Source organism: Eschrichtius robustus, chromosome 14 (genome assembly GCF_028021215.1).
Source record: "Eschrichtius robustus isolate mEscRob2 chromosome 14, mEscRob2.pri, whole genome shotgun sequence".
NCBI classification, from domain to species: Eukaryota; Metazoa; Chordata; class Mammalia; order Artiodactyla; family Eschrichtiidae; genus Eschrichtius; species Eschrichtius robustus.
The window spans coordinates 64,001,194-64,145,372 of NC_090837.1; positions in this window are offsets into that span (position 1 = coordinate 64,001,194).

The following is a 144,179-nucleotide window of genomic DNA, read 5'->3' on the forward strand; positions in this document are numbered from 1 at the left end:
CAGGTGTCCAGAATCAAACCTCAGTCATGTTCCCAGGGAACAGGGTTCCAGAACCAAACCTCAATCATGTTCCCAGACCGCAGGGTTTCAGAATCAAACCACAGTCATGTTCCCAGGCCAGAGGGTTCCACAATCAAACCTCAGTCATGTTTGCATGCCACAGGTTTCCAGAATCTAACCGATGTCATGTTCCCAGGACACAGGGTTCCAGAATCAATCCTCAGGTATGTTCCCAGGCTACAGGGTTCCAGAATAAAACTTCAGTCATGTTCCCAGTCCACAGGGTTCCAGAACGAAGCCTCAGTCATGTTCCCAGGCCACAGGGATCCAGAATCAAACCTCAGTCATGTTGCAAGGCCATAGGGTACCACCATCAAAGCTCAGTCATATTCCCAGGCCTCCGGTTTCCAGAATCAAACCGATTTCATGTTCCCAGGCAACTCGGAAGCAGAATCCAAACCGATGTCATGTTCCTAGGTCACAGGGTTTCACCATCAAACCTCAGTCCTGTTGCCAGGCCACAGGGTTCCACCATCAAGCCTCAGTCTTGTTGCCAGGCCACAGGGTTCAACCATCAAACCTCAGTCATGTTCCCAGGAAGCAGGGTTCCAGAATCAAACCAACGTCAGGTTCCCAGGCCACGGGGTTCCAGTATCAGGCCTCAGTCATGTTCCCAGTACACAGGGTTCCACCATCAAAGCTCAGTCATGTTGCCAGTCCACAGGTTTCTGCGATCAAACCACATTCAAGTTCCCAGGCCACAGGGTTCCAGAATCAAGCCTCAGTCATGTTGCCAGACCACAGGGTACCACCATGAAACCTCAGTCATGTTCCCAGGCAACAGGGTTCCTCCATCAAACCTCAATCTGGTTCCCAGGACACAGGGATCCAGAATCAAACCAATGTCAAAATCCCAGGGCATGGTTTTCCAGTACCAAGACTCAGTCATATTTCCAGGGCACAGGCTTCCACAATCAAGCCTCAGTCATGTTGCCAGTCCACAGGTTTCTGCCATCAAACCTCAGTCAAGTTCCCAGGCCACAGATTTCCAGAATCAAACCTCAGTCATGTTCCCAGGGAACAGGATTCCAGAAACAAACCTCAGTCATGTTGCCAGGCCACAGGTTTCCACCATCAAACCTCAGCCATGGTCCCAGGCCACAGGATTCCAGAATCAAACCGTTCTCATATTCCCAGGCCACAGGTTTCCAGAATCCACTGATGTCATGTTCCCAGTCCACAGGGTTCCAGAACCAAGCCTCAGTCAGGTTCCCAGGGCACAGGGATCAGGAATCAAACCTTAGTCATGTTACCAGGCCATAGGGTACCACCATCAAACCTCAGTCATATTCCCAGACCACAGGTTTCCAGAATCAAATCGACTACATGTTTCCAGGCAACAGGGTACCAGAATCCAAACCGATGTCATGTTCCCAGGCCACTGTATTCCACTATCAAACATCAGTCATGTTCCCAGGCCAATGGTTTCCAGATTCAAACCTCAGTCATATTCCCAGGCCACATGGTTCCAGAATCAAACTTCAGTCATGTTCCCAGAACACAGGGTTCCAGAATAAAACCTCAGTCATGTTCCCTGGACACAGGTTTCAAAAATAAAACCCCAGTCATGTTACCAGGCCACAGGGTTCCAAAATCAAGCCTCACTCATATTCCCAGCCCACAGGGTTCCACAATTAAACCTCAGTCATATTCCCAGGCCACAGGGTTCCACATTCAAACCTCAGTCATGTTTCCAGGACACAGGTGTCCAGAATCAAACCTCAGTCATGTTCCCAAGGAACAGGGTTCCAGAACCAAACCTCAGTCATGTTCCCAGTCCACAGGATTTCAGAATCAAACCACAGTCATGTTCCCTGGCCAGAGGGTTCCACAATCAAACCTCAGTCATGTTTCCATGCCACAGGGTTCCAGAATCCAACCGATGTCATGTTCCCAGGTCACAGTTTTCCAGAATCAATCCTCAGCTATGTTCCCAGGCTACAGGGTTCCAGAATAAAACCTCCGTCATGTTCCCAGTCCACAGGGGACCAGAACGAAGCCTCAGTCATGTTGCCAGGCCACAGGGATCCAGAATCAAACCTCAGTCATGTTGCAAGGCCATAGGGCACCACCATCAAATCTCAGTCATATTCCCAGCCCTCCGGTTTCCAGAATCATACCGATTTCATGTTCCCAGGCAACAGGGAACCAGAATCCAAACCGATGTCATGTTCTTGGGCACAGGGTTCCACTATCAAACCTCAGTCCTGTTGCCAGGCCACAGGGTTCCACCATCAAGCCTCACTCATGTTCCCAAGCCTGAGGGTTCCGCAATTAAACCTCAGTCATGTTGCCAGGCCACAGGGTTCAACCATCAAACCTCAGTCATGTTCCCAGGAAGCAGGTTTCCAGAATCAAACCAATGTCATGTTCCCAGGCCATGGGGTTCCAGTGTCAGGCCTCAGTCATGTTCCCAGTACACAGGGTTCCACCATCAAAGCTCAGTCATGTTGCCAGTCCACAGGTTTCTGCGATCAATCCACATTCAAGTTCCCAGGCCACAGGGATCCAGAATCAAGCCTCAGTCATGTTGCCAGGCCACAGGGTACCACCATCAAACCTCAGTCATGTTCCTAGGCAACAGGGTTCCTCCATCAAACCTCAATCTGGTTCCCAGGACACAGGGTTCCAGAATCAAAACAATGTCAAAATCCCAGGGCATGGTTTTCCAGTACCAAGACTCAGTCATATTTCCAGGGCACAGGGTTCCACAATCAAGCCTCAGTCATGTTGCCAGTCCACAGGTTTCTGCCATCAAACCTCAGTCAAGTTCCCAGGCCACAGATTTCCAGAATCAAACCTCAGTCATGTTCCCAGGGAACAGGATTCCAGAAACAAACCTCAGTCATGTTGCCAGGCCACAGGTTTCCACCATCAAACCTCAGCCATGTTCCCAGGCCACAGGATTCCAGAATCAAACCGTTCTCATGTTCCCAGGCCACAGGTTTCCAGAATCCACTGATGTCATGTTCCCAGTCCACAGGGTTCCAGAACCAAGCCTCAGTCAGGTTCCCAGGGCACAGTATTCCACAATCTAAAGAGATGTCATGTTCCCAGGCCACAAGTTTCCAGAATCACGCCTCAGTCATGTTCCCAGACCACAGGGATCCAGAATCAAACCTCAGTCATGTTACCAGGCCATAGGGTACCACCATCAAACCTCAGTCATATTCCCAGACCACAGGTTTCCAGAATCAAACCGACTACATATTCCCAGGCAACAGGGTACCAGAATCCAAACCGATGTCATGTTCCCAGGCCACTGGATTCCACAATCTAACATCAGTCAGTTCCCAGGCCAATGGTTTCCAGATTCAAACCTCCGTCATATTCCCAGGCCACATGGTTCCAGAATCAAACCTCAGTCATGTTCCCAGAACACAGGGTTCCAGAATCAAACCACAGTCATGTTCCCAGGCCAGAGGGTTCCACAATCAAACCTCAGTCATGTTTCCATGCCACAGGGTTCCAGAATCCAACCGATGTCATGTTCCCAGGTCACAGTTTTCCAGAATCAATCCTCAGGTATGTTCCCAGGCTACAGGGTTCCAGAATAAAACCTCCGTCATGTTCCCAGTCCACAGGGGACCAGAACGAAGCCTCAGTCATGTTGCCAGGCCACAGGGATCCAGAATCAAACCTCAGTCATGTTGCAAGGCCATAGGGCACCACCATCAAAGCTCAGTCATATTCCCAGCCCTCCGGTTTCCAGAATCATACCGATTTCATGTTCCCAGGCAACAGGGAACCAGAATCCAAACCGATGTCATGTTCTTGGGCACAGGGTTCCACTATCAAACCTCAGTCCTGTTGACAGGCCACAGGGTTCCACCATCAAGCCTCACTCATGTTCCCAAGCCTGAGGGTTCCGCAATTAAACCTCAGTCATGTTGCCAGGCCACAGGGTTCAACCATCAAACCTCTGTCATGTTTGCATGCCACAGGGTTCCAGAATCCAACCGATGTCATGTTCCCAGGTCACAGGGTTCCAGAATCAATCCTCAGGTATGTTCCCAGGCTACAGGGTTCCAGAATAAAACTTCAGTCATGTTCCCAGTCCACAGGGTTCCAGTATCAAACCTCAGTCATGTTTCAAGGCCATAGGGAACCACCATCAAAGCTCAGTCATATTCCCAGGCCTCCGGTTTACAGAATCAAACCGATTTCATGTTCCCAGGCAACTCGGAAGCAGAATCCAAACCGATGTCATGTTCCTAGGTCACAGGGTTTCACCATCAAACCTCAGTCCTGTTGCCAGGACACAGGGTTCCACCATCAAGCCTCAGTCATGTTGCCAGGCCACAGGGTTCCACATTCAAACCTCAGTCATGGTCCCAGGACACAGTTGTCCAGACTCAAACCTCAGTCATGTTCCCAGGGAACAGGGTTCCAGAACCAAACCTCAATCATGTTCCCAGACCGCAGGGTTTCAGAATCAAACCACAGTCATGTTCCCAGGCCAGAGGGTTCCACAATCAAACCTCAGTCATGTTTGCATGCCACAGGGTTCCAGAATCCAACCGATGTCATGTTCCCAGGACACAGGGTTCCAGAATCAATCCTCAGGTATGTTCCCAGGCTACAGGGTTCCAGAATAAAACTTCAGTCATGTTCCCAGGCCACAGGGATCCAGAATCAAACCTCAGTCATGTTGCAAGTCCATAGGGTACCACCATCAAAGCTCAGTCATATTCCCAGGCCTCCGGTTTCCAGAATCAAACCGGTTTCATGTTCCCAGGCAACTCGGAAGCAGAATCCAAACCGATGTCATGTTCCTAGGTCACAGGGTTTCACCATCAAACCTCAGTCCTGTTGCCAGGCCACAGGGTTCCACCATCAAGCCTCAGTCTTGTTGCCAGGCCACAGGGTTCAACCATCAAACCTCAGTCATGTTCCCAGGAAGCAGGGTTCCAGAATCAAACCAACGTCATGTTCCCAGGCCACGGGGTTCCAGTATCAGGCCTCAGTCATGTTCCCAGTACACAGGGTTCCACCATCAAAGCTCAGTCATGTTGCCAGTCCACAGGTTTCTGCGATCAAACCACATTCAAGTTCCCAGGCCACAGGGTTCCAGAATCAAGCCTCAGTCATGTTGCCAGACCACAGGGTACCACCATGAAACCTCAGTCATGTTCCCAGGCAACAGGGTTCCTCCATCAAACCTCAATCTGGTTCCCAGGACACAGGGATCCAGAATCAAACCAATGTCAAAATCCCAGGGCATGGTTTTCCAGTACCAAGACTCAGTCATATTTCCAGGGCACAGGCTTCCACAATCAAGCCTCAGTCATGTTGCCAGTCCACAGGTTTCTGCCATCAAACCTCAGTCAAGTTCCCAGGCCACAGATTTCCAGAATCAAACCTCAGTCATGTTCCCAGGGAACAGGATTCCAGAAACAAACCTCAGTCATGTTGCCAGGCCACAGGTTTCCACCATCAAACCTCAGCCATGGTCCCAGGCCACAGGATTCCAGAATCAAACCGTTCTCATATTCCCAGGCCACAGGTTTCCAGAATCCACTGATGTCATGTTCCCAGTCCACAGGGTTCCAGAACCAAGCCTCAGTCAGGTTCCCAGGGCACAGGGATCAGGAATCAAACCTTAGTCATGTTACCAGGCCATAGGGTACCACCATCAAACCTCAGTCATATTCCCAGACCACAGGTTTCCAGAATTAAATCGACTACATGTTTCCAGGCAACAGGGTACCAGAATCCAAACCGATGTCATGTTCCCAGGCCACTGGATTCCACTATCAAACATCAGTCATGTTCCCAGGCCAATGGTTTCCAGATTCAAACCTCAGTCATATTCCCAGGCCACATGGTTCCAGAATCAAACTTCAGTCATGTTCCCAGAACACAGGATTCCAGAATAAAACCTCAGTCATGTTCCCTGGACACAGGTTTCAAAAATAAAACCCCAGTCATGTTACCAGGCCACAGGGTTCCAAAATCAAGCCTCACTCATATTCCCAGCCCACAGGGTTCCACAATTAAACCTCAGTCATATTTCCAGGCCACAGGGTTCCACATTCAAACCTCAGTCATGTTTCCAGGACACAGTTGTCCAGAATCAAACCTCAGTCATGTTCCCAAGGAACAGGGTTCCAGAACCAAACCTCAGTCATGTTCCCAGTCCACAGGATTTCAGAATCAAACCACAGTCATGTTCCCAGGCCAGAGGGTTCCACAACCAAACCTCAGTCAGGTTTCCATGCCACAGGGTTCCAGAATCCAACCGATGTCATGTTCCCAGGTCACAGTTTTCCAGAATCAATCCTCAGCTATGTTCCCAGGCTACAGGTTTCCAGACTAAAACCTCCGTCATGTTCCCAGTCCACAGGGGACCAGAACGAAGCCTCAGTCATGTTGCCAGGCCACAGGGATCCAGAATCAAACCTCAGTCATGTTGCAAGGCCATAGGGCACCACCATCAAAGCTCAGTCATATTCCCAGCCCTCCGGTTTCCAGAATCATACCGATTTCATGTTCCCAGGCAACAGGGAAACAGAATCCAAACCGATGTCATGTTCTTGGGCACAGGGTTCCACTATCAAACCTCAGTCCTGTTGCCAGGCCACAGGGTTCCACCATCAAGCCTCACTCATGTTCCCAAGCCTGAGGGTTCCGCAATTAAACCTCAGTCATGTTGCCAGGCCACAGGTTTCTGCGATCAATCCACATTCAAGTTCCCAGGCCACAGGGTTCCAGAATCAAGCCTCAGTCATGTTGCCAGGCCACAGGGTACCACCATCAAACCTCAGTCATGTTCCTAGGCAACAGGGTTCCTCCATCAAACCTCAATCTGGTTCCCAGGACACAGGGTTCCAGAATCAAAACAATGTCAAAATCCCAGGGCATGGTTTTCCAGTACCAAGACTCAGTCATATTTCCAGGGCACAGGGTTCCACAATCAAACCTCAGTCATGTTGCCAGTCCACAGGTTTCTGCCATCAAACCTCAGTAAGTTCCCAGGCCACAGATTTCCAGAATCAAACCTCAGTCATGTTCCCAGGGAACAGGATTCCAGAAACAAACCTCAGTCATGTTGCCAGGCCACAGGTTTCCACCATCAAACCTCAGCCATGTTCCCAGGCCACAGGATTCCAGAATCAAACCGTTCTCATGTTCCCAGGCCACAGGTTTCCAGAATCCACTGATGTCATGTTCCCAGTCCACAGGGTTCCAGAACCAAGCCTCAGTCAGGTTCCCAGGGCACAGTATTCCACAATCTAAAGAGATGTCATGTTCCCAGGCCACAGGTTTCCGGAATCACGCCTCAGTCATATTCCCAGACCACAGGGATCCAGAATCAAACCTCAGTCATGTTACCAGGCCATAGGGTACCACCATCAAACCTCAGTCATATTCCCAGACCACAGGTTTCCAGAATCAAACCGACTACATGTTCCCAGGCAACAGGGTAGCAGAATCCAAACCGATGTCATGTTCCCAGGCCACTGGATTCCACAATCTAACATCAGTCAGTTCCCAGGCCAATGGTTTCCAGATTCAAACCTCAGTCATATTCCCAGGCCACATGGTTCCAGAATCAAACCTCAGTCATGTTCCCAGAACACAGGGTTCCAGAATCAAACCACAGTCATGTTCCCAGGCCAGAGGGTTCCACAATCAAACCTCAGTCATGTTTCCATGCCACAGGGTTCCAGAATCCAACCGATGTCATGTTCCCAGGTCACAGTTTTCCAGAATCAATCCTCAGCTATGTTCCCAGGCTACAGGGTTCCAGACTAAAACCTCCGTCATGTTCCCAGTCCACAGGGGACCAGAACGAAGCCTCAGTCATGTTGCCAGGCCACAGGGATCCAGAATCAAACCTCAGTCATGTTGCAAGGCCATAGGGCACCACCATCAAAGCTCAGTCATATTCCCAGCCCTCCGGTTTCCAGAATCATACCGATTTCATGTTCCCAGGCAACAGGGAACCAGAATCCAAACCGATGTCATGTTCTTGGGCACAGGGTTCCACTATCAAACCTCAGTCCTGTTGCCAGGCCACAGGGTTCCACCATCAAGCCTCACTCATGTTCCCAAGCCTGAGGGTTCCGCAATTAAACCTCAGTCATGTTGCCAGGCCACAGGGTTCAACCATCAAACCTCAGTCATGTTCCCAGGAAGCAGGTTTCCAGAATCCAACCAATGTCATGTTCCCAGGCCACGGGCTTCCAGTATCAGGCCTCAGTCATGTTCCCAGTGCACAGGGTTCCACCATCAAACCTCAGTCATGTTGCCAGTCCACAGGTTTCGGCCATCAAACCTCTGTCAAGTTCCCAGGCCACAGGGTTCAAGAATCAAGCCTCAGTCATTTTGCCAGGCCAGAGTGTTCCACCGTCAAACCTCACTCATAATCCCAGGCCACATATTTCCACAATGTAACCTCAGTCATTTTCCCAGGCCATAGGTGTCCAGAATCAAACCTCAGTCATATTCCCAGGACACATGTTTCCAGAATCCAACCTCAGTCATGTTCCCAGTCCTCAGGGTTCCACATTCAAACCTCAGTCATGTTCCCAGGACACAGGTGTCCAGAATCAAACCTCAGTCATGTTCCCAGGGAACAGGGTTCCAGAACCAAACCTCAATCATGTTCCCAGACCGCAGGGTTTCAGAATCAAACCACAGTCATGTTCCCAGGCCAGAGGGTTCCACAATCAAACCTCAGTCATGTTTGCATGCCACAGGGTTCCAGAATCCAACCGATGTCATGTTCCCAGGTCACAGGGTTCCAGAATCAATCCTCAGGTATGTTCCCAGGCTACAGGGTTCCAGAATAAAACTTCAGTCATGTTCCCAGTCCACAGGGTTCCAGTATCAAACCTCAGTCATGTTTCAAGGCCATAGGGAACCACCATCAAAGCTCAGTCATATTCCCAGGCCTCCGGTTTCCAGAATCAAACCGATTTCATGTTCCCAGGCAACTCGGAAGCAGAATCCAAACCGATGTCATGTTCCTAGGTCACAGGGTTTCACCATCAAACCTCAGTCCTGTTGCCAGGACACAGGGTTCCACCATCAAGCCTCAGTCATGTTGCCAGGCCACAGGGTTCCACCATCAAGCCTCACTCATGTTCCCAAGCCTGAGGGTTCCGCAATTAAACCTCAGTCATGTTGCCAGGCCACAGGGTTCAACCATCAAACCTCAGTCATGTTCCCAGGAAGCAGGTTTCCAGAATCAAACCAATGTCATGTTCCCAGGCCATGGGGTTCCAGTGTCAGGCCTCAGTCATGTTCCCAGTACACAGGGTTCCACCATCAAAGCTCAGTCATGTTGCCAGTCCACAGGTTTCTGCGATCAATCCACATTCAAGTTCCCAGGCCACAGGGTTCCAGAATCAAGCCTCAGTCATGTTGCCAGGCCACAGGGTACCACCATCAAACCTCAGTCATGTTCCTAGGCAACAGGGTTCCTCCATCAAACCTCAATCTGGTTCCCAGGACACAGGGTTCCAGAATCAAAACAATGTCAAAATCCCAGGGCATGGTTTTCCAGTACCAAGACTCAGTCATATTTCCAGGGCACAGGGTTCCACAATCAAACCTCAGTCATGTTGCCAGTCCACAGGTTTTTGCCATCAAACCTCAGTAAGTTCCCAGGCCACAGATTTCCAGAATCAAACCTCAGTCATGTTCCCAGGGAACAGGATTCCAGAAACAAACCTCAGTCATGTTGCCAGGCCACAGGTTTCCACCATCAAACCTCAGCCATGTTCCCAGGCCACAGGATTCCAGAATCAAACCGTTCTCATGTTCCCAGGCCACAGGTTTCCAGAATCCACTGATGTCATGTTCCCAGTCCACAGGGTGCCAGAACCAAGCCTCAGTCAGGTTCCCAGGGCACAGTATTCCACAATCTAAAGAGATGTCATGTTCCCAGGCCACAGGTTTCCAGAATCACGCCTCAGTCATGTTCCCAGACCACAGGGATCCAGAATCAAACCTCAGTCATGTTACCAGGCCATAGGGTACCACCATCAAACCTCAGTCATATTCCCAGACCACAGGTTTCCAGAATCAAACCGACTACATGTTCCCAGGCAACAGGGTACCAGAATCAAATCCGATGTCATGTTCCCAGGCCACTGGATTCCACAATCTAACATCAGTCAGTTCCCAGGCCAATGGTTTCCAGATTCAAACCTCAGTCATATTCCCAGGCCACATGGTTCCAGAATCAAACCTCAGTCATGTTCCCAGAACACAGGGTTCCAGAATCAAACCACAGTCATGTTCCCAGGCCAGAGGGTTCCACAATCAAACCTCAGTCATGTTTCCATGCCACAGGGTTCCAGAATCCAACCGATGTCATGTTCCCAGGTCACAGTTTTCCAGAATCAATCCTCAGGTATGTTCCCAGGCTACAGGGTTCCAGACTAAAACCTCCGTCATGTTCCCAGTCCACAGGGGACCAGAACGAAGCCTCAGTCATGTTGTCAGGCCACAGGGATCCAGAATCAAACCTCAGTCATGTTGCAAGGCCACAGGGCACCACCATCAAAGCTCAGTCATATTCCCAGCCCTCCGGTTTCCAGAATCATACCGATTTCATGTTCCCAGGCAACAGGGAACCAGAATCCAAACCGATGTCATGTTCTTGGGCACAGGGTTCCACTATCAAACCTCAGTCCTGTTGCCAGGCCACAGGGTTCCACCATCAAGCCTCACTCATGTTCCCAAGCCTGAGGGTTCCGCAATTAAACCTCAGTCATGTTGCCAGGCCACAGGGTTCAACCATCAAACCTCAGTCATGTTCCCAGGAAGCAGGTTTCCAGAATCAAACCAATGTCATGTTCCCAGGCCACGGGCTTCCAGTATCAGGCCTCCGTCATGTTCCCAGTGCACAGGGTTCCACCATCAAACCTCAGTCATGTTGCCAGTCCACAGGTTTCTGCCATCAAACCTCTGTCAAGTTCCCAGGCCACAGGGTTCAAGAATCAAGCCTCAGTCATTTTGCCAGGCCAGAGTGTTCCACCGTCAAACCTCACTCATAATCCCAGGCCACATATTTCCACAATGTAACCTCAGTCATTTTCCCAGGCCATAGGTGTCCAGAATCAAACCTCAGTCATATTCCCAGGACACATGTTTCCAGAATCCAAACTCAGTCATGTTCCCAGTCCACAGGGTTCCACATTCAAACCTCAGTCATGTTCCCAGGACACAGGTGTCCAGAATCAAACCTCAGTCATGTTCCCAGGGAACAGGGTTCCAGAACCAAACCTCAATCATGTTCCCAGACCGCAGGGTTTCAGAATCAAACCACAGTCATGTTCCCAGGCCAGAGGGTTCCACAATCAAACCTCAGTCATGTTTGCATGCCACAGGGTTCCAGAATCCAACCGATGTCATGTTCCCAGGACACAGGGTTCCAGAATCAATCCTCAGGTATGTTCCCAGGCTACAGGGTTCCAGAATAAAACTTCAGTCATGTTCCCAGTCCACAGGGTTCCAGAACGAAGCCTCAGTCATGTTCCCAGGCCACAGGGATCCAGAATCAAACCTCAGTCATGTTGCAAGGCCATAGGGTACCACCATCAAAGCTCAGTCATATTCCCAGGCCTCCGGTTTCCAGAATCAAACCGATTTCATGTTCCCAGGCAACTCGGAAGCAGAATCCAAACCGATGTCATGTTTCTAGGTCACAGGGTTTCACCATCAAACCTCAGTCCTGTTGCCAGGCCACAGGGTTCAACCATCAAACCTCAGTCATGTTCCCAGGAAGCAGGGTTCCAGAATCAAACCAACGTCATGTTCCCAGGCCACGGGGTTCCAGTATCAGGCCTCAGTCATGTTCCCAGTACACAGGGTTCCACCATCAAAGCTCAGTCATGTTGCCAGTCCACAGGTTTCTGCGATCAAACCACATTCAAGTTCCCAGGCCACAGGGTTCCAGAATCAAGCCTCAGTCATGTTGCCAGACCACAGGGTACCACCATGAAACCTCAGTCATGTTCCCAGGCAACAGGGTTCCTCCATCAAACCTCAATCTGGTTCCCAGGACACAGGGATCCAGAATCAAACCAATGTCAAAATCCCAGGGCATGGTTTTCCAGTACCAAGACTCAGTCATATTTCCAGGGCACAGGGTTCCACAATCAAGCCTCAGTCATGTTGCCAGTCCACAGGTTTCTGCCATCAAACCTCAGTCAAGTTCCCAGGCCACAGATTTCCAGAATCAAACCTCAGTCATGTTCCCAGGGAACAGGATTCCAGAAACAAACCTCAGTCATGTTGCCAGGCCACAGGTTTCCACCATCAAACCTCAGCCATGGTCCCAGGCCACAGGATTCCAGAATCAAACCGTTCTCATATTCCCAGGCCACAGGTTTCCAGAATCCACTGATGTCATGTTCCCAGTCCACAGGGTTCCAGAACCAAGCCTCAGTCAGGTTCCCAGGGCACAGGGATCAGGAATCAAACCTTAGTCATGTTACCAGGCCATAGGGTACCACCATCAAACCTCAGTCATATTCCCAGACCACAGGTTTCCAGAATCAAATCGACTACATGTTTCCAGGCAACAGGGTACCAGAATCCAAACCGATGTCATGTTCCCAGGCCACTGGATTCCACTATCAAACATCAGTCATGTTCCCAGGCCAATGGTTTCCAGATTCAAACCTCAGTCATATTCCCAGGCCACATGGTTCCAGAATCAAACTTCAGTCATGTTCCCAGAACACAGGGTTCCAGAATAAAACCTCAGTCATGTACCCTGGACACAGGTTTCAAAAATAAAACCCCAGTCATGTTACCAGGCCACAGGGTTCCAAAATCAAGCCTCACTCATATTCCCAGCCCACAGGGTTCCACAATTAAACCTCAGTCATATTCCCAGGCCACAGGGTTCCACATTCAAACCTCAGTCATGTTTCCAGGACACAGGTGTCCAGAATCAAACCTCAGTCATGTTCCCAAGGAACAGGGTTCCAGAACCAAACCTCAGTCATGTTCCCAGTCCACAGGATTTCAGAATCAAACCACAGTCATGTTCCCAGGCCAGAGGGTTCCACAATCAAACCTCAGTCATGTTTCCATGCCACAGGGTTCCAGAATCCAACCGATGTCATGTTCCCAGGTCACAGTTTTCCAGAATCAATCCTCAGCTATGTTCCCAGGCTACAGGGTTCCAGAATAAAACCTCCGTCATGTTCCCAGTCCACAGGGGACCAGAACGAAGCCTCAGTCATGTTGCCAGGCCACAGGGATCCAGAATCAAACCTCAGTCATGTTGCAAGGCCATAGGGCACCACCATCAAAGCTCAGTCATATTCCCAGCCCTCCGGTTTCCAGAATCATACCGATTTCATGTTCCCAGGCAACAGGGAACCAGAATCCAAACCGATGTCATGTTCTTGGGCACAGGGTTCCACTATCAAACCTCAGTCCTGTTGCCAGGCCACAGGGTTCCACCATCAAGCCTCACTCATGTTCCCAAGCCTGAGGGTTCCGCAATTAAACCTCAGTCATGTTGCCAGGCCACAGGGTTCAACCATCAAACCTCAGTCATGTTCCCAGGAAGCAGGTTTCCAGAATCAAACCAATGTCATGTTCCCAGGCCATGGGGTTCCAGTGTCAGGCCTCAGTCATGTTCCCAGTACACAGGGTTCCACCATCAAAGCTCAGTCATGTTGCCAGTCCACAGGTTTCTGCGATCAATCCACATTCAAGTTCCCAGGCCACAGGGATCCAGAATCAAGCCTCAGTCATGTTGCCAGGCCACAGGGTACCACCATCAAACCTCAGTCATGTTCCTAGGCAACAGGGTTCCTCCATCAAACCTCAATCTGGTTCCCAGGACACAGGGTTCCAGAATCAAAACAATGTCAAAATCCCAGGGCATGGTTTTCCAGTACCAAGACTCAGTCATATTTCCAGGGCACAGGGTTCCACAATCAAGCCTCAGTCATGTTGCCAGTCCACAGGTTTCTGCCATCAAACCTCAGTCAAGTTCCCAGGCCACAGATTTCCAGAATCAAACCTCAGTCATGTTCCCAGGGAACAGGATTCCAGAAACAAACCTCAGTCATGTTGCCAGGCCACAGGTTTCCACCATCAAACCTCAGCCATGTTCCCAGGCCACAGGATTCCAGAATCAAACCGTTCTCATGTTCCCAGGCCACAGGTTTCCAGAATCCACTGATGTCATGTTCCCAGTCCACAGGGTTCCAGAACCAAGCCTCAGTCAGGTTCCCAGGGCACAGTATTCCACAATCTAAAGAGATGTCATGTTCCCAGGCCACAAGTTTCCAGAATCACGCCTCAGTCATGTTCCCAGACCACAGGGATCCAGAATCAAACCTCAGTCATGTTACCAGGCCATAGGGTACCACCATCAAACCTCAGTCATATTCCCAGACCACAGGTTTCCAGAATCAAACCGACTACATATTCCCAGGCAACAGGGTACCAGAATCCAAACCGATGTCATGTTCCCAGGCCACTGGATTCCACAATCTAACATCAGTCAGTTCCCAGGCCAATGGTTTCCAGATTCAAACCTCCGTCATATTCCCAGGCCACATGGTTCCAGAATCAAACCTCAGTCATGTTCCCAGAACACAGGGTTCCAGAATCAAACCACAGTCATGTTCCCAGGCCAGAGGGTTCCACAATCAAACCTCAGTCATGTTTCCATGCCACAGGGTTCCAGAATCCAACCGATGTCATGTTCCCAGGTCACAGTTTTCCAGAATCAATCCTCAGCTATGTTCCCAGGCTACAGGGTTCCAGAATAAAACCTCCGTCATGTTCCCAGTCCACAGGGGACCAGAACGAAGCCTCAGTCATGTTGCCAGGCCACAGGGATCCAGAATCAAACCTCAGTCATGTTGCAAGGCCATAGGGCACCACCATCAAAGCTCAGTCATATTCCCAGCCCTCCGGTTTCCAGAATCATACCGATTTCATGTTCCCAGGCAACAGGGAACCAGAATCCAAACCGATGTCATGTTCTTGGGCACAGGGTTCCACTATCAAACCTCAGTCCTGTTGACAGGCCACAGGGTTCCACCATCAAGCCTCACTCATGTTCCCAAGCCTGAGGGTTCCGCAATTAAACCTCAGTCATGTTGCCAGGCCACAGGGTTCAACCATCAAACCTCTGTCATGTTTGCATGCCACAGGGTTCCAGAATCCAACCGATGTCATGTTCCCAGGTCACAGGGTTCCAGAATCAATCCTCAGGTATGTTCCCAGGCTACAGGGTTCCAGAATAAAACTTCAGTCATGTTCCCAGTCCACAGGGTTCCAGTATCAAACCTCAGTCATGTTTCAAGGCCATAGGGAACCACCATCAAAGCTCAGTCATATTCCCAGGCCTCCGGTTTCCAGAATCAAACCGATTTCATGTTCCCAGGCAACTCGGAAGCAGAATCCAAACCGATGTCATGTTCCTAGGTCACAGGGTTTCACCATCAAACCTCAGTCCTGTTGCCAGGACACAGGGTTCCACCATCAAGCCTCAGTCATGTTGCCAGGCCACAGGGTTCCACATTCAAACCTCAGTCATGGTCCCAGGACACAGTTGTCCAGACTCAAACCTCAGTCATGTTCCCAGGGAACAGGGTTCCAGAACCAAACCTCAATCATGTTCCCAGACCGCAGGGTTTCAGAATCAAACCACAGTCATGTTCCCAGGCCAGAGGGTTCCACAATCAAACCTCAGTCATGTTTGCATGCCACAGGGTTCCAGAATCCAACCGATGTCATGTTCCCAGGACACAGGGTTCCAGAATCAATCCTCAGGTATGTTCCCAGGCTACAGGGTTCCAGAATAAAACTTCAGTCATGTTCCCAGGCCACAGGGATCCAGAATCAAACCTCAGTCATGTTGCAAGTCCATAGGGTACCACCATCAAAGCTCAGTCATATTCCCAGGCCTCCGGTTTCCAGAATCAAACCGGTTTCATGTTCCCAGGCAACTCGGAAGCAGAATCCAAACCGATGTCATGTTCCTAGGTCACAGGGTTTCACCATCAAACCTCAGTCCTGTTGCCAGGCCACAGGGTTCCACCATCAAGCCTCAGTCTTGTTGCCAGGCCACAGGGTTCAACCATCAAACCTCAGTCATGTTCCCAGGAAGCAGGGTTCCAGAATCAAACCAACGTCATGTTCCCAGGCCACGGGGTTCCAGTATCAGGCCTCAGTCATGTTCCCAGTACACAGGGTTCCACCATCAAAGCTCAGTCATGTTGCCAGTCCACAGGTTTCTGCGATCAAACCACATTCAAGTTCCCAGGCCACAGGGTTCCAGAATCAAGCCTCAGTCATGTTGCCAGACCACAGGGTACCACCATGAAACCTCAGTCATGTTCCCAGGCAACAGGGTTCCTCCATCAAACCTCAATCTGGTTCCCAGGACACAGGGATCCAGAATCAAACCAATGTCAAAATCCCAGGGCATGGTTTTCCAGTACCAAGACTCAGTCATATTTCCAGGGCACAGGCTTCCACAATCAAGCCTCAGTCATGTTGCCAGTCCACAGGTTTCTGCCATCAAACCTCAGTCAAGTTCCCAGGCCACAGATTTCCAGAATCAAACCTCAGTCATGTTCCCAGGGAACAGGATTCCAGAAACAAACCTCAGTCATGTTGCCAGGCCACAGGTTTCCACCATCAAACCTCAGCCATGGTCCCAGGCCACAGGATTCCAGAATCAAACCGTTCTCATATTCCCAGGCCACAGGTTTCCAGAATCCACTGATGTCATGTTCCCAGTCCACAGGGTTCCAGAACCAAGCCTCAGTCAGGTTCCCAGGGCACAGGTATCAGGAATCAAACCTTAGTCATGTTACCAGGCCATAGGGTACCACCATCAAACCTCAGTCTTATTCCCAGACCACAGGTTTCCAGAATTAAATCGACTACATGTTTCCAGGCAACAGGGTACCAGAATCCAAACCGATGTCATGTTCCCAGGCCACTGGATTCCACTATCAAACATCAGTCATGTTCCCAGGCCAATGGTTTCCAGATTCAAACCTCAGTCATATTCCCAGGCCACATGGTTCCAGAATCAAACTTCAGTCATGTTCCCAGAACACAGGATTCCAGAATAAAACCTCAGTCATGTTCCCTGGACACAGGTTTCAAAAATAAAACCCCAGTCATGTTACCAGGCCACAGGGTTCCAAAATCAAGCCTCACTCATATTCCCAGCCCACAGGGTTCCACAATTAAACCTCAGTCATATTTCCAGGCCACAGGGTTCCACATTCAAACCTCAGTCATGTTTCCAGGACACAGTTGTCCAGAATCAAACCTCAGTCATGTTCCCAAGGAACAGGGTTCCAGAACCAAACCTCAGTCATGTTCCCAGTCCACAGGATTTCAGAATCAAACCACAGTCATGTTCCCAGGCCAGAGGGTTCCACAACCAAACCTCAGTCATGTTTCCATGCCACAGGGTTCCAGAATCCAACCGATGTCATGTTCCCAGGTCACAGTTTTCCAGAATCAATCCTCAGCTATGTTCCCAGGCTACAGGTTTCCAGACTAAAACCTCCGTCATGTTCCCAGTCCACAGGGGACCAGAACGAAGCCTCAGTCATGTTGCCAGGCCACAGGGATCCAGAATCAAACCTCAGTCATGTTGCAAGGCCATAGGGCACCACCATCAAAGCTCAGTCATATTCCCAGCCCTCCGGTTTCCAGAATCATACCGATTTCATGTTCCCAGGCAACAGGGAAACAGAATCCAAACCGATGTCATGTTCTTGGGCACAGGGTTCCACTATCAAACCTCAGTCCTGTTGCCAGGCCACAGGGTTCCACCATCAAGCCTCACTCATGTTCCCAAGCCTGAGGGTTCCGCAATTAAACCTCAGTCATGTTGCCAGGCCACAGGGTTCAACCATAAAACCTCAGTCATGTTCCCAGGAAGCAGGTTTCCAGAATCAAACCAATGTCATGTTCCCAGGCCATGGGGTTCCAGTATCAGGCCTCAGTCATGTTCCCAGTACACAGGGTTCCACCATCAAAGCTCAGTCATGTTGCCAGTCCACAGGTTTCTGCGATCAATCCACATTCAAGTTCCCAGGCCACAGGGTTCCAGAATCAAGCCTCAGTCATGTTGCCAGGCCACAGGGTACCACCATCAAACCTCAGTCATGTTCCTAGGCAACAGGGTTCCTCCATCAAACCTCAATCTGGTTCCCAGGACACAGGGTTCCAGAATCAAAACAATGTCAAAATCTCAGGGCATGGTTTTCCAGTACCAAGACTCAGTCATATTTCCAGGGCACAGGGTTCCACAATCAAACCTCAGTCATGTTGCCAGTCCACAGGTTTCTGCCATCAAACCTCAGTCAAGTTGCCAGGCCACAGATTTCCAGAATCAAACCTCAGTCATGTTCCCAGGGAACAGGATTCCAGAAACAAACCTCAGTCATGTTGCCAGGCCACAGGTTTCCACCATCAAACCTCAGCCATGTTCCCAGGCCACAGGATTCCAGAATCAAACCGACTACATGTTCCCAGGCCACAGGTTTCCAGAATCACGCCTCAGTCATGTTCCCAAACCACAGGGATCCAGAATAAAACCTCAGTCATGTTACCAGGCCATAGGGTACCACCATCAAACCTCAGTCATATTCCCAGACCACAGGTTTCCAGAATGATACCGACTACATGTTCCCAGGCAACAGGGTACCAGAATCCAAACCGATGTCATGTTCCCAGGCCACTGGATTCCACAATCTAACATCAGTCAGTTCCCAGGCCAATGGTTTCCAGATTCAAACCTCCGTCATATTCCTAAGCCACATGGTTCCAGAATCAAACCTCAGTCATGTTCCCAGAACACAGGGTTCCAGAATCAAACCTCAGTCATGTTCACTGGACACAGGTTTCAAAACTAAAACCCCAGGCATGTTACCAGGCCACAGGGTTCCAGAATCAAGCCTCACTCATATTCCCAGCCCACAGGGTTCCACAAATAAACCTCAGTCATATTCCCAGGCCAAAGGGTTCCACAATCAAACCTCAGTCCAGTTTCCAGGCCACGGTTCCACCATCAAGCCTCAGTCATGTTCCCAGGCCAGAGTGTTCCACAATCAAACCTAAGTCATCTTGCCAGGACACAGGCTTCAACCATCAAACCTCAGTCCTGTTCCAGGAAACAGGGTTCCAGAATCCAACCAATGTCATGTTTCCAGGCCACGGGGTTCCAGTATCAGGCCTCAGTCATGTTCCCAGTGCACAGGGTTCCACCATCAAACCTCAGTCATGTTGCCAGTCCACAGGTTTCTGCCATCAAACCTCTGTCAAGTTCCCAGGCCACAGGGTTCAAGAATCAAGCCTCAGTCATTTTGCCAGGCCAGAGTGTTCCACCGTCAAACCTCACTCATAATCCCAAGCCACATATTTCCACAATGAAACCTCAGTCATTTTCCCAGGCCATAGGTGTCCAGAATCAAACCTCAGTCATATTCCCAGTACACATGTTTCCAGAATCCAACCTCAGTCATGTTCCCAGTCCACAGAGTTCCACATTCAAACCTCAGTCATGTTCCCAGGACACAGGTGTCCAGAATCAAACCTCAGTCATGTTCCCAGGGAACAGGGTTCCAAAACCAAACCTCAATCATGTTCCCAGACCGCAGGGTTTCAGAATCAAACCACAGTCATGTTCCCAGGCCAGAGGGTTCCACAATCAAACCTCAGTCATGTTTCCATGCCACAGGGTTCCAGAATCCAACCGATGTCATGTTCCCAGGTCACAGGGTTCCAGAATCAATCCTCAGGTATGTTCCCAGGCTACAGGGTTCCAGAATAAAACTTCAGTCATGTTCCCAGTCCACAGGGTTCCAGAATCAAACCTCAGTCATGTTTCAAGGCCATAGGGAACCACCATCAAAGCTCAGTCATAATTCCCAGGCCTCCGGTTTCCAGAATCAAACCGATTTCATGTTCCCAGGCAACTCGGAAGCAGAATCCAAACCGATGTCATGTTCCTAGGTCACAGGGTTTCACCATCAAACCTCAGTCCTGTTGCCAGGACACAGGGTTCCACCATCAAGCCTCAGTCATGTTGCCAGGCCACAGGATTCCACATTCAAACCTCAGTCATGGTCCCAGGACACAGGTGCCCAGACTCAAACCTCAGTCATGTTCCCAGGGAACAGGGTTCCAGAACCAAACCTCAATCATGTTCCCAGACCGCAGGGTTTCAGAATCAAACCACAGTCATGTTCCCAGGCCAGAGGGTTCCACAATCAAACCTCAGTCATGTTTGCATGCCACAGGGTTCCAGAATCCAACCGATGTCATGTTCCCAGGACACAGGGTTCCAGAATCAATCCTCAGGTATGTTCCCAGGCTACAGGGTTCCAGAATAAAACTTCAGTCATGTTCCCAGTCCACAGGGTTCCAGAACGAAGCCTCAGTCATGTTCCCAGGCCACAGGGATCCAGAATCAAACCTCAGTCATGTTGCAAGGCCATAGGGTACCACCATCAAAGCTCAGTCATATTCCCAGGCCTCCGGTTTCCAGAATCAAACCGATTTCATGTTCCCAGGCAACTCGGAAGCAGAATCCAAACCGATGTCATGTTCCTAGGTCACAGGGTTTCACCATCAAACCTCAGTCCTGTTGCCAGGCCACAGGGTTCCACCATCAAGCCTCAGTCATGTTGCCAGGCCACAGGGTTCAACCATCAAACCTCAGTCATGTTCCCAGGAAGCAGGGTTCCAGAATCAAACCAACGTCAGGTTCCCAGGCCACGGGGTTCCAGTATCAGGCCTCAGTCATGTTCCCAGTACACAGGGTTCCACCATCAAAGCTCAGTCATGTTGCCAGTCCACAGGTTTCTGCGATCAAACCACATTCAAGTTCCCAGGCCACAGGGTTCCAGAATCAAGCCTCAGTCATGTTGCCAGACCACAGGGTACCACCATGAAACCTCAGTCATGTTCCCAGGCAACAGGGTTCCTCCATCAAACCTCAATCTGGTTCCCAGGACACAGGGATCCAGAATCAAACCAATGTCAAAATCCCAGGGCATGGTTTTCCAGTACCAAGACTCAGTCATATTTCCAGGGCACAGGCTTCCACAATCAAGCCTCAGTCATGTTGCCAGTCCACAGGTTTCTGCCATCAAACCTCAGTCAAGTTCCCAGGCCACAGATTTCCAGAATCAAACCTCAGTCATGTTCCCAGGGAACAGGATTCCAGAAACAAACCTCAGTCATGTTGCCAGGCCACAGGTTTCCACCATCAAACCTCAGCCATGGTCCCAGGCCACAGTATCCCAGAATCAAACCGTTCTCATATTCCCAGGCCACAGGTTTCCAGAATCCACTGATGTCATGTTCCCAGTCCACAGGGTTCCAGAACCAAGCCTCAGTCAGGTTCCCAGGGCACAGGGATCAGGAATCAAAGCTTAGTCATGTTACCAGGCCATAGGGTACCACCATCAAACCTCAGTCATATTCCCAGACCACAGGTTTCCAGAATTAAATCGACTACATGTTTCCAGGCAACAGGGTACCAGAATCCAAACCGATGTCATGTTTCCAGGCCACTGGATTCCACATTCTAACATCAGTCAGTTCCCAGGCCAATGGTTTCCAGATTCAAACCTCAGTCATATTCCCAGGCCACATGGTTCCAGAATCAAACCTCAGTCATGTTCCGAGAACACAGGGTTCCAGAATCAAACCTCAGTCATGTTCCCTGGACACAAGTTTCAAAAATAAAACCCCAGTCATGTTACCAGGCCACAGGGTTCCAGAATCAAGCCTCACTCATATTCCCAGCCCACAGGGTGCCACAAATAAACCTCAGTCATATTCCCAGGCCAAAGGGTTCCACAATCAAACCTCAGTCCAGTTTCCAGGCCACGGTTCCACCATCAAGCCTCAGTCATGTTCCCAGGGAACAGGGTTCCAGAACCAAACCTCAGTCATGTTCCCAGTCCACAGGATTTCAGAATCAAACCACAGTCATGTTCCCAGGCCAGAGGGTTCCACAATGAAACCTCAGTCATGTTTCCATGCCACAGGGTTCCAGAATCCAACCGATGTCATGTTCCCAGGTCACAGTTTTCCAGAATCAATCCTCAGGTATGTTCTCACGCTACAGGGTTCCAGAATAAAACCTCCGTCATGTTCCCAGTCCACAGGGGACCAGAACGAAGCCTCAGTCATGTTGCCAGGCCACAGGGATCCAGAATCAAACCTCAGTCATGTTGCAAGGCCATAGGGCACCACCATCAAAGCTCAGTCATATTCCCAGCCCTCCGGTTTCCAGAATCTTACCGATTTCATGTTCCCAGGCAACAGGGAACCAGAATCCAAACCGATGTCATGTTCTTGGGCACAGGGTTCCACTATCAAACCTCAGTCCTGTTGCCAGGCCACAGGGTTCCACCATCAAGCCTCACTCATGTTCCCAAGCCTGAGGATTCCGCAATTAAACCTCAGTCATGTTGCCAGGCCACAGGGTTTAACCATCAAACCTCAGTCATGTTCCTAGGAAGCAGGTTTCCAGAATCAAACCAATGTCATGTTCCCAGGCCATGGGGTTCCAGTGTCAGGCCTCAGTCATGTTCCCAGTACACAGGGTTCCACCATCAAAGCTCAGTCATGTTGCCAGTCCACAGGTTTCTGCGATCAATCCACATTCAAGTTCCCAGGCCACAGGGTTCCAGAATCAAGCCTCAGTCATGTTGCCAGGCCACAGGGTACCACCATCAAAGCTCAGTCATATTCCCAGGCCTCCGGTTTCCAGAATCAAACCGATTTCATGTTCCCAGGCAACTCGGAAGCAGAATCCAAACCGATGTCATGTTCCTAGGTCACAGGGTTTCACCATCAAACCTCAGTCCTGTTGCCAGGACACAGGGTTCCACCATCAAGCCTCAGTCATGTTGCCAGGCCACAGGGTTCCACATTCAAACCTCAGTCATGGTCCCAGGACACAGGTGTCCAGACTCAAACCTCAGTCATGTTCCCAGGGAACAGGGTTCCAGAACCAAACCTCAATCATGTTCCCAGACCGCAGGGTTTCAGAATCAAACCACAGTCATGTTCCCAGGCCAGAGGGTTCCACAATCAAACCTCAGTCATGTTTGCATGCCACAGGGTTCCAGAATCCAACCGATGTCATGTTCCCAGGACACAGGGTTCCAGAATCAATCCTCAGGTATGTTACCAGGCTACAGGGTTCCAGAATAAAACTTCAGTCATGTTCCCAGTCCACAGGGTTCCAGAACGAAGCCTCAGTCATGTTCCCAGGCCACAGGGATCCAGAATCAAACCTCAGTCATGTTGCAAGGCCATAGGGTACCACCATCAAAGCTCAGTCATATTCCCAGGCCTCCGGTTTCCAGAATCAAACCGATTTCATGTTCCCAGGCAACTCGGAAGCAGAATCCAAACCGATGTCATGTTCCTAGGTCACAGGGTTTCACCATCAAACCTCAGTCCTGTTGCCAGGCCACAGGGTTCCACCATCAAGCCTCAGTCTTGTTGCCAGGCCACAGGGTTCAACCATCAAACCTCAGTCATGTTCCCAGGAAACAGGGTTCCAGAATCAAACCAACGTCATGTTCCCAGGCCACGGGGTTCCAGTATCAGGCCTCAGTCATGTTCCCAGTACACAGGGTTCCACCATCAAAGCTCAGTCATGTTGCCAGTCCACAGGTTTCTGCGATCAAACCACATTCAACTTCCCAGGCCACAGGGTTCCAGAATCAAGCCTCAGTCATGTTGCCAGACCACAGGGTACCACCATGAAACCTCAGTCATGTTCCCAGGCAACAGGGTTCCTCCATCAAACCTCAATCTGGTTCCCAGGACACAGGGATCCAGAATCAAACCAATGTCAAAATCCCAGGGCATGGTTTTCCAGTACCAAGACTCAGTCATATTTTCAGGGCACAGGGTTCCACAATCAAGCCTCAGTCATGTTGCCAGTCCACAGGTTTCTGCCATCAAACCTCAGTCAAGTTCCCAGGCCACAGATTTCCAGAATCAAACCTCAGTCATGTTCCCAGGGAACAGGATTCCAGAAACAAACCTCAGTCATGTTGCCAGGCCACAGGTTTCCACCATCAAACCTCAGCCATGGTCCCAGGCCACAGGATTCCAGAATCAAACCGTTCTCATATTCCCAGGCCACAGTTTTCCAGAATCCACTGATGTCATGTTCCCAGTCCACAGGGTTCCAGAACCAAGCCTCAGTCAGGTTCCCAGGGCACAGGGATCAGGAATCAAACCTTAGTCATGTTACCAGGCCATAGGGTACCACCATCAAACCTCAGTCATATTCCCAGACCACAGGTTTCCAGAATCAAATCGACTACATGTTCCCAGGCAACAGGGTACCAGAATCCAAACCGATGTCAGGTTCCCAGGCCACTGTATTCCACTATCAAACATCAGTCATGTTCCCAGGCCAATGGTTTCCAGATTCAAACCTCAGTCATATTCCCAGGCCACATGGTTCCAGAATCAAACTTCAGTCATGTTCCCAGAACACAGGGTTCCAGAATAAAACCTCAGTCATGTTCCCTGGACACAGGTTTCAAAAATAAAACCCCAGTCATATTACCAGGCCACAGGGTTCCAAAATCAAGCCTCACTCATATTCCCAGCCCACAGGGTTCCACAATTAAACCTCAGTCATATTCCCAGGCCACAGGGTTCCACATTCAAACCTCAGTCATGTTTCCAGGACACAGGTGTCCAGAATCAAACCTCAGTCATGTTCCCAGGGAACAGGGTTCCAGAACTAAACCTCAGTCATGTTCCCAGTCCACAGGATTTCAGAATCAAACCACAGTCATGTTCCCAGGCCAGAGGGTTCCACAATCAAACCTCAGTCATGTTTCCATGCCACAGGGTTCCAGAATCCAACCGATGTCATGTTCCCAGGTCACAGTTTTCCAGAATCAATCCTCAGGTATGTTCCCAGGCTACAGGGTTCCAGAATAAAACCTCCGTCATGTTCCCAGTCCACAGGGGACCAGAACGAAGCCTCAGTCATGTTGCCCGGCCACAGGGATCCAGAATCAAACCTCAGTCATGTTGCAAGGCCATAGGGCACCACCATCAAAGCTCAGTCATATTCCCAGCCCTCCGGTTTCCAGAATCATACCGATTTCATGTTCCCAGGCAACAGGGAACCAGAATCCAAACCGATGTCACGTTCTTGGGTACAGGGTTCCTCTATCAAACCTCAGTCCTGTTGCCAGGCCACAGGGTTCCACCATCAAGCCTCACTCATGTTCCCAAGCCTGAGGGTTCCGCAATTAAACCTCAGTCATGTTGCCAGGCCACAGGGTTCAACCATCAAACCTCAGTCATGTTCCCAGGAAGCAGGTCTCCAGAATCAAACCAATGTCATGTTCCCAGGCCATGGGGTTCCAGTGTCAGGCCTCAGTCATGTTCCCAGTACACAGGGTTCCACCATCAAAGCTCAGTCATGTTGCCAGTCCACAGGTTTCTGCGATCAATCCACATTCAAGTTCCCAGGCCACAGATTTCCAGAATCAAACCTCAGTCATGTTCCCAGGGAACAGGATTCCAGAAACAAACCTCAGTCATGTTGCCAGGCCACAGGTTTCCACCATCAAACCTCAGCCATGGTCCCAGGCCACAGGATTCCAGAATCAAACCGTTCTCATATTCCCAGGCCACAGGTTTCCAGAATCCACTGATGTCATGTTCCCAGTCCACAGGGTTCCAGAACCAAGCCTCAGTCAGGTTCCCAGGGCACAGGGATCAGGAATCAAACCTTAGTCATGTTACCAGGCCATAGGGTACCACCATCAAACCTCAGTCATATTCCCAGACCACAGGTTTCCAGAATCAAATCGACTACATGTTCCCAGGCAACAGGGTACCAGAATCCAAACCGATGTCATGTTCCCAGGCCACTGTATTCCACTATCAAACATCAGTCATGTTCCCAGGCCAATGGTTTCCAGATTCAAACCTCAGTCATATTCCCAGGCCACATGGTTCCAGAATCAAACTTCAGTCATGTTCCCAGAACACAGGGTTCCAGAATAAAACCTCAGTCATGTTCCCTGGACATAGGTTTAAAAAATAAAACCCCAGTCATATTACCAGGCCACAGGGTTCCAAAATCAAGCCTCACTCATATTCCCAGCCCACAGGTTTCCACAATTAAACCTCAGTCATATTCCCAGGCCACAGGGTTCCACATTCAAACCTCAGTCATGTTTCCAGGACACAGGTGTCCAGAATCAAACCTCAGTCATGTTCCCAGGGAACAGGGTTCCAGAACCAAACCTCAGTCATGTTCCCAGTCCACAGGATTTCAGAATCAAACCACAGTCATGTTCCCAGGCCAGAGGGTTCCACAATGAAACCTCAGTCATGTTTCAATGCCACAGGGTTCCAGAATCCAACCGATGTCATGTTCCCAGGTCACAGTTTTCCAGAATCAATCCTCAGGTATGTTCTCACGCTACAGGGTTCCAGAATAAAACCTCCGTCATGTTCCCAGTCACAGGGGACCAGAACGAAGCCTCAGTCATGTTGCCAGGCCACAGGGATCCAGAATCAAACCTCAGTCATGTTGCAAGGCCATAGGGCACCACCATCAAAGCTCAGTCATATTCCCAGCCCTCCGGTTTCCAGAATCATACCGATTTCATGTTCCCAGGCAACAGGGAACCAGAATCCAAACCGATGTCATGTTCTTGGGCACAGGGTTCCACTATCAAACCTCAGTCCTGTTGCCAGGCCACAGGGTTCCACCATCAAGCCTCACTCATGTTCCCAAGCCTGAGGATTCCGCAATTAAACCTCAGTCATGTTGCCAGGCCACAGGGTTCAACCATCAAACCTCAGTCATGTTCCTAGGAAGCAGGTTTCCAGAATCAAACCAATGTCATGTTCCCAGGCCACGGGGTTCCAGTATCAGGCCTCAGTCATGTTCCCAGTACACAGGGTTCCACCATCAAAGCTCAGTCATGTTGCCAGTCCACAGGTTTCTGCGATCAAACCACATTCAACTTCCCAGGCCACAGGGTTCCAGAATCAAGCCTCAGTCATGTTGCCAGACCACAGGGTACCACCATGAAACCTCAGTCATGTTCCCAGGCAACAGGGTTCCTCCATCAAACCTCAATCTGGTTCCCAGGACACAGGGATCCAGAATCAAACCAATGTCAAAATCCCAGGGCATGGTTTTCCAGTACCAAGACTCAGTCATATTTCCAGGGCACAGGCTTCCACAATCAAGCCTCAGTCATGTTGCCAGTCCACAGGTTTCTGCCATCAAACCTCAGTCAAGTTCCCAGGCCACAGATTTCCAGAATCAAACCTCAGTCATGTTCCCAGGGAACAGGATTCCAGAAACAAACCTCAGTCATGTTGCCAGGCCACAGGTTTCCACCATCAAACCTCAGCCATGGTCCCAGGCCACAGGATTCCAGAATCAAACCGTTCTCATATTCCCAGGCCACAGTTTTCCAGAATCCACTGATGTCATGTTCCCAGTCCACAGGGTTCCAGAACCAAGCCTCAGTCAGGTTCCCAGGGCACAGGGATCAGGAATCAAACCTTAGTCATGTTACCAGGCCATAGGGTACCACCATCAAACCTCAGTCATATTCCCAGACCACAGGTTTCCAGAATCAAATCGACTACATGTTCCCAGGCAACAGGGTACCAGAATCCAAACCGATGTCATGTTCCCAGGCCACTGTATTCCACTATCAAACATCAGTCATGTTCCCAGGCCAATGGTTTCCAGATTCAAACCTCAGTCATATTCCCAGGCCACATGGTTCCAGAATCAAACTTCAGTCATGTTCCCAGAACACAGGGTTCCAGAATAAAACCTCAGTCATGTTCCCTGGACACAGGTTTCAAAAATAAATCCCCAGTCATATTACCAGGCCACAGGGTTCCAAAATCAAGCCTCACTCATATTCCCAGCCCACAGGGTTCCACAATTAAACCTCAGTCATATTCCCAGGCCACAGGGTTCCACATTCAAACCTCAGTCATGTTTCCAGGACACAGGTGTCCAGAAACAAACCTCAGTCATGTTCCCAGGGAACAGGGTTCCAGAACTAAACCTCAGTCATGTTCCCAGTCCACAGGATTTCAGAATCAAACCACAGTCATGTTCCCAGGCCAGAGGGTTCCACAATCAAACCTCAGTCATGTTTCCATGCCACAGGTTTCCAGAATCCAACCGATGTCATGTTCCCAGGTCACAGTTTTCCAGAATCAATCCTCAGGTATGTTCCCAGGCTACAGGGTTCCAGAATAAAACCTCCGTCATGTTCCCAGTCCACAGGGGACCAGAACGAAGCCTCAGTCATGTTGCCCGGCCACAGGGATCCAGAATCAAACCTCAGTCATGTTGCAAGGCCATAGGGCACCACCATCAAAGCTCAGTCATATTCCCAGCCCTCCGGTTTCCAGAATCATACCGATTTCATGTTCCCAGGCAACAGGGAACCAGAATCCAAACCGATGTCACGTTCTTGGGTACAGGGTTCCTCTATCAAACCTCAGTCCTGTTGCCAGGCCACAGGGTTCCACCATCAAGCCTCACTCATGTTCCCAAGCCTGAGGGTTCCGCAATTAAACCTCAGTCATGTTGCCAGGCCACAGGGTTCAACCATCAAACCTCAGTCATGTTCCCAGGAAGCAGGTCTCCAGAATCAAACCAATGTCATGTTCCCAGGCCATGGGGTTCCAGTGTCAGGCCTCAGTCATGTTCCCAGTACACAGGGTTCCACCATCAAAGCTCAGTCATGTTGCCAGTCCACAGGTTTCTGCGATCAATCCACATTCAAGTTCCCAGGCCACAGATTTCCAGAATCAAACCTCAGTCATGTTCCCAGGGAACAGGATTCCAGAAACAAACCTCAGTCATGTTGCCAGGCCACAGGTTTCCACCATCAAACCTCAGCCATGGTCCCAGGCCACAGGATTCCAGAATCAAACCGTTCTCATATTCCCAGGCCACAGGTTTCCAGAATCCACTGATGTCATGTTCCCAGTCCACAGGGTTCCAGAACCAAGCCTCAGTCAGGTTCCCAGGGCACAGGGATCAGGAATCAAACCTTAGTCATGTTACCAGGCCATAGGGTACCACCATCAAACCTCAGTCATATTCCCAGACCACAGGTTTCCAGAATCAAATCGACTACATGTTCCCAGGCAACAGGGTACCAGAATCCAAACCGATGTCATGTTCCCAGGCCACTGTATTCCACTATCAAACATCAGTCATGTTCCCAGGCCAATGGTTTCCAGATTCAAACCTCAGTCATATTCCCAGGCCACATGGTTCCAGAATCAAACTTCAGTCATGTTCCCAGAACACAGGGTTCCAGAATAAAACCTCAGTCATGTTCCCTGGACATAGGTTTCAAAAATAAAACCCCAGTCATATTACCAGGCCACAGGGTTCCAAAATCAAGCCTCACTCATATTCCCAGCCCACAGGTTTCCACAATTAAACCTCAGTCATATACCCAGGCCACAGGGTTCCACATTCAAACCTCAGTCATGTTTCCAGGACACAGGTGTCCAGAATCAAACCTCAGTCATGTTCCCAGGGAACAGGGTTCCAGAACCAAACCTCAGTCATGTTCCCAGTCCACAGGATTTCAGAATCAAACCACAGTCATGTTCCCAGGCCAGAGGGTTCCACAATGAAACCTCAGTCATGTTTCAATGCCACAGGGTTCCAGAATCCAACCGATGTCATGTTCCCAGGTCACAGTTTTCCAGAATCAATCCTCAGGTATGTTCTCACGCTACAGGGTTCCAGAATAAAACCTCCGTCATGTTCCCAGTCACAGGGGACCAGAACGAAGCCTCAGTCATGTTGCCAGGCCACAGGGATCCAGAATCAAACCTCAGTCATGTTGCAAGGCCATAGGGCACCACCATCAAAGCTCAGTCATATTCCCAGCCCTCCGGTTTCCAGAATCATACCGATTTCATGTTCCCAGGCAACAGGGAACCAGAATCCAAACCGATGTCATGTTCTTGGGCACAGGGTTCCACTATCAAACCTCAGTCCTGTTGCCAGGCCACAGGGTTCCACCATCAAGCCTCACTCATGTTCCCAAGCCTGAGGATTCCGCAATTAAACCTCAGTCATGTTGCCAGGCCACAGGGTTCAACCATCAAACCTCAGTCATGTTCCTAGGAAGCAGGTTTCCAGAATCAAACCAATGTCATGTTCCCAGGCCATGGGGTTCCAGTGTCAGGCCTCAGTCATGTTCCCAGTACACAGGGTTCCACCATCAAAGCTCAGTCATGTTGCCAGTCCACAGGTTTCTGCGATCAATCCACATTCAAGTTCCCAGGCCACAGGGTTCCAGAATCAAGCCTCAGTCATGTTGCCAGGCCACAGGGTACCACCATCAAAGCTCAGTCATATTCCCAGGCCTCCGGTTTCCAGAATCAAACCGATTTCATGTTCCCAGGCAACTCGGAAGCAGAATCCAAACCGATGTCATGTTCCTAGGTCACAGGGTTTCACCATCAAACCTCAGTCCTGTTGCCAGGACACAGGGTTCCACCATCAAGCCTCAGTCATGTTGCCAGGCCACAGGGTTCCACATTCAAACCTCAGTCATGGTCCCAGGACACAGGTGTCCAGACTCAAACCTCAGTCATGTTCCCAGGGAACAGGGTTCCAGAACCAAACCTCAATCATGTTCCCAGACCGCAGGGTTTCAGAATCAAACCACAGTCATGTTCCCAGGCCAGAGGGTTCCACAATCAAACCTCAGTCATGTTTGCATGCCACAGGGTTCCAGAATCCAACCGATGTCATGTTCCCAGGACACAGGGTTCCAGAATCAATCCTCAGGTATGTTCCCAGGTTACAGGGTTCCAGAATAAAACTTCAGTCATGTTCCCTGTCCACAGGGTTCCAGAACGAAGCCTCAGTCATGTTCCCAGGCCACAGGGATCCAGAATCAAACCTCAGTCATGTTGCAAGGCCATAGGGTACCACCATCAAAGCTCAGTCATATTCCCAGGCCTCCGGTTTCCAGAATCAAACCGATTTCATGTTCCCAGGCAACTCGGAAGCAGAATCCAAACCGATGTCATGTTCCTAGGTCACAGGGTTTCACCATCAAACCTCAGTCCTGTTGCCAGGCCACAGGTTTCCACCATCAAGCCTCAGTCTTGTTGCCAGGCCACAGGGTTCAACCATCAAGCCTCACACATGTTCCCAAGCCTGAGGGTTCCGCAATTAAACCTCAGTCATGTTGCCAGGGCACAGGGTTCAACCATCAAGCCTCAGTCTTGTTGCCAGGCCACAGGGTTCAACCATCAAACCTCAGTCATGTTCCCAGGAAGCAGGGTTCCAGAATCAAACCAACGTCATGTTCCCAGGCCACGGGGTTCCAGTATCAGGCCTCAGTCATGTTCCCAGTACACAGGGTTCCACCATCAAAGCTCAGTCATGTTGCCAGTCCACAGGTTTCTGCGATCAAACCACATTCAAGTTCCCAGGCCACAGGGTTCCAGAATCAAGCCTCAGTCATGTTGCCAGACCACAGGGTACCACCATGAAACCTCAGTCATGTTCCCAGGCAACAGGGTAACTCCATCAAACCTCAATCTGGTACCCAGGACACAGGGATCCAGAATCAAACCAATGTCAAAATCCCAGGGCATGGTTTTCCAGTACCAAGACTCAGTCATATTTCCAGGGCACAGGGTTCCACAATCAAGCCTCAGTCATGTTGCCAGTCCACAGGTTTCTGCCATCAAACCTCAGTCAAGTTCCCAGGCCACAGATTTCCAGAATCAAACCTCAGTCATGTTCCCAGGGAACAGGATTCCAGAAACAAACCTCAGTCATGTTGCCAGGCCACAGGTTTCCACCATCAAACCTCAGCCATGGTCCCAGGCCACAGGATTCCAGAATCAAACCGTTCTCATATTCCCAGGCCACAGGTTTCCAGAATCCACTGATGTCATGTTCCCAGTCCACAGGGTTCCAGAACCAAGCCTCAGTCAGGTTCCCAGGGCACAGGGATCAGGAATCAAACCTTAGTCATGTTACCAGGCCATAGGGTACCACCATCAAACCTCAGTCATATTCCCAGACCACAGGTTTCCAGAATCAAATCGACTACATGTTCCCAGGCAACAGGGTACCAGAATCCAAACCGATGTCATGTTCCCAGGCCACTGTATTCCACTATCAAACCTCAGTCATGTTCCCAGGCCAATGGTTTCCAGATTCAAACCTCAGTCATATTCCCAGGCCACATGGTTCCAGAATCAAACTTCAGTCATGTTCCCAGAACACAGGGTTCCAGAATAAAACCTCAGTCATGTTCCCTGGACACAGGTTTCAAAAATAAAACCCCAGTCATATTACCAGGCCACAGGGTTCCAAAATCAAGCCTCACTCATATTCCCAGCCCACAGGGTTCCACAATTAAACCTCAGTCATATTCCCAGGCCACAGGGTTCCACATTCAAACCTCAGTCATGTTTCCAGGACACAGGTGTCCAGAATCAAACCTCAGTCATGTTCCCAGGGAACAGGGTTCCAGAACTAAACCTCAGTCATGTTCCCAGTCCACAGGATTTCAGAATCAAACCACAGTCATGTTCCCAGGCCAGAGGGTTCCACAATCAAACCTCAGTCATGTTTCCATGCCACAGGGTTCCAGAATCCAACCGATGTCATGTTCCCAGGTCACAGTTTTCCAGAATCAATCCTCAGGTATGTTCCCAGGCTACAGGGTTCCAGAATAAAACCTCCGTCATGTTCCCAGTCCACAGGGGACCAGAACGAAGCCTCAGTCATGTTGCCAGGCCACAGGGATCCAGAATCAAACCTCAGTCATGTTGCAAGGCCATAGGGCACCACCATCAAAGCTCAGTCATATTCCCAGCCCTCCGGTTTCCAGAATCATACCGATTTCATGTTCCCAGGCAACAGGGAACCAGAATCCAAACCGATGTCATGTTCTTGGGCACAGGGTTCCACTATCAAACCTCAGTCCTGTTGCCAGGCCACAGGGTTCCACCATCAAGCCTCACTCATGTTCCCAAGCCTGAGGGTTCCGCAATTAAACCTCAGTCATGTTGCCAGGCCACAGGGTTCAACCATCAAACCTCACTCACGTTCCCAGGAAGCAGGTTTCCAGAATCAATCCAATGTCATGTTCCCAGGCCATGGGGTTCCAGTGTCAGGCCTCAGTCATGTTCCCAGTACACAGGGTTCCACCATAAAAGCTCAGTCATTTTGCCAGTCCACAGGTTTCTGCGATCAATCCACATTCAAGTTCCCAGGCCACAGGTTTCTAGAATCAAGCCTCAGTCATGTTGCCAGGCCACAGGGTACCACCTTCAAACCTCAGTCATGTTCCTAGGCAACAGGGTTCCTCCATCAAACCTCAATCTGGTTCCCAGGACACAGGGTTCCAGAATCAAAACAATGTCAAAATCCCAGGGCATGGTTTTCCAGTACCAGACCTCAGTCATATTTCCAGGGCACAGGGTTCCACAATCAAACCTCAGTCATGTTGCCAGTCCACAGGTTTTTGCCATCAAACCTCAGTCAAGTTCCCAGGCCACAGATTTCCAGAATCAAACCTCAGTCATGTTCCCAGGGAACAGGATTCCAGAAACAAACCTCAGTCATGTTGCCAGGCCACAGGTTTCCACCATCAAACCTCAGCCATATTCCCAGGCCACAGGATTCCAGAATCAAACCGTTCTCATGTTCCCAGGCCACAGGTTTCCAGAATCCACTGATGTCATGTTCCCAGTCCACAGGGTTCCAGAACCAAGCCTCAGTCAGGTTCCCAGGGCACAGTATTCCACAATCTAAAGAGATGTCATGTTCCCAGGCCACAAGTTTCCAGAATCACGCCTCAGTCATGTTCCCAGACCACAGGGATCCAGAATCAAACCTCAGTCATGTTACCAGGCCATAGGGTACCACCATCAAACCTCAGTCATATTCCCAGACCACAGGTTTCCAGAATCAAACCGACTACATGTTCCCAGGCAACAGGGTACCAGAATCCAAACCGATGTCATGTTCCCAGGCCACTGGATTCCACAATCTAACATCAGTCAGTTCCCAGGCCAATGGTTTCCAGATTCAAACCTCCGTCATATTCCCAGGCCACATGGTTCCAGAATCAAACCTCAGTTATGTTCCCAGAACACAGGGTTCCAGAATCAAACCTCAGTCATGTTCCCTGGACACAAGTTTCAAAAATAAAACCCCAGTCATGTTACCAGGCCACAGGGTTCCAGAATCAAGCCTCACTCATATTCCCAGCCCACAGGGTTCCACAAATAAACCTCAGTCATATTCCCAGGCCAAAGGGTTCCACAATCAAACCTCAGTCCAGTTTCCAGGCCACGGTTCCACCATCAAGCCTCAGTCATGTTCCCAGGCCAGAGTGTTCCACAATCAAACCTAAGTCATCTTGCCAGGACACAGGGTTCAACCATCAAACCTCAGTCATGTTCCAGGAAACAGGGTTCCAGAATCCAACCAATGTCATGTTTCCAGGCCACGGGGTTCCACTATCAGGCCTCAGTCATGTTCCCAGTGCACAGGGTTCCACCATCAAACCTCAGTCATGTTGCCAGTCCACAGGTTTCTGCCATCAAACCTCTGTCAAGTTCCCAGGCCACAGGGTTCAAGAATCAAGCCTCAGTCATTTTGCCAGGCCAGAGTGTTCCACCGTCAAACCTCACTCATAATCCCAGGCCACATATTTCCACAATGAAACCTCAGTCATTTTCCCAGGCCATAGGTGTCCAGAATCAAACCTCAGTCATATTCCCAGTACACATGTTTCCAGAATCCAACCTCAGTCATGTTCCCAGGCCACAGAGTTCCACATTCAAACCTCAGTCATGTTCCCAGGACACAGGTGTCCAGAATCAAACCTCAGTCATGGTCCCAGGACACAGGGTTCCAGAACCAAACCTCAGTCATGTTCCCAGTCCACAGGATTTCAGAATCAAACCACAGTCATGTTCCCAGGCCAGAGGGTTCCACAATCAAACCTCAGTCATGTTTCCATGCCACAGGGTTCCAGAATCCAACCGATGTCATGTTCCCAGGTCACAGTTTTCCAGAATCAATCCTCAGGTATGTTCCCAGGCTACAGGGTTCCAGAATAAAACCTCCGTCATGTTCCCAGTCCACAGGGGACCAGAACGAAGCCTCAGTCATGTTGCCAGGCCACAGGGATCCAGAATCAAACCTCAGTCATGTTGCAAGGCTATAGGGCACCACCATCAAAGCTCAGTCATATTCCCAGCCCTCCGGTTTCCAGAATCATACCGATTTCATGTTCCCAGGCAACAGGGAACCAGAATCCAAACCGATGTCATGTTCTTGGGCACAGGGTTCCACTATCAAACCTCAGTCCTGTTGCCAGGCCACAGGGTTCCACCATCAAGCCTCACTCATGTTCCCAAGCCTGAGGGTTCCGCAATTAAACCTCAGTCATGTTGCCAGGCCACAGGGTTCAACCATCAAACCTCAGTCATGTTCCCAGGAAGCAGGTTTCCAGAATCAAACCAATGTCATGTTCCCAGGCCATGGGGTTCCAGTGTCAGGCCTCAGTCATGTTCCCAGTACACAGGGTTCCACCATCAAAGCTCAGTCATGTTGCCAGTCCACAGGTTTCTGCGATCAATCCACATTCAAGTTCCCAGGCCACAGGGTTCCAGAATCAAGCCTCAGTCATGTTGCCAGGCCACAGGGTACCACCTTCAAACCTCAGTCATGTTCCTAGGCAACAGGGTTCCTCCATCAAACCTCAATCTGGTTCCCAGGACACAGGGTTCCAGAATCAAAACAATGTCAAAATCCCAGGGCATGGTTTTCCAGTACCAGGCCTCAGTCATATTTCCAGGGCACAGGGTTCCACAATCAAACCTCAGTCATGTTTCAAGGCCATAGGGAACCACCATAAAAGCTCAGTCATATTCCCAGGCCTCCGGTTTCCAGAATCAAACTGATTTCATGTTCCGAGGTAACACTGAAGCAGAATCCAAACCGATGTCATGTTCCTAGGTCACAGGGTTTCACCATCAAACCTCAGTCCTGTTGCCAGGACACAGGGTTCCACCATCAAGCCTCAGTCATGTTGCCAGGCCACAGGGATCCACATTCAAACCTCAGTTATGGTCCCAGGACACAGGTGTCCAGACTCAAACCTCAGTCATGTTCCCAGGGAACAGGGTTCCAGAACCAAACCTCCATCATGTTCTCAGACAGCAGGGTTTCAGAATCAAACCACAGTCATGTTCCCAGGCCAGAGGGTTCCACAATCAAACCTCAGTCATGTTTGCATGCCACAGGGTTCCAGAATCCAACCGATGTCATGTTCCCAGGACACAGGGTTCCAGAATCAATCCTCAGGTATGTTCCCAGGCTACAGGGTTCCAGAATAAAACTTCAGTCATGTTCCCAGTCCACAGGGTTCCAGAACGAAGCCTCAGTCATGTTCCCAGGCCACAGGGATCCAGAATCAAACCTCAGTCATGTTGCAAGGCCATAGGGTACCACCATCAAAGCTCAGTCATATTCCCAGGCCTCCGGTTTCCAGAATCAAACCGATTTCATGTTCCCAGGCAACTCGGAAGCAGAATCCAAACCGATGTCATGTTCCTAGGTCACAGGGTTTCACCATCAAACCTCAGTCCTGTTGCCAGGCCACAGGGTTCCACCATCAAGCCTCAGTCTTGTTGCCAGGCCACAGGGTTCAACCATCAAACCTCAGTCATGTTCCCAGGAAGCAGGGTTCCAGAATCAAACCAACGTCATGTTCCCAGGCCACGGGGTTCCAGTATCAGGCCTCAGTCATGTTCCCAGTACACAGGGTTCCACCATCAAAGCTCAGTCATGTTGCCAGTCCACAGGTTTCTGCGATCAATCCACATTCAAGTTCCCAGGCCACAGATTTCCAGAATCAAACCTCAGTCATGTTCCCAGGGAACAGGATTCCAGAAACAAACCTCAGTCATGTTGCCAGGCCACAGGTTTCCACCATCAAACCTCAGCCATTGTCCCAGGCCACAGGATTCCAGAATCAAACCGTTCTCATGTTCCCAGGCCACAGGTTTCCAGAATCCACTGATGTCATGTTCCCAGTCCACAGGGTTCCAGAACCAAGCCTCAGTCAGGTTCCCAGGGCACAGTATTCCACAATCTAAAGAGATGTCATGTTCCCAGGCCACAAGTTTCTAGAATCACGCCTCAGTCATGTTCCCAGACCACAGGGATCCAGAATCAAACCTCAGTCATGTTACCAGGCCATAGGGTACCACCATCAAACCTCAGTCATATTCCCAGACCACAGGTTTCCAGAATCAAACCGACTAAATGTTCCCAGGCAACAGGGTACCAGAATCCAAACCGATGTCATGTTCCCAGGCCACTGGATTCCACAATCTAACATCAGTCAGTTCCCAGGCCAATGGTTTCCAGATTCAAACCTCAGTCATATTCCCAGGCCACATGGTTCCAGAATCAAACCTCAGTCATGTTCCCAGAACACAGGGTTCCAGAATCAAACCTCAGTCATGTTCCGTGGACACAAGTTTCAAAAATAAAACCCCAGTCATGTTACCAGGCCACAGGGTTCCAGAATCAAGCCTCACTCATATTCCCAGCCCACAGGGTTCCACAAATAAACCTCAGTCATATTCCCAGGCCAAAGGGTTCCACAATCAAACCTCAGTCCAGTTTCCAGGCCACGGTTCCACCATCAAGCCTCAGTCATGTTCCCAGGCCAGAGTGTTCCACAATCAAACCTAAGTCATCTTGCCAGGACACAGGCTTCAACCATCAAACCTCAGTCATGTTCCAGGAAACAGGGTTCCAGAATCCAACCAATGTCATGTTTCCAGGCCACGGGGTTCCAGTATCAGGCCTCAGTCATGTTCCCAGTGCACAGGGTTCCACCATCAAACCTCAGTCATGTTGCCAGTCCACAGGTTTCTGCCATCAAACCTCTGTCAAGTTCCCAGGCCACAGGGTTCAAGAATCAAGCCTCAGTCATTTTGCCAGGCCAGAGTGTTCCACCGTCAAACCTCACTCATAATCCCAGGCCACATATTTCCACAATGAAACCTCAGTCATTTTCCCAGGCCATAGGTGTCCAGAATCAAACCTCAGTCATATTCCCAGTACACATGTTTCCAGAATCCAACCTCAGTCATGTTCCCAGGCCACAGAGTTCCACATTCAAACCTCAGTCATGTTCCCAGGACACAGGTGTCCAGAATCAAACCTCAGTCATGTTCCCAGGGAACAGGGTTCCAGAACCAAACCTCAATCATGTTCCCAGACCGCAGGGTTTCAGAATCAAACCACAGTCATGTTCCCAGTCCAGAGGGTTCCACAATCAAACCTCAGTCATGTTTCCATGCCACAGGGTTCCAGAATCCAACCGATGTCATGTTCCCAGGTCACAGGGTTCCAGAATCAATCCTCAGGTATGTTCCCAGGCTACAGGGTTCCAGAATAAAACTTCAGTCATGTTCCCAGTCCACAGGGTTCCAGAATCAAACCTCAGTCATGTTTCAAGGCCATAGGGAACCACCATCAAAGCTCAGTCATATTCCCAGGCCTCCGGTTTCCAGAATCAAACTGATTTCATGTTCCGAGGTAACACTGAAGCAGAATCCAAACCGATGTCATGTTCCTAGGTCACAGGGTTTCACCATCAAACCTCAGTCCTGTTGCCAGGACACAGGGTTCCACCATCAAGCCTCAGTCATGTTGCCAGGCCACAGGGATCCACATTCAAACCTCAGTTATGGTCCCAGGACACAGGTGTCCAGACTCAAACCTCAGTCATGTTCCCAGGGAACAGGGTTCCAGAACCAAACCTCCATCATGTTCTCAGACAGCAGGGTTTCAGAATCAAACCACAGTCATGTTCCCAGGCCAGAGGGTTCCACAATCAAACCTCAGTCATGTTTGCATGCCACAGGGTTCCAGAATCCAACCGATGTCATGTTCCCAGGACACAGGGTTCCAGAATCAATCCTCAGGTATGTTCCCAGGCTACAGGGTTCCAGAATAAAACTTCAGTCATGTTCCCAGTCCACAGGGTTCCAGAACGAAGCCTCAGTCATGTTCCCAGGCCACAGGGATCCAGAATCAAACCTCAGTCATGTTGCAAGGCCATAGGGTACCACCATCAAAGCTCAGTCATATTCCCAGGCCTCCGGTTTCCAGAATCAAACCGATTTCATGTTCCCAGGCAACTCGGAAGCAGAATCCAAACCGATGTCATGTTCCTAGGTCACAGGGTTTCACCATCAAACCTCAGTCCTGTTGCCAGGCCACAGGGTTCCACCATCAAGCCTCAGTCTTGTTGCCAGGCCACAGGGTTCAACCATCAAACCTCAGTCATGTTCCCAGGAAGCAGGGTTCCAGAATCAAACCAACGTCATGTTCCCAGGCCACGGGGTTCCAGTATCAGGCCTCAGTCATGTTCCCAGTACACAGGGTTCCACCATCAAAGCTCAGTCATGTTGCCAGTCCACAGGTTTCTGCGATCAATCCACATTCAAGTTCCCAGGCCACAGATTTCCAGAATCAAACCTCAGTCATGTTCCCAGGGAACAGGATTCCAGAAACAAACCTCAGTCATGTTGCCAGGCCACAGGTTTCCACCATCAAACCTCAGCCATGGTCCCAGGCCACAGGATTCCAGAATCAAACCGTTCTCATGTTCCCAGGCCACAGGTTTCCAGAATCCACTGATGTCATGTTCCCAGTCCACAGGGTTCCAGAACCAAGCCTCAGTCAGGTTCCCAGGGCACAGTATTCCACAATCTAAAGAGATGTCATGTTCCCAGGCCACAAGTTTCCAGAATCACGCCTCAGTCATGTTCCCAGACCACAGGGATCCAGAATCAAACCTCAGTCATGTTACCAGGCCATAGGGTACCACCATCAAACCTCAGTCATATTCCCAGACCACAGGTTTCCAGAATCAAACCGACTAAATGTTCCCAGGCAACAGGGTACCAGAATCCAAACCGATGTCATGTTCCCAGGCCACTGGATTCCACAATCTAACATCAGTCAGTTCCCAGGCCAATGGTTTCCAGATTCAAACCTCAGTCATATTCCCAGGACACATGGTTCCAGAATCAAACCTCAGTCATGTTCCCAGAACACAGGGTTCCAGAATCAAACCTCAGTCATGTTCCGTGGACACAAGTTTCAAAAATAAAACCCCAGTCATGTTACCAGGCCACAGGGTTCCAGAATCAAGCCTCACTCATATTCCCAGCCCACAGGGTTCCACAAATAAACCTCAGTCATATTCCCAGGCCAAAGGGTTCCACAATCAAACCTCAGTCCAGTTTCCAGGCCACGGTTCCACCATCAAGCCTCAGTCATGTTCCCAGGCCAGAGTGTTCCACAATCAAACCTAAGTCATCTTGCCAGGACACAGGCTTCAACCATCAAACCTCAGTCATGTTCCAGGAAACAGGGTTCCAGAATCCAACCAATGTCATGTTTCCAGGCCACGGGGTTCCAGTATCAGGCCTCAGTCATGTTCCCAGTGCACAGGGTTCCACCATCAAACCTCAGTCATGTTGCCAGTCCACAGGTTTCTGCCATGAAACCTCTGTCAAGTTCCCAGGCCACAGGGTTCAAGAATCAAGCCTCAGTCATTTTGCCAGGCCAGAGTGTTCCACCGTCAAACCTCACTCATAATCCCAGGCCACATATTTCCACAATGAAACCTCAGTCATTTTCCCAGGCCATAGGTGTCCAGAATCAAACCTCAGTCATATTCCCAGTACACATGTTTCCAGAATCCAACCTCAGTCATGTTCCCAGGCCACAGAGTTCCACATTCAAACCTCAGTCATGTTCCCAGGACACAGGTGTCCAGAATCAAACCTCAGTCATGTTCCCAGGGAACAGGGTTCCAGAACCAAACCTCAATCATGTTCCCAGACCGCAGGGTTTCAGAATCAAACCACAGTCATGTTCCCAGGCCAGAGGGTTCCACAATCAAACCTCAGTCATGTTTCCATGCCACAGGGTTCCAGAATCCAACCGATGTCATGTTCCCAGGTCACAGGGTTCCAGAATCAATCCTCAGGTATGTTCCCAGGCTACAGGGTTCCAGAATAAAACTTCAGTCATGTTCCCAGTCCACAGGGTTCCAGAATCAAACCTCAGTCATGTTTCAAGGCCATAGGGAACCACCATCAAAGCTCAGTCATATTCCCAGGCCTCCGGTTTCCAGAATCAAACCGATTTCATGTTCCCAGGCAACTCGGAAGCAGAATCCAAACCGATGTCATGTTCCTAGGTCACAGGGTTTCACCATCAAACCTCAGTCCTGTTGCCAGGACACAGGGTTCCACCATCAAGCCTCAGTCATGTTGCCAGGCCACAGGGTTCCACATTCAAACATCAGTCATGGTCCCAGGACACAGGTGTCCAGACTCAAACCTCAGTCATGTTCCCAGGGAACAGGGTTCCAGAACCAAACCTCAATCATGTTCCCAGACCGCAGGGTTTCAGAATCAAACCACAGTCATGTTCCCAGGCCAGAGGGTTCCACAATCAAACCTCAGTCATGTTTGCATGCCACAGGGTTCCAGAATCCAACCGATGTCATGTTCCCAGGACACAGGGTTCCAGAATCAATCCTCAGGTATGTTCCCAGGCTACAGGGTTCCAGAATAAAACTTCAGTCATGTTCCCAGTCCACAGGGTTCCAGAACGAAGCCTCAGTCATGTTCCCAGGCCACAGGGATCCAGAATCAAACCTCAGTCATGTTGCAAGGCCATAGGGTACCACCATCAAAGCTCAGTCATATTCCCAGGCCTCCGGTTTCCAGAATCAAACCGATTTCATGTTCCCAGGCAACTCGGAAGCAGAATCCAAACCGATGTCATGTTCCTAGGTCACAGGGTTTCACCATCAAACCTCAGTCCTGTTGCCAGGCCACAGGGTTCCACCATCAAGCCTCAGTCTTGTTGCCAGGCCACAGGGTTCAACCATCAAACCTCAGTCATGTTCCCAGGAAGCAGGGTTCCAGAATCAAACCAACGTCATGTTCCCAGGCCACGGGGTTCCAGTATCAGGCCTCAGTCATGTTCCCAGTACACAGGGTTCCACCATCAAAGCTCAGTCATGTTGCCAGTCCACAGGTTTCTGCGATCAAACCACATTCAAGTTCCCAGGCCACAGGGTTCCAGAATCAAGCCTCAGTCATGCTGCCAGACCACAGGGTACCACCATGAAACCTCAGTCATGTTCCCAGGCAACAGGGTTCCTCCATCAAACCTCAATCTGGTTCCCAGGACACTGGGATCCAGAATCAAACCAATGTCAAAATCCCAGGGCATGGTTTTCCAGTACCAAGACTCAGTCATATTTCCAGGGCACAGGGTTCCACAATCAAGCCTCAGTCATGTTGCCAGTCCACAGGTTTCTGCCATCAAACCTCAGTCAAGTTCCCAGGCCACAGATTTCCAGAATCAAACCTCAGTCATGTTCCCAGGGAACAGGATTCCAGAAACAAACCTCAGTCATGTTGCCAGGCCACAGGTTTCCACCATCAAACCTCAGCCATGGTCCCAGGCCACAGGATTCCAGAATCAAACCGTTCTCATGTTCCCAGGCCACAGGTTTCCAGAATCCACTGATGTCATGTTCCCAGTCCACAGGGTTCCAGAACCAAGCCTCAGTCAGGTTCCCAGGGCAGAGTATTCCACAATCTAAAGAGATGTCATGTTCCCAGGCCACAAGTTTCTAGAATCACGCCTCAGTCATGTTCCCAGACCACAGGGATCCAGAATCAAACCTCAGTCATGTTACCAGGCCATAGGGTACCACCATCAAACCTCAGTCATATTCCCAGACCACAGGTTTCCAGAATCAAACCGACTAAATGTTCCCAGGCAACAGGGTACCAGAATCCAAACCGATGTCATGTTCCCAGGCCACTGGATTCCACAATCTAACATCAGTCAGTTCCCAGGCCAATGGTTTCCAGATTCAAACCTCAGTCATATTCCCAGGCCACATGGTTCCAGAATCAAACCTCAGTCATGTTCCCAGAACACAGGGTTCCAGAATCAAACCTCAGTCATGTTCCGTGGACACAAGTTTCAAAAATAAAACCCCAGTCATGTTACCAGGCCACAGGGTTCCAGAATCAAGCCTCACTCATATTCCCAGCCCACAGGGTTCCACAAATAAACCTCAGTCATATTCCCAGGCCAAAGGGTTCCACAATCAAACCTCAGTCCAGTTTCCAGGCCACGGTTCCACCATCAAGCCTCAGTCATGTTCCCAGGCCAGAGTGTTCCACAATCAAACCTAAGTCATCTTGCCAGGACACAGGCTTCAACCATCAAACCTCAGTCATGTTCCAGGAAACAGGGTTCCAGAATCCAACCAATGTCATGTTTCCAGGCCACGGGGTTCCAGTATCAGGCCTCAGTCATGTTCCCAGTGCACAGGGTTCCACCATCAAACCTCAGTCATGTTGCCAGTCCACAGGTTTCTGCCATCAAACCTCTGTCAAGTTCCCAGGCCACAGGGTTCAAGAATCAAGCCTCAGTCATTTTGCCAGGCCAGAGTGTTCCACCGTCAAACCTCACTCATAATCCCAGGCCACATATTTCCACAATGAAACCTCAGTCATTTTCCCAGGCCATAGGTGTCCAGAATCAAACCTCAGTCATATTCCCAGTACACATGTTTCCAGAATCCAACCTCAGTCATGTTCCCAGGCCACAGAGTTCCACATTCAAACCTCAGTCATGTTCCCAGGACACAGGTGTCCAGAATCAAACCTCAGTCATGTTCCCAGGGAACAGGGTTCCAGAACCAAACCTCAATCATGTTCCCAGACCGCAGGGTTTCAGAATCAAACCACAGTCATGTTCCCAGTCCAGAGGGTTCCACAATCAAACCTCAGTCATGTTTCCATGCCACAGGGTTCCAGAATCCAACCGATGTCATGTTCCCAGGTCACAGGGTTCCAGAATCAATCCTCAGGTATGTTCCCAGGCTACAGGGTTCCAGAATAAAACTTCAGTCATGTTCCCAGTCCACAGGGTTCCAGAATCAAACCTCAGTCATGTTTCAAGGCCATAGGGAACCACCATCAAAGCTCAGTCATATTCCCAGGCCTCCGGTTTCCAGAATCAAACTGATTTCATGTTCCGAGGTAACACTGAAGCAGAATCCAAACCGATGTCATGTTCCTAGGTCACAGGGTTTCACCATCAAACCTCAGTCCTGTTGCCAGGACACAGGGTTCCACCATCAAGCCTCAGTCATGTTGCCAGGCCACAGGGATCCACATTCAAACCTCAGTTATGGTCCCAGGACACAGGTGTCCAGACTCAAACCTCAGTCATGTTCCCAGGGAACAGGGTTCCAGAACCAAACCTCCATCATGTTCTCAGACAGCAGGGTTTCAGAATCAAACCACAGTCATGTTCCCAGGCCAGAGGGTTCCACAATCAAACCTCAGTCATGTTTGCATGCCACAGGGTTCCAGAATCCAACCGATGTCATGTTCCCAGGACACAGGGTTCCAGAATCAATCCTCAGGTATGTTCCCAGGCTACAGGGTTCCAGAATAAAACTTCAGTCATGTTCCCAGTCCACAGGGTTCCAGAACGAAGCCTCAGTCATGTTCCCAGGCCACAGGGATCCAGAATCAAACCTCAGTCATGTTGCAAGGCCATAGGGTACCACCATCAAAGCTCAGTCATATTCCCAGGCCTCCGGTTTCCAGAATCAAACCGATTTCATGTTCCCAGGCAACTCGGAAGCAGAATCCAAACCGATGTCATGTTCCTAGGTCACAGGGTTTCACCATCAAACCTCAGTCCTGTTGCCAGGCCACAGGGTTCCACCATCAAGCCTCAGTCTTGTTGCCAGGCCACAGGGTTCAACCATCAAACCTCAGTCATGTTCCCAGGAAGCAGGGTTCCAGAATCAAACCAACGTCATGTTCCCAGGCCACGGGGTTCCAGTATCAGGCCTCAGTCATGTTCCCAGTACACAGGGTTCCACCATCAAAGCTCAGTCATGTTGCCAGTCCACAGGTTTCTGCGATCAAACCACATTCAAGTTCCCAGGCCACAGGGTTCCAGAATCAAGCCTCAGTCATGCTGCCAGACCACAGGGTACCACCATGAAACCTCAGTCATGTTCCCAGGCAACAGGGTTCCTCCATCAAACCTCAATCTGGTTCCCAGGACACAGGGATCCAGAATCAAACCAATGTCAAAATCCCAGGGCCTGGTTTTCCAGTACCAAGACTCAGTCATATTTCCAGGGCACAGGGTTCCAAAATCAAGCCTCAGTCATGTTGCCAGTCCACAGGTTTCTGCCATCAAACCTCAGTCAAGTTCCCAGGCCACAGATTTCCAGAATCAAACCTCAGTCATGTTCCCAGGGAACAGGATTCCAGAAACAAACCTCAGTCATGTTGCCAGGCCACAGGTTTCCACCATCAAACCTCAGCCATGGTCCCAGGCCACAGGATTCCAGAATCAAACCGTTCTCATGTTCCCAGGCCACAGGTTTCCAGAATCCACTGATGTCATGTTCCCAGTCCACAGGGTTCCAGAACCAAGCCTCAGTCAGGTTCCCAGGGCACAGTATTCCACAATCTAAAGAGATGTCATGTTCCCAGGCCACAAGTTTCCAGAATCACGCCTCAGTCATGTTCCCAGACCACAGGGATCCAGAATCAAACCTCAGTCATGTTACCAGGCCATAGGGTACCACCATCAAACCTCAGTCATATTCCCAGACCACAGGTTTCCAGAATCAAACCGACTAAATGTTCCCAGGCAACAGGGTACCAGAATCCAAACCGATGTCATGTTCCCAGGCCACTGGATTCCACAATCTAACATCAGTCAGTTCCCAGGCCAATGGTTTCCAGATTCAAACCTCCGTCATATTCCCAGGCCACATGGTTCCAGAATCAAACCTCAGTCATGTTCCCAGAACACAGGGTTCCAGAATCAAACCTCAGTCATGTTCACTGGACACAAGTTTCAAAAATAAAACCCCAGTCATGTTACCAGGCCACAGGGTTCCAGAATCAAGCCTCACTCATATTCCCAGCCCACAGGGTTCCACAAATAAACCTCAGTCATATTCCCAGGCCAAAGGGTTCCACAATCAAACCTCAGTCCAGTTTCCAGGCCACGGTTCCACCATCAAGCCTCAGTCATGTTCCCAGGCCAGAGTGTTCCACAATCAAACCTAAGTCATCTTGCCAGGACACAGGCTTCAACCATCAAACCTCAGTCATGTTCCAGGAAACAGGGTTCCAGAATCCAACCAATGTCATGTTTCCAGGCCACGGGGTTCCAGTATCAGGCCTCAGTCATGTTCCCAGTGCACAGGGTTCCACCATCAAACCTCAGTCATGTTGCCAGTCCACAGGTTTCTGCCATGAAACCTCTGTCAAGTTCCCAGGCCACAGGGTTCAAGAATCAAGCCTCAGTCATTTTGCCAGGCCAGAGTGTTCCACCGTCAAACCTCACTCATAATCCCAGGCCACATATTTCCACAATGAAACCTCAGTCATTTTCCCAGGCCATAGGTGTCCAGAATCAAACCTCAGTCATATTCCCAGTACACATGTTTCCAGAATCCAACCTCAGTCATGTTCCCAGGCCACAGAGTTCCACATTCAAACCTCAGTCATGTTCCCAGGACACAGGTGTCCAGAATCAAACCTCAGTCATGTTCCCAGGGAACAGGGTTCCAGAACCAAACCTCAATCATGTTCCCAGACCGCAGGGTTTCAGAATCAAACCACAGTCATGTTCCCAGGCCAGAGGGTTCCACAATCAAACCTCAGTCATGTTTCCATGCCACAGGGTTCCAGAATCCAACCGATGTCATGTTCCCAGGTCACAGGGTTCCAGAATCAATCCTCAGGTATGTTCCCAGGCTACAGGGTTCCAGAATAAAACTTCAGTCATGTTCCCAGTCCACAGGGTTCCAGAACGAAGCCTCAGTCATGTTCCCAGGCCACAGGGATCCAGAATCAAACCTCAGTCATGTTGCAAGGCCATAGGGTACCACCATCAAAGCTCAGTCATATTCCCAGCCCTCCGGTTTCCAGAATCATACCGATTTCATGTTCCCAGGCAACAGGGAACCAGAATCCAAACCGATGTCACGTTCTTGGGTACAGGGTTCCACTATCAAACCTCAGTCCTGTTGCCAGGACACAGGGTTCCACCATCAAGCCTCACTCATGTTCCCAAGCCTGAGGGTTCCGCAAATAAACCTCAGTCATGTTGCCAGGCCACAGGGTTCAACCATCAAACCTCAGTCATGTTCCCAGGAAGCAGGTTTCCAGAATCAAACCAATGTCATATTCCCAGGCCATGGGGTTCCAGTGTCAGGCCTCAGTCATGTTCCCAGTACACAGGGTTCCACCATCAAAGCTCAGTCATGTTGCCAGTCCACAGGTTTCTGCGATCAATCCACATTCAAGTTCCCAGGCCACAGATTTCCAGAATCAAACCTCAGTCATGTTCCCAGGGAACAGGATTCCAGAAACAAACCTCAGTCATGTTGCCAGGCCACAGGTTTCCACCATCAAACCTCAGCCATGGTCCCAGGCCACAGGATTCCAGAATCAAACCGTTCTCATGTTCCCAGGCCACAGGTTTCCAGAATCCACTGATGTCATGTTCCCAGTCCACAGGGTTCCAGAACCAAGCCTCAGTCAGGTTCCAAGGGCACAGTATTCCACAATCTAAAGAGATGTCATGTTCCCAGGCCACAAGTTTCCAGAATCACGCCTCAGTCATGTTCCCAGACCACAGGGATCCAGAATCAAACCTCAGTCATGTTACCAGGCCATAGGGTACCACCATCAAACCTCAGTCATATTCCCAGACCACAGGTTTCCAGAATCAAACCGACTACATGTTCCCAGGCAACAGGGTACCAGAATCCAAACCGATGTCATGTTCCCAGGCCACTGGATTCCACAATCTAACATCAGTCAGTTCCCAGGCCAATGGTTTCCAGATTCAAACCTCAGTCATATTCCCAGGCCACATGGTTCCAGAATCAAACCTCAGTCATGTTCCCAGAACACAGGGTTCCAGAATCAAACCTCAGTCATGTTCCCTGGACACAAGTTTCAAAAATAAAACCCCAGTCATGTTACCAGGCCACAGGGTTCCAGAATCAAGCCTCACTCATATTCCCAGCCCACAGGGTTCCACAAATAAACCTCAGTCATATTCCCAGGCCAAAGGGTTCCACAATCAAACCTCAGTCCAGTTTCCAGGCCACGGTTCCACCATCAAGCCTCAGTCATGTTCCCAGGCCAGAGTGTTCCACAATCAAACCTAAGTCATCTTGCCAGGACACAGGCTTCAACCATCAAACCTCAGTCATGTTCCAGGAAACAGGGTTCCAGAATCCAACCAATGTCATGTTTCCAGGCCACGGGGTTCCAGTATCAGGCCTCAGTCATGTTCCCAGTGCACAGGGTTCCACCATCAAACCTCAGTCATGTTGCCAGTCCACAGGTTTCTGCCATCAAACCTCTGTCAAGTTCCCAGGCCACAGGGTTCAAGAATCAAGCCTCAGTCATTTTGCCAGGCCAGAGTGTTCCACCGTCAAACCTCACTCATAATCCCAGGCCACATATTTCCACAATGAAACCTCAGTCATTTTCCCAGGCCATAGGTGTCCAGAATCAAACCTCAGTCATATTCCCAGTACACATGTTTCCAGAATCCAACCTCAGTCATGTTCCCAGGGAACAGGGTTCCAGAACCAAACCTCAATCATGTTCCCAGACCGCAGGGTTTCAGAATCAAACCACAGTCATGTTCCCAGGCCAGAGGGTTCCACAATCAAACCTCAGTCATGTTTCCATGCCACAGGGTTCCAGAATCCAACCGATGTCATGTTCCCAGGTCACAGGGTTCCAGAATCAATCCTCAGGTATGTTCCCAGGCTACAGGGTTCCAGAATAAAACTTCAGTCATGTTCCCAGTCCACAGGGTTCCAGAATCAAACCTCAGTCATGTTTCAAGGCCATAGGGAACCACCATCAAAGCTCAGTCATATTCCCAGGCCTCCGGTTTCCAGAATCAAACCGATTTCATGTTCCCAGGCAACTCGGAAGCAGAATCCAAACCGATGTCATGTTCCTAGGTCACAGGGTTTCACCATCAAACCTCAGTCCTGTTGCCAGGACACAGGGTTCCACCATCAAGCCTCAGCCATGTTGCCAGGCCACAGGGTTCCACATTCAAACCTCAGTCATGGTCCCAGGACACAGGTGTCCAGACTCAAACCTCAGTCATGTTCCCAGGGAACAGGGTTCCAGAACCAAACCTCAATCATGTTCCCAGACCGCAGGGTTTCAGAATCAAACCACAGTCATGTTCCCAGGCCAGAGGGTTCCACAATCAAACCTCAGTCATGTTTGCATGCCACAGGGTTCCAGAATCCAACCGATGTCATGTTCCCAGGACACAGGGTTCCAGAATCAATCCTCAGGTATGTTCCCAGGCTACAGGGTTCCAGAATAAAACTTCAGTCATGTTCCCAGTCCACAGGGTTCCAGAACGAAGCCTCAGTCATGTTCCCAGGCCACAGGGATCCAGAATCAAACCTCAGTCATGTTGCAAGGCCATAGGGTACCACCATCAAAGCTCAGTCATATTCCCAGGCCTCCGGTTTCCAGAATCAAACCGATTTCATGTTCCCAGGCAACTCGGAAGCAGAATCCAAACCGATGTCATGTTCCTAGGTCACAGGGTTTCACCATCAAACCTCAGTCCTGTTGCCAGGCCACAGGGTTCCACCATCAAGCCTCAGTCTTGTTGCCAGGCCACAGGGTTCAACCATCAAACCTCAGTCATGTTCCCAGGAAGCAGGGTTCCAGAATCAAACCAACGTCATGTTCCCAGGCCACGGGGTTCCAGTATCAGGCCTCAGTCATGTTCCCAGTACACAGAGTTCCACCATCAAAGCTCAGTCATGTTGCCAGTCCACAGGTTTCTGCGATCAAACCACATTCAACTTCCCAGGCCACAGGGTTCCAGAATCAAGCCTCAGTCATGTTGCCAGACCACAGGGTACCACCATGAAACCTCAGTCATGTTCCCAGGCAACAGGGTTCCTCCATCAAACCTCAATCTGGTTCCCAGGACACAGGGATCCAGAATCAAACCAATGTCAAAATCCCAGGGCATGGTTTTCCAGTACCAAGACTCAGTCATATTTCCAGGGCACAGGCTTCCACAATCAAGCCTCAGTCATGTTGCCAGTCCACAGGTTTCTGCCATCAAACCTCAGTCAAGTTCCCAGGCCACAGATTTCCAGAATCAAACCTCAGTCATGTTCCCAGGGAACAGGATTCCAGAAACAAACCTCAGTCATGTTGCCAGGCCACAGGTTTCCACCATCAAACCTCAGCCATGGTCCCAGGCCACAGGATTCCAGAATCAAACCGTTCTCATATTCCCAGGCCACAGGTTTCCAGAATCCACTGATGTCATGTTCCCAGTCCACAGGGTTCCAGAACCAAGCCTCAGTCAGGTTCCCAGGGCACAGGGATCAGGAATCAAACCTTAGTCATGTTACCAGGCCATAGGGTACCACCATCAAACCTCAGTCATATTCCCAGACCACAGGTTTCCAGAATCAAATCGACTACATGTTCCCAGGCAACAGGGTACCAGAATCCAAACCGATGTCATGTTCCCAGGCCACTGTATTCCACTATCAAACATCAGTCATGTTCCCAGGCCAATGGTTTCCAGATTCAAACCTCAGTCATATTCCCAGGCCACATGGTTCCAGAATCAAACTTCAGTCATGTTCCCAGAACACAGGGTTCCAGAATAAAACCTCAGTCATGTTCCCTGGACACAGGTTTCAAAAATAAAACCCCAGACATATTACCAGGCCACAGGGTTCCAAAATCAAGCCTCACTCACATTCCCAGCCCACAGGGTTCCACAATTAAACCTCAGTCATATTCCCAGGCCACAGGGTTCCACATTCAAACCTCAGTCATGTTTCCAGGACACAGGTGTCCAGAATAAAACCTCAGTCATGTTCCCTGGACACAGGTTTCAAAAATAAAACCCCAGACATATTACCAGGCCACAGGGTTCCAAAATCAAGCCTCACTCATATTCCCAGCCCACAGGGTTCCACAATTAAACCTCAGTCATATTCCCAGGCCACAGGGTTCCACATTCAAACCTCAGTCATGTTTCCAGGACACAGGTGTCCAGAATCAAACCTCAGTCATGTTCCCAGGGAACAGGGTTCCAGAACCAAACCTCAGTCATGTTCCCAGTCCACAGGATTTCAGAATCAAACCACAGTCATGTTCCCAGGCCAGAGGGTTCCACAATCAAACCTCAGTCATGTTTCCATGCCACAGGGTTCCAGAATCCAACCGATGTCATGTTCCCAGGTCACAGTTTTCCAGAATCAATCCTCAGGTATGTTCCCAGGCTACAGGGTTCCAGAATAAAACCTCCGTCATGTTCCCAGTCCACAGGGGACCAGAACGAAGCCTCAGTCATGTTGCCAGGCCACAGGGATCCAGAATCAAACCTCAGTCATGTTGCAAGGCCATAGGGCACCACCATCAAAGCTCAGTCATATTCCCAGCCCTCCGGTTTCCAGAATCATACCGATTTCATGTTCCCAGGCAACAGGGAACCAGAATCCAAACCGATGTCACGTTCTTGGGTACAGGGTTCCACTATCAAACCTCAGTCCTGTTGCCAGGACACAGGGTTCCACCATCAAGCCTCACTCATGTTCCCAAGCCTGAGGGTTCCGCAAATAAACCTCAGTCATGTTGCCAGGCCACAGGGTTCAACCATCAAACCTCAGTCATGTTCCCAGGAAGCAGGTTTCCAGAATCAAACCAATGTCATGTTCCCAGGCCATGGGGTTCCAGTGTCAGGCCTCAGTCATGTTCCCAGTACACAGGGTTCCACCATCAAAGCTCAGTCATGTTGCCAGTCCACAGGTTTCTGCGATCAATCCACATTCAAGTTCCCAGGCCACAGATTTCCAGAATCAAACCTCAGTCATGTTCCCAGGGAACAGGATTCCAGAAACAAACCTCAGTCATGTTGCCAGGCCACAGGTTTCCACCATCAAACCTCAGCCATGGTCCCAGGCCACAGGATTCCAGAATCAAACCGTTCTCATGTTCCCAGGCCACTTGTTTCCAGAATCCACTGATGTCATGTTCCCAGTCCACAGGGTTCCAGAACCAAGCCTCAGTCAGGTTCCCAGGGCACAGTATTCCACAATCTAAAGAGATGTCATGTTCCCAGGCCACAAGTTTCCAGAATCACGCCTCAGTCATGTTCCCAGACCACAGGGATCCAGAATCAAACCTCAGTCATGTTACCAGGCCATAGGGTACCACCATCAAACCTCAGTCATATTCCCAGACCACAGGTTTCCAGAATCAAACCGACTACATGTTCCCAGGCAACAGGGTACCAGAATCCAAACCGATGTCATGTTCCCAGGCCACTGGATTCCACAATCTAACATCAGTCAGTTCCCAGGCCAATGGTTTCCAGATTCAAACCTCAGTCATATTCCCAGGCCACATGGTTCCAGAATCAAACCTCAGTCATGTTCCCAGAACACAGGGTTCCAGAATCAAACCTCAGTCATGTTCCCTGGACACAAGTTTCAAAAATAAAACCCCAGTCATGTTACCAGGCCACAGGGTTCCAGAATCAAGCCTCACTCATATTCCCAGCCCACAGGGTTCCACAAATAAACCTCAGTCATATTCCCAGGCCAAAGGGTTCCACAATCAAACCTCAGTCCAGTTTCCAGGCCACGGTTCCACCATCAAGCCTCAGTCATGTTCCCAGGCCAGAGTGTTCCACAATCAAACCTAAGTCATCTTGCCAGGACACAGGCTTCAACCATCAAACCTCAGTCATGTTCCAGGAAACAGGGTTCCAGAATCCAACCAATGTCATGTTTCCAGGCCACGGGGTTCCAGTATCAGGCCTCAGTCATGTTCCCAGTGCACAGGGTTCCACCATCAAACCTCAGTCATGTTGCCAGTCCACAGGTTTCTGCCATCAAACCTCTGTCAAGTTCCCAGGCCACAGGGTTCAAGAATCAAGCCTCAGTCATTTTGCCAGGCCAGAGTGTTCCACCGTCAAACCTCACTCATAATCCCAGGCCACATATTTCCACAATGAAACCTCAGTCATTTTCCCAGGCCATAGGTGTCCAGAATCAAACCTCAGTCATATTCCCAGTACACATGTTTCCAGAATCCAACCTCAGTCATGTTCCCAGGCCACAGAGTTCCACATTCAAACCTCAGTCATGTTCCCAGGACACAGGTGTCCAGAATCAAACCTCAGTCATGTTCCCAGGGAACAGGGTTCCAGAACCAAACCTCAATCATGTTCCCAGACCGCAGGGTTTCAGAATCAAACCACAGTCATGTTCCCAGGCCAGAGGGTTCCACAATCAAACCTCAGTCATGTTTCCATGCCACAGGGTTCCAGAATCCAACCGATGTCATGTTCCCAGGTCACAGGGTTCCAGAATCAATCCTCAGGTATGTTCCCAGGCTACAGGGTTCCAGAATAAAACTTCAGTCATGTTCCCAGTCCACAGGGTTCCAGAATCAAACCTCAGTCATGTTTCAAGGCCATAGGGAACCACCATCAAAGCTCAGTCATATTCCCAGGCCTCCGGTTTCCAGAATCAAACCGATTTCATGTTCCCAGGCAACTCGGAAGCAGAATCCAAACCGATGTCATGTTCCTAGGTCACAGGGTTTCACCATCAAACCTCAGTCCTGTTGCCAGGACACAGGGTTCCACCATCAAGCCTCAGTCATGTTGCCAGGCCACAGGGTTCCACATTCAAACCTCAGTCATGGTCCCAGGACACAGGTGTCCAGACTCAAACCTCAGTCATGTTCCCAGGGAACAGGGTTCCAGAACCAAACCTCAATCATGTTCCCAGACCGCAGGGTTTCAGAATCAAACCACAGTCATGTTCCCAGGCCAGAGGGTTCCACAATCAAACCTCAGTCATGTTTGCATGCCACAGGGTTCCAGAATCCAACCGATGTCATGTTCCCAGGACACAGGGTTCCAGAATCAATCCTCAGGTATGTTCCCAGGCTACAGGGTTCCAGAATAAAACTTCAGTCATGTTCCCAGTCCACAGGGTTCCAGAACGAAGCCTCAGTCATGTTCCCAGGCCACAGGGATCCAGAATCAAACCTCAGTCATGTTGCAAGGCCATAGGGTACCACCATCAAAGCTCAGTCATATTCCCAGGCCTCCGGTTTCCAGAATCAAACCGATTTCATGTTCCCAGGCAACTCGGAAGCAGAATCCAAACCGATGTCATGTTCCTAGGTCACAGGGTTTCACCATCAAACCTCAGTCCTGTTGCCAGGCCACAGGGTTCCACCATCAAGCCTCAGTCTTGTTGCCAGGCCACAGGGTTCAACCATCAAACCTCAGTCATGTTCCCAGGAAGCAGGGTTCCAGAATCAAACCAACGTCATGTTCCCAGGCCACGGGGTTCCAGTATCAGGCCTCAGTCATGTTCCCAGTACACAGAGTTCCACCATCAAAGCTCAGTCATGTTGCCAGTCCACAGGTTTCTGCGATCAAACCACATTCAACTTCCCAGGCCACAGGGTTCCAGAATCAAGCCTCAGTCATGTTGCCAGACCACAGGGTACCACCATGAAACCTCAGTCATGTTCCCAGGCAACAGGGTTCCTCCATCAAACCTCAATCTGGTTCCCAGGACACAGGGATCCAGAATCAAACCAATGTCAAAATCCCAGGGCATGGTTTTCCAGTACCAAGACTCAGTCATATTTCCAGGGCACAGGCTTCCACAATCAAGCCACAGTCATGTTGCCAGTCCACAGGTTTCTGCCATCAAACCTCAGTCAAGTTCCCAGGCCACAGATTTCCAGAATCAAACCTCAGTCATGTTCCCAGGGAACAGGATTCCAGAAACAAACCTCAGTCATGTTGCCAGGCCACAGGTTTCCACCATCAAACCTCAGCCATGGTCCCAGGCCACAGGATTCCAGAATCAAACCGTTCTCATGTTCCCAGGCCACAGGTTTCCTGAATCCACTGATGTCATGTTCCCAGTCCACAGGGTTCCAGAACCAAGCCTCAGTCAGGTTCCCAGGGCACAGGGATCAGGAATCAAACCTTAGTCATGTTACCAGGCCATAGGGTACCACCATCAAACCTCAGTCATATTCCCAGACCACAGGTTTCCAGAATCAAATCGACTACATGTTCCCAGGCAACAGGGTACCAGAATCCAAACCGATGTCATGTTCCCAGGCCACTGGATTCCACTATCAAACATCAGTCATGTTCCCAGGCCAATGGTTTCCAGATTCAAACCTCAGTCATATTCCCAGGCCACATGGTTCCAGAATCAAACTTCAGTCATGTTCCCAGAACACAGGGTTCCAGAATAAAACCTCAGTCATGTTCCCTGGACACAGGTTTCAAAAATAAAACCCCAGTCATATTACCAGGCCACAGGGTTCCAAAATCAAGCCTCACTCATATTCCCAGCCCACAGGGTTCCACAATTAAACCTCAGTCATATTCCCAGGCCACAGGGTTCCACATTCAAACCTCAGTCATATTTCCAGGACACAGGTGTCCAGAATCAAACCTCAGTCATGTTCCCAGGGAACAGGGTTCCAGAACCAAACCTCAGTCATGTTCCCAGTCCACAGGATTTCAGAATCAAACCACAGTCATGTTCCCAGGCCAGAGGGTTCCACAATCTAACCTCAGTCATGTTTCCATGCCACAGGGTTCCAGAATCCAACCGATGTCATGTTCCCAGGTCACAGTTTTCCAGAATCAATCCTCAGGTATGTTCCCAGGCAACAGGGTTCCAGAATAAAACCTCCGTCATGTTCCCAGTCCACAGGGGACCAGAACGAAGCCTCAGTCATGTTGCCAGGCCACAGGGATCCAGAATCAAACCTCAGTCATGTTGCAAGGTCATAGGGCACCACCATCAAAGCTCAGTCATATTCCCAGCCCTCCGGTTTCCAGAATCATACCGATTTCATGTTCCCAGGCAACAGGGAACCAGAATCCAAATCGATGTCACGTTCTTGGGTACAGGGTTCCACTATCAAACCTCAGTCCTGTTGCCAGGCCACAGGGTTCCACCATCAAGCCTCACTCATGTTCCCAAGCCTGTGGGTTCCGCAATTAAACCTCAGTCATGTTGCCAGGCCACAGGATTCAACCATCAAACCTCAGTCATGTTCCCAGGAAGCAGGTCTCCAGAATCAAACCAATGTCATGTTCCCAGGCCATGGGGTTCCAGTGTCAGGCCTCAGTCATGTTCCCAGTACACAGGGTTCCACCATCAAAGCTCAGTCATGTTGCCAGTCCACAGGTTTCTGCGATCAATCCACATTCAATTTCCCAGGCCACAGATTGCCAGAATCAAACCTCAGTCATGTTCCCAGGGAACAGGATTCCAGAAACAAACCTCAGTCATGTTGCCAGGCCACAGGTTTCCACCATCAAACCTCAGCCATGGTCCCAGGCCACAGGATTCCAGAATCAAACCGTTCTCATGTTCCCAGACCACAGGTTTCCAGAATCCACTGATGTCATGTTCCCAGTCCACAGGGTTCCAGAACCAAGCCTCAGTCAGGTTCCCAGGGCACAGTATTCCACAATCTAAAGAGATGTCATGTTCCCAGGCCACAAGTTTCCAGAATCACGCCTCAGTCATGTTCCCAGACCACAGGGATCCAGAATCAAACCTCAGTAATGTTACCAGGCCATAGGGTACCACCATCAAACCTCAGTCATATTCCCAGACCACAGGTTTCCAGAATCAAACCGACTAAATGTTCCCAGGCAACAGGGTACCAGAATACAAACCGATGTCATGTTCCCAGGCAACTGGATTCCACAATCTAACATCAGTCAGTTCCCAGGCCAATGGTTTCCAGATTCAAACCTCAGTCATATTCAAAAGGCCACATGGTTCCAGAATCAAACCTCAGTCATGTTCCCAGAACACAGGGTTCCAGAATCAAACCTCAGTCATATTCCGTGGACACAAGTTTCAAAAATAAAACCCCAGTCATGTTACCAGGCCACAGGGTTCCAGAATCAAGCCTCACTCATATTCCCAGCCCACAGGGTTCCACAAATAAACCTCAGTCATATTCCCAGGCCAAAGGGTTCCACAATCAAACCTCAGTCCAGTTTCCAGGCCACGGTTCCACCATCAAGCCTCAGTCATGTTCCCAGGCCAGAGTGTTCCACAATCAAACCTAAGTCATTTTGCCAGGACACAGGCTTCAACCATCAAACCTCAGTCATGTTCCAGGAAACAGGGTTCCAGAATCCAACCAATGTCATGTTTCCAGGCCACGGGGTTCCAGTATCAGGCCTCAGTCATGTTCCCAGTGCACAGGGTTCCACCATCAAACCTCAGTCATGTTGCCAGTCCACAGGTTTCTGCCATCAAACCTCTGTCAAGTTCCCAGGCCACAGGGTTCAAGAATCAAGCCTCAGTCATTTTGCCAGGCCAGAGTGTTCCACCGTCAAACCTCACTCATAATCCCAGGCCACATATTTCCACAATGAAACCTCAGTCATTTTCCCAGGCCATAGGTGTCCAGAATCAAACCTCAGTCATATTCCCAGTACACATGTTTCCAGAATCCAACCTCAGTCATGTTCCCAGGCCACAGAGTTCCACATTCAAACCTCAGTCATGTTCCCAGGACACAGGTGTCCAGAATCAAACCTCAGTCATGTTCCCAGGGAACAGGGTTCCAGAACCAAACCTCAATCATGTTCCCAGACCGCAGGGTTTCAGAATCAAACCACAGTCATGTTCCCAGGCCAGAGGGTTCCACAATCAAACCTCAGTCATGTTTCCATGCCACAGGGTTCCAGAATCCAACCGATGTCATGTTCCCAGGTCACAGGGTTCCAGAATCAATCCTCAGGTATGTTCCCAGGCTACAGGGTTCCAGAATAAAACTTCAGTCATGTTCCCAGTCCACAGGGTTCCAGAATCAAACCTCAGTCATGTTTCAAGGCCATAGGGAACCACCATCAAAGCTCAGTCATATTCCCAGGCCTCCGGTTTCCAGAATCAAACCGATTTCATGTTCCCAGGCAACTCGGAAGCAGAATCCAAACCGATGTCATGTTCCTAGGTCACAGGGTTTCACCATCAAACCTCAGTCCTGTTGCCAGGACACAGGGTTCCACCATCAAGCCTCTGTCATGTTGCCAGGCCACAGGGTTCCACATTCAAACCTCAGTCATGGTCCCAGGACACAGTTGTCCAGACTCAAACCTCAGTCATATTCCCAGGGAACAGGGTTCCAGAACCAAACCTCAATCATGTTCCCAGACCGCAGGGTTTCAGAATCAAACCACAGTCATGTTCCCAGGCCAGAGGGTTCCACAATCAAACCTCAGTCATGTTTGCATGCCACAGGGTTCCAGAATCCAACCGATGTCATGTTCCCAGGACACAGGGTTCCAGAATCAATCCTCAGGTATGTTCCCAGGCTACAGGGATCCAGAATAAAACTTCAGTCATGTTCCCAGTCCACAGGGTTCCAGAACGAAGCCTCAGTCATGTTCCCAGGCCACAGGGATCCAGAATCAAACCTCAGTCATGTTGCAAGGCCATAGGGTACCACCATCAAAGCTCAGTCATATTCCCAGGCCTCCGGTTTCCAGAATCAAACCGATTTCATGTTCCCAGGCAACTCGGAAGCAGAATCCAAACCGATGTCATGTTCCTAGGTCACAGGGTTTCACCATCAAACCTCAGTCCTGTTGCCAGGCCACAGGGTTCCACCATCAAGCCTCAGTCTTGTTGCCAGGCCACAGGGTTCAACCATCAAACCTCAGTCATGTTCCCAGGAAGGAGGGTTCCAGAATCAAACCAACGTCATGTTCCCAGGCCACGGGGTTCCAGTATCAGGCCTCAGTCATGTTCCCAGTACACAGGGTTCCACCATCAAAGCTCAGTCATGTTGCCAGTCCACAGGTTTCTGCGATCAAACCACATTCAAGTTCCCAGGCCACAGGGTTCCAGAATCAAGCCTCAGTCATGTTGCCAGACCACAGGGTACCACCATGAAACCTCAGTCATGTTCCCAGGCAACAGGGTTCCTCCATCAAACCTCAATCTGGTTCCCAGGACACAGGGATCCAGAATCAAACCAATGTCAAAATCCCAGGGCATGGTTTTCCAGTACCAAGACTCAGTCATATTTCCAGGGCACAGGCTTCCACAATCAAGCCTCAGTCATGTTGCCAGTCCACAGGTTTCTGCCATCAAACCTCAGTCAAGTTCCCAGGCCACAGATTTCCAGAATGAAACCTCAGTCATGTTCCCAGGGAACAGGATTCCAGAAACAAACCTCAGTCATGTTGCCAGGCCACAGGTTTCCACCATCAAACCTCAGCCATGGTCCCAGGCCACAGGATTCCAGAATCAAACCGTTCTCATATTCCCAGGCCACAGGTTTCCAGAATCCACTGATGTCATGTTCCCAGTCCACAGGGTTCAAGAACCAAGCCTCAGTCAGGTTCCCAGGGCACAGGGATCAGGAATCAAACCTTAGTCATGTTACCAGGCCATAGGGTACCACCATCAAACCTCAGTCATATTCCCAGACCACAGGTTTCCAGAATCAAATCGACTACATGTTCCCAGGCAACAGGGTACCAGAATCCAAACCGATGTCATGTTCCCAGGCCACTGGATTCCACTATCAAACATCAGTCATGTTCCCAGGACAATGGTTTCCAGATTCAAACCTCAGTCATATTCCCAGGCCACATGGTTCCAGAATCAAACTTCAGTCATGTTCCCAGAACACAGGGTTCCAGAATAAAACCTCAGTCATGTTCCCTGGACACAGGTTTCAAAAATAAAACCCCAGTCATATTACCAGGCCACAGGGTTCCAAAATCAAGCCTCACTCATATTCCCAGCCCACAGGGTTCCACAATTAAACCTCAGTCATATTCCCAGGCCACAGGGTTCCACATTCAAACCTCAGTCATGTTTCCAGGACACAGGTGTCCAGAATCAAACCTCAGTCATGTTCCCAGGGAACAGGGTTCCAGAACCAAACCTCAGTCATGTTCCCAGTCCACAGGATTTCAGAATCAAACCACAGTCATGTTCCCAGGCCAGAGGGTTGCACAATCAAACCTCAGTCATGTTTCCATGCCACAGGGTTCCAGAATCCAATCGATGTCATGTTCCCAGGTCACAGTTTTCCAGAATCAATCCTCAGGTATGTTCCCAGGCTACAGGGTTCCAGAATAAAACCTCCGTCATGTTCCCAGTCCACAGGGGACCAGAACGAAGCCTCAGTCATGTTGCCAGGCCACAGGGATCCAGAATCAAACCTCAGTCATGTTGCAAGGCCATAGGGCACCACCATCAAAGCTCAGTCATATTCCCAGCCCTCCGGTTTCCAGAATCATACCGATTTCATGTTCCCAGGCAACAGGGAACCAGAATCCAAACCGATGTCACGTTCTTGGGCACAGGGTTCCACTATCAAACCTCAGTCCTGTTGCCAGGCCACAGGGTTCCACCATCAAGCCTCACTCATGTTCCGAAGCCTGAGGGTTCCGCAATTAAACCTCAGTCATGTTGCCAGGCCACAGGGTTCAACCATCAAACCTCAGTCATGTTCCTAGGAAGCAGGTTTCCAGAATCAAACCAATGTCATGTTCCCAGGCCATGGGGTTCCAGTGTCAGGCCTCAGTCATGTTCCCAGTACACAGGGTTCCACCATCAAAGCTCAGTCATGTTGCCAGTCCACAGGTTTCTGCGATCAATCCACATTCAAGTTCCCAGGCCACAGGGTTCCAGAATCAAGCCTCAGTCATGTTGCCAGGCCACAGTGTACCACCATTAAACCTCAGTCATGTTCCCAGGCAACAGGGTTCCTCCATCAAACCTCAATCTGGTTCCCAGGACACAGGGTTCCAGAATCAAAACAATGTCAAAATCCCAGGGCATGGTTTTCCAGTACCAGGCCTCAGTCATATTTCCAGGGCACAGGGTTTCACAATCAAACCTCAGTCATGTTGCCAGTCCTCAGGTTTCTGCCATCAAACCTCAGTCAAGTTCCCAGGCCACAGATTTCCAGAATCAAACCTCAGTCATGTTCCCAGGGAACAGGATTCCAGAAACAAACCTCAGTCATGTTGCCAGGCCACAGGTTTCCACCATCAAACCTCAGCCATGGTCCCAGGCCACAGGATTCCAGAATCAAACCGTTCTCATGTTCCCAGGCCACAGGTTTCCAGAATCCACTGATGTCATGTTCCCAGTCCACAGGGTTCCAGAACCAAGCCTCAGTCAGGTTCCCAGGGCACAGTATTCCACAATCTAAAGAGATGTCATGTTCCCAGGCCACAAGTTTCCAGAATCACGCCTCAGTCATGTTCCCAGACCACAGGGATCCAGAATCAAACCTCAGTCATGTTATCAGGCCATAGGGTACCACCATCAAACCTCAGTCATATTCCCAGACCACAGGTTTCCAGAATCAAACCGACTAAATGTTCCCAGGCAACAGGGTACCAGAATCCAAACCGATGTCATGTTCCCAGGCCACTGGATTCCACAATCTAACATCAGTCAATTCCCAGGCCAATGGTTTCCAGATTCAAACCTCAGTCATATTCCCAGGCCACATGGTTCCAGAATCAAACCTCAGTCATGTTCCCAGAAAACAGGGTTCCAGAATTAAACCTCAGTCATGTTCCCTGGACACAAGTTTCAAAAATAAAACCCCAGTCATGTTACCAGGCCACAGGGTTCCAGAATCAAGCCTCACTCATATTCCCAGCCCACAGGGTTCCACAAATAAACCTCAGTCATATTCCCAGGCCAAAGGGTTCCACAATCAAACCTCAGTCCAGTTTCCAGGCCACGGTTCCACCATCAAGCCTCAGTCATGTTCCCAGGCCAGAGTGTTCCACAATCAAACCTAAGTCATTTTGCCAGGACACAGGCTTCAACCATCAAACCTCAGTCATGTTCCAGGAAACAGGGTTCCAGAATCCAACCAATGTCATGTTTCCAGGCCACGGGGTTCCACTATCAGGCCTCAGTCATGTTCCCAGTGCACAGGGTTCCACCATCAAACCTCAGTCATGTTGCCAGTCCACAGGTTTCTGCCATCAAACCTTTGTCAAGTTACCAGGCCACAGGGTTCAAGAATCAAGCCTCAGTCATTTTGCCAGGCCAGAGTGTTCCACCGTCAAACCTCACTCATAATCCCAGGCCACATATTTCCACAATGAAACCTCAGTCATTTTCCCAGGCCATAGGTGTCCAGAATCAAACCTCAGTCATATTCCCAGTACACATGATTCCAGAATCCAACCTCAGTCATGTTCCCAGGCCACAGAGTTCCACATTCAAACCTCAGTCATGTTCCCAGGACACAGGTGTCCAGAATCAAACCTCAGTCATGTTCCCAGGGAACAGGGTTCCAGAACCAAACCTCAATCATGTTCCCAGACCGCAGGGTTTCAGAATCAAACCACAGTCATGTTCCCAGTCCAGAGGGTTCCACAATCAAACCTCAGTCATGTTTCCATGCCACAGGGTTCCAGAATCCAACCGATGTCATGTTCCCAGGTCACAGGGTTCCAGAATCAATCCTCAGGTATGTTCCCAGGCTACAGGGTTCCAGAATAAAACTTCAGTCATGTTCCCAGTCCACAGGGTTCCAGAATCGAACCTCAGTCATGTTTCAAGGCCATAGGGAACCACCATCAAAGCTCAGTCATATTCCCAGGCCTCCGGTTTCCAGAATCAAACTGATTTCATGTTCCGAGGTAACACTGAAGCAGAATCCAAACCGATGTCATGTTCCTAGGTCACAGGGTTTCACCATCAAACCTCAGTCCTGTTGCCAGGACACAGGGTTCCACCATCAAGCCTCAGTCATGTTGCCAGGCCACAGGGTTCCACATTCAAACCTCAGTCATGGTCCCAGGACACAGGTGTCCAGAATCAAACCTCAGTCATGTTCCCAGGGAACAGGGTTCCAGAACCAAACCTCAATCATGTTCCCAGACCGCAGGGTTTCAGAATCAAACCACAGTCATGTTCCCAGGCCAGAGGGTTCCACAATCAAACCTCAGTCATGTTTGCATGCCACAGGGTTCCAGAATCCAACCGATGTCATGTTCCCAGGACACAGGGTTCCAGAATCAATCCTCAGGTATGTTCCCAGGCTACAGGGTTCCAGAATAAAACTTCAGTCATGTTCCCAGTCCACAGGGTTCCAGAACGAAGCCTCAGTCATGTTCCCAGGCCACAGGGATCCAGAATCAAACCTCAGTCATGTTGCAAGGCCATAGGGTACCACCATCAAAGCTCAGTCATATTCCCAGGCCTCCGGTTTCCAGAATCAAACCGATTTCATGTTCCCAGGCAACTCGGAAGCAGAATCCAAACCGATGTCATGTTCCTAGGTCACAGGGTTTCACCATCAAACCTCAGTCCTGTTGCCAGGCCACAGGGTTCCACCATCAAGCCTCAGTCTTGTTGCCAGGCCACAGGGTTCAACCATCAAACCTCAGTCATGCTCCCAGGAAGCAGGGTTCCAGAATCAAACCAACGTCATGTTCCCAGGCCAAGGGGTTCCAGTATCAGGCCTCAGTCATGTTCCCAGTACACAGAGTTCCACCATCAAAGCTCAGTCATGTTGCCAGTCCACAGGTTTCTGCGATCAAACCACATTCAACTTCCCAGGCCACAGGGTTCCAGAATCAAGCCTCAGTCATGTTGCCAGACCACAGGGTACCACCATGAAACCTCAGTCATGTTCCCAGGCAACAGGGTTCCTCCATCAAACCTCAATCTGGTTCCCAGGACACAGGGATCCAGAATCAAACCAATGTCAAAATCCCAGGGCATGGTTTTCCAGTACCAAGACTCAGTCATATTTCCAGGGCACAGGCTTCCACAATCAAGCCTCAGTCATGTTGCCAGTCCACAGGTTTCTGCCATCAAACCTCAGTCAAGTTCCCAGGCCACAGATTTCCAGAATCAAACCTCAGTCATGTTCCCAGGGAACAGGATTCCAGAAACAAACCTCAGTCATGTTGCCAGGCCACAGGTTTCCACCATCAAACCTCAGCCATGGTCCCAGGCCACAGGATTCCAGAATCAAACCGTTCTCATGTTCCCAGGCCACAGGTTTCCTGAATCCACTGATGTCATGTTCCCAGTCCACAGGGTTCAAGAACCAAGCCTCAGTCAGGTTCCCAGGGCACAGGGATCAGGAATCAAACCTTAGTCATGTTACCAGGCCATAGGGTACCACCATCAAACCTCAGTCATATTCCCAGACCACAGGTTTCCAGAATCAAATCGACTACATGTTCCCAGGCAACAGGGTACCAGAATCCAAACCGATGTCATGTTCCCAGGCCACTGGATTCCACTATCAAACATCAGTCATGTTCCCAGGCCAATGGTTTCCAGATTCAAACCTCAGTCATATTCCCAGGCCACATGGTTCCAGAATCAAACTTCAGTCATGTTCCCAGAACACAGGGTTCCAGAATAAAACCTCAGTCATGTTCCCTGGACACAGGTTTCAAAAATAAAACCCCAGACATATTACCAGGCCACAGGGTTCCAAAATCAAGCCTCATTCATATTCCCAGCCCACAGGGTTCCACAATTAAACCTCAGTCATATTCCCAGGCCACAGGGTTCCACATTCAAACCTCAGTCATGTTTCCAGGACACAGGTGTCCAGAATCAAACCTCAGTCATGTTCCCAGGGAACAGGGTTCCAGAACCAAACCTCAGTCATGTACCCAGTCCACAGGATTTCAGAATCAAACCACAGTCATGTTCCCAGGCCAGAGGGTTCCACAATCTAACCTCAGTCATGTTTCCATGCCACAGGGTTCCAGAATCCAACCGATGTCATGTTCCCAGGTCACAGTTTTCCAGAATCAATCCTCAGGTATGTTCCCAGGCAGCAGGGTTCCAGAATAAAACCTCCGTCATGTTCCCAGTCCACAGGGTACCAGAACGAAGCCTCAGTCATGTTGCCAGGCCACAGGGATCCAGAATCAAACCTCAGTCATGTTGCAAGGCCATAGGGCACCACCATCAAAGCTCAGTCATATTCCCAGCCCTCCGGTTTCCAGAATCATACCGATTTCATGTTCCCAGGCAACAGGGAACCAGAATCCAAACCGATGTCACGTTCTTGGGTACAGGGTTCCTCTATCAAACCTCAGTCCTGTTGCCAGGCCACAGGGTTCCACCATCAAGCCTCACTCATGTTCCCAAGCCTGAGGGTTCCGCAATTAAACCGCAGTCATGTTGCCAGGCCACAGGGTTCAACCATCAAACCTCAGTCATGTTCCCAGGAAGCAGGTCTCCAGAATCAAACCAATGTCATGTTCCCAGGCCATGGGGTTCCAGTGTCAGGCCTCAGTCATGTTCCCAGTACACAGGGTTCCACCATCAAAGCTCAGTCATGTTGCCAGTCCACAGGTTTCTGCGATCAATCCACATTCAAGTTCCCAGGCCACAGATTTCCAGAATCAAACCTCAGTCATGTTCCCAGGGAACAGGATTCCAGAAACAAACCTCAGTCATGTTGCCAGGCCACAGGTTTCCACCATCAAACCTCAGCCATGGTCCCAGGCCACAGGATTCCAGAATCAAACCGTTCTCATGTTCCCAGGCCACAGGTTTCCAGAATCCACTGATGTCATGTTCCCAGTCCACAGGGTTCCAGAACCAAGCCTCAGTCAGGTTCCCAGGGCACAGTATTCCACAATCTAAAGAGATGTCATGTTCCCAGGCCACAAGTTTCCAGAATCACGCCTCAGTCATGTTCCCAGACCACAGGGATCCAGAATCAAACCTCAGTCATGTTACCAGGCCATAGGGTACCACCATCAAACCTCAGTCATATTCCCAGACCACAGGTTTCCAGAATCAAACCGACTAAATGTTCCCAGGCAACAGGGTACCAGAATCCAAACCGATGTCATGTTCCCAGGCCACTGGATTCCACAATCTAACATCAGTCAGTTCCCAGGCCAATGGTTTCCAGATTCAAACCTCAGTCATATTCCCAGGACACATGGTTCCAGAATCAAACCTCAGTCATGTTCCCAGAACACAGGGTTCCAGAATCAAACCTCAGTCATGTTCCGTGGACACAAGTTTCAAAAATAAAACCCCAGTCATGTTACCAGGCCACAGGGTTCCAGAATCAAGCCTCACTCATATTCCCAGCCCACAGGGTTCCACAAATAAACCTCAGTCATATTCCCAGGCCAAAGGGTTCCACAATCAAACCTCAGTCCAGTTTCCAGGCCACGGTTCCACCATCAAGCCTCAGTCATGTTCCCAGGCCAGAGTGTTCCACAATCAAACCTAAGTCATCTTGCCAGGACACAGGCTTCAACCATCAAACCTCAGTCATGTTCCAGGAAACAGGGTTCCAGAATCCAACCAATGTCATGTTTCCAGGCCACGGGGTTCCACTATCAGGCCTCAGTCATGTTCCCAGTGCACAGGGTTCCACCATCAAACCTCAGTCATGTTGCCAGTCCACAGGTTTCTGCCATCAAACCTCTGTCAAGTTCCCAGGCCACAGGGTTCAAGAATCAAGCCTCAGTCATTTTGCCAGGCCAGAGTGTTCCACCGTCAAACCTCACTCATAATCCCAGGCCACATATTTCCACAATGAAACCTCAGTCATTTTCCCAGGACATAGGTGTCCAGAATCAAACCTCAGTCATATTCCCAGTACACATGTTTCCAGAATCCAACCTCAGTCATGATCCCAGGCCACAGAGTTCCACATTCAAACCTCAGTCATGTTCCCAGGACACAGGTGTCCAGAATCAAACCTCAGTCATGTTCCCAGGGAACAGGGTTCCAGAACCAAACCTCAATCATGTTCCCAGACCGCAGGGTTTCAGAATCAAACCACAGTCATGTTCCCAGGCCAGAGGCTTCCACAATCAAACCTCAGTCATGTTTCCATGCCACAGGGTTCCAGAATCCAACCGATGTCATGTTCCCAGGTCACAGGGTTGCAGAATCAATCCTCAGGTATGTTCCCAGGCTACAGGGTTCCAGAATAAAACTTCAGTCATGTTCCCAGTCCACAGGGTTCCAGAATCAAACCTCAGTCATGTTTCAAGGCCATAGGGAACCACCATCAAAGCTCAGTCATATTCCCAGGCCTCCGGTTTCCAGAATCAAACCGATTTCATGTTCCCAGGCAACTCGGAAGCAGAATCCAAACCGATGTCATGTTCCTAGGTCACAGGGTTTCACCATCAAACCTCAGTCCTGTTGCCAGGACACAGGGTTCCACCATCAAGCCTCAGTCATGTTGCCAGGCCACAGGGTTCCACATTCAAACCTCAGTCATGGTCCCAGGACACAGGTGTCCAGAATCAAACCTCAGTCATGTTCCCAGGGAACAGGGTTCCAGAACCAAACCTCAATCATGTTCCCAGACCGCAGGGTTTCAGAATCAAACCACAGTCATGTTCCCAGGCCAGAGGGTTCCACAATCAAACCTCAGTCATGTTTGCATGCCACAGGGTTCCAGAATCCAACCGATGTCATGTTCCCAGGACACAGGGTTCCAGAATCAATCCTCAGGTATGTTCCCAGGCTACAGGGTTCCAGAATAAAACTTCAGTCATGTTCCCAGTCCACAGGGTTCCAGAACGAAGCCTCAGTCATGTTCCCAGGCCACAGGGATCCAGAATCAAACCTCAGTCATGTTGCAAGGCCATAGGGTACCACCATCAAAGCTCAGTCATATTCCCAGGCCTCCGGTTTCCAGAATCAAACCGATTTCATGTTCCCAGGCAACTCGGAAGCAGAATCCAAACCGATGTCATGTTCCTAGGTCACAGGGTTTCACCATCAAACCTCAGTCCTGTTGCCAGGCCACAGGGTTCCACCATCAAGCCTCAGTCTTGTTGCCAGGCCACAGGGTTCAACCATCAAACCTCAGTCATGCTCCCAGGAAGCAGGGTTCCAGAATCAAACCAACGTCATGTTCCCAGGCCAAGGGGTTCCAGTATCAGGCCTCAGTCATGTTCCCAGTACACAGAGTTCCACCATCAAAGCTCAGTCATGTTGCCAGTCCACAGGTTTCTGCGATCAAACCACATTCAACTTCCCAGGCCACAGGGTTCCAGAATCAAGCCTCAGTCATGTTGCCAGACCACAGGGTACCACCATGAAACCTCAGTCATGTTCCCAGGCAACAGGGTTCCTCCATCAAACCTCAATCTGGTTCCCAGGACACAGGGATCCAGAATCAAACCAATGTCAAAATCCCAGGGCATGGTTTTCCAGTACCAAGACTCAGTCATATTTCCAGGGCACAGGCTTCCACAATCAAGCCTCAGTCATGTTGCCAGTCCACAGGTTTCTGCCATCAAACCTCAGTCAAGTTCCCAGGCCACAGATTTCCAGAATCAAACCTCAGTCATGTTCCCAGGGAACAGGATTCCAGAAACAAACCTCAGTCATGTTGCCAGGCCACAGGTTTCCACCATCAAACCTCAGCCATGGTCCCAGGCCACAGGATTCCAGAATCAAACCGTTCTCATATTCCCAGGCCACAGGTTTCCTGAATCCACTGATGTCATGTTCCCAGTCCACAGGGTTCAAGAACCAAGCCTCAGTCAGGTTCCCAGGGCACAGGGATCAGGAATCAAACCTTAGTCATGTTACCAGGCCATAGGGTACCACCATCAAACCTCAGTCATATTCCCAGACCACAGGTTTCCAGAATCAAATCGACTACATGTTCCCAGGCAACAGGGTACCAGAATCCAAACCGATGTCATGTTCCCAGGCCACTGGATTCCACTATCAAACATCAGTCATGTTCCCAGGACAATGGTTTCCAGATTCAAACCTCAGTCATATTCCCAGGCCACATGGTTCCAGAATCAAACTTCAGTCATGTTCCCAGAACACAGGGTTCCAGAATAAAACCTCAGTCATGTTCCCTGGACACAGGTTTCAAAAATAAAACCCCAGTCATATTACCAGGCCACAGGGTTCCAAAATCAAGCCTCACTCATATTCCCAGCCCACAGGGTTCCACAATTAAACCTCAGTCATATTCCCAGGCCACAGGGTTCCACATTCAAACCTCAGTCATATTTCCAGGACACAGGTGTCCAGAATCAAACCTCAGTCATGTTCCCAGGGAACAGGGTTCCAGAACCAAACCTCAGTCATGTTCCCAGTCCACAGGATTTCAGAATCAAACCACAGTCATGTTCCCAGGCCAGAGGGTTCCACAATCTAACCTCAGTCATGTTTCCATGCCACAGGGTTCCAGAATCCAACCGATGTCATGTTCCCAGGTCACAGTTTTCCAGAATCAATCCTCAGGTATGTTCCCAGGCTACAGGGTTCCAGAATAAAACCTCCGTCATGTTCCCAGTCCACAGGGGACCAGAACGAAGCCTCAGTCATGTTGCCAGGCCACAGGGATCCAGAATCAAACCTCAGTCATGTTGCAAGGCCATAGGGCACCACCATCAAAGCTCAGTCATATTCCCAGCCCTCCGGTTTCCAGAATCATACCGATTTCATGTTCCCAGGCAACAGGGAACCAGAATCCAAACCGATGTCACGTTCTTGGGTACAGGGTTCCACTATCAAACCTCAGTCCTGTTGCCAGGCCACAGGGTTCCACCATCAAGCCTCACTTATGTTCCCAAGACTGTGGGTTCCGCAATTAAACCTCAGTCATGTTGCCAGGCCACAGGATTCAACCATCAAACCTCAGTCATGTTCCCAGGAAGCAGGTCTCCAGAATCAAACCAATGTCATGTTCCCAGGCCATGGGGTTCCAGTGTCAGGCCTCAGTCGTGTTCCCAGTACACAGGGTTCCACCATCAAAGCTCAGTCATGTTGCCAGTCCACAGGTTTCTGCGATCAATCCACATTCAAGTTCCCAGGCCACAGATTTCCAGAATCAAACCTCAGTCATGTTCCCAGGGAACAGGATTCCAGAAACAAACCTCAGTCATATTGCCAGGCCACAGGTTTCCACCATCAAACCTCAGCCATGGTCCCAGGCCACAGGATTCCAGAATCAAGCCGTTCTCATGTTCCCAGGCCACAGGTTTCCAGAATCCACTGATGTCATGTTCCCAGTCCACAGGGTTCCAGAACCAAGCCTCAGTCAGGTTCCCAGGGCACAGTATTCCACAATCTAAAGAGATGTCATGTTCCCAGGCCACAAGTTTCCAGAATCACGCCTCAGTCATGTTCCCAGACCACAGGGATCCAGAATCAAACCTCAGTAATGTTACCAGGCCATAGGGTACCACCATCAAACCTCAGTCATATTCCCAGACCACAGGTTTCCAGAATCAAACCGACTAAATGTTCCCAGGCAACAGGGTACCAGAATACAAACCGATGTCATGTTCCCAGGCCACTGGATTCCACAATCTAACATCAGTCAGTTCCCAGGCCAATGGTTTCCAGATTCAAACCTCAGTCATATTCCCAGGCCACATGGTTCCAGAATCAAACCTCAGTCATGTTCCCAGAACACAGGGTTCCAGAATCAAACCTCAGTCATGTTCCGTGGACACAAGTTTCAAAAATAAAACCCCAGTCATGTTACCAGGCCACAGGGTTCCAGAATCAAGCCTCACTCATATTCCCAGCCCACAGGGTTCCACAAATAAACCTCAGTCATATTCCCAGGCCAAAGGGTTCCACAATCAAACCTCAGTCCAGTTTCCAGGCCACGGTTCCACCATCAAGCCTCAGTCATGTTCCCAGGCCAGAGTGTTCCACAATCAAACCTAAGTCATTTTGCCAGGACACAGGCTTCAACCATCAAACCTCAGTCATGTTCCAGGAAACAGGGTTCCAGAATCCAACCAATGTCATGTTTCCAGGCCACGGGGTTCCAGTATCAGGCCTCAGTCATGTTCCCAGTGCACAGGGTTCCACCATCAAACCTCAGTCATGTTGCCAGTCCACAGGTTTCTGCCATCAAACCTCTGTCAAGTTCCCAGGCCACAGGGTTCAAGAATCAAGCCTCAGTCATTTTGCCAGGCCAGAGTGTTCCACCGTCAAACCTCACTCATAATCCCAGGCCACATATTTCCACAATGAAACCTCAGTCATTTTCCCAGGCCATAGGTGTCCAGAATCAAACCTCAGTCATATTCCCAGTACACATGTTTCCAGAATCCAACCTCAGTCATGTTCCCAGGCCACAGAGTTCCACATTCAAACCTCAGTCATGTTCCCAGGACACAGGTGTCCAGAATCAAACCTCAGTCATGTTCCCAGGGAACAGGGTTCCAGAACCAAACCTCAATCATGTTCCCAGACCGCAGGGTTTCAGAATCAAACCACAGTCATGTTCCCAGGCCAGAGGGTTCCACAATCAAACCTCAGTCATGTTTCCATGCCACAGGGTTCCAGAATCCAACCGATGTCATGTTCCCAGGTCACAGGGTTCCAGAATCAATCCTCAGGTATGTTCCCAGGCTACAGGGTCCCAGAATAAAACTTCAGTCATGTTCCCAGTCCACAGGGTTCCAGAACGAAGCCTCAGTCATGTTCCCAGGCCACAGGGATCCAGAATCAAACCTCAGTCATGTTGCAAGGCCATAGGGTACCACCATCAAAGCTCAGTCATATTCCCAGGCCTCCGGTTTCCAGAATCAAACCGATTTCATGTTCCCAGGCAACTCGGAAGCAGAATCCAAACCGATGTCATGTTCCTAGGTCACAGGGTTTCACCATCAAACCTCAGTCCTGTTGCCAGGACACAGGGTTCCACCATCAAGCCTCAGTCATGTTGCCAGGCCACAGGGTTCCACATTCAAACCTCAGTCATGGTCCCAGGACACAGTTGTCCAGACTCAAACCTCAGTCATATTCCCAGGGAACAGGGTTCCAGAACCAAACCTCAATCATGTTCCCAGACCGCAGGGTTTCAGAATCAAACCACAGTCATGTTCCCAGGCCAGAGGGTTCCACAATCAAACCTCAGTCATGTTTGCATGCCACAGGGTTCCAGAATCCAACCGATGTCATGTTCCCAGGACACAGGGTTCCAGAATCAATCCTCAGGTATGTTCCCAGGCTACAGGGTTCCAGAATAAAACTTCAGTCATGTTCCCAGTCCACAGGGTTCCAGAACGAAGCCTCAGTCATGTTCCCAGGCCACAGGGATCCAGAATCAAACCTCAGTCATGTTGCAAGGCCATAGGGTACCACCATCAAAGCTCAGTCATATTCCCAGGCCTCCGGTTTCCAGAATCAAACCGATTTCATGTTCCCAGGTAACTCGGAAGCAGAATCCAAACCGATGTCATGTTCCTAGGTCACAGGGTTTCACCATCAAACCTCAGTCCTGTTGCCAGGCCACAGGGTTCCACCATCAAGCCTCAGTCTTGTTGCCAGGCCAGAGGGTTCAACCATCAAACCTCAGTCATGTTCCCAGGAAGGAGGGTTCCAGAATCAAACCAACGTCATGTTCCCAGGCCACGGGGTTCCAGTATCAGGCCTCAGTCATGTTCCCAGTACACAGGGTTCCACCATCAAAGCTCAGTCATGTTGCCAGTCCACAGGTTTCTGCGATCAAACCACATTCAAGTTCCCAGGCCACAGGGTTCCAGAATCAAGCCTCAGTCATGTTGCCAGACCACAGGGTACCACCATGAAACCTCAGTCATGTTCCCAGGCAACAGGGTTCCTCCATCAAACCTCAATCTGGTTCCCAGGACACAGGGATCCAGAATCAAACCAATGTCAAAATCCCAGGGCATGGTTTTCCAGTACCAAGACTCAGTCATATTTCCAGGGCACAGGCTTCCACAATCAAGCCTCAGTCATGTTGCCAGTCCACAGGTTTCTGCCATCAAACCTCAGTCAAGTTCCCAGGCCACAGATTTCCAGAATCAAACCTCAGTCATGTTCCCAGGGAACAGGATTCCAGAAACAAACCTCAGTCATGTTGCCAGGCCACAGGTTTCCACCATCAAACCTCAGCCATGGTCCCAGGCCACAGGATTCCAGAATCAAACCGTTCTCATGTTCCCAGGCCACAGGTTTCCAGAATCCACTGATGTCATGTTCCCAGTCCACAGGGTTCAAGAACCAAGCCTCAGTCAGGTTCCCAGGGCACAGGGATCAGGAATCAAACCTTAGTCATGTTACCAGGCCATAGGGTACCACCATCAAACCTCAGTCATATTCCCAGACCACAGGTTTCCAGAATCAAATCGACTACATGTTCCCAGGCAACAGGGTACCAGAATCCAAACCGATGTCATGTTCCCAGGCCACTGGATTCCACTATCAAACATCAGTCATGTTCCCAGGCCAATGGTTTCCAGATTCAAACCTCAGTCATATTCCCAGGCCACATGGTTCCAGAATCAAACTTCAGTCATGTTCCCAGAACACAGGGTTCCAGAATAAAACCTCAGTCATGTTCCCTGGACACAGGTTTCAAAAATAAAACCCCAGTCATATTACCAGGCCACAGGGTTCCAAAATCAAGCCTCACTCATATTCCCAGCCCACAGGGTTCCACAATTAAACCTCAGTCATATTCCCAGGCCACAGGGTTCCACATTCAAACCTCAGTCATGTTTCCAGGACACAGGTGTCCAGAATCAAACCTCAGTCATGTTCCCAGGGAACAGGGTTCCAGAACCAAACCTCAGTCATGTTCCCAGTCCACAGGATTTCAGAATCAAACCACAGTCATGTTCCCAGGCCAGAGGGTTGCACAATCAAACCTCAGTCATGTTTCCATGCCACAGGGTTCCAGAATCCAATCGATGTCATGTTCCCAGGTCACAGTTTTCCAGAATCAATCCTCAGGTATGTTCCCAGGCTACAGGGTTCCAGAATAAAACCTCCGTCATGTTCCCAGTCCACAGGGGACCAGAACGAAGCCTCAGTCATGTTGCCAGGCCACAGGGATCCAGAATCAAACCTCAGTCATGTTGCAAGGCCATAGGGCACCACCATCAAAGCTCAGTCATATTCCCAGCCCTCCGGTTTCCAGAATCATACCGATTTCATGTTCCCAGGCAACAGGGAACCAGAATCCAAACCGATGTCACGTTCTTGGGCACAGGGTTCCACTATCAAACCTCAGTCCTGTTGCCAGGCCACAGGGTTCCACCATCAAGCCTCACTCATGTTCCGAAGCCTGAGGGTTCCGCAATTAAACCTCAGTCATGTTGCCAGGCCACAGGGTTCAACCATCAAACCTCAGTCATGTTCCTAGGAAGCAGGTTTCCAGAATCAAACCAATGTCATGTTCCCAGGCCATGGGGTTCCAGTGTCAGGCCTCAGTCATGTTCCCAGTACACAGGGTTCCACCATCAAAGCTCAGTCATGTTGCCAGTCCACAGGTTTCTGCGATCAATCCACATTCAAGTTCCCAGGCCACAGGGTTCCAGAATCAAGCCTCAGTCATGTTGCCAGGCCACAGGGTACCACCATTAAACCTCAGTCATGTTCCCAGGCAACAGGGTTCCTCCATCAAACCTCAATCTGGTTCCCAGGACACAGGGTTCCAGAATCAAAACAATGTCAAAATCCCAGGGCATGGTTTTCCAGTACCAGGCCTCAGTCATATTTCCAGGGCACAGGGTTTCACAATCAAACCTCAGTCATGTTGCCAGTCCTCAGGTTTCTGCCATCAAACCTCAGTCAAGTTCCCAGGCCACAGATTTCCAGAATCAAACCTCAGTCATGTTCCCAGGGAACAGGATTCCAGAAACAAACCTCAGTCATGTTGCCAGGCCACAGGTTTCCACCATCAAACCTCAGCCATGGTCCCAGGCCACAGGATTCCAGAATCAAACCGTTCTCATGTTCCCAGGCCACAGGGTTCCAGAATCCACTGATGTCATGTTCCCAGTCCACAGGGTTCCAGAACCAAGCCTCAGTCAGGTTCCCAGGGCACAGTATTCCACAATCTAAAGAGATGTCATGTTCCCAGGCCACAAGTTTCCAGAATCACGCCTCAGTCATGTTCCCAGACCACAGGGATCCATAATCAAACCTCTGTCATGTTATCAGGCCATAGGGTACCACCATCAAACTTCAGTCATATTCCCAGACCACAGGTTTCCAGAATCAAACCGACTAAATGTTCCCAGGCAACAGGGTACCAGAATCCAAACCGATGTCATGTTCCCAGGCCACTGGATTCCACAATCTAACATCAGTCAATTCCCAGGCCAATGGTTTCCAGATTCAAACCTCAGTCATATTCCCAGGCCACATGGTTCCATAATCAAACCTCAGTCATGTTCCCAGAAAACAGGGTTCCAGAATTAAACCTCAGTCATGTTCCCTGGACACAAGTTTCAAAAATAAAACCCCAGTCATGTTACCAGGCCACAGGGTTCCAGAATCAAGCCTCACTCATATTCCCAGCCCACAGGGTTCCACAAATAAACCTCAGTCATATTCCCAGGCCAAAGGGTTCCACAATCAAACCTCAGTCCAGTTTCCAGGCCACGGTTCCACCATCAAGCCTCAGTCATGTTCCCAGGCCAGAGTGTTCCACAATCAAACCTAAGTCATCTTGCCAGGACACAGGGTTCAACCATCAAACCTCAGTCATGTTCCAGGAAACAGGGTTCCAGAATCCAACCAATGTCATGTTTCCAGGCCACGGGGTTCCAGTATCAGGCCTCAGTCATGTTCCCAGTGCACAGGGTTCCACCATCAAACCTCAGTCATGTTGCCAGTCCACAGGTTTCTGCCATCAAACCTCTGTCAAGTTCCCAGGCCACAGGGTTCAAGAATCAAGCCTCAGTCATTTTGCCAGGCCAGAGTGTTCCACCGTCAAACCTCACTCATAATCCCAGGCCACATATTTCCACAATGAAACCTCAGTCATTTTCCCAGGCCATAGGTGTCCAGAATCAAACCTCAGTCATATTCCCAGTACACATGTTTCCAGAATCCAACCTCAGTCATGTTCCCAGGCCACAGAGTTCCACATTCAAACCTCAGTCATGTTCCCAGGACACAGGTGTCCAGAATCAAACCTCAGTCATGTTCCCAGGGAACAGGGTTCCAGAACCAAACCTCAATCATGTTCCCAGACCGCAGGGTTTCAGAATCAAACCACAGTCATGTTCCCAGGCCAGAGGCTTCCACAATCAAACCTCAGTCATGTTTCCATGCCACAGGGTTCCAGAATCCAACCGATGTCATGTTCCCAGGTCACAGGGTTCCAGAATCAATCCTCAGGTATGTTCCCAGGCTACAGGGTTCCAGAATAAAACTTCAGTCATGTTCCCAGTCCACAGGGTTCCAGAATCAAACCTCAGTCATGTTTCAAGGCCATAGGGAACCACCATCAAAGCTCAGTCATATTCCCAGGCCTCCGGTTTCCAGAATCAAACCGATTTCATGTTCCCAGGCAACTCGGAAGCAGAATCCAAACCGATGTCATGTTCCTAGGTCACAGGGTTTCACCATCAAACCTCAGTCCTGTTGCCAGGACACAGGGTTCCACCATCAAGCCTCAGTCATGTTGCCAGGCCACAGGGATCCACATTCAAACCTCAGTCATGGTCCCAGGACACAGGTGTCCAGACTCAAACCTCAGTCATGTTCCCAGGGAACAGGGTTCCAGAACCAAACCTCAATCATGTTCCCAGACCGCAGGGTTTCAGAATCAAACCACAGTCATGTTCCCAGGCCAGAGGGTTCCACAATCAAACCTCAGTCATGTTTGCATGCCACAGGGTTCCAGAATCCAACCGATGTCATGTTCCCAGGACACAGGGTTCCAGAATCAATCCTCAGGTATGTTCCCAGGCTACAGGGTTCCAGAATAAAACTTCAGTCATGTTCCCAGTCCACAGGGTTCCAGAACGAAGCCTCAGTCATATTCCCAGGCCACAGGGATCCAGAATCAAACCTCAGTCATGTTGCAAGGCCATAGGGTACCACCATCAAAGCTCAGTCATATTCCCAGGCCTCCGGTTTCCAGAATCAAACCGATTTCATGTTCCCAGGCAACTCGGAAGCAGAATCCAAACCGATGTCATGTTCCTAGGTCACAGGGTTTCACCATCAAACCTCAGTCCTGTTGCCAGGCCACAGGGTTCCACCATCAAGCCTCAGTCTTGTTGCCAGGCCACAGGGTTCAACCATCAAACCTCAGTCATGTTCCCAGGAAGCAGGGTTCCAGAATCAAACCAACGTCATGTTCCCAGGCCACGGGGTTCTAGTATCAGGCCTCAGTCATGTTCCCAGTACACAGGGTTCCACCATCAAAGCTCAGTCATGTTGCCAGTCCACAGGTTTCTGCGATCAAACCACATTCAAGTTCCCAGGCCACAGGGTTCCAGAATCAAGCCTCAGTCATGTTGCCAGACCACAGGGTACCACCATGAAACCTCAGTCATGTTCCCAGGCAACAGGGTTCCTCCATCAAACCTCAATCTGGTTCCCAGGACACAGGGATCCAGAATCAAACCAATGTCAAAATCCCAGGGCATGGTTTTCCAGTACCAAGACTCAGTCATATTTCCAGGGCACAGGCTTCCACAATCAAGCCTCAGTCATGTTGCCAGTCCACAGGTTTCTGCCATCAAACCTCAGTCAAGTTCCCAGGCCACAGATTTCCAGAATCAAACCTCAGTCATGTTCCCAGGGAACAGGATTCCAGAAACAAACCTCAGTCATGTTGCCAGGCCACAGGTTTCCACCATCAAACCTCAGCCATGGTCCCAGGCCACAGGATTCCAGAATCAAACCGTTCTCATGTTCCCAGGCCACAGGTTTCCAGAATCCACTGATGTCATGTTCCCAGTCCACAGGGTTCCAGGACCAAGCCTCAGTCAGGTTCCCAGGGCACAGGGATCATGAATCAAACCTTAGTCATGTTACCAGGCCATAGGGTACCACCATCAAACCTCAGTCATATTCCCAGACCACAGGTTTCCAGAATCAAATCGACTACATGTTCCCAGGCAACAGGGTACCAGAATCCAAACCGATGTCATGTTCCCAGGCCACTGGATTCCACTATCAAACATCAGTCATGTTCCCAGGCCTATGGTTTCCAGATTCAAACCTCAGTCATATTCCCAGGCCACATGGTTCCAGAATCAAACTTCAGTCATGTTCCCAGAACACAGGGTTCCAGAATAAAACCTCAGTCATGTTCCCTGGACAAAGGTTTCAAAAATAAAACCCCAGTCATATTACCAGGCCACAGGGTTCCAAAATCAAGCCTCACTCATATTCCCAGCCCACAGGGTTCCACAATTAAACCTCAGTAATATTCCTAGGCCACAGGGTTCCACATTCAAACCTCAGTCATGTTTCCAGGACACAGGTGTCCAGAATCAAACCTCAGTCATGTTCCCAGGGAACAGGGTTCCAGAACTAAACCTCAGTCATGTTCCCAGTCCACAGGATTTCAGAATCAAACCACAGTCATGTTCCCAGGCCAGAGGGTTCCACAATCAAACCTCAGTCATGTTTCCATGCCACAGGGTTCCAGAATCCAACCGATGTCATGTTCCCAGGTCACAGTTTTCCAGAATCAATCCTCAGGTATGTTCCCAGGCTACAGGGTTCCAGAATAAAACCTCCGTCATGTTCCCAGTCCACAGGGGACCAGAACGAAGCCTCAGTCATGTTGCCAGGCCACAGGGATTCAGAATCAAACCTCAGTCATGTTGCAAGGCTATAGGGCACCACCATCAAAGCTCAGTCATATTCCCAGCCCTCCGGTTTCCAGCATCTTACCGATTTCATGTTCCCAGGCAACAGGGAACCAGAATCCAAACCGATGTCATGTTCTTGGGCACAGGGTTCCACTATCAAACCTCAGTCCTGTTGCCAGGCCACAGGGTTCCACCATCAAGCCTCACTCATGTTCCCAAGCCTGAGGGTTCCGCAATTAAACCTCAGTCATGTTGCCAGGCCACAGGGTTCAACCATCAAACCTCAGTCATGTTCCCAGGAAGCAGGTTTCCAGAATCAAACCTATGTCATGTTCCCAGGCCATGGGGTTCCAGTGTCAGGCCTCAGTCATGTTCCCAGTACACAGGGTTTCACCATCAAAGCTCAGTCATGTTGCCAGTCCACAGGTTTCTGCGATCAATCCACATTCAAGTTCCCAGGCCACAGGGTTCCAGAATCAAGCCTCAGTCATGTTGCCAGGCCACAGGGTACCACATTCAAACCTCAGTCATGTTCCTAGGCAACAGGGTTCCTCCATCAAACCTCAATCTGGTTCCCAGGACACAGGGTTCCAGAATCAAAACAATGTCAAAATCCCAGGGCATGGTTTTCCAGTACCAGGCCTCCGTCATATTTCCAGGGCACAGGGTTCCACAATCAAACCTCAGTCATGTTGCCAGTCCACAGGTTTCTGCCATCAAACCTCAGTCAAGTTCCCAGGCCACAGATTTCCAGAATCAAACCTCAGTCATGTTCCCAGGGAACAGGATTCCAGAAACAAACCTCAGTCATGTTGCCAGGCCACAGGTTTCCACCATCAAACCTCAGCCATGTTCCCAGGCCACAGGATTCCAGAATCAAACCGTTCTCATGTTCCCAGGCCACAGGTTTCCAGAATCCACTGATGTCATGTTCCCAGTCCACAGGGTTCCAGAACCAAGCCTCAGTCAGGTTCCCAGGGCACAGTATTCCACAATCTAAAGAGATGTCATGTTCCCAGGCCACAAGTTTCCAGAATCACGCCTCAGTCATGTTCCCAGACCACAGGGATCCAGAATCAAACCTCAGTCATGTTACCAGGCCATAGGGTACCACCATCAAACCTCAGTCATATTCCCAGACCACAGGTTTCCAGAATCAAACCGACTACATGTTCCCAGGCAACAGGGTACCAGAATCCAAACCGATGTCATGTTCCCAGGCCACTGGATTCCACAATCTAACATCAGTCAGTTCCCAGGCCAATGGTTTCCAGATTCAAACCTCCGTCATATTCCCAGGCCACATGGTTCCAGAATCAAACCTCAGTTATGTTCCCAGAACACAGGGTTCCAGAATCAAACCTCAGTCATGTTCCCTGGACACAAGTTTCAAAAATAAAACCCCAGTCATGTTACCAGGCCACAGGGTTCCAGAATCAAGCCTCACTCATATTCCCAGCCCACAGTGTTCCACAAATAAACCTCAGTCATATTCCCAGGCCAAAGGGTTCCACAATCAAACCTCAGTCCAGTTTCCAGGCCACGGTTCCACCATCAAGCCTCAGTCATGTTCCCAGGCCAGAGTGTTCCACAATCAAACCTAAGTCATCTTGCCAGGACACAGGGTTCAACCATCAACCCTCAGTCATGTTCCAGGAAACAGGGTTCCAGAATCCAACCAATGTCATGTTTCCAGGCCACGGGGTTCCACTATCAGGCCTCAGTCATGTTCCCAGTGCACAGGGTTCCACCATCAAACCTCAGTCATGTTGCCAGTCCACAGGTTTCTGCCATCAAACCTCTGTCAAGTTCCCAGGCCACAGGGTTCAAGAATCAAGCCTCAGTCATTTTGCCAGGCCAGAGTGTTCCACCGTCAAACCTCACTCATAATCCCAGGCCACATATTTCCACAATGAAACCTCAGTCATTTTCCCAGGCCATAGGTGTCCAGAATCAAACCTCAGTCATATTCCCAGTACACATGTTTCCAGAATCCAACCTCAGTCATGTTCCCAGGCCACAGAGTTCCACATTCAAACCTCAGTCATGTTCCCAGGACACAGGTGTCCAGAATCAAACCTCAGTCATGTTCCCAGGGAACAGGGTTCCAGAACCAAACCTCAGTCATGTTCCCAGTCCACAGGATTTCAGAATCAAACCACAGTCATGTTCCCAGGCCAGAGGGTTCCACAATCAAACCTCAGTCATGTTTCCATGCCACAGGGTTCCAGAATCCAACCGATGTCATGTTCCCAGGTCACAGTTTTCCAGAATCAATCCTCAGGTATGTTCCCAGGCTACAGGGTTCCAGAATAAAACCTCCGTCATGTTCCCAGTCCACAGGGGACCAGAACGAAGCCTCAGTCATGTTGCCAGGCCACAGGGATCCAGAATCAAACCTCAGTCATGTTGCAAGTCTATAGGGCACCACCATCAAAGCTCAGTCATATTCCCAGCCCTCCGGTTTCCAGAATCTTACCGATTTCATGTTCCCAGGCAACAGGGAACCAGAATCCAAACAGATGTCATGTTCTTGGGCACAGGGTTCCACTATCAAACCTCAGTCCTGTTGCCAGGCCACAGGGTTCCACCATCAAGCCTCACTCATGTTCCCAAGCCTGAGGGTTCCGCAATTAAACCTCAGTCATGTTGCCAGGCCACAGGGTTCAACCATCAAACCTCAGTCATGTTCCCAGGAAGCAGGTTTCCAGAATCAAACCAATGTCATGTTCCCAGGCCATGGGGTTCCAGTGGCAGGCCTCAGTCATGTTCCCAGTACACAGGGTTCCACCATCAAAGCTCAGTCATGTTGCCAGTCCACAGGTTTCTGCGATCAATCCACATTCAAGTTCCCAGGCCACAGGGTTCCAGAATCAAGCCTCAGTCATGTTGCCAGGCCACAGGGTACCACCTTCAAACCTCAGTCATGTTCCTAGGCAACAGGGTTCCTCCATCAAACCTCAATCTGGTTCCCAGGACACAGGGTTCCAGAATCAAAACAATGTCAAAATCCCAGGGCATGGTTTTCCAGTACCAGGCCTCAGTCATATTTCCAGGGCACAGGGTTCCACAATCAAACCTCAGTCATGTTGCCAGTCCACAGGTTTCTGCCATCAAACCTCAGTCAAGTTCCCAGGCCACAGATTTCCAGAATCAAACCTCAGTCATGTTCCCAGGGAACAGGATTCCAGAAACAAACCTCAGTCATGTTGCCAGGCCACAGGTTTCCACCATCAAACCTCAGCCATGTTCCCAGGCCACAGGATTCCAGAATCAAACCGTTCTCATGTTCCCAGGCCACAGGTTTCCAGAATCCACTGATGTCATGTTCCCAGTCCACAGGGTTCCAGAACCAAGCCTCAGTCAGGTTCCCAGGGCACAGTATTCCACAATCTAAAGAGATGTCATGTTCCCAGGCCACAAGTTTCCAGAATCACGCCTCAGTCATGTTCCCAGACCACAGGGATCCAGAATCAAACCTCAGTCATGTTACCAGGCCATAGGGTACCACCATCAAACCTCAGTCATATTCCCAGACCACAGGTTTCCAGAATCAAACCGACTACATGTTCCCAGGCAACAGGGTACCAGAATCCAAACCGATGTCATGTTCCCAGGCCACTGGATTCCACAATCTAACATCAGTCAGTTCCCAGGCCAATGGTTTCCAGATTCAAACCTCCGTCATATTCCCAGGCCACATGGTTCCAGAATCAAACCTCAGTTATGTTCCCAGAACACAGGGTTCCAGAATCAAACCTCAGTCATGTTCCCTGGACACAAGTTTCAAAAATAAAACCCCAGTCATGTTACCAGGCCACAGGGTTCCAGAATCAAGCCTCACTCATATTCCCAGCCCACAGTGTTCCACAAATAAACCTCAGTCATATTCCCAGGCCAAAGGGTTCCACAATCAAACCTCAGTCCAGTTTCCAGGCCACGGTTCCACCATCAAGCCTCAGTCATGTTCCCAGGCCAGAGTGTTCCACAATCAAACCTAAGTCATCTTGCCAGGACACAGGGTTCAACCATCAACCCTCAGTCATGTTCCAGGAAACAGGGTTCCAGAATCCAACCAATGTCATGTTTCCAGGCCACGGGGTTCCACTATCAGGCCTCAGTCATGTTCCCAGTGCACAGGGTTCCACCATCAAACCTCAGTCATGTTGCCAGTCCACAGGTTTCTGCCATCAAACCTCTGTCAAGTTCCCAGGCCACAGGGTTCAAGAATCAAGCCTCAGTCATTTTGCCAGGCCAGAGTGTTCCACCGTCAAACCTCACTCATAATCCCAGGCCACATATTTCCACAATGAAACCTCAGTCATTTTCCCAGGCCATAGGTGTCCAGAATCAAACCTCAGTCATATTCCCAGTACACATGTTTCCAGAATCCAACCTCAGTCATGTTCCCAGGCCACAGAGTTCCACATTCAAACCTCAGTCATGTTCCCAGGACACAGGTGTCCAGAATCAAACCTCAGTCATGTTCCCAGGGAACAGGGTTCCAGAACCAAACCTCAGTCATGTTCCCAGTCCACAGGATTTCAGAATCAAACCACAGTCATGTTCCCAGGCCAGAGGGTTCCACAATCAAACCTCAGTCATGTTTCCATGCCACAGGGTTCCAGAATCCAACCGATGTCATGTTCCCAGGTCACAGTTTTCCAGAATCAATCCTCAGGTATGTTCCCAGGCTACAGGGTTCCAGAATAAAACCTCCGTCATGTTCCCAGTCCACAGGGGACCAGAACGAAGCCTCAGTCATGTTGCCAGGCCACAGGGATCCAGAATCAAACCTCAGTCATGTTGCAAGTCTATAGGGCACCACCATCAAAGCTCAGTCATATTCCCAGCCCTCCGGTTTCCAGAATCTTACCGATTTCATGTTCCCAGGCAACAGGGAACCAGAATCCAAACAGATGTCATGTTCTTGGGCACAGGGTTCCACTATCAAACCTCAGTCCTGTTGCCAGGCCACAGGGTTCCACCATCAAGCCTCACTCATGTTCCCAAGCCTGAGGGTTCCGCAATTAAACCTCAGTCATGTTGCCAGGCCACAGGGTTCAACCATCAAACCTCAGTCATGTTCCCAGGAAGCAGGTTTCCAGAATCAAACCAATGTCATGTTCCCAGGCCATGGGGTTCCAGTGGCAGGCCTCAGTCATGTTCCCAGTACACAGGGTTCCACCATCAAAGCTCAGTCATGTTGCCAGTCCACAGGTTTCTGCGATCAATCCACATTCAAGTTCCCAGGCCACAGGGTTCCAGAATCAAGCCTCAGTCATGTTGCCAGGCCACAGGGTACCACCTTCAAACCTCAGTCATGTTCCTAGGCAACAGGGTTCCTCCATCAAACCTCAATCTGGTTCCCAGGACACAGGGTTCCAGAATCAAAACAATGTCAAAATCCCAGGGCATGGTTTTCCAGTACCAGGCCTCAGTCATATTTCCAGGGCACAGGGTTCCACAATCAAACCTCAGTCATGTTGCCAGTCCACAGGTTTCTGCCATCAAACCTCAGTCAAGTTCCCAGGCCACAGATTTCCAGAATCAAACCTCAGTCATGTTTCCAGGACACAGGTGTCCAGAATCAAACCTCAGTCATATTCCCAGGGAACAGGGTTCCAGAACCAAACCTCAATCATGTTCCCAGACCGCAGGGTTTCAGAATCAAACCTCAGTCATGAAAAGACACAGGCTGGCTGAATGGATACAAAAACAAGACCCATATATATGCTGTCTACAAGAGACCCACTTCAGACCTAGAGACACATACAGACTGAAAGTGAGGGGATGGAAAAAGATATTCCATGCAAATGGAAATCAAAAGAAAGCTGGAGTAGCAATTCTCATATCAGACAAAATAGACTTTAAAATAAAGACTATTACAAGAGACAAAGAAGGACACTATATAATGATCAAGGGATTGATCCAAGAGGAAGCTATAACAATTGTAAATATTTATGCACCCAACATAGGAGCACCTCAATACATAAGGCAAATACTAACAGCCATAAAAGGGGAAATCGACAGCAACACAATCATAGTAGGGGACTTTAACACCCCACTTTCACCAATGGACAGATCATCCAAAATGAAAATAAATAAGGAAACACAAGCTTTAAATGATACATTAAACAAGATGGACTTAATTGATATTTATAGGACATTCTACCCAAAAACAACAGAATACACATTTTTCTCAAGTGCTCATGGAACATTCTCCAGGATAGATCATATCTTGGGTCACAAATCAAGCCTTGGTAAATTTAAGAAAATTGAAATTGTATCAAGTATCTTTTCCGACCACAACGCTATGAGACTAGATATCAATTACAGGAAAAGATCTGTAAAAAATACAAACACATGGAGGCTACACAATACACTACTTAATAACGAAATGATTACTGAAGTAATCAAAGGGGAAATCAAAAAATACCTAGAAACAAATGACAATGGAGATACGACGACCCAAAACCTATGGGACGCAGCAAAAGCAGTGCTAAGAGGGAAGTTTATAGCAATACAAGCCTACCTCAAGAAACAGGAAACATCGCGAATAAACAACCTAACCTTGCACCTGAAGCAATTAGAGAAAGAAGAACAAAAAAACCCCAAAGCCAGCAGAAGGAAAGAAATTATAAAGATCAGGTCAGAAATAAATGAAAAAGAAATGAAGGAAACAATAGCAAAAATCAATGAAACTAAAAGCTGGTTCTTTGAGAAGATAAACAAAATTGATAAACCATTAGCCAGACTCATCAAGAGAAAAAGGGAGAAGACTCAAATCAATAGAATTAGAAATGAAAAAGGAGAAGTAACCACTGACAATGCAGAAATACAAAAGATCATGAGAGATTACTACAAGCAACTCTATGCCAATAAAATGGACAACCTGGAAGAAATGGACAGATTCTTAGAAATGCACAAACTGCCGAGACTGAACCAGGAAGAAATAGAAAATATGAACAGACCAATCACAAGCACTGAAATTGAAACTGTGATTAAAAACCTTCCAACAAACAAAAGCCCAGGACCAGATGGCTTCACAGGTGAATTCTATCAAACATTTAGAGACGAGCTAACACCTATCCTTCTCAAACTCTTCCAAAATATTGCAGAGGGAGGAACACTCCCAAACTCATTCTACGAGGCCACCATCACCCTGATACCAAAACCAGACAAAGATGTCACAAAGAAAGAAAACTACAGGCCAATATCACTGATGAACATAGATGCAAAAATCCTCAACAAAATACTAGCAAACAGAATCCAACAGCACATTAAAAGGATCATACACCATGATCAAGTGGGGTTTATCCCAGGAATGCAAGGATTCTTCAATATACGCAAATCAATCAATGTGATACACCATATTAACAAATTGAAGGAGAAAAACCATATGATCATCTCAATAGATGCAGAGAAAGCTTTCGACAAAATTCAACATCCATTTATGATAAAAGCCCTGCAGAAAGCAGGCATAGAGGGAACTTTCCTCAACATAATAAAGGCCATATATGACAAACCCACAGCCAACATTGTCCTCAGTGGTGAAAAACTGAAACCATTTCCACTAAGATCAGGAACAAGACAAGGTTGCCCACTCTCACCACTATTATTCAACATAGTTTTGGAAGTGCTAGCCACAGCAATCAGAGAAGACAAAGAAATAAAAGGAATCCAAATCGGAAAAGAAGAAGTAAAGCTGTCACTATTTGCAGATGACATGATACTATACATAGAGAATCCTAAAGATGCTACCAGAAAACTCCTAGAGCTAATCAATGAATTTGGTAAAGTAGCAGGATACAAAATAAATGCACAGAAATCTCTTGCATTTCTATACACTAATGACGAAAAATCTGAAAGTGAAATTAAGAAAACACTCCCATTTACCATTGCAACAAAAAGAATAAAATATCTAGGAATAAACCTACCTAAGGAGACAAAAGACCTGTATGCAGAAAATTATAAGACACTGATGAAAGAAATTAAAGATGATACAAATAGATGGAGAGATATACCATGTTCCTGGATTGGAAGAATCAACATTGTGAAAATGACTCTACTACCCAAAGCAATCTACAGATTCAATGCAGTCCCTATCAAACTACCACTGGCATTTTTCACAGAACTAGAACAAAAAATTTCACAATTTGTATGGAAACACAAAAGACCCCGAATAGCCAAAGCAATCTTGAGAACGAAAAATGGAGCTGGGGGAATCAGGCTCCCTGACTTCAGACTATATTACAAAGCTTCAGTAATCAAGACAGTTTGGTACTGGCACAAAAACAGAAATATAGATCAATGGAACAGGATAGAAAGCCCAGAGATAAACCCACACACATATGGTCACCTTATCTTTGATAAAGGTGGCAAGAATATACAGTGGAGAAAAGACAGCCTCTTCAATAAGTGGTGCTGGGAAAATTGGACAGGTACATGTAAAAGTATGAAATTAGAACACTCCCTGACACCATGCACAAAAATAAACTCAAAATGGATTAAAGACCTAAGTGTAAGGGCAGACACTATCAAACTCTTAGAGGAAAACATAGGCAGAACACTCTATGACATACATCACAGCAAGATTCTTTTTGACCCAGCTCCCAGAGAAATGGAAATAAGAACACAAATAAACAAATGGGACCTAATGAAACTTAAAAGCTTTTGCACAGCAAAGGAAACCATAAACAAGACCAAAAGACAACCATCAGAATGGGAGAAAATATTTGCAAATGAAGCAACTGACAAAGGATTAATCTCCAAGATTTACAAGCAGCTCATGCAGCTCAATAACAAAAAAACCAACAACCCAATCCAAAAATGGGCAGAAGACCTAAATAGACATTTCTCCAAAGAAGATATACAGATGGCCTACAGACACATGAAAGAATGCTCAACATCATTAATCATTAGAGAAATGCAAATCAAAACTACAATGAGATATCATCTCACGCCGGTCAGAATGGCCATCATCAAAAAATCTAGAAACAATAAATGCTGGAGAGGGTGTGGAGGAAAGGGAACACTCTTGCACTGTTGGTGGGAATGTAAATTGATACAGCCACTATGGAGAACAGTATGGAGGTTCCTGAAAAAACTACAAATAGAACTACCATACGACCCAGCAATCCCAATACTGGGCATATACCCTGAGAAAACCATAGGTCAAAAAGAGTCATGTACCAAAATGTTCATTGCAGCTCTATTTACAATAGCCAGGACATGGAAGCAACCTAAATGTCCATCGACAGATGAATGGATAAAGAAGATGTGGCACATATATACAATGGAATATTACTCAGCCATAAAAAGAAATGAAATGGAGGTATTTGTAATGAGGTGGATGGAGTTAGAGTCTGTCATACAGAGTGAAGTAAGTCAGAAAGAGAAAAACAAATACAGTATGCTAACACATATATACGGAATCTAAGGAAAAAAAAAAAAAAAAAGGCCATGAAGAACCTAGTGGCAAGACGGGAATAAAGACACAGACCTACTAGAGAATGGACTTGAGGATATGGGGAGGGGGTGGGGTGAGATGTGACAGGGTAAGAGAGTGTCATGGACATATATACACTACCAAATGTAAAATAGATAACTAGTGGGAAGCAGCCGCATAGCACAGGGAGATCAGCTCGGTGCTTTTTGACCACCTAGAGGGGTGGGATGGGGAGGGTGGGAGGGAGGGAGATGCAAGAGGGAAGAGAAATGGGAACATATTGTATATGTATAACTGATTCACTTTGTTATAAAGCAGAAGCTAACACACCATTGTAAGGCAATTATACTTCAATAAAGATGTTTAAAAAAATAAAATAAAATAAAATAAAAAGATAATGTGAAAAAAAAAAAAAAAAAAAAAAAACCTCAGTCATGTTACCAGGCCATAGGGTACCACCATCCAACCTCAGTCATATTCCCAGACCACAGGTTTCCAGAATCAAACCGACTAAATGTTCCCAGGCAACAGGGTACCAGAATCCAAACCAATGTCATGTTCCCAGGCCACTGGATTCCACAATCTAACATCAGTCAGTTCCCAGGCCAATGGTTTCCAGATTCAAACCTCAGTCATATTCCCAGGCCACATGGTTCCAGAATCAAACCTCAGTAATGTTCCCAGAACACAGGGTTCCAGAATCAAACCTCAGTCATGTTCCCTGGACACAAGTTTCAAAAATAAAACCCCAGTCATGTTACCAGGCCACAGGGTTCCAGAATCAAGCCGCACTCATATTCCGAGCCCACAGGGTTCCACAATTAAACCTCAGTCATATTCCCAGGCCACAGGGTTCCACATTCAAACCTCAGTCATGTTTCCAGGACACAGGTGTCCAGAATGAAACCTCAGTCATGTTCCCAGGGAACAGGGTTCCAGAACCAAACCTCAGTCATGTTCCCAGTCCACAGGATTTCAGAATCAAACCACAGTCATATTCCCAGGCCAGAGGGTTCCACAATCAAACCTCAGTCATGTTTCCATGCCACAGGGTTCCAGAATCCAACCGATGTCATGTTCCCAGGTCACAGGGTTCCAGAATCAATCCTCAGGTATGTTCCCAGGCTACAGGGTTCCAGAATAAAACTTCAGTCATGTTCCCAGTCCACAGGGTTCCAGAACGAAGCCTCAGTCATGTTCCCAGACCACAGGGATCCAGAATCAAACCTCAGTCATGTTACCAGGCCATAGGGTACCACCATCAAACCTCAGTCATATTCCCAGACCACAGGTTTCCAGAATCAAACCGACTACATGTTCCCAGGCAACAGGGTACCAGATTCCAAACCGATGTCATGTTCCCAGGCCACTGGATTCCACAATCTAACATCAGTCAGTTCCCAGGCCAATGGTTTCCAGATTCAAACCTCCGTCATATTCCCAGGCCACATGGTTCCAGAATCAAACCTCAGTCATGTTCCCAGAACACAGGGTTCCAGAATCAAACCTCAGTCATGTTCCCTGGACACAAGTTTCAAAAATAAAACCCCAGTCATGTTACCAGGCCACAGGGTTCCAGAATCAAGCCTCACTCATATTCCCAGCCCACAGGGTTCCACAAATAAACCTCAGTCATATTCCCAGGCCAAAGGGTTCCACAATCAAACCTCAGTCCAGTTTCCAGGCCACGGTTCCACCATCAAGCCTCAGTCATGTTCCCAGGCCAGAGTGTTCCACAATCAAACCTAAGTCATCTTGCCAGGACACAGGCTTCAACCATCAAACCTCAGTCATGTTCCAGGAAACAGGGTTCCAGAATCCAACCAATGTCATGTTTCCAGGCCACGGGGTTCCAGTATCAGGCCTCAGTCATGTTCCCAGTGCACAGGGTTCCACCATCAAACCTCAGTCATGTTGCCAGTCCACAGGTTTCTGCCATCAAACCTCTGTCAAGTTCCCAGGCCACAGGGTTCAAGAATCAAGCCTCAGTCATTTTGCCAGGCCAGAGTGTTCCACCGTCAAACCTCACTCATAATCCCAGGCCACATATTTCCACAATGAAACCTCAGTCATTTTCCCAGGCCATAGGTGTCCAGAATCAAACCTCAGTCATATTCCCAGTACACATGTTTCCAGAATCCAACCTCAGTCATGTTCCCAGGGAACAGGGTTCCACCATCAAAGCTCAGTCATGTTGCCAGTCCACAGGTTTCTGCGATCAAACCACATTCAAGTTCCCAGGCCACAGGGTTCCAGAATCAAGCCTCAGTCATGTTGCCAGACCACAGGGTACCACCATGAAACCTCAGTCATGTTCCCAGGCAACAGGGTTCCTCCATCAAACCTCAATCTGGTTCCCAGGACACAGGGATCCAGAATCAAACCAATGTCAAAATCCCAGGGCATGGTTCTCCAGTACCAAAACTCAGTCATATTTCCAGGGCACAGGGTTCCACAATCAAGCCTCAGTCATGTTGCCAGTCCACAGGTTTCTGCCATCAAACCTCAGTCAAGTTCCCAGGCCACAGATTTCCAGAATCAAACCTCAGTCATGTTCCCAGGGAACAGGATTCCAGAAACAAACCTCAGTCATGTTGCCAGGCCACAGGTTTCCACCATCAAACCTCAGCCATGGTCCCAGGCCACAGGATTCCAGAATCAAACCGTTCTCATATTCCCAGGCCACAGGTTTCCAGAATCCACTGATGTCATGTTCCCAGTCCACAGGGTTCCAGAACCAAGCCTCAGTCAGGTTCCCAAGGCATAGGGATCAGGAATCAAACCTTAGTCATGTTACCAGGCCATAGGGTACCACCATCAAACCTCAGTCATATTCCCAGACCACAGGTTTCCAGATTCAAATCGACTACATGTTCCCAGGCAACAGGGTACCAGAATCCAAACCGATGTCATGTTCCCAGGCCACTGTATTCCACTATCAAACATCAGTCATGTTCCCAGGCCAATGGTTTCCATATTCAAACCTCAGTCATATTCCCAGGCCACATGGTTCCAGAATCAAACTTCAGTCATGTTCCCAGAACACAGGGTTCCAGAATAAAACCTCAGTCATGTTCCCTGGACACAGGTTTCAAAAATAAAACCCCAGTCATATTACCAGGCCACAGGGTTCCAAAATCAAGCCTCACTCATATTCCCAGCCCACAGGGTTCCACAATTAAACCTCAGTCATATTCCCAGGCCACAGGGTTCCACATTCAAACCTCAGTCATGTTTCCAGGACACAGGTGTCCAGAATCAAACCTCAGTCATGTTCCCAGGGAACAGGGTTCCAGAACCAAACCTCAGTCATGTTCCCAGTCCACAGGATTTCAGAATCAAACCACAGTCATGTTCCCAGGCCAGAGGGTTCCACAATCAAACCTCAGTCATGTTTCCATGCCACAGGGTTCCAGAATCCAACCGATGTCATGTTCCCAGGTCACAGTTTTCCAGAATCAATCCTCAGCTATGTTCCCAGGCTACAGGGTTCCAGAATAAAACCTCCGTCATGTTCCCAGTCCACAGGGGACCAGAACGAAGCCTCAGTCATGTTGCCAGGCCACAGGGATCCAGAATCAAACCTCAGTCATGTTGCAAGGCTATAGGGCACCACCATCAAAGCTCAGTCATATTCCCAGCCCTCCGGTTTCCAGAATCTTACCGATTTCATGTTCCCAGGCAACAGGGAAACAGAATCCAAACCGATGTCATGTTCTTGGGCACAGGGTTCCACTATCAAACCTCAGTCCTGTTGCCAGGCCACAGGGTTCCACCATCAAGCCTCACTCATGTTCCCAAGCCTGAGGGTTCCGCAATTAAACCTCAGTCATGTTGCCAGGCCACAGGGTTCAACCATCAAACCTCAGTCATGTTCCCAGGAAGCAGGTTTCCAGAATCAAACCAATGTCATGTTCCCAGGCCATGGCGTTCCAGTGTTAGGCCTCAGTCATGTTCCCAGTACACAGGGTTTCACCATCAAAGCTCAGTCATGTTGCCAGTCCACAGGTTTCTGCGATCAATCCACATTCAAGTTCCCAGGCCACAGGGTTCCAGAATCAAGCCTCAGTCATGTTGCCAGGCCACAGGGTACCACCTTCAAACCTCAGTCATGTTCCTAGGCAACAGGGTTCCTCCATCAAACCTCAATCTGGTTCCCAGGACACAGGGTTCCAGAATCAAAACAATGTCAAAATCCCAGGGCATGGTTTTCCAGTACCAGGCCTCAGTCATATTTCCAGGGCACAGGGTTCCACAATCAAACCTCAGTCATGTTGCCAGTCCACAGGTTTCTGCCATCAAACCTCAGTCAAGTTCCCAGGCCACAGATTTCCAGAATCAAACCTCAGTCATGTTCCCAGGGAACAGGATTCCAGAAACAAACCTCAGTCATGTTGCCAGGCCACAGGTTTCCACCATCAAACCTCAGCCATGTTCCCAGGCCACAGGATTCCAGAATCAAACCGTTCTCATGTTCCCAGGCCACAGGTTTCCAGAATCCACTGATGTCATGTTCCCAGTCCACAGGGTGCCAGAACCAAGCCTCAGTCAGGTTCCCAGGGCACAGTATTCCACAATCTAAAGAGATGTCATGTTCCCAGGCCACAAGTTTCCAGAATCACGCCTCAGTCATGTTCCCAGACCACAGGGATCCAGAATCAAACCTCAGTCATGTTACCAGGCCATAGGGTACCACCATCAAACCTCAGTCATATTCCCAGACCACAGGTTTCCAGAATCAAACCGACTACATGTTCCCAGGCAACAGGGTACCAGAATCCAAACCGATGTCATGTTCCCAGGCCACTGGATTCCACAATCTAACATCAGTCAGTTCCCAGGCCAATGGTTTCCAGATTCAAACCTCCGTCATATTCCCAGGCCACATGGTTCCAGAATCAAACCTCAGTCATGTTCCCAGAACACAGGGTTCCAGAATCAAACCTCAGTCATGTTCCCTGGACACAAGTTTCAAAAATAAAACCCCAGTCATGTTACCAGGCCACAGGGTTCCAGAATCAAGCCTCACTCATATTCCCAGCCCACAGGGTTCCACAAATAAACCTCAGTCATATTCCCAGGCCAAAGGGTTCCACAATCAAACCTCAGTCCAGTTTCCAGGCCACGGTTCCACCATCAAGCCTCAGTCATGTTCCCAGGCCAGAGTGTTCCACAATCAAACCTAAGTCATCTTGCCAGGACACAGGCTTCAACCATCAAACCTCAGTCATGTTCCAGGAAACAGGGTTCCAGAATCCAACCAATGTCATGTTTCCAGGCCACGGGGTTCCAGTATCAGGCCTCAGTCATGTTCCCAGTGCACAGGGTTCCACCATCAAACCTCAGTCATGTTGCCAGTCCACAGGTTTCTGCCATCAAACCTCTGTCAAGTTCCCAGGCCACAGGGTTCAAGAATCAAGCCTCAGTCATTTTGCCAGGCCAGAGTGTTCCACCGTCAAACCTCACTCATAATCCCAGGCCACATATTTCCACAATGAAACCTCAGTCATTTTCCCAGGCCATAGGTGTCCAGAATCAAACCTCAGTCATATTCCCAGTACACATGTTTCCAGAATCCAACCTCAGTCATGTTCCCAGGCCACAGAGTTCCACATTCAAACCTCAGTCATGTTCCCAGGACACAGGTGTCCAGAATCAAACCTCAGTCATGTTCCCAGGGAACAGGGTTCCAGAACCAAACCTCAGTCATGTTCCCAGTCCACAGGATTTCAGAATCAAACCACAGTCATGTTCCCAGGCCAGAGGGTTCCACAATCAAACCTCAGTCATGTTTCCATGCCACAGGGTTCCAGAATCCAACCGATGTCATGTTCCCAGGTCACAGTTTTCCAGAATCAATCCTCAGCTATGTTCCCAGGCTACAGGGTTCCAGAATAAAACCTCCGTCATGTTCCCAGTCCACAGGGGACCAGAACGAAGCCTCAGTCATGTTGCCAGGCCACAGGGATCCAGAATCAAACCTCAGTCATGTTGCAAGTCTATAGGGCACCACCATCAAAGCTCAGTCATATTCCCAGCCCTCCGGTTTCCAGAATCTTACCGATTTCATGTTCCCAGGCAACAGGGAACCAGAATCCAAACAGATGTCATGTTCTTGGGCACAGGGTTCCACTATCAAACCTCAGTCCTGTTGCCAGGCCACAGGGTTCCACCATCAAGCCTCACTCATGTTCCCAAGCCTGAGGGTTCCGCAATTAAACCTCAGTCATGTTGCCAGGCCACAGGGTTCAACCATCAAACCTCAGTCATGTTCCCAGGAAGCAGGTTTCCAGAATCAAACCAATGTCATGTTCCCAGGCCATGGGGTTCCAGTGGCAGGCCTCAGTCATGTTCCCAGTACACAGGGTTCCACCATCAAAGCTCAGTCATGTTGCCAGTCCACAGGTTTCTGCGATCAATCCACATTCAAGTTCCCAGGCCACAGGGTTCCAGAATCAAGCCTCAGTCATGTTGCCAGGCCACAGGGTACCACCTTCAAACCTCAGTCATGTTCCTAGGCAACAGGGTTCCTCCATCAAACCTCAATCTGGTTCCCAGGACACAGGGTTCCAGAATCAAAACAATGTCAAAATCCCAGGGCATGGTTTTCCAGTACCAGGCCTCAGTCATATTTCCAGGGCACAGGGTTCCACAATCAAACCTCAGTCATGTTGCCAGTCCACAGGTTTCTGCCATCAAACCTCAGTCAAGTTCCCAGGCCACAGATTTCCAGAATCAAACCTCAGTCATGTTTCCAGGACACAGGTGTCCAGAATCAAACCTCAGTCATATTCCCAGGGAACAGGGTTCCAGAACCAAACCTCAATCATGTTCCCAGACCGCAGGGTTTCAGAATCAAACCTCAGTCATGAAAAGACACAGGCTGGCTGAATGGATACAAAAACAAGACCCATATATATGCTGTCTACAAGAGACCCACTTCAGACCTAGAGACACATACAGACTGAAAGTGAGGGGATGGAAAAAGATATTCCATGCAAATGGAAATCAAAAGAAAGCTGGAGTAGCAATTCTCATATCAGACAAAATAGACTTTAAAATAAAGACTATTACAAGAGACAAAGAAGGACACTATATAATGATCAAGGGATTGATCCAAGAGGAAGCTATAACAATTGTAAATATTTATGCACCCAACATAGGAGCACCTCAATACATAAGGCAAATACTAACAGCCATAAAAGGGGAAATCGACAGCAACACAATCATAGTAGGGGACTTTAACACCCCACTTTCACCAATGGACAGATCATCCAAAATGAAAATAAATAAGGAAACACAAGCTTTAAATGATACATTAAACAAGATGGACTTAATTGATATTTATAGGACATTCTACCCAAAAACAACAGAATACACATTTTTCTCAAGTGCTCATGGAACATTCTCCAGGATAGATCATATCTTGGGTCACAAATCAAGCCTTGGTAAATTTAAGAAAATTGAAATTGTATCAAGTATCTTTTCCGACCACAACGCTATGAGACTAGATATCAATTACAGGAAAAGATCTGTAAAAAATACAAACACATGGAGGCTACACAATACACTACTTAATAACGAAATGATTACTGAAGTAATCAAAGGGGAAATCAAAAAATACCTAGAAACAAATGACAATGGAGATACGACGACCCAAAACCTATGGGACGCAGCAAAAGCAGTGCTAAGAGGGAAGTTTATAGCAATACAAGCCTACCTCAAGAAACAGGAAACATCGCGAATAAACAACCTAACCTTGCACCTGAAGCAATTAGAGAAAGAAGAACAAAAAAACCCCAAAGCCAGCAGAAGGAAAGAAATTATAAAGATCAGGTCAGAAATAAATGAAAAAGAAATGAAGGAAACAATAGCAAAAATCAATGAAACTAAAAGCTGGTTCTTTGAGAAGATAAACAAAATTGATAAACCATTAGCCAGACTCATCAAGAGAAAAAGGGAGAAGACTCAAATCAATAGAATTAGAAATGAAAAAGGAGAAGTAACCACTGACAATGCAGAAATACAAAAGATCATGAGAGATTACTACAAGCAACTCTATGCCAATAAAATGGACAACCTGGAAGAAATGGACAGATTCTTAGAAATGCACAAACTGCCGAGACTGAACCAGGAAGAAATAGAAAATATGAACAGACCAATCACAAGCACTGAAATTGAAACTGTGATTAAAAACCTTCCAACAAACAAAAGCCCAGGACCAGATGGCTTCACAGGTGAATTCTATCAAACATTTAGAGACGAGCTAACACCTATCCTTCTCAAACTCTTCCAAAATATTGCAGAGGGAGGAACACTCCCAAACTCATTCTACGAGGCCACCATCACCCTGATACCAAAACCAGACAAAGATGTCACAAAGAAAGAAAACTACAGGCCAATATCACTGATGAACATAGATGCAAAAATCCTCAACAAAATACTAGCAAACAGAATCCAACAGCACATTAAAAGGATCATACACCATGATCAAGTGGGGTTTATCCCAGGAATGCAAGGATTCTTCAATATACGCAAATCAATCAATGTGATACACCATATTAACAAATTGAAGGAGAAAAACCATATGATCATCTCAATAGATGCAGAGAAAGCTTTCGACAAAATTCAACATCCATTTATGATAAAAGCCCTGCAGAAAGCAGGCATAGAGGGAACTTTCCTCAACATAATAAAGGCCATATATGACAAACCCACAGCCAACATTGTCCTCAGTGGTGAAAAACTGAAACCATTTCCACTAAGATCAGGAACAAGACAAGGTTGCCCACTCTCACCACTATTATTCAACATAGTTTTGGAAGTGCTAGCCACAGCAATCAGAGAAGACAAAGAAATAAAAGGAATCCAAATCGGAAAAGAAGAAGTAAAGCTGTCACTATTTGCAGATGACATGATACTATACATAGAGAATCCTAAAGATGCTACCAGAAAACTCCTAGAGCTAATCAATGAATTTGGTAAAGTAGCAGGATACAAAATAAATGCACAGAAATCTCTTGCATTTCTATACACTAATGACGAAAAATCTGAAAGTGAAATTAAGAAAACACTCCCATTTACCATTGCAACAAAAAGAATAAAATATCTAGGAATAAACCTACCTAAGGAGACAAAAGACCTGTATGCAGAAAATTATAAGACACTGATGAAAGAAATTAAAGATGATACAAATAGATGGAGAGATATACCATGTTCCTGGATTGGAAGAATCAACATTGTGAAAATGACTCTACTACCCAAAGCAATCTACAGATTCAATGCAGTCCCTATCAAACTACCACTGGCATTTTTCACAGAACTAGAACAAAAAATTTCACAATTTGTATGGAAACACAAAAGACCCCGAATAGCCAAAGCAATCTTGAGAACGAAAAATGGAGCTGGGGGAATCAGGCTCCCTGACTTCAGACTATATTACAAAGCTTCAGTAATCAAGACAGTTTGGTACTGGCACAAAAACAGAAATATAGATCAATGGAACAGGATAGAAAGCCCAGAGATAAACCCACACACATATGGTCACCTTATCTTTGATAAAGGTGGCAAGAATATACAGTGGAGAAAAGACAGCCTCTTCAATAAGTGGTGCTGGGAAAATTGGACAGGTACATGTAAAAGTATGAAATTAGAACACTCCCTGACACCATGCACAAAAATAAACTCAAAATGGATTAAAGACCTAAGTGTAAGGGCAGACACTATCAAACTCTTAGAGGAAAACATAGGCAGAACACTCTATGACATACATCACAGCAAGATTCTTTTTGACCCAGCTCCCAGAGAAATGGAAATAAGAACACAAATAAACAAATGGGACCTAATGAAACTTAAAAGCTTTTGCACAGCAAAGGAAACCATAAACAAGACCAAAAGACAACCATCAGAATGGGAGAAAATATTTGCAAATGAAGCAACTGACAAAGGATTAATCTCCAAGATTTACAAGCAGCTCATGCAGCTCAATAACAAAAAAACCAACAACCCAATCCAAAAATGGGCAGAAGACCTAAATAGACATTTCTCCAAAGAAGATATACAGATGGCCTACAGACACATGAAAGAATGCTCAACATCATTAATCATTAGAGAAATGCAAATCAAAACTACAATGAGATATCATCTCACGCCGGTCAGAATGGCCATCATCAAAAAATCTAGAAACAATAAATGCTGGAGAGGGTGTGGAGGAAAGGGAACACTCTTGCACTGTTGGTGGGAATGTAAATTGATACAGCCACTATGGAGAACAGTATGGAGGTTCCTGAAAAAACTACAAATAGAACTACCATACGACCCAGCAATCCCAATACTGGGCATATACCCTGAGAAAACCATAGGTCAAAAAGAGTCATGTACCAAAATGTTCATTGCAGCTCTATTTACAATAGCCAGGACATGGAAGCAACCTAAATGTCCATCGACAGATGAATGGATAAAGAAGATGTGGCACATATATACAATGGAATATTACTCAGCCATAAAAAGAAATGAAATGGAGGTATTTGTAATGAGGTGGATGGAGTTAGAGTCTGTCATACAGAGTGAAGTAAGTCAGAAAGAGAAAAACAAATACAGTATGCTAACACATATATACGGAATCTAAGGAAAAAAAAAAAAAAAAAGGCCATGAAGAACCTAGTGGCAAGACGGGAATAAAGACACAGACCTACTAGAGAATGGACTTGAGGATATGGGGAGGGGGTGGGGTGAGATGTGACAGGGTAAGAGAGTGTCATGGACATATATACACTACCAAATGTAAAATAGATAACTAGTGGGAAGCAGCCGCATAGCACAGGGAGATCAGCTCGGTGCTTTTTGACCACCTAGAGGGGTGGGATGGGGAGGGTGGGAGGGAGGGAGATGCAAGAGGGAAGAGAAATGGGAACATATTGTATATGTATAACTGATTCACTTTGTTATAAAGCAGAAGCTAACACACCATTGTAAGGCAATTATACTTCAATAAAGATGTTTAAAAAAATAAAATAAAATAAAATAAAAAGATAATGTGAAAAAAAAAAAAAAAAAAAAAAAACCTCAGTCATGTTACCAGGCCATAGGGTACCACCATCCAACCTCAGTCATATTCCCAGACCACAGGTTTCCAGAATCAAACCGACTAAATGTTCCCAGGCAACAGGGTACCAGAATCCAAACCAATGTCATGTTCCCAGGCCACTGGATTCCACAATCTAACATCAGTCAGTTCCCAGGCCAATGGTTTCCAGATTCAAACCTCAGTCATATTCCCAGGCCACATGGTTCCAGAATCAAACCTCAGTAATGTTCCCAGAACACAGGGTTCCAGAATCAAACCTCAGTCATGTTCCCTGGACACAAGTTTCAAAAATAAAACCCCAGTCATGTTACCAGGCCACAGGGTTCCAGAATCAAGCCGCACTCATATTCCGAGCCCACAGGGTTCCACAATTAAACCTCAGTCATATTCCCAGGCCACAGGGTTCCACATTCAAACCTCAGTCATGTTTCCAGGACACAGGTGTCCAGAATGAAACCTCAGTCATGTTCCCAGGGAACAGGGTTCCAGAACCAAACCTCAGTCATGTTCCCAGTCCACAGGATTTCAGAATCAAACCACAGTCATATTCCCAGGCCAGAGGGTTCCACAATCAAACCTCAGTCATGTTTCCATGCCACAGGGTTCCAGAATCCAACCGATGTCATGTTCCCAGGTCACAGGGTTCCAGAATCAATCCTCAGGTATGTTCCCAGGCTACAGGGTTCCAGAATAAAACTTCAGTCATGTTCCCAGTCCACAGGGTTCCAGAACGAAGCCTCAGTCATGTTCCCAGACCACAGGGATCCAGAATCAAACCTCAGTCATGTTACCAGGCCATAGGGTACCACCATCAAACCTCAGTCATATTCCCAGACCACAGGTTTCCAGAATCAAACCGACTACATGTTCCCAGGCAACAGGGTACCAGATTCCAAACCGATGTCATGTTCCCAGGCCACTGGATTCCACAATCTAACATCAGTCAGTTCCCAGGCCAATGGTTTCCAGATTCAAACCTCCGTCATATTCCCAGGCCACATGGTTCCAGAATCAAACCTCAGTCATGTTCCCAGAACACAGGGTTCCAGAATCAAACCTCAGTCATGTTCCCTGGACACAAGTTTCAAAAATAAAACCCCAGTCATGTTACCAGGCCACAGGGTTCCAGAATCAAGCCTCACTCATATTCCCAGCCCACAGGGTTCCACAAATAAACCTCAGTCATATTCCCAGGCCAAAGGGTTCCACAATCAAACCTCAGTCCAGTTTCCAGGCCACGGTTCCACCATCAAGCCTCAGTCATGTTCCCAGGCCAGAGTGTTCCACAATCAAACCTAAGTCATCTTGCCAGGACACAGGCTTCAACCATCAAACCTCAGTCATGTTCCAGGAAACAGGGTTCCAGAATCCAACCAATGTCATGTTTCCAGGCCACGGGGTTCCAGTATCAGGCCTCAGTCATGTTCCCAGTGCACAGGGTTCCACCATCAAACCTCAGTCATGTTGCCAGTCCACAGGTTTCTGCCATCAAACCTCTGTCAAGTTCCCAGGCCACAGGGTTCAAGAATCAAGCCTCAGTCATTTTGCCAGGCCAGAGTGTTCCACCGTCAAACCTCACTCATAATCCCAGGCCACATATTTCCACAATGAAACCTCAGTCATTTTCCCAGGCCATAGGTGTCCAGAATCAAACCTCAGTCATATTCCCAGTACACATGTTTCCAGAATCCAACCTCAGTCATGTTCCCAGGGAACAGGGTTCCACCATCAAAGCTCAGTCATGTTGCCAGTCCACAGGTTTCTGCGATCAAACCACATTCAAGTTCCCAGGCCACAGGGTTCCAGAATCAAGCCTCAGTCATGTTGCCAGACCACAGGGTACCACCATGAAACCTCAGTCATGTTCCCAGGCAACAGGGTTCCTCCATCAAACCTCAATCTGGTTCCCAGGACACAGGGATCCAGAATCAAACCAATGTCAAAATCCCAGGGCATGGTTCTCCAGTACCAAAACTCAGTCATATTTCCAGGGCACAGGGTTCCACAATCAAGCCTCAGTCATGTTGCCAGTCCACAGGTTTCTGCCATCAAACCTCAGTCAAGTTCCCAGGCCACAGATTTCCAGAATCAAACCTCAGTCATGTTCCCAGGGAACAGGATTCCAGAAACAAACCTCAGTCATGTTGCCAGGCCACAGGTTTCCACCATCAAACCTCAGCCATGGTCCCAGGCCACAGGATTCCAGAATCAAACCGTTCTCATATTCCCAGGCCACAGGTTTCCAGAATCCACTGATGTCATGTTCCCAGTCCACAGGGTTCCAGAACCAAGCCTCAGTCAGGTTCCCAAGGCATAGGGATCAGGAATCAAACCTTAGTCATGTTACCAGGCCATAGGGTACCACCATCAAACCTCAGTCATATTCCCAGACCACAGGTTTCCAGATTCAAATCGACTACATGTTCCCAGGCAACAGGGTACCAGAATCCAAACCGATGTCATGTTCCCAGGCCACTGTATTCCACTATCAAACATCAGTCATGTTCCCAGGCCAATGGTTTCCATATTCAAACCTCAGTCATATTCCCAGGCCACATGGTTCCAGAATCAAACTTCAGTCATGTTCCCAGAACACAGGGTTCCAGAATAAAACCTCAGTCATGTTCCCTGGACACAGGTTTCAAAAATAAAACCCCAGTCATATTACCAGGCCACAGGGTTCCAAAATCAAGCCTCACTCATATTCCCAGCCCACAGGGTTCCACAATTAAACCTCAGTCATATTCCCAGGCCACAGGGTTCCACATTCAAACCTCAGTCATGTTTCCAGGACACAGGTGTCCAGAATCAAACCTCAGTCATGTTCCCAGGGAACAGGGTTCCAGAACCAAACCTCAGTCATGTTCCCAGTCCACAGGATTTCAGAATCAAACCACAGTCATGTTCCCAGGCCAGAGGGTTCCACAATCAAACCTCAGTCATGTTTCCATGCCACAGGGTTCCAGAATCCAACCGATGTCATGTTCCCAGGTCACAGTTTTCCAGAATCAATCCTCAGCTATGTTCCCAGGCTACAGGGTTCCAGAATAAAACCTCCGTCATGTTCCCAGTCCACAGGGGACCAGAACGAAGCCTCAGTCATGTTGCCAGGCCACAGGGATCCAGAATCAAACCTCAGTCATGTTGCAAGGCTATAGGGCACCACCATCAAAGCTCAGTCATATTCCCAGCCCTCCGGTTTCCAGAATCTTACCGATTTCATGTTCCCAGGCAACAGGGAAACAGAATCCAAACCGATGTCATGTTCTTGGGCACAGGGTTCCACTATCAAACCTCAGTCCTGTTGCCAGGCCACAGGGTTCCACCATCAAGCCTCACTCATGTTCCCAAGCCTGAGGGTTCCGCAATTAAACCTCAGTCATGTTGCCAGGCCACAGGGTTCAACCATCAAACCTCAGTCATGTTCCCAGGAAGCAGGTTTCCAGAATCAAACCAATGTCATGTTCCCAGGCCATGGCGTTCCAGTGTTAGGCCTCAGTCATGTTCCCAGTACACAGGGTTTCACCATCAAAGCTCAGTCATGTTGCCAGTCCACAGGTTTCTGCGATCAATCCACATTCAAGTTCCCAGGCCACAGGGTTCCAGAATCAAGCCTCAGTCATGTTGCCAGGCCACAGGGTACCACCTTCAAACCTCAGTCATGTTCCTAGGCAACAGGGTTCCTCCATCAAACCTCAATCTGGTTCCCAGGACACAGGGTTCCAGAATCAAAACAATGTCAAAATCCCAGGGCATGGTTTTCCAGTACCAGGCCTCAGTCATATTTCCAGGGCACAGGGTTCCACAATCAAACCTCAGTCATGTTGCCAGTCCACAGGTTTCTGCCATCAAACCTCAGTCAAGTTCCCAGGCCACAGATTTCCAGAATCAAACCTCAGTCATGTTCCCAGGGAACAGGATTCCAGAAACAAACCTCAGTCATGTTGCCAGGCCACAGGTTTCCACCATCAAACCTCAGCCATGTTCCCAGGCCACAGGATTCCAGAATCAAACCGTTCTCATGTTCCCAGGCCACAGGTTTCCAGAATCCACTGATGTCATGTTCCCAGTCCACAGGGTGCCAGAACCAAGCCTCAGTCAGGTTCCCAGGGCACAGTATTCCACAATCTAAAGAGATGTCATGTTCCCAGGCCACAAGTTTCCAGAATCACGCCTCAGTCATGTTCCCAGACCACAGGGATCCAGAATCAAACCTCAGTCATGTTACCAGGCCATAGGGTACCACCATCAAACCTCAGTCATATTCCCAGACCACAGGTTTCCAGAATCAAACCGACTACATGTTCCCAGGCAACAGGGTACCAGAATCCAAACCGATGTCATGTTCCCAGGCCACTGGATTCCACAATCTAACATCAGTCAGTTCCCAGGCCAATGGTTTCCAGATTCAAACCTCCGTCATATTCCCAGGCCACATGGTTCCAGAATCAAACCTCAGTCATGTTCCCAGAACACAGGGTTCCAGAATCAAACCTCAGTCATGTTCCCTGGACACAAGTTTCAAAAATAAAACCCCAGTCATGTTACCAGGCCACAGGGTTCCAGAATCAAGCCTCACTCATATTCCCAGCCCACAGGGTTCCACAAATAAACCTCAGTCATATTCCCAGGCCAAAGGGTTCCACAATCAAACCTCAGTCCAGTTTCCAGGCCACGGTTCCACCATCAAGCCTCAGTCATGTTCCCAGGCCAGAGTGTTCCACAATCAAACCTAAGTCATCTTGCCAGGACACAGGCTTCAACCATCAAACCTCAGTCATGTTCCAGGAAACAGGGTTCCAGAATCCAACCAATGTCATGTTTCCAGGCCACGGGGTTCCAGTATCAGGCCTCAGTCATGTTCCCAGTGCACAGGGTTCCACCATCAAACCTCAGTCATGTTGCCAGTCCACAGGTTTCTGCCATCAAACCTCTGTCAAGTTCCCAGGCCACAGGGTTCAAGAATCAAGCCTCAGTCATTTTGCCAGGCCAGAGTGTTCCACCGTCAAACCTCACTCATAATCCCAGGCCACATATTTCCACAATGAAACCTCAGTCATTTTCCCAGGCCATAGGTGTCCAGAATCAAACCTCAGTCATATTCCCAGTACACATGTTTCCAGAATCCAACCTCAGTCATGTTCCCAGGCCACAGAGTTCCACATTCAAACCTCAGTCATGTTCCCAGGACACAGGTGTCCAGAATCAAACCTCAGTCATGTTCCCAGGGAACAGGGTTCCAGAACCAAACCTCAGTCATGTTCCCAGTCCACAGGATTTCAGAATCAAACCACAGTCATGTTCCCAGGCCAGAGGGTTCCACAATCAAACCTCAGTCATGTTTCCATGCCACAGGGTTCCAGAATCCAACCGATGTCATGTTCCCAGGTCACAGTTTTCCAGAATCAATCCTCAGCTATGTTCCCAGGCTACAGGGTTCCAGAATAAAACCTCCGTCATGTTCCCAGTCCACAGGGGACCAGAACGAAGCCTCAGTCATGTTGCCAGGCCACAGGGATCCAGAATCAAACCTCAGTCATGTTGCAAGGCTATAGGGCACCACCATCAAAGCTCAGTCATATTCCCAGCCTTCCGGTTTCCAGAATCTTACCGATTTCATGTTCCCAGGCAACAGGGAACCAGAATCCAAACCGATGTCATGTTCTTGGGCACAGGGTTCCACTATCAAACCTCAGTCCTGTTGCCAGGCCACAGGGTTCCACCATCAAGCCTCACTCATGTTCCCAAGCCTGAGGGTTCCGCAATTAAACCTCAGTCATGTTGCCAGGCCACAGGGTTCAACCATCAAACCTCAGTCATGTTCCCAGGAAGCAGGTTTCCAGAATCAAACCAATGTCATGTTCCCAGGCCATGGGGTTCCAGTGGCAGGCCTCAGTCATGTTCCCAGTACACAGGGTTCCACCATCAAAGCTCAGTCATGTTGCCAGTCCACAGGTTTCTGCGATCAATCCACATTCAAGTTCCCAGGCCACAGGGTTCCAGAATCAAGCCTCAGTCATGTTGCCAGGCCACAGGGTACCACCTTCAAACCTCAGTCATGTTCCTAGGCAACAGGGTTCCTCCATCAAACCTCAATCTGGTTCCCAGGACACAGGGTTCCAGAATCAAAACAATGTCAAAATCCCAGGGCATGGTTTTCCAGTACCAGGCCTCAGTCATATTTCCAGGGCACAGGGTTCCACAATCAAACCTCAGTCATGTTGCCAGTCCACAGGTTTCTGCCATCAAACCTCAGTCAAGTTCCCAGGCCACAGATTTCCAGAATCAAACCTCAGTCATGTTTCCAGGACTCAGGTGTCCAGAATCAAACCTCAGTCATATTCCCAGGGAACAGGGTTCCAGAACCAAACCTCAATCATGTTCCCAGACCGCAGGGTTTCAGAATCAAACCTCAGTCATGTTACCAGGCCATAGGGTACCACCATCCAACCTCAGTCATATTCCCAGACCACAGGTTTCCAGAATCAAACCGACTAAATGTTCCCAGGCAACAGGGTACCAGAATCCATACCGATGTCATGTTCCCAGGCCACTGGATTCCACAATCTAACATCAGTCAGTTCCCAGGCCAATGGTTTCCAGATTCAAACCTCAGTCATATTCCCAGGCCACATGGTTCCAGAATCAAACCTCAGTCATGTTCCCAGAACACGGGGTTCCAGAATCAAACCTCAGTCATGTTCCCTGGACACAAGTTTCAAAAATAAAACCCCAGTCATGTTACCAGGCCACAGGGTTCCAGAATAAAGCCGCACTCATATTCCCAGCCCACAGGGTTCCACAAATAAACCTCAGTCATATTCCCAGGCCAAAGGGTTCCACAATCAAACCTCAGTCCAGTTTCCAGGCCACGGTTCCACCATCAAGCCTCAGTCATGTTCGCAGGCCAGAGTGTTCCACAATCAAACCTAAGTCATCTTGCCAGGACACAGGCTTCAACCATCAAACCTCAGTCATGTTCCAGGAAACAGGGTTCCAGAATCCAACCAATGTCATGTTTCCAGGCCACGGGGTTCCAGTATCAGGCCTCAGTCATGTTCCCAGTGCACAGGGTTCCACCATCAAACCTCAGTCATGTTGCCAGTCCACAGGTTTCTGCCATCAAACCTCTGTCAAGTTCACAGGCCACAGGGTTCAAGAATCAAGCCTCAGTCATTTTGCCAGGCCAGAGTGTTCCACCGTCAAACCTCACTCATAATCCCAGGCCACATATTTCCACAATGAAACCTCAGTCATTTTCCCAGGCCATAGGTGTCCAGAATCAAACCTCAGTCATATTCCCAGTACACATGTTTCCAGAATCAAACCTCAGTCATGTTCCCAGGGAACAGGGTTCCAGAACCAAACCTCAATCATGTTCCCAGACCGCAGGGTTTCAGAATCAAACCACAGTCATGTTCCCAGGCCAGAGGGTTCCACAATCAAACCTCAGTCATGTTTCCATGCCACAGGGTTCCAGAATCCAACCGATGTCATGTTCCCAGGTCACAGGGTTCCAGAATCAATCCTCAGGTATGTTCCCAGGCTACACGGTTCCAGAATAAAACTTCAGTCATGTTCCCAGTCCACAGGGTTCCAGAATCAAACCTCAGTCATGTTTCAAGGCCATAGGGAACCACCATCAAAGCTCAGTCATATTCCCAGGCCTCCGGTTTCCAGAATCAAACCGATTTCATGTTCCCAGGCAACTCGGAAGCAGAATCCAAACCGATGTCATGTTCCTAGGTCACAGGGTTTCACCATCAAACCTCAGTCCTGTTGCCAGGACACAGGGTTCCACCATCAAGCCTCAGTCATGTTGCCAGGCCACAGGGTACCACCTTAAAACCTCAGTCATGTTCCTAGGCAACAGGGTTCCTCCATCAAACCTCAATCTGGTTCCCAGGACACAGGGTTCCATAATCAAAACAATGTCAAAATCCCAGGGCATGGTTTTCCAGTACCAGGCCTCAGTCATATTTCCAGGGCACAGGGTTCCACAATCAAGCCTCAGTCATGTTGCCAGTCCACAGGTTTCTGCCATCAAACCTCAGTCAAGTTCCCAGGCCACAGATTTCCAGAATCAAACCTCAGTCATGTTCCCAGGGAACAGGATTCCAGAAACAAACCTCAGTCATGTTGCCAGGCCACAGGTTTCCACCATCAAACCTCAGCCATGTTCCCAGGCCACAGGATTCCAGAATCAAACCGTTCTCATGTTCCCAGGCCACAGGTTTCCAGAATCCACTGATGTCATGTTCCCAGTCCACAGGGTGCCAGAACCAAGCCTCAGTCAGGTTCCCAGGGCACAGTATTCCACAATCTAAAGAGATGTCATGTTCCCAGGCCACAAGTTTCCAGAATCACGCCTCAGTCATGTTCCCAGACCACAGGGATCCAGAATCAAACCTCAGTCATGTTACCAGGCCATAGGGTACCACCATCAAACCTCAGTCATATTCCCAGACCACAGGTTTCCAGAATCAAACCGACTACATGTTCCCAGGCAACAGGGTACCAGAATCCAAACCGATGTCATGTTCCCAGGCCACTGGATTCCACAATCTAACATCAGTCAGTTCCCAGGCCAATGGTTTCCAGATTCAAACCTCCGTCATATTCCCAGGCCACATGGTTCCAGAATCAAACCTCAGTCATGTTCCCAGAACACAGGGTTCCAGAATCAAACCTCAGTCATGTTCCCTGGACACAAGTTTCAAAAATAAAACCCCAGTCATGTTACCAGGCCACAGGGTTCCAGAATCAAGCCTCACTCATATTCCCAGCCCACAGGGTTCCACAAATAAACCTCAGTCATATTCCCAGGCCAAAGGGTTCCACAATCAAACCTCAGTCCAGTTTCCAGGCCACGGTTCCACCATCAAGCCTCAGTCATGTTCCCAGGCCAGAGTGTTCCACAATCAAACCTAAGTCATCTTGCCAGGACACAGGCTTCAACCATCAAACCTCAGTCATGTTCCAGGAAACAGGGTTCCAGAATCCAACCAATGTCATGTTTCCAGGCCACGGGGTTCCAGTATCAGGCCTCAGTCATGTTCCCAGTGCACAGGGTTCCACCATCAAACCTCAGTCATGTTGCCAGTCCACAGGTTTCTGCCATCAAACCTCTGTCAAGTTCCCAGGCCACAGGGTTCAAGAATCAAGCCTCAGTCATTTTGCCAGGCCAGAGTGTTCCACCGTCAAACCTCACTCATAATCCCAGGCCACATATTTCCACAATGAAACCTCAGTCATTTTCCCAGGCCATAGGTGTCCAGAATCAAACCTCAGTCATATTCCCAGTACACATGTTTCCAGAATCCAACCTCAGTCATGTTCCCAGGCCACAGAGTTCCACATTCAAACCTCAGTCATGTTCCCAGGACACAGGTGTCCAGAATCAAACCTCAGTCATGTTCCCAGGGAACAGGGTTCCAGAACCAAACCTCAGTCATGTTCCCAGTCCACAGGATTTCAGAATCAAACCACAGTCATGTTCCCAGGCCAGAGGGTTCCACAATCAAACCTCAGTCATGTTTCCATGCCACAGGGTTCCAGAATCCAACCGATGTCATGTTCCCAGGTCACAGTTTTCCAGAATCAATCCTCAGCTATGTTCCCAGGCTACAGGGTTCCAGAATAAAACCTCCGTCATGTTCCCAGTCCACAGGGGACCAGAACGAAGCCTCAGTCATGTTGCCAGGCCACAGGGATCCAGAATCAAACCTCAGTCATGTTGCAAGGCTATAGGGCACCACCATCAAAGCTCAGTCATATTCCCAGCCTTCCGGTTTCCAGAATCTTACCGATTTCATGTTCCCAGGCAACAGGGAACCAGAATCCAAACCGATGTCATGTTCTTGGGCACAGGGTTCCACTATCAAACCTCAGTCCTGTTGCCAGGCCACAGGGTTCCACCATCAAGCCTCACTCATGTTCCCAAGCCTGAGGGTTCCGCAATTAAACCTCAGTCATGTCGCCAGGCCACAGGGTTCAACCATCAAACCTCAGTCATGTTCCCAGGAAGCAGGTTTCCAGAATCAAACCAATGTCATGTTCCCAGGCCATGGGGTTCCAGTGGCAGGCCTCAGTCATGTTCCCAGTACACAGGGTTCCACCATCAAAGCTCAGTCATGTTGCCAGTCCACAGGTTTCTGCGATCAATCCACATTCAAGTTCCCAGGCCACAGGGTTCCAGAATCAAGCCTCAGTCATGTTGCCAGGCCACAGGGTACCACCTTAAAACCTCAGTCATGTTCCTAGGCAACAGGGTTCCTCCATCAAACCTCAATCTGGTTCCCAGGACACAGGGTTCCAGAATCAAAACAATGTCAAAATCCCAGGGCATGGTTTTCCAGTACCAGGCCTCAGTCATATTTCCAGGGCACAGGGTTCCACAATCAAACCTCAGTCATGTTGCCAGTCCACAGGTTTCTGCCATCAAACCTCAGTCAAGTTCCCAGGCCACAGATTTCCAGAATCAAACCTCAGTCATGTTTCCAGGACTCAGGTGTCCAGAATCAAACCTCAGTCATATTCCCAGGGAACAGGGTTCCAGAACCAAACCTCAATCATGTTCCCAGACCGCAGGGTTTCAGAATCAAACCTCAGTCATGTTACCAGGCCATAGGGTACCACCATCCAACCTCAGTCATATTCCCAGACCACAGGTTTCCAGAATCAAACCGACTACATGTTCCCAGGCAACAGGGTACCAGAATCCAAACCGATGTCATGTTCCCAGGCCACTGGATTCCACAATCTAACATCAGTCAGTTCCCAGGCCAATGGTTTCCAGATTCAAACCTCCGTCATATTCCCAGGCCACATGGTTCCAGAATCAAACCTCAGTCATGTTCCCAGAACACAGGGTTCCAGAATCAAACCTCAGTCATGTTCCCTGGACACAAGTTTCAAAAATAAAACCCCAGTCATGTTACCAGGCCACAGGGTTCCAGAATCAAGCCTCACTCATATTCCCAGCCCACAGGGTTCCACAAATAAACCTCAGTCATATTCCCAGGCCAAAGGGTTCCACAATCAAACCTCAGTCCAGTTTCCAGGCCACGGTTCCACCATCAAGCCTCAGTCATGTTCCCAGGCCAGAGTGTTCCACAATCAAACCTAAGTCATCTTGCCAGGACACAGGCTTCAACCATCAAACCTCAGTCATGTTCCAGGAAACAGGGTTCCAGAATCCAACCAATGTCATGTTTCCAGGCCACGGGGTTCCAGTATCAGGCCTCAGTCATGTTCCCAGTGCACAGGGTTCCACCATCAAACCTCAGTCATGTTGCCAGTCCACAGGTTTCTGCCATCAAACCTCTGTCAAGTTCCCAGGCCACAGGGTTCAAGAATCAAGCCTCAGTCATTTTGCCAGGCCAGAGTGTTCCACCGTCAAACCTCACTCATAATCCCAGGCCACATATTTCCACAATGAAACCTCAGTCATTTTCCCAGGCCATAGGTGTCCAGAATCAAACCTCAGTCATATTCCCAGTACACATGTTTCCAGAAGCCAACCTCAGTCATGTTCCCAGGCCACAGAGTTCCACATTCAAACCTCAGTCATGTTCCCAGGACACAGGTGTCCAGAATCAAACCTCAGTCATGTTCCCAGGGAACAGGGTTCCAGAACCAAACCTCAGTCATGTTCCCAGTCCCCAGGATTTCAGAATCAAACCACAGTCATGTTCCCAGGCCAGAGGGTTCCACAATCAAACCTCAGTCATGTTTCCATGCCACAGGGTTCCAGAATCCAACCGATGTCATGTTCCCAGGTCACAGTTTTCCAGAATCAATCCTCAGCTATGTTCCCAGGCTACAGGGTTCCAGAATAAAACCTCCGTCATGTTCCCAGTCCACAGGGGACCAGAACGAAGCCTCAGTCATGTTGCCAGGCCACAGGGATCCAGAATCAAACCTCAGTCATGTTGCAAGGCTATAGGGCACCACCATCAAAGCTCAGTCATATTCCCAGCCTTCCGGTTTCCAGAATCTTACCGATTTCATGTTCCCAGGCAACAGGGAACCAGAATCCAAACCGATGTCATGTTCTTGGGCACAGGGTTCCACTATCAAACCTCAGTCCTGTTGCCAGGCCACAGGGTTCCACCATCAAGCCTCACTCATGTTCCCAAGCCTGAGGGTTCCGCAATTAAACCTCAGTCATGTTGCCAGGCCACAGGGTTCAACCATCAAACCTCAGTCATGTTCCCAGGAAGCAGGTTTCCAGAATCAAACCAATGTCATGTTCCCAGGCCATGGGGTTCCAGTGGCAGGCCTCAGTCATGTTCCCAGTACACAGGGTTCCACCATCAAAGCTCAGTCATGTTGCCAGTCCACAGGTTTCTGCGATCAATCCACATTCAAGTTCCCAGGCCACAGGGTTCCAGAATCAAGCCTCAGTCATGTTGCCAGGCCACAGGGTACCACCTTCAAACCTCAGTCATGTTCCTAGGCAACAGGGTTCCTCCATCAAACCTCAATCTGGTTCCCAGGACACAGGGTTCCAGAATCAAAACAATGTCAAAATCCCAGGGCATGGTTTTCCAGTACCAGGCCTCAGTCATATTTCCAGGGCACAGGGTTCCACAATCAAACCTCAGTCATGTTGCCAGTCCACAGGTTTCTGCCATCAAACCTCAGTCAAGTTCCCAGGCCACAGATTTCCAGAATCAAACCTCAGTCATGTTTCCAGGACTCAGGTGTCCAGAATCAAACCTCAGTCATATTCCCAGGGAACAGGGTTCCAGAACCAAACCTCAATCATGTTCCCAGACCGCAGGGTTTCAGAATCAAACCTCAGTCATGTTACCAGGCCATAGGGTACCACCATCCAACCTCAGTCATATTCCCAGACCACAGGTTTCCAGAATCAAACCGACTAAATGTTCCCAGGCAACAGGGTACCAGAATCCATACCGATGTCATGTTCCCAGGCCACTGGATTCCACAATCTAACATCAGTCAGTTCCCAGGCCAATGGTTTCCAGATTCAAACCTCAGTCATATTCCCAGGCCACATGGTTCCAGAATCAAACCTCAGTCATGTTCCCAGAACACGGGGTTCCAGAATCAAACCTCAGTCATGTTCCCTGGACACAAGTTTCAAAAATAAAACCCCAGTCATGTTACCAGGCCACAGGGTTCCAGAATAAAGCCGCACTCATATTCCCAGCCCACAGGGTTCCACAAATAAACCTCAGTCATATTCCCAGGCCAAAGGGTTCCACAATCAAACCTCAGTCCAGTTTCCAGGCCACGGTTCCACCATCAAGCCTCAGTCATGTTCGCAGGCCAGAGTGTTCCACAATCAAACCTAAGTCATCTTGCCAGGACACAGGCTTCAACCATCAAACCTCAGTCATGTTCCAGGAAACAGGGTTCCAGAATCCAACCAATGTCATGTTTCCAGGCCACGGGGTTCCAGTATCAGGCCTCAGTCATGTTCCCAGTGCACAGGGTTCCACCATCAAACCTCAGTCATGTTGCCAGTCCACAGGTTTCTGCCATCAAACCTCTGTCAAGTTCACAGGCCACAGGGTTCAAGAATCAAGCCTCAGTCATTTTGCCAGGCCAGAGTGTTCCACCGTCAAACCTCACTCATAATCCCAGGCCACATATTTCCACAATGAAACCTCAGTCATTTTCCCAGGCCATAGGTGTCCAGAATCAAACCTCAGTCATATTCCCAGTACACATGTTTCCAGAATCAAACCTCAGTCATGTTCCCAGGGAACAGGGTTCCAGAACCAAACCTCAATCATGTTCCCAGACCGCAGGGTTTCAGAATCAAACCACAGTCATGTTCCCAGGCCAGAGGGTTCCACAATCAAACCTCAGTCATGTTTCCATGCCACAGGGTTCCAGAATCCAACCGATGTCATGTTCCCAGGTCACAGGGTTCCAGAATCAATCCTCAGGTATGTTCCCAGGCTACACGGTTCCAGAATAAAACTTCAGTCATGTTCCCAGTCCACAGGGTTCCAGAATCAAACCTCAGTCATGTTTCAAGGCCATAGGGAACCACCATCAAAGCTCAGTCATATTCCCAGGCCTCCGGTTTCCAGAATCAAACCGATTTCATGTTCCCAGGCAACTCGGAAGCAGAATCCAAACCGATGTCATGTTCCTAGGTCACAGGGTTTCACCATCAAACCTCAGTCCTGTTGCCAGGACACAGGGTTCCACCATCAAGCCTCAGTCATGTTGCCAGGCCACAGGGTACCACCTTAAAACCTCAGTCATGTTCCTAGGCAACAGGGTTCCTCCATCAAACCTCAATCTGGTTCCCAGGACACAGGGTTCCAGAATCAAAACAATGTCAAAATCCCAGGGCATGGTTTTCCAGTACCAGGCCTCAGTCATATTTCCAGGGCACAGGGTTCCACAATCAAACCTCAGTCATGTTGCCAGTCCACAGGTTTCTGCCATCAAACCTCAGTCAAGTTCCCAGGCCACAGATTTCCAGAATCAAACCTCAGTCATGTTCCCAGGGAACAGGATTCCAGAAACAAACCTCAGTCATGTTGCCAGGCCACAGGTTTCCACCATCAAACCTCAGCCATGTTCCCAGGCCACAGGATTCCAGAATCAAACCGTTCTCATGTTCCCAGGCCACAGGTTTCCAGAATCCACTGATGTCATGTTCCCAGTCCACAGGGTGCCAGAACCAAGCCTCAGTCAGGTTCCCAGGGCACAGTATTCCACAATCTAAAGAGATGTCATGTTCCCAGGCCACAAGTTTCCAGAATCACGCCTCAGTCATGTTCCCAGACCACAGGGATCCAGAATCAAACCTCAGTCATGTTACCAGGCCATAGGGTACCACCATCAAACCTCAGTCATATTCCCAGACCACAGGTTTCCAGAATCAAACCGACTACATGTTCCCAGGCAACAGGGTACCAGAATCCAAACCGATGTCATGTTCCCAGGCCACTGGATTCCACAATCTAACATCAGTCAGTTCCCAGGCCAATGGTTTCCAGATTCAAACCTCAGTCATATTCCCAGGCCACATGGTTCCAGAATCAAACCTCAGTCATGTTCCCAGAACACAGGGTTCCAGAATCAAACCTCAGTCATGTTCCCTGGACACAAGTTTCAAAAATAAAACCCCAGTCATGTTACCAGGCCACAGGGTTCCAGAATCAAGCCTCACTCATATTCCCAGCCCACAGGGTTCCACAAATAAACCTCAGTCATATTCCCAGGCCAAAGGGTTCCACAATCAAACCTCAGTCCAGTTTCCAGGCCACGGTTCCACCATCAAGCCTCAGTCATGTTCCCAGGCCAGAGTGTTCCACAATCAAACCTAAGTCATCTTGCCAGGACACAGGCTTCAACCATCAAACCTCAGTCATGTTCCAGGAAACAGGGTTCCAGAATCCAACCAATGTCATGTTTCCAGGCCACGGGGTTCCAGTATCAGGCCTCAGTCATGTTCCCAGTGCACAGGGTTCCACCATCAAACCTCAGTCATGTTGCCAGTCCACAGGTTTCTGCCATCAAACCTCTGTCAAGTTCCCAGGCCACAGGGTTCAAGAATCAAGCCTCAGTCATTTTGCCAGGCCAGAGTGTTCCACCGTCAAACCTCACTCATAATCCCAGGCCACATATTTCCACAATGAAACCTCAGTCATTTTCCCAGGCCATAGGTGTCCAGAATCAAACCTCAGTCATATTCCCAGTACACATGTTTCCAGAATCCAACCTCAGTCATGTTCCCAGGCCACAGAGTTCCACATTCAAACCTCAGTCATGTTCCCAGGACACAGGTGTCCAGAATCAAACCTCAGTCATGTTCCCAGGGAACAGGGTTCCAGAACCAAACCTCAGTCATGTTCCCAGTCCACAGGATTTCAGAATCAAACCACAGTCATGTTCCCAGGCCAGAGGGTTCCACAATCAAACCTCAGTCATGTTTCCATGCCACAGGGTTCCAGAATCCAACCGATGTCATGTTCCCAGGTCACAGTTTTCCAGAATCAATCCTCAGCTATGTTCCCAGGCTACAGGGTTCCAGAATAAAACCTCCGTCATGTTCCCAGTCCACAGGGGACCAGAACGAAGCCTCAGTCATGTTGCCAGGCCACAGGGATCCAGAATCAAACCTCAGTCATGTTGCAAGGCTATAGGGCACCACCATCAAAGCTCAGTCATATTCCCAGCCTTCCGGTTTCCAGAATCTTACCGATTTCATGTTCCCAGGCAACAGGGAACCAGAATCCAAACCGATGTCATGTTCTTGGGCACAGGGTTCCACTATCAAACCTCAGTCCTGTTGCCAGGCCACAGGGTTCCACCATCAAGCCTCACTCATGTTCCCAAGCCTGAGGGTTCCGCAATTAAACCTCAGTCATGTCGCCAGGCCACAGGGTTCAACCATCAAACCTCAGTCATGTTCCCAGGAAGCAGGTTTCCAGAATCAAACCAATGTCATGTTCCCAGGCCATGGGGTTCCAGTGGCAGGCCTCAGTCATGTTCCCAGTACACAGGGTTCCACCATCAAAGCTCAGTCATGTTGCCAGTCCACAGGTTTCTGCGATCAATCCACATTCAAGTTCCCAGGCCACAGGGTTCCAGAATCAAGCCTCAGTCATGTTGCCAGGCCACAGGGTACCACCTTAAAACCTCAGTCATGTTCCTAGGCAACAGGGTTCCTCCATCAAACCTCAATCTGGTTCCCAGGACACAGGGTTCCAGAATCAAAACAATGTCAAAATCCCAGGGCATGGTTTTCCAGTACCAGGCCTCAGTCATATTTCCAGGGCACAGGGTTCCACAATCAAACCTCAGTCATGTTGCCAGTCCACAGGTTTCTGCCATCAAACCTCAGTCAAGTTCCCAGGCCACAGATTTCCAGAATCAAACCTCAGTCATGTTTCCAGGACTCAGGTGTCCAGAATCAAACCTCAGTCATATTCCCAGGGAACAGGGTTCCAGAACCAAACCTCAATCATGTTCCCAGACCGCAGGGTTTCAGAATCAAACCTCAGTCATGTTACCAGGCCATAGGGTACCACCATCCAACCTCAGTCATATTCCCAGACCACAGGTTTCCAGAATCAAACCGACTAAATGTTCCCAGGCAACAGGGTACCAGAATCCATACCGATGTCATGTTCCCAGGCCACTGGATTCCACAATCTAACATCAGTCAGTTCCCAGGCCAATGGTTTCCAGATTCAAACCTCAGTCATATTCCCAGGCCACATGGTTCCAGAATCAAACCTCAGTCATGTTCCCAGAACACAGGGTTCCAGAATCAAACCTCAGTCATGTTCCCTGGACACAAGTTTCAAAAATAAAACCCCAGTCATGTTACCAGGCCACAGGTTTCCAGAATCAAGCCGCACTCATATTCCCAGCCCACAGGGTTCCACAAATAAACCTCAGTCATATTCCCAGGCCAAAGGGTTCCACAATCAAACCTCAGTCCAGTTTCCAGGCCACGGTTCCACCATCAAGCCTCAGTCATGTTCCCAGGCCAGAGTGTTCCACAATCAAACCTAAGTCATCTTGCCAGGACACAGGCTTCAACCATCAAACCTCAGGCATGTTCCAGGAAACAGGGTTCCAGAATCCAACCAATGTCATGTTTCCAGGCCACGGGGTTCCAGTATCAGGCCTCAGTCATGTTCCCAGTGCACAGGGTTCCACCATCAAACCTCAGTCATGTTGCCAGTCCACAGGTTTCTGCCATCAAACCTCTGTCAAGTTCACAGGCCACAGGGTTCAAGAATCAAGCCTCAGTCATTTTGCCAGGCCAGAGTGTTCCACCGTCAAACCTCACTCATAATCCCAGGCCACATATTTCCACAATGAAACCTCAGTCATTTTCCCAGGACATAGGTGTCCAGAATCAAACCTCAGTCATATTCCCAGTACACATGTTTCCAGAATCAAACCTCAGTCATGTTCCCAGGGAACAGGGTTCCAGAACCAAACCTCAATCATGTTCCCAGACCGCAGGGTTTCAGAATCAAACCACAGTCATGTTCCCAGGCCAGAGGGTTCCACAATCAAACCTCAGTCATGTTTCCATGCCACAGGGTTCCAGAATCCAACCTCAGTCATGTTCCCAGGCAACAGGGTTCCTCCATCAAACCTCAATCTGGTTCCCAGGACACAGGGATCCAGAATCAAACCAATGTCAAAATCCCAGGGCATGGTTTTCCAGTACCAAGACTCAGTCATATTTCCAGGGCACAGGCTTCCACAATCAAGCCTCAGTCATGTTGCCAGTCCACAGGTTTCTGCCATCAAACCTCAGTCAAGTTCCCAGGCCACAGATTTCCAGAATCAAACCTCAGTCATGTTCCCAGGGAACAGGATTCCAGAAACAAACCTCAGTCATGTTGCCAGGCCACAGGTTTCCACCATCAAACCTCAGCCATGTTCCCAGGCCACAGGATTCCAGAATCAAACCGTTCTCATGTTCCCAGGCCACAGGTTTCCAGAATCCACTGATGTCATGTTCCCAGTCCACAGGGTGCCAGAACCAAGCCTCAGTCAGGTTCCCAGGGCACAGTATTCCACAATCTAAAGAGATGTCATGTTCCCAGGCCACAAGTTTCCAGAATCACGCCTCAGTCATGTTCCCAGACCACAGGGATCCAGAATCAAACCTCAGTCATGTTACCAGGCCATAGGGTACCACCATCAAACCTCAGTCATATTCCCAGACCACAGGTTTCCAGAATCAAACCGACTACATGTTCCCAGGCAACAGGGTACCAGAATCCAAACCGATGTCATGTTCCCAGGCCACTGGATTCCACAATCTAACATCAGTCAGTTCCCAGGCCAATGGTTTCCAGATTCAAACCTCCGTCATATTCCCAGGCCACATGGTTCCAGAATCAAACCTCAGTCATGTTCCCAGAACACAGGGTTCCAGAATCAAACCTCAGTCATGTTCCCTGGACACAAGTTTCAAAAATAAAACCCCAGTCATGTTACCAGGCCACAGGGTTCCAGAATCAAGCCTCACTCATATTCCCAGCCCACAGGGTTCCACAAATAAACCTCAGTCATATTCCCAGGCCAAAGGGTTCCACAATCAAACCTCAGTCCAGTTTCCAGGCCACGGTTCCACCATCAAGCCTCAGTCATGTTCCCAGGCCAGAGTGTTCCACAATCAAACCTAAGTCATCTTGCCAGGACACAGGCTTCAACCATCAAACCTCAGTCATGTTCCAGGAAACAGGGTTCCAGAATCCAACCAATGTCATGTTTCCAGGCCACGGGGTTCCAGTATCAGGCCTCAGTCATGTTCCCAGTGCACAGGGTTCCACCATCAAACCTCAGTCATGTTGCCAGTCCACAGGTTTCTGCCATCAAACCTCTGTCAAGTTCCCAGGCCACAGGGTTCAAGAATCAAGCCTCAGTCATTTTGCCAGGCCAGAGTGTTCCACCGTCAAACCTCACTCATAATCCCAGGCCACATATTTCCACAATGAAACCTCAGTCATTTTCCCAGGCCATAGGTGTCCAGAATCAAACCTCAGTCATATTCCCAGTACACATGTTTCCAGAATCCAACCTCAGTCATGTTCCCAGGCCACAGAGTTCCACATTCAAACCTCAGTCATGTTCCCAGGACACAGGTGTCCAGAATCAAACCTCAGTCATGTTCCCAGGGAACAGGGTTCCAGAACCAAACCTCAGTCATGTTCCCAGTCCACAGGATTTCAGAATCAAACCACAGTCATGTTCCCAGGCCAGAGGGTTCCACAATCAAACCTCAGTCATGTTTCCATGCCACAGGGTTCCAGAATCCAACCGATGTCATGTTCCCAGGTCACAGTTTTCCAGAATCAATCCTCAGCTATGTTCCCAGGCTACAGGGTTCCAGAATAAAACCTCCGTCATGTTCCCAGTCCACAGGGGACCAGAACGAAGCCTCAGTCATGTTGCCAGGCCACAGGGATCCAGAATCAAACCTCAGTCATGTTGCAAGGCTATAGGGCACCACCATCAAAGCTCAGTCATATTCCCAGCCTTCCGGTTTCCAGAATCTTACCGATTTCATGTTCCCAGGCAACAGGGAACCAGAATCCAAACCGATGTCATGTTCTTGGGCACAGGGTTCCACTATCAAACCTCAGTCCTGTTGCCAGGCCACAGGGTTCCACCATCAAGCCTCACTCATGTTCCCAAGCCTGAGGGTTCCGCAATTAAACCTCAGTCATGTCGCCAGGCCACAGGGTTCAACCATCAAACCTCAGTCATGTTCCCAGGAAGCAGGTTTCCAGAATCAAACCAATGTCATGTTCCCAGGCCATGGGGTTCCAGTGGCAGGCCTCAGTCATGTTCCCAGTACACAGGGTTCCACCATCAAAGCTCAGTCATGTTGCCAGTCCACAGGTTTCTGCGATCAATCCACATTCAAGTTCCCAGGCCACAGGGTTCCAGAATCAAGCCTCAGTCATGTTGCCAGGCCACAGGGTACCACCTTAAAACCTCAGTCATGTTCCTAGGCAACAGGGTTCCTCCATCAAACCTCAATCTGGTTCCCAGGACACAGGGTTCCAGAATCAAAACAATGTCAAAATCCCAGGGCATGGTTTTCCAGTACCAGGCCTCAGTCATATTTCCAGGGCACAGGGTTCCACAATCAAACCTCAGTCATGTTGCCAGTCCACAGGTTTCTGCCATCAAACCTCAGTCAAGTTCCCAGGCCACAGATTTCCAGAATCAAACCTCAGTCATGTTTCCAGGACTCAGGTGTCCAGAATCAAACCTCAGTCATATTCCCAGGGAACAGGGTTCCAGAACCAAACCTCAATCATGTTCCCAGACCGCAGGGTTTCAGAATCAAACCTCAGTCATGTTACCAGGCCATAGGGTACCACCATCCAACCTCAGTCATATTCCCAGACCACAGGTTTCCAGAATCAAACCGACTAAATGTTCCCAGGCAACAGGGTACCAGAATCCATACCGATGTCATGTTCCCAGGCCACTGGATTCCACAATCTAACATCAGTCAGTTCCCAGGCCAATGGTTTCCAGATTCAAACCTCAGTCATATTCCCAGGCCACATGGTTCCAGAATCAAACCTCAGTCATGTTCCCAGAACACAGGGTTCCAGAATCAAACCTCAGTCATGTTCCCTGGACACAAGTTTCAAAAATAAAACCCCAGTCATGTTACCAGGCCACAGGTTTCCAGAATCAAGCCGCACTCATATTCCCAGCCCACAGGGTTCCACAAATAAACCTCAGTCATATTCCCAGGCCAAAGGGTTCCACAATCAAACCTCAGTCCAGTTTCCAGGCCACGGTTCCACCATCAAGCCTCAGTCATGTTCCCAGGCCAGAGTGTTCCACAATCAAACCTAAGTCATCTTGCCAGGACACAGGCTTCAACCATCAAACCTCAGGCATGTTCCAGGAAACAGGGTTCCAGAATCCAACCAATGTCATGTTTCCAGGCCACGGGGTTCCAGTATCAGGCCTCAGTCATGTTCCCAGTGCACAGGGTTCCACCATCAAACCTCAGTCATGTTGCCAGTCCACAGGTTTCTGCCATCAAACCTCTGTCAAGTTCACAGGCCACAGGGTTCAAGAATCAAGCCTCAGTCATTTTGCCAGGCCAGAGTGTTCCACCGTCAAACCTCACTCATAATCCCAGGCCACATATTTCCACAATGAAACCTCAGTCATTTTCCCAGGACATAGGTGTCCAGAATCAAACCTCAGTCATATTCCCAGTACACATGTTTCCAGAATCAAACCTCAGTCATGTTCCCAGGGAACAGGGTTCCAGAACCAAACCTCAATCATGTTCCCAGACCGCAGGGTTTCAGAATCAAACCACAGTCATGTTCCCAGGCCAGAGGGTTCCACAATCAAACCTCAGTCATGTTTCCATGCCACAGGGTTCCAGAATCCAACCGATGTCATGTTCCCAGGTCACAGGGTTCCAGAATCAATCCTCAGGTATGTTCCCAGGCTACAGGGTTCCAGAATAAAACTTCAGTCATGTTCCCAGTCCACAGGGTTCCAGAATCAAACCTCAGTCATGTTTCAAGGCCATAGGGAACCACCATCAAAGCTCAGTCATATTCCCAGGCCTCCGGTTTCCAGAATCAAACCGATTTCATGTTCCCAGGCAACTCGGAAGCAGAATCCAAACCGATGTCATGTTCCTAGGTCACAGGGTTTCACCATCAAACCTCAGTCCTGTTGCCAGGACACAGGGTTCCACCATCAAGCCTCAGTCATGTTGCCAGGCAACAGGGTTCCACATTCAAACCTCAGTCATGGTCCCAGGACACAGGTGTCCAGACTCAAACCTCAGTCATGTTCCCAGGGAACAGGGTTCCAGAACCAAACCTCAATCATGTTCCCAGACCGCAGGGTTTCAGAATCAAACCACAGTCATGTTCCCAGGCCAGAGGGTTCCACAATCAAACCTCAGTCATGTTTGCATGCCACAGGGTTCCAGAATCCAACCGATGTCATGTTCCCAGGACACAGGGTTCCAGAGTCAATCCTCAGGTATGTTCACAGGCTACAGGGTTCCAGAATAAAACTTCAGTCATGTTCCCAGTCCACAGGGTTCCAGAACGAAGCCTCAGTCATGTTCCCAGGCCACAGGGATCCAGAATCAAACCTCAGTCATGTTGCAAGGCCATAGGGTACCACCATCAAAGCTCAGTCATATTCCCAGGCCTCCGGTTTCCAGAATCAAACCGATTTCATGTTCCCAGGCAACTCGGAAGCAGAATCCAAACCGATGTCATGTTCCTAGGTCACAGGGTTTCACCATCAAACCTCAGTCCTGTTGCCAGGCCACAGGGTTCAACCATCAAACCTCAGTCATGTTCCCAGGAAGCAGGGTTCCAGAATCAAACCAACGTCATGTTCCCAGGCCACGGGGTTCCAGTATCAGGCCTCAGTCATGTTCCCAGTACACAGGGTTCCACCATCAAAGCTCAGTCATGTTGCCAGTCCACAGGTTTCTGCGATCAAACCACATTCAAGTTCCCAGGCCACAGGGTTCCAGAATCAAGCCTCAGTCATGTGGCCAGACCACAGGGTACCACCATGAAACCTCAGTCATGTTCCCAGGCAACAGGGTTCCTCCATCAAACCTCAATCTGGTTCCCAGGACACAGGGATCCAGAATCAAACCAATGTCAAAATCCCAGGGCATGGTTTTCCAGTACCAAGACTCAGTCATATTTCCAGGGCACAGGGTTCCACAATCAAGCCTCAGTCATGTTGCCAGTCCACAGGTTTCTGCCATCAAACCTCAGTCAAGTTCCCAGGCCACAGATTTCCAGAATCAAACCTCAGTCATGTTCCCAGGGAACAGGATTACAGAAACAAACCTCAGTCATGTTGCCAGGCCACAGGTTTCCACCATCAAACCTCAGCCATGGTCCCAGGCCACAGGATTCCAGAATCAAACCGTTCTCATATTCCCAGGCCACAGGTTTCCAGAATCCACTGATGTCATGTTCCCAGTCCACAGGGTTCCAGAACCAAGCCTCAGTCAGGTTCCCAGGGCACAGTATTCCACAATCTAAAGAGATGTCATGTTCCCAGGCCACAAGTTTCCAGAATCACGCCTCAGTCATGTTCCCAGACCACAGGGATCCAGAATCAAACCTCAGTCATGTTATCAGGCCATAGGGTACCACCATCAAACCTCAGTCATATTCCCAGACCACAGGTTTCCAGAATCAAACCGACTAAATGTTCCCAGGCAACAGGGTACCAGAATCCAAACCGATGTCATGTTCCCAGGCCACTGGATTCCACAATCTAACATCAGTCAATTCCCAGGCCAATGGTTTCCAGATTCAAACCTCAGTCATATTCCCAGGCCACATGGTTCCAGAATCAAACCTCAGTCATGTTCCCAGAAAACAGGGTTCCAGAATTAAACCTCAGTCATGTTCCCTGGACACAAGTTTCAAAAATAAAACCCCAGTCATGTTACCAGGCCACAGGGTTCCAGAATCAAGCCTCACTCATATTCCCAGCCCACAGGGTTCCACAAATAAACCTCAGTCATATTCCCAGGCCAAAGGGTTCCACAATCAAACCTCAGTCCAGTTTCCAGGCCACGGTTCCACCATCAAGCCTCAGTCATGTTCCCAGGCCAGAGTGTTCCACAATCAAACCTAAGTCATCTTGCCAGGACACAGGCTTCAACCATCAAACCTCAGGCATGTTCCAGGAAACAGGGTTCCAGAATCCAACCAATGTCATGTTTCCAGGCCACGGGGTTCCAGTATCAGGCCTCAGTCATGTTCCCAGTGCACAGGGTTCCACCATCAAACCTCAGTCATGTTGCCAGTCCACAGGTTTCTGCCATCAAACCTCTGTCAAGTTCCCAGGCCACAGGGTTCAAGAATCAAGCCTCAGTCATTTTGCCAGGCCAGAGTGTTCCACCGTCAAACCTCACTCATAATCCCAGGCCACATATTTCCACAATGAAACCTCAGTCATTTTCCCAGGCCATAGGTGTCCAGAATCAAACCTCAGTCATATTCCCAGTACACATGTTTCCAGAATCCAACCTCAGTCATGTTCCCAGGCCACAGAGTTCCACATTCAAACCTCAGTCATGTTCCCAGGACACAGGTGTCCAGAATCAAACCTCAGTCATGTTCCCAGGGAACAGGGTTCCAGAACCAAACCTCAATCATGTTCCCAGACCGCAGGGTTTCAGAATCAAACCACAGTCATGTTCCCAGGCCAGAGGGTTCCACAATCAAACCTCAGTCATGTTTCCATGCCACAGGGTTCCAGAATCCAACCGATGTCATGTTCCCAGGTCACAGGGTTCCAGAATCAATCCTCAGGTATGTTCCCAGGCTACAGGGTTCCAGAATAAAACTTCAGTCATGTTCCCAGTCCACAGGGTTCCAGAATCAAACCTCAGTCATGTTTCAAGGCCATAGGGAACCACCATCAAAGCTCAGTCATATTCCCAGGCCTCCGGTTTCCAGAATCAAACCGATTTCATGTTCCCAGGCAACTCGGAAGCAGAATCAAAACCGATGTCATGTTCCTAGGTCACAGGGTTTCACCATCAAACGTCAGTCCTGTTGCCAGGACACAGGGTTCCACCATCAAGCCTCAGTCATGTTGCCAGGCCCCAGGGATCCACATTCAAACCTCAGTCATGGTCCCAGGACACAGGTGTCCAGACTCAAACCTCAGTCATGTTCCCAGGGAACAGGGTTCCAGAACCAAACCTCAATCATGTTCCCAGACCGCAGGGTTTCAGAATCAAACCACAGTCATGTTCCCAGGCCAGAGGGTTCCACAATCAAACCTCAGTCATGTTTGCATGCCACAGGGTTCCAGAATCCAACCGATGTCATGTTCCCAGGACACAGGGTTCCAGAATCAATCCTCAGGTATGTTCCCAGGCTACAGGGTTCCAGAATAAAACTTCAGTCATGTTCCCAGTCCACAGGGTTCCAGAACGAAGCCTCAGTCATATTCCCAGGCCACAGGGATCCAGAATCAAACCTCAGTCATGTTGCAAGGCCATAGGGTACCACCATCAAAGCTCAGTCATATTCCCAGGCCTCCGGTTTCCAGAATCAAACCGATTTCATGTTCCCAGGCAACTCGGAAGCAGAATCCAAACCGATGTCATGTTCCTAGGTCACAGGGTTCCTCCATCAAACCTCAATCTGGTTCCCAGGACACAGGGATCCAGAATCAAACCAATGTCAAAATCCCAGGGCATGGTTTTCCAGTACCAAGACTCTGTCATATTTCCAGGGCACAGGCTTCCACAATCAAGCCTCAGTCATGTTGCCAGTCCACAGGTTTCTGCCATCAAACCTCAGTCAAGTTCCCAGGCCACAGATTTCCAGAATCAAACCTCAGTCATGTTCCCAGGGAACAGGATTCCAGAAACAAACCTCAGTCATGTTGCCAGGCCACAGGTTTCCACCATCAAACCTCAGCCATGGTCCCAGGCCACAGGATTCCAGAATCAAACCGTTCTCATATTCCCAGGCCACAGGTTTCCAGAATCCACTGATGTCATGTTCCCAGTCCACAGGGTTCCAGAACCAAGCCTCAGTCAGGTTCCCAGGGCACAGGGATCAGGAATCAAACCTTAGTCATGTTACCAGGCCATAGGGTACCACCATCAAACCTCAGTCATATTCCCAGACCACAGGTTTCCAGAATCAAATCGACTACATGTTCCCAGGCAACAGGGTACCAGAATCCAAACCGATGTCATGTTCCCAGGCCGCTGTATTCCACTATCATACATCAGTCATGTACCCAGGCCAATGGTTTCCAGATTCAAACCTCAGTCATATTCCCAGGCCACATGGTTCCAGAATCAAACTTCAGTCATGTTCCCAGAACACAGGGTTCCAGAATAAAACCTCAGTCATGTTCCCTGGACACAGGTTTCAAAAATAAAACGCCAGTCATATTACCAGGCCACAGGGTTCCAAAATCAAGCCTCACTCATATTCCCAGCCCACAGGGTTCCACAATTAAACCTCAGTCATATTCCCAGGCCACAGGGTTCCACATTCAAACCTCAGTCATGTTTCCAGGACACAGGTGTCCAGAATCAAACCTCAGTCATGTTCCCAGGGAACAGGGTTCCAGAACCAAACCTCAGTCATGTTCCCAGTCCACAGGATTTCAGAATCAAACCACAGTCATGTTCCCAGGCCAGAGGGTTGCACAATCAAACCTCAGTCATGTTTCCATGCCACAGGGTTCCAGAATCCAATCGATGTCATGTTCCCAGGTCACAGTTTTCCAGAATCAATCCTCAGGTATGTTCCCAGGCTACAGGGTTCCAGAATAAAACCTCCGTCATGTTCCCAGTCCACAGGGGACCAGAACGAAGCCTCAGTCATGTTGCCAGGCCACAGGGATCCAGAATCAAACCTCAGTCATGTTGCAAGGCCATAGGGCACTACCATCAAAGCTCAGTCATATTCCCAGCCCTCCGGTTTCCAGAATCATACCGATTTCATGTTCCCAGGCAACAGGGAACCAGAATCCAAACCGATGTCATGTTCTTGGGCACAGGGTTCCACTATCAAACCTCAGTCCTGTTGCCAGGCCACAGGGTTCCACCATCAAGCCTCACTCATGTTCCCAAGCCTGAGGGTTCCGCAATTAAACCTCAGTCATGTTGCCAGGACACAGGGTTCAACCATCAAACTTCAGTCATGTTCCCAGGAAGCAGGTTTCCAGAATCAAACCAATGTCATGTTCCCAGGCCATGGGGTTCTAGTGTCAGGCCTCAGTCATGTTCCCAGTACACAGGGTTCCACCATCAAAGCTCAGTCATGTTGCCAGTCCACAGGTTTCTGCGATCAATCCACATTCAAGTTCCCAGGCCACAGGGTTCCAGAATCAAGCCTCAGTCATGTTGCCAGGCCACAGGGTACCACCATCAAACCTCAGTCATGTTCCTAGGCAACAGGGTTCCTCCATCAAACCTCAATCTGGTTCCCAGGACACAGGGTTCCAGAATCAAAACAATGTCAAAATCCCAGGGCATGGTTTTCCAGTACCAGGCCTCAGTCATATTTCCAGGGCACAGGGTTCCACCATCAAACCTCAGTCATGTTGCCAGTCCACAGGTTTCTGCCATCAAACCTCTGTCAAGTTCCCAGGCCACAGGGTTCAAGAATCAAGCCTCAGTCATTTTGCCAGGCCAGAGTGTTCCACCGTCAAACCTCACTCATAATCCCAGGCCACATATTTCCACAATGAAACCTCAGTCATTTTCCCAGGCCATAGGTGTCCAGAATCAAACCTCAGTCATATTCCCAGTACACATGTTTCCAGAATCCAACCTCAGTCATGTTCCCAGGCCACAGAGTTCCACATTCAAACCTCAGTCATGTTCCCAGGACACAGGTGTCCAGAATCAAACCTCAGTCATGTTCCCAGGGAACAGGGTTCCAGAACCAAACCTCAGTCATGTTCCCAGTCCACAGGATTTCAGAATCAAACCACAGTCATGTTCCCAGGCCAGAGGGTTCCACAATCAAACCTCAGTCATGTTTCCATGCCACAGGGTTCCAGAATCCAACCGATGTCATGTTCCCAGGTCACAGTTTTCCAGAATCAATCCTCAGGTATGTTCCCAGGCTACAGGGTTCCAGAATAAAACCTCCGTCATGTTCCCAGTCCACAGGGGACCAGAACGAAGCCTCAGTCATGTTGCCAGGCCACAGGGATCCAGAATCAAACCTCAGTCATGTTGCAAGTCTATAGGGCACCACCATCAAAGCTCAGTCATATTCCCAGCCCTCCGGTTTCCAGAATCTTACCGATTTCATGTTCCCAGGCAACAGGGAACCAGAATCCAAACAGATGTCATGTTCTTGGGCACAGGGTTCCACTATCAAACCTCAGTCCTGTTGCCAGGCCACAGGGTTCCACCATCAAGCCTCACTCATGTTCCCAAGCCTGAGGGTTCCGCAATTAAACCTCAGTCATGTTGCCAGGCCACAGGGTTCAACCATCAAACCTCAGTCATGTTCCCAGGAAGCAGGTTTCCAGAATCAAACCAATGTCATGTTCCCAGGCCATGGGGTTCCAGTGGCAGGCCTCAGTCATGTTCCCAGTACACAGGGTTCCACCATCAAAGCTCAGTCATGTTGCCAGTCCACAGGTTTCTGCGATCAATCCACATTCAAGTTCCCAGGCCACAGGGTTCCAGAATCAAGCCTCAGTCATGTTGCCAGGCCACAGGGTACCACCTTCAAACCTCAGTCATGTTCCTAGGCAACAGGGTTCCTCCATCAAACCTCAATCTGGTTCCCAGGACACAGGGTTCCAGAATCAAAACAATGTCAAAATCCCAGGGCATGGTTTTCCAGTACCAGGCCTCAGTCATATTTCCAGGGCACAGGGTTCCACAATCAAACCTCAGTCATGTTGCCAGTCCACAGGTTTCTGCCATCAAACCTCAGTCAAGTTCCCAGGCCACAGATTTCCAGAATCAAACCTCAGTCATGTTTCCAGGACACAGGTGTCCAGAATCAAACCTCAGTCATATTCCCAGGGAACAGGGTTCCAGAACCAAACCTCAATCATGTTCCCAGACCGCAGGGTTTCAGAATCAAACCTCAGTCATGAAAAGACACAGGCTGGCTGAATGGATACAAAAACAAGACCCATATATATGCTGTCTACAAGAGACCCACTTCAGACCTAGAGACACATACAGACTGAAAGTGAGGGGATGGAAAAAGATATTCCATGCAAATGGAAATCAAAAGAAAGCTGGAGTAGCAATTCTCATATCAGACAAAATAGACTTTAAAATAAAGACTATTACAAGAGACAAAGAAGGACACTATATAATGATCAAGGGATTGATCCAAGAGGAAGCTATAACAATTGTAAATATTTATGCACCCAACATAGGAGCACCTCAATACATAAGGCAAATACTAACAGCCATAAAAGGGGAAATCGACAGCAACACAATCATAGTAGGGGACTTTAACACCCCACTTTCACCAATGGACAGATCATCCAAAATGAAAATAAATAAGGAAACACAAGCTTTAAATGATACATTAAACAAGATGGACTTAATTGATATTTATAGGACATTCTACCCAAAAACAACAGAATACACATTTTTCTCAAGTGCTCATGGAACATTCTCCAGGATAGATCATATCTTGGGTCACAAATCAAGCCTTGGTAAATTTAAGAAAATTGAAATTGTATCAAGTATCTTTTCCGACCACAACGCTATGAGACTAGATATCAATTACAGGAAAAGATCTGTAAAAAATACAAACACATGGAGGCTACACAATACACTACTTAATAACGAAATGATTACTGAAGTAATCAAAGGGGAAATCAAAAAATACCTAGAAACAAATGACAATGGAGATACGACGACCCAAAACCTATGGGACGCAGCAAAAGCAGTGCTAAGAGGGAAGTTTATAGCAATACAAGCCTACCTCAAGAAACAGGAAACATCGCGAATAAACAACCTAACCTTGCACCTGAAGCAATTAGAGAAAGAAGAACAAAAAAACCCCAAAGCCAGCAGAAGGAAAGAAATTATAAAGATCAGGTCAGAAATAAATGAAAAAGAAATGAAGGAAACAATAGCAAAAATCAATGAAACTAAAAGCTGGTTCTTTGAGAAGATAAACAAAATTGATAAACCATTAGCCAGACTCATCAAGAGAAAAAGGGAGAAGACTCAAATCAATAGAATTAGAAATGAAAAAGGAGAAGTAACCACTGACAATGCAGAAATACAAAAGATCATGAGAGATTACTACAAGCAACTCTATGCCAATAAAATGGACAACCTGGAAGAAATGGACAGATTCTTAGAAATGCACAAACTGCCGAGACTGAACCAGGAAGAAATAGAAAATATGAACAGACCAATCACAAGCACTGAAATTGAAACTGTGATTAAAAACCTTCCAACAAACAAAAGCCCAGGACCAGATGGCTTCACAGGTGAATTCTATCAAACATTTAGAGACGAGCTAACACCTATCCTTCTCAAACTCTTCCAAAATATTGCAGAGGGAGGAACACTCCCAAACTCATTCTACGAGGCCACCATCACCCTGATACCAAAACCAGACAAAGATGTCACAAAGAAAGAAAACTACAGGCCAATATCACTGATGAACATAGATGCAAAAATCCTCAACAAAATACTAGCAAACAGAATCCAACAGCACATTAAAAGGATCATACACCATGATCAAGTGGGGTTTATCCCAGGAATGCAAGGATTCTTCAATATACGCAAATCAATCAATGTGATACACCATATTAACAAATTGAAGGAGAAAAACCATATGATCATCTCAATAGATGCAGAGAAAGCTTTCGACAAAATTCAACATCCATTTATGATAAAAGCCCTGCAGAAAGCAGGCATAGAGGGAACTTTCCTCAACATAATAAAGGCCATATATGACAAACCCACAGCCAACATTGTCCTCAGTGGTGAAAAACTGAAACCATTTCCACTAAGATCAGGAACAAGACAAGGTTGCCCACTCTCACCACTATTATTCAACATAGTTTTGGAAGTGCTAGCCACAGCAATCAGAGAAGACAAAGAAATAAAAGGAATCCAAATCGGAAAAGAAGAAGTAAAGCTGTCACTATTTGCAGATGACATGATACTATACATAGAGAATCCTAAAGATGCTACCAGAAAACTCCTAGAGCTAATCAATGAATTTGGTAAAGTAGCAGGATACAAAATAAATGCACAGAAATCTCTTGCATTTCTATACACTAATGACGAAAAATCTGAAAGTGAAATTAAGAAAACACTCCCATTTACCATTGCAACAAAAAGAATAAAATATCTAGGAATAAACCTACCTAAGGAGACAAAAGACCTGTATGCAGAAAATTATAAGACACTGATGAAAGAAATTAAAGATGATACAAATAGATGGAGAGATATACCATGTTCCTGGATTGGAAGAATCAACATTGTGAAAATGACTCTACTACCCAAAGCAATCTACAGATTCAATGCAGTCCCTATCAAACTACCACTGGCATTTTTCACAGAACTAGAACAAAAAATTTCACAATTTGTATGGAAACACAAAAGACCCCGAATAGCCAAAGCAATCTTGAGAACGAAAAATGGAGCTGGGGGAATCAGGCTCCCTGACTTCAGACTATATTACAAAGCTTCAGTAATCAAGACAGTTTGGTACTGGCACAAAAACAGAAATATAGATCAATGGAACAGGATAGAAAGCCCAGAGATAAACCCACACACATATGGTCACCTTATCTTTGATAAAGGTGGCAAGAATATACAGTGGAGAAAAGACAGCCTCTTCAATAAGTGGTGCTGGGAAAATTGGACAGGTACATGTAAAAGTATGAAATTAGAACACTCCCTGACACCATGCACAAAAATAAACTCAAAATGGATTAAAGACCTAAGTGTAAGGGCAGACACTATCAAACTCTTAGAGGAAAACATAGGCAGAACACTCTATGACATACATCACAGCAAGATTCTTTTTGACCCAGCTCCCAGAGAAATGGAAATAAGAACACAAATAAACAAATGGGACCTAATGAAACTTAAAAGCTTTTGCACAGCAAAGGAAACCATAAACAAGACCAAAAGACAACCATCAGAATGGGAGAAAATATTTGCAAATGAAGCAACTGACAAAGGATTAATCTCCAAGATTTACAAGCAGCTCATGCAGCTCAATAACAAAAAAACCAACAACCCAATCCAAAAATGGGCAGAAGACCTAAATAGACATTTCTCCAAAGAAGATATACAGATGGCCTACAGACACATGAAAGAATGCTCAACATCATTAATCATTAGAGAAATGCAAATCAAAACTACAATGAGATATCATCTCACGCCGGTCAGAATGGCCATCATCAAAAAATCTAGAAACAATAAATGCTGGAGAGGGTGTGGAGGAAAGGGAACACTCTTGCACTGTTGGTGGGAATGTAAATTGATACAGCCACTATGGAGAACAGTATGGAGGTTCCTGAAAAAACTACAAATAGAACTACCATACGACCCAGCAATCCCAATACTGGGCATATACCCTGAGAAAACCATAGGTCAAAAAGAGTCATGTACCAAAATGTTCATTGCAGCTCTATTTACAATAGCCAGGACATGGAAGCAACCTAAATGTCCATCGACAGATGAATGGATAAAGAAGATGTGGCACATATATACAATGGAATATTACTCAGCCATAAAAAGAAATGAAATGGAGGTATTTGTAATGAGGTGGATGGAGTTAGAGTCTGTCATACAGAGTGAAGTAAGTCAGAAAGAGAAAAACAAATACAGTATGCTAACACATATATACGGAATCTAAGGAAAAAAAAAAAAAAAAAGGCCATGAAGAACCTAGTGGCAAGACGGGAATAAAGACACAGACCTACTAGAGAATGGACTTGAGGATATGGGGAGGGGGTGGGGTGAGATGTGACAGGGTAAGAGAGTGTCATGGACATATATACACTACCAAATGTAAAATAGATAACTAGTGGGAAGCAGCCGCATAGCACAGGGAGATCAGCTCGGTGCTTTTTGACCACCTAGAGGGGTGGGATGGGGAGGGTGGGAGGGAGGGAGATGCAAGAGGGAAGAGAAATGGGAACATATTGTATATGTATAACTGATTCACTTTGTTATAAAGCAGAAGCTAACACACCATTGTAAGGCAATTATACTTCAATAAAGATGTTTAAAAAAATAAAATAAAATAAAATAAAAAGATAATGTGAAAAAAAAAAAAAAAAAAAAAAACCTCAGTCATGTTACCAGGCCATAGGGTACCACCATCCAACCTCAGTCATATTCCCAGACCACAGGTTTCCAGAATCAAACCGACTAAATGTTCCCAGGCAACAGGGTACCAGAATCCAAACCAATGTCATGTTCCCAGGCCACTGGATTCCACAATCTAACATCAGTCAGTTCCCAGGCCAATGGTTTCCAGATTCAAACCTCAGTCATATTCCCAGGCCACATGGTTCCAGAATCAAACCTCAGTAATGTTCCCAGAACACAGGGTTCCAGAATCAAACCTCAGTCATGTTCCCTGGACACAAGTTTCAAAAATAAAACCCCAGTCATGTTACCAGGCCACAGGGTTCCAGAATCAAGCCGCACTCATATTCCGAGCCCACAGGGTTCCACAATTAAACCTCAGTCATATTCCCAGGCCACAGGGTTCCACATTCAAACCTCAGTCATGTTTCCAGGACACAGGTGTCCAGAATGAAACCTCAGTCATGTTCCCAGTCCACAGGATTTCAGAATCAAACCACAGTCATATTCCCAGGCCAGAGGGTTCCACAATCAAACCTCAGTCATGTTTCCATGCCACAGGGTTCCAGAATCCAACCGATGTCATGTTCCCAGGTCACAGGGTTCCAGAATCAATCCTCAGGTATGTTCCCAGGCTACAGGGTTCCAGAATAAAACTTCAGTCATGTTCCCAGTCCACAGGGTTCCAGAACGAAGCCTCAGTCATGTTCCCAGACCACAGGGATCCAGAATCAAACCTCAGTCATGTTACCAGGCCATAGGGTACCACCATCAAACCTCAGTCATATTCCCAGACCACAGGTTTCCAGAATCAAACCGACTACATGTTCCCAGGCAACAGGGTACCAGATTCCAAACCGATGTCATGTTCCCAGGCCACTGGATTCCACAATCTAACATCAGTCAGTTCCCAGGCCAATGGTTTCCAGATTCAAACCTCCGTCATATTCCCAGGCCACATGGTTCCAGAATCAAACCTCAGTCATGTTCCCAGAACACAGGGTTCCAGAATCAAACCTCAGTCATGTTCCCTGGACACAAGTTTCAAAAATAAAACCCCAGTCATGTTACCAGGCCACAGGGTTCCAGAATCAAGCCTCACTCATATTCCCAGCCCACAGGGTTCCACAAATAAACCTCAGTCATATTCCCAGGCCAAAGGGTTCCACAATCAAACCTCAGTCCAGTTTCCAGGCCACGGTTCCACCATCAAGCCTCAGTCATGTTCCCAGGCCAGAGTGTTCCACAATCAAACCTAAGTCATCTTGCCAGGACACAGGCTTCAACCATCAAACCTCAGGCATGTTCCAGGAAACAGGGTTCCAGAATCCAACCAATGTCATGTTTCCAGGCCACGGGGTTCCAGTATCAGGCCTCAGTCATGTTCCCAGTGCACAGGGTTCCACCATCAAACCTCAGTCATGTTGCCAGTCCACAGGTTTCTGCCATCAAACCTCTGTCAAGTTCCCAGGCCACAGGGTTCAAGAATCAAGCCTCAGTCATTTTGCCAGGCCAGAGTGTTCCACCGTCAAACCTCACTCATAATCCCAGGCCACATATTTCCACAATGAAACCTCAGTCATTTTCCCAGGCCATAGGTGTCCAGAATCAAACCTCAGTCATATTCCCAGTACACATGTTTCCAGAATCCAACCTCAGTCATGTTCCCAGGGAACAGGGTTCCACCATCAAAGCTCAGTCATGTTGCCAGTCCACAGGTTTCTGCGATCAAACCACATTCAACTTCCCAGGCCACAGGGTTCCAGAATCAAGCCTCAGTCATGTTGCCAGACCACAGGGTACCACCATGAAACCTCAGTCATGTTCCCAGGCAACAGGGTTCCTCCATCAAACCTCAATCTGGTTCCCAGGACACAGGGATCCAGAATCAAACCAATGTCAAAATCCCAGGGCATGGTTCTCCAGTACCAAAACTCAGTCATATTTCCAGGGCACAGGGTTCCACAATCAAGCCTCAGTCATGTTGCCAGTCCACAGGTTTCTGCCATCAAACCTCAGTCAAGTTCCCAGGCCACAGATTTCCAGAATCAAACCTCAGTCATGTTCCCAGGGAACAGGATTCCAGAAACAAACCTCAGTCATGTTGCCAGGCCACAGGTTTCCACCATCAAACCTCAGCCATGGTCCCAGGCCACAGGATTCCAGAATCAAACCGTTCTCATATTCCCAGGCCACAGGTTTCCAGAATCCACTGATGTCATGTTCCCAGTCCACAGGGTTCCAGAACCAAGCCTCAGTCAGGTTCCCAAGGCATAGGGATCAGGAATCAAACCTTAGTCATGTTACCAGGCCATAGGGTACCACCATCAAACCTCAGTCATATTCCCAGACCACAGGTTTCCAGATTCAAATCGACTACATGTTCCCAGGCAACAGGGTACCAGAATCCAAACCGATGTCATGTTCCCAGGCCACTGTATTCCACTATCAAACATCAGTCATGTTCCCAGGCCAATGGTTTCCATATTCAAACCTCAGTCATATTCCCAGGCCACATGGTTCCAGAATCAAACTTCAGTCATGTTCCCAGAACACAGGGTTCCAGAATAAAACCTCAGTCATGTTCCCTGGACACAGGTTTCAAAAATAAAACCCCAGTCATATTACCAGGCCACAGGGTTCCAAAATCAAGCCTCACTCATATTCCCAGCCCACAGGGTTCCACCATTAAACCTCAGTCATATTCCCAGGCCACAGGGTTCCACATTCAAACCTCAGTCATGTTTCCAGGACACAGGTGTCCAGAATCAAACCTCAGTCATGTTCCCAGGGAACAGGGTTCCAGAACCAAACCTCAGTCATGTTCCCAGTCCACAGGATTTCAGAATCAAACCACAGTCATGTTCCCAGGCCAGAGGGTTCCACAATCAAACCTCAGTCATGTTTCCATGCCACAGGGTTCCAGAATCCAACCGATGTCATGTTCCCAGGTCACAGTTTTCCAGAATCAATCCTCAGCTATGTTCCCAGGCTACAGGGTTCCAGAATAAAACCTCCGTCATGTTCCCAGTCCACAGGGGACCAGAACGAAGCCTCAGTCATGTTGCCAGGCCACAGGGATCCAGAATCAAACCTCAGTCATGTTGCAAGGCTATAGGGCACCACCATCAAAGCTCAGTCATATTCCCAGCCCTCCGGTTTCCAGAATCTTACCGATTTCATGTTCCCAGGCAACAGGGAAACAGAATCCAAACCGATGTCATGTTCTTGGGCACAGGGTTCCACTATCAAACCTCAGTCCTGTTGCCAGGCCACAGGGTTCCACCATCAAGCCTCACTCATGTTCCCAAGCCTGAGGGTTCCGCAATTAAACCTCAGTCATGTTGCCAGGCCACAGGGTTCAACCATCAAACCTCAGTCATGTTCCCAGGAAGCAGGTTTCCAGAATCAAACCAATGTCATGTTCCCAGGCCATGGCGTTCCAGTGTTAGGCCTCAGTCATGTTCCCAGTACACAGGGTTTCACCATCAAAGCTCAGTCATGTTGCCAGTCCACAGGTTTCTGCGATCAATCCACATTCAAGTTCCCAGGCCACAGGGTTCCAGAATCAAGCCTCAGTCATGTTGCCAGGCCACAGGGTACCACCTTCAAACCTCAGTCATGTTCCTAGGCAACAGGGTTCCTCCATCAAACCTCAATCTGGTTCCCAGGACACAGGGTTCCAGAATCAAAACAATGTCAAAATCCCAGGGCATGGTTTTCCAGTACCAGGCCTCAGTCATATTTCCAGGGCACAGGGTTCCACAATCAAACCTCAGTCATGTTGCCAGTCCACAGGTTTCTGCCATCAAACCTCAGTCAAGTTCCCAGGCCACAGATTTCCAGAATCAAACCTCAGTCATGTTCCCAGGGAACAGGATTCCAGAAACAAACCTCAGTCATGTTGCCAGGCCACAGGTTTCCACCATCAAACCTCAGCCATGTTCCCAGGCCACAGGATTCCAGAATCAAACCGTTCTCATGTTCCCAGGCCACAGGTTTCCAGAATCCACTGATGTCATGTTCCCAGTCCACAGGGTGCCAGAACCAAGCCTCAGTCAGGTTCCCAGGGCACAGTATTCCACAATCTAAAGAGATGTCATGTTCCCAGGCCACAAGTTTCCAGAATCACGCCTCAGTCATGTTCCCAGACCACAGGGATCCAGAATCAAACCTCAGTCATGTTACCAGGCCATAGGGTACCACCATCAAACCTCAGTCATATTCCCAGACCACAGGTTTCCAGAATCAAACCGACTACATGTTCCCAGGCAACAGGGTACCAGAATCCAAACCGATGTCATGTTCCCAGGCCACTGGATTCCACAATCTAACATCAGTCAGTTCCCAGGCCAATGGTTTCCAGATTCAAACCTCCGTCATATTCCCAGGCCACATGGTTCCAGAATCAAACCTCAGTCATGTTCCCAGAACACAGGGTTCCAGAATCAAACCTCAGTCATGTTCCCTGGACACAAGTTTCAAAAATAAAACCCCAGTCATGTTACCAGGCCACAGGGTTCCAGAATCAAGCCTCACTCATATTCCCAGCCCACAGGGTTCCACAAATAAACCTCAGTCATATTCCCAGGCCAAAGGGTTCCACAATCAAACCTCAGTCCAGTTTCCAGGCCACGGTTCCACCATCAAGCCTCAGTCATGTTCCCAGGCCAGAGTGTTCCACAATCAAACCTAAGTCATCTTGCCAGGACACAGGGTTCAACCATCAAACCTCAGTCATGTTCCAGGAAACAGGGTTCCAGAATCCAACCAATGTCATGTTTCCAGGCCACGGGGTTCCAGTATCAGGCCTCAGTCATGTTCCAGTGCACAGGGTTCCACCATCAAACCTCAGTCATGTTGCCAGTCCACAGGTTTCTTCCATCAAACCTCTGTCAAGTTCCCAGGCCACAGGGTTCAAGAATCAAGCCTCAGTCATTTTGCCAGGCCAGAGTGTTCCACCGTCAAACCTCACTCATAATCCCAGGCCACATATTTCCACAATGAAACCTCAGTCATTTTCCCAGGCCATAGGTGTCCAGAATCAAACCTCAGTCATATTCCCAGTACACATGTTTCCAGAATCCAACCTCAGTCATGTTCCCAGGCCACAGAGTTCCACATTCAAACCTCAGTCATGTTCCCAGGACACAGGTGTCCAGAATCAAACCTCAGTCATGTTCCCAGGGAACAGGGTTCCAGAACCAAACCTCAATCATGTTCCCAGACCACAGGGTTTCAGAATCAAACCACAGTCATGTTCCCAGGCCAGAGGGTTCCACAATCAAACCTGAGTCATGTTTCCATGCCACAGGGTTCCAGAATCCAACCGATGTCATGTTCCCAGGTCACAGGGTTCCAGAATCAATCCTCAGGTATGTTCCCAGGCTACAGGGTTCCAGAATAAAACTTCAGTCATGTTCCCAGTCCACAGGGTTCCAGAATCAAACCTCAGTCATGTTTCAAGGCCATAGGGAACCACCATCAAAGCTCAGTCATATTCCCAGGCCTCCGGTTTCCAGAATCAAACCGATTTCTTGTTCCGAGGCAACACTGAAGCAGAATCCAAACCGATGTCATGTTCCTAGGTCACAGGGTTTCACCATCAAACCTCAGTCCTGTTGCCAGGACACAGGGTTCCACCATCAAGCCTCAGTCATGTTGCCAGGCCACAGGGATCCACATTCAAACCTCAGTCATGGTCCCAGGACACAGGTGTCCAGACTCAAACCTCAGTCATGTTCCCAGGGAACAGGGTTCCAGAACCAAACCTCAATCATGTTCCCAGACCGCAGGGTTTCAGAATCAAACCACAGTCATGTTCCCAGGCCAGAGGGTTCCACAATCAAACCTCAGTCATGTTTGCATGCCACAGGGTTCCAGAATCCAACCGATGTCATGTTCCCAGGACACAGGGTTCCAGAATCAATCCTCAGGTATGTTCCCAGGCTACAGGGTTCCAGAATAAAACTTCAGTCATGTTCCCAGTCCACAGGGTTCCAGAACGAAGCCTCAGTCATGTTCCCAGGCCACAGGGATCCAGAATCAAACCTCAGTCATGTTGCAAGGCCATAGGGTACCACCATCAAAGCTCAGTCATATTCCCAGGCCTCCGGTTTCCAGAATCAAACCGATTTCATGTTCCCAGGCAACTCGGAAGCAGAATCCAAACCGATGTCATGTTCCTAGGTCACAGGGTTTCACCATCAAACCTCAGTCCTGTTGCCAGGCCACAGGGTTCCACCATCAAGCCTCAGTCTTGTTGCCAGGCCACAGGGTTCAACCATCAAACCTCAGTCATGTTCCCAGTAAGCAGGGTTCCAGAATCAAACCAACGTCATGTTCCCAGGCCACGGGGTTCCAGTATCAGGCCTCAGTCATGTTCCCAGTACACAGGGTTCCACCATCAAAGCTCAGTCATGTTGCCAGTCCACAGGTTTCTGCGATCAAACCACATTCAAGTTCCCAGGCCACAGGGTTCCAGAATCAAGCCTCAGTCATGTTGCCAGACCACAGGGTACCACCATGAAACCTCAGTCATGTTCCCAGGCAACAGGGTTCCTCCATCAAACCTCAATCTGGTTCCCAGGACACAGGGATCCAGAATCAAACCAATGTCAAAATCCCAGGGCATGGTTTTCCAGTACCAAGACTCAGTCATATTTCCAGGGCACAGGCTTCCACAATCAAGCCTCAGTCATGTTGCCAGTCCACAGGTTTCTGCCATCAAACCTCAGTCAAGTTCCCAGGCCACAGATTTCCAGAATCAAACCTCAGTCATGTTCCCAGGGAACAGGATTGCAGAAACAAACCTCAGTCATGTTGCCAGGCCACAGGTTTCCACCATCAAACCTCAGCCATGGTCCCAGGCCACAGGATTCCAGAATCAAACCGTTCTCATATTCCCAGGCCACAGGTTTCCAGAATCCACTGATGTCATGTTCCCAGTCCACAGGGTTCCAGAACCAAGCCTCAGTCAGGTTCCCAGGGCACAGGGATCAGGAATCAAACCTTAGTCATGTTACCAGGCCATAGGGTACCACCATCAAACCTCAGTCATATTCCCAGACCACAGGTTTCCAGAATCAAATCGACTACATGTTCCAGGCAACAGGGTACCAGAATCCAAACCGATGTCATGTTCCCAGGCCACTGTATTCCACTATCAAACATCAGTCATGTTCCCAGGCCAATGGTTTCCAGATTCAAACCTCAGTCATATTCCCAGGCCACATGGTTCCAGAATCAAACTTCAGTCATGTTCCCAGAACACAGGGTTCCAGAATAAAACCTCAGTCATGTTCCCTGGACACAGGTTTCAAAAATAAAACCCCAGTCATATTACCAGGCCACAGGGTTCCAAAATCAAGCCTCACTCATATTCCCAGCCCACAGGGTTCCACAATTAAACCTCAGTCATATTCCCAGGCCACAGGGTTCCACATTCAAACCTCAGTCATGTTTCCAGGACACAGGTGTCCAGAATCAAACCTCAGTCATGTTCCCAGGGAACAGGGTTCCAGAACCAAACCTCAGTCATGTTCCCAGTCCACAGGATTTCAGAATCAAACCACAGTCATGTTCCCAGGCCAGAGGGTTCCACAATCAAACCTCAGTCATGTTTCCATGCCACAGGGTTCCAGAATCCAACCGATGTCATGTTCCCAGGTCACAGTTTTCCAGAATCAATCCTCAGGTATGTTCCCAGGCTACAGGGTTCCAGAATAAAACCTCCGTCATGTTCCCAGTCCACAGGGGACCAGAACGAAGCCTCAGTCATGTTGCCAGGCCACAGGGATCCAGAATCAAACCTCAGTCATGTTGCAAGGCTATAGGGCACCACCATCAAAGCTCAGTCATATTCCCAGCCCTCCGGTTTCCAGAATCTTACCGATTTCATGTTCCCAGGCAACAGGGAACCAGAATCCAAACCGATGTCATGTTCTTGGGCACAGGGTTCCACTATCAAACCTCAGTCCTGTTGCCAGGCCACAGGGTTCCACCATCAAGCCTCACTCATGTTCCCAAGCCTGAGGGTTCCGCAATTAAACCTCAGTCATGTTGCCAGGCCACAGGGTTCAACCATCAAACCTCAGTCATGTTCCCAGGAAGCAGGTTTCCAGAATCAAACCAATGTCATGTTCCCAGGCCATGGCGTTCCAGTGTCAGGCCTCAGTCATGTTCCCAGTACACAGGGTTTCACCATCAAAGCTCAGTCATGTTGCCAGTCCACAGGTTTCTGCGATCAATCCACATTCAAGTTCCCAGGCCACAGGGTTCCAGAATCAAGCCTCAGTCATGTTGCCAGGCCAGAGGGTACCACCTTCAAACCTCAGTCATGTTCCTAGGCAACAGGGTTCCTCCATCAAACCTCAATCTGGTTCCCAGGACACAGGGTTCCAGAATCAAAACAATGTCAAAATCCCAGGGCATGGTTTTCCAGTACCAGGCCTCAGTCATATTTCCAGGGCACAGGGTTCCACAATCAAACCTCAGTCATGTTGCCAGTCCACAGGTTTCTGCCATCAAACCTCAGTCAAGTTCCCAGGCCACAGATTTCCAGAATCAAACCTCAGTCATGTTCCCAGGGAACAGGATTCCAGAAACAAACCTCAGTCATGTTGCCAGGCCACAGGTTTCCACCATCAAACCTCAGCCATGTTCCCAGGCCACAGGATTCCAGAATCAAACCGTTCTCATGTTCCCAGGCCACAGGTTTCCAGAATCCACTGATGTCATGTTCCCAGTCCACAGGGTGCCAGAACCAAGCCTCAGTCAGGTTCCCAGGGCACAGTATTCCACAATCTAAAGAGATGTCATGTTCCCAGGCCACAAGTTTCCAGAATCACGCCTCAGTCATGTTCCCAGACCACAGGGATCCAGAATCAAACCTCAGTCATGTTACCAGGCCATAGGGTACCACCATCAAACCTCAGTCATATTCCCAGACCACAGGTTTCCAGAATCAAACCGACTACATGTTCCCAGGCAACAGGGTACCAGAATCCAAACCGATGTCATGTTCCCAGGCCACTGGATTCCACAATCTAACATCAGTCAGTTCCCAGGCCAATGGTTTCCAGATTCAAACCTCCGTCATATTCCCAGGCCACATGGTTCCAGAATCAAACCTCAGTCATGTTCCCAGAACACAGGGTTCCAGAATCAAACCTCAGTCATGTTCCCTGGACACAAGTTTCAAAAATAAAACCCCAGTCATGTTACCAGGCCACAGGGTTCCAGAATCAAGCCTCACTCATATTCCCAGCCCACAGGGTTCCACAAATAAACCTCAGTCATATTCCCAGGCCAAAGGGTTCCACAATCAAACCTCAGTCCAGTTTCCAGGCCACGGTTCCACCATCAAGCCTCAGTCATGTTCCCAGGCCAGAGTGTTCCACAATCAAACCTAAGTCATCTTGCCAGGACACAGGCTTCAACCATCAAACCTCAGTCATGTTCCAGGAAACAGGGTTCCAGAATCCAACCAATGTCATGTTTCCAGGCCACGGGGTTCCAGTATCAGGCCTCAGTCATGTTCCCAGTGCACAGGGTTCCACCATCAAACCTCAGTCATGTTGCCAGTCCACAGGTTTCTGCCATCAAACCTCTGTCAAGTTCCCAGGCCACAGGGTTCAAGAATCAAGCCTCAGTCATTTTGCCAGGCCAGAGTGTTCCACCGTCAAACCTCACTCATAATCCCAGGCCACATATTTCCACAATGAAACCTCAGTCATTTTCCCAGGCCATAGGTGTCCAGAATCAAACCTCAGTCATATTCCCAGTACACATGTTTCCAGAATCCAACCTCAGTCATGTTCCCAGGCCACAGAGTTCCACATTCAAACCTCAGTCATGTTCCCAGGACACAGGTGTCCAGAATCAAACCTCAGTCATGTTCCCAGGGAACAGGGTTCCAGAACCAAACCTCAGTCATGTTCCCAGTCCACAGGATTTCAGAATCAAACCACAGTCATGTTCCCAGGCCACAGGTTTCCACCATCAAACCTCAGCCATGGTCCCAGGCCACAGGATTCCAGAATCAAACCGTTCTCATATTCCCAGGCCACAGGTTTCCAGAATCCACTGATGTCATGTTCCCAGGCCACAGGGTTCCAGAACCAAGCCTCAGTCAGGTTCCCAGGGCACAGGGATCAGGAATCAAAGCTTAGTCATGTTACCAGGCCATAGGGTACCACCATCAAACCTCAGTCATATTCCCAGACCACAGGTTTCCAGAATCAAATCGACTACATGTTCCCAGGCAACAGGGTACCAGAATCCAAACCGATGTCATGTTCCCAGGCCACTGTATTCCACTATCAAACATCAGTCATGTTCCCAGGCCAATGGTTTCCAGATTCAAACCTCAGTCATATTCCCAGGCCACATGGTTCCAGAATCAAACTTCAGTCATGTTCCCAGAACACAGGGTTCCAGAATAAAACCTCAGTCATGTTCCCTGGACACAGGTTTCAAAAATAAAACCCCAGTCATATTACCAGGCCACAGGGTTCCAAAATCAAGCCTCAGTCATATTGCCAGCCCACAGCTTTCCACAATTAAACCTCAGTCATATTCCCAGGCCACAGGGTTCCACATTCAAACCTCAGTCATGTTTCCAGGACACAGGTGTCCAGAATCAAACCTCAGTCATGTTCCCAGGGAACAGGGTTCCAGAACCAAACCTCAGTCATGTTCCCAGTCCACAGGATTTCAGAATCAAACCACAGTCATGTTCCCAGGCCAGAGGGTTCCACAATCAAACCTCAGTCATGTTTCCACGCCACAGGGTTCCAGAATCCAACCGATGTCATGTTCCCAGGTCACAGTTTTCCAGAATCAATCCTCAGGTATGTTCCCAGGCTACAGGGTTCCAGAATAAAACCTCCGTCATGTTCCCAGTCCACAGGGGACCAGAACGAAGCCTCAGTCATGTTGCCAGGCCACAGGGATCCAGAATCAAACCTCAGTCATGTTGCAAGGCCATAGGGAACCACCATCAAAGCTCAGTCATATTCCCAGCCCTCCGGTTTCCGGAATCATACCGATTTCATGTTCCCAGGCAACAGGGAACCAGAATCCAAACCGATGTCACGTTCTTGGGCACAGGGTTCCACTATCAAACCTCAATCCTGTTGCCAGGCCACAGGGTTCCACCATCAAGCCTCACTCATGTTCCCAAGCCTGAGGGTTCCGCAATTAAACCTCAGTCATGTTGCCAGGCCACAGGGTTCAACCATCAAACCTCAGTCATGTTCCCAGGAAGCAGGTTTCCAGAATCAAACCAATGTCATGTTCCCAGGCCATGGGGTTCCAGTGTCAGGCCTCAGTCATGTTCCCAGTACACAGGGTTCCACCATCAAAGCTCAGTCATGTT